This window comes from Larus michahellis, chromosome 19, assembly GCF_964199755.1.
Source record: "Larus michahellis chromosome 19, bLarMic1.1, whole genome shotgun sequence".
Classification (NCBI taxonomy): Eukaryota; Metazoa; Chordata; class Aves; order Charadriiformes; family Laridae; genus Larus; species Larus michahellis.
The window spans coordinates 8553342-8697520 of NC_133914.1; the positions used below are offsets into that span (position 1 = coordinate 8553342).

Consider the following 144179-nt stretch of genomic DNA (forward strand, 5'->3'; position numbering starts at 1 on the left):
TGCACAACAACAAACATGTTGTTTTCCTATAAAATCCATACACTGGAAGACAGTGATTTAAAAAATGGGAGCAACATGCCATGATTATTGAGAAGCTCAACATGAGCCAGCAATGACACAGAAATCCAACCATACCCTGGGCTGCATCCCCATCAGCGTGGGCAGCAGGGCGAGGGGGGGATTCTGCCCCTCTGCTCCGCTCTCTGAGACCCCACCTGGAGCGCTGTGTCCAGCTCTGGAGCCCTCAGCACAGGAAGGACATGTGGACAGGAGGAGGCCACAAAGATGATCCAGGGGCTGGAGCCCCTCTGCTGTGAGGACAGGCTGAGAGAGCTGGGGGGGTTCAGCCTGGAGAAGAGAAGGCTCTGGGGAGACCTTCCAGCCCCTTCCAGTCCCTAAAGGGGCTCCAGGAAAGCTGGGGAGGGACTCTGGATCAGGGAGGGGAGCCATGGGATGAGGGGGAAGCGGTTTAAACTGAAAGAGGGGAGATTTAGATTGGATATTAGGAAGAAATTCTTGGCTGTGAGGGTGGTGAGCCCCTGGCCCAGGTTGCCCAGAGAAGCTGTGGCTGCCCCATCCCTGGGGGGGTTCAAGGCCAGGTTGGACGGGGCTTGGAGCAACGTGGTCTGGTGGGAGGTGTCCCTGCCCAGGGCAGGGGGTGGCACTGGACGACCTTTAAGGTCCCTTCCAACCCAAACCATTCTGTGATTCAACGATTATGAACTCGCACCTACGTTTTCTCAGGTATCTTCAAGAATCCTTTTTTAGGAAGTCAACCTGATAGTGTTCCTTTACTGGAGAACAAAATGTTTCTTCCGTATGTGTGAAAGCAAGAAGCTGGAAATGTCACATCTTCACTGCAAGACAAGTCGCGGCAGCACTTGGAAGGAAAACTGAGCCTACTCAATGAGATGAAACAGACACAGACAGAAAAACTCGTAACTTCAGACCTTTGCCCTTTTGTGGCCTTCCTCCCCACTAGTGACAGGCCATTAGCAAGATAATATAAACAAAAGAAACCAGGATGTGGATCAAACTGTATGGTTTTGATGGTGTAACATCTATCACCTAGCAGAGATGGTGCTTCCTTTTTGTAGATGATAAAGAAGTGGAGTTCAAAAACTGAAACACACTGTCAGTATCTGAAATGGAGAAGACATTATTTCTAGAATTAGCTGATAGAACCATGCAACACTGGTATCGTTCACCAGAAATATGAATACAAGTTGAGAGCGCAGTATTAAAAACCCCAGTAGAGCTCAGGATGCCGCATCACCAGACGACAACGCCTGTAAGGCGCCTGTGTACAACCACCGAGGAAAAGCCACTCTCCACTTCCTAAGGCAGCTCTAGACTGAAGAACGTCACAGGACCCGTCTCCCTACCTGGCAGACAGAAATGACATCTGCCTCTTTATCTCGTCCGGCGTTACATTCAGCCTATGGAAAGGGCGGTAATTTAAGCAACAGCAGCAGCCGACTCAACAGGATCTACAGAACACTTAAGAGATGCATCTGTAAACGCCTGCCCTGCGCCTGGTGGCGGTAACTCACACACGGGCAGGAACTCTTCTTTGGGAAGAGCTGAATACCTTCAAGGAACTCAAAGCTTCACACGACTGTTCCATTGGATTACACAGTTACAACTGTCACAAAATTCAAGCTTAATATGCAAATTTGTTTATACGAGTGCTAGGATCAATTTTTTTAATAGGAAAGCTGAACACTGAAGAACTTTAAAACACAACTTAAACACAGCGGGATTGTATAATTTTGTATCACTTTATAGAGTTCTTTGGTGGCAAGTTTGCAGCAGAGCTTATATGAACAGTATACAAAAAATTACAAATATACAAACTCGTTCAGAGTTATAGTTTTAAAATTATCCACAATGTAGGAGCTTGGCAGAAGGAAGATGCTACGCTCCAAAGGGGGAGGCGCGGCTCTGCCACTGTAGGTTTTGTTTTGTTCGTCCATCACACTACAAGGACACACGGTACCTCCAAACAACCTGCACTTGGAACTGCTGCTCTAACGGCGAGTTAGAAGTGAACCCATTCCCCCGTTCATGCCAGACCCGGGAGAGACGTGCCGTGAGTTACATCAGAGAAGACGGACACTTGCAATAAGCCTTCGTTCACGCGACAATTTATCCAGCAGTCTTAGGCAAACTTTTGCCAAGTTTTAATCTTTTACACAGAAAAGCTTCACGCATGCCAGGCAGAAACTCTTTTTTTTCCTTATTTCTGGAAAACTTCTGTCGTCCCAGAGTCTTCTTCATTATAAAAAGAATTAATTCACAAACTCCGTGAGGTTGTTCACTGGGAATCTGTGACCATGGCTTCCTATTGAGCAGGAGTTACCAGCGTTGACCCCAAGAGGCAACAACAGAAAAGAAAGAAAACAACTTGAAGAAAGTTTCAAGTACAATCAAACTTGAGTATCGGTTAAGCGTAAAAAGAAAGAGAAAAATGTGACCGGGGAGTTAAAGTGAAATCTTATCCAGCTTCAGGTTACAATAGGTGCAAAACATGCAACGGGCAATGGGGGGAAGAAGCTCAGATCTGCAGTCGGAGCCGAACCATTTGCAGCATTTCTAAAAAGAGTAATGTCATTATTCTCCGAGAACCTCAGGTTTTCATGAGAGGAAGGTCTAGCGAATGATGTAAAAGAATAAACGCAAACTTCTCAGAGAAGTTTTTCCTGTGTACGTAGGTAAAAAGATCACACTGAACTGTTACCCCAGCTAAACAGATTTCCACCTGTCAACTAAACCACTGCAAGTGGAAAGCAAAAAGTCTGTGTTTAAACGCCTTCAGGTTTGCAAGGGCATTGCGACTATTCCAAAACTACTATTAAAAAAAAAATATCTGTAAGATTGCATTATTTGCCACATACTACCTTAAATACCATATTTATCAAGAGCTGCATCTACATCATAAAGCAGCGCCTTGGAAATAAATCCCATTTTTAATTTTAAAATTTTCTTCTGGTTTCTGTGAGCACGTAGGAGTATTACCTTTCAAACTTCTTACGAAAACCGAGTCGTCCCCTGAGGACGCAAGGCAACTTCAGGTCCTTGCACAGCGTAGACTTCCGTCCGCGTGTGCTCATGGATGGAAGTGGCTGTCAGGATCAGACATGATGCAACTGTCTCAGGAACATACAGATCTGTTACCTTCAAACGGGCCTCAGGTGGCCTAAGGAGTCACCACAAAATCCTCTCCTACCTTTTAAGCTTGCAGATTCTTGCTCTGGTGGAATCTATTTCTCTTTGCTGTTCCCCATGTAGAAAGTTCTTTACTTGTCTCATGACCCAGCTAATTTATCACCACATTAAGCATCAGTCTTGCCTTTTATCATCTCCATTTTCCCGACTGTACTCACAACATTTTAAGTTGTAGGAAGCAATCGATGACATCAGAACTACTTTTTAAAAGATCTGGTACATTTTTAGGACTACACAAAGCAAAAGCGTGCACACTGCCTTTGTGTCACCACCCCTCTGGCCTGTGGCGTATGTACACTTTCTCCATCTCATTTCATTCCTGCATTCTCATCTAATTTCTCTCAAAGTAAGTATTTTAAATGCTTAAATTCTTTAATTTTGTCATATTTGAAGTTCTGGTTATCTACTGGAAACACAGCTGCTTGACCCAAAACTGAAGACTCAAAACCTCAATGCATTTACTATTCTTGCTGACCTGTTTTCTTTCTCTAGCACTGAAGTGGACAGATTGCTTTGGGGGATGCTCAAAGAACCCAGTACCGTACTGGTACCTCTCTAGGCACATCACCTGCAACAGCCAGCGCATCTTTATTAAGTTTGCAGTTAATCTCTTTCCCTGTTTTGAGATCCTGAAGATTCAAGTACGTTCAAACATGACACAAGCTCGACATCAAAAGGTAGATTTTTTTTTTTTTTTTCTAAAGAGACAAGAAACACTCTGGAACACACTTCAGGTGTCTGACCCTGTTGCAGTATTTAACCTTTTGACCCTGTCTCACTTCCATTTTTAAAAGCTAGTGAGAAGAGATTCATGCACCACGTTCCCTTCATTACAAGAAGTTTATAGTTTAGAGAAAGGAAATTACAGGGAAAGATATGCAATAAACTACACTTCTCCTGCTTGGTGTATGACTTTTAATCTAACTTTTATTTTAAGGATGCCCAAGTAACAGTGTAGTATGAAGATGCCATTTTTGACTAGTTTTGGTCATAACAGTTCTCCAGATATTGTTTTAGATAGCGTTCTTCATTCCTGCACCCAGCCAACAGACACAGAAGAACAGGAAACAGACCTTGAAACATTAGATTGCTCCTCTGGTGAATCTTCCAGCTAGGTTTTATTAATTATCCAAAAAGCTAACTAGGGAACCCAAAATGTGCACTGATAATTTCATGTCACACAACTCTTGGCAGTCCGGCACCGCTCTTCAAACGCTTGCGTTGTACCATACATTCTCAGAAGCATCTTCTTCCTTTAAAGGGAAAAGTAACTAGGACTTTCTCATCTCTAAGTCGCAAGTGCTTTCTGCCTGTACTAATTATAATGCTTTCAAGTCTGAAAAAAGCACAGAGAATATTATAAAATAAAATGCAATACTTTACTTTTCTGTATCTATATTGTTTCCGTCTGATAAGTTATCTACAAATGCATAAAACTTAGGCAACATTGTCCAATGCAGTCAGAATGGTCCCAAATTCAATTACAAGTAAACCACGTTAAAGATTTACTGTAAAGTAAACAAATGGGTGAAAAAACTGTAATTTATTGAAACTCATAACTCAAAAAATATAAGATGCTGTAGTGTACAATATGTTACACAAAGCACCCTAGGGTGCACATTCAAGTCAAGTAATAACTCCATCGCCCCCCAAACCCTGGTACCCTAGTACTTCTTCCATATACAATCATGCACATTTACCCCTCGAGAGGAAGCCCCCAGCATTCTGATGTGTTAAATAGCACCAAAATCAGCATAGTCCATTGAAAAAAACTGGGGAGCTAAATTAACTTGGCCAATACTTTTGACAGCTATTATACATTCATGGAATTAAACAGTCTAACCTAACCTAAACAGTGTGTACTGTAACAATTATTGTTCTAATTTGAAGTTCTCCCCATGTAGCAGTAGTGGAGGCGATCTGCTCTAAGCAAAACTACTTACGTACTTCCTACACAAAGCTCATCTGCCTTTTTTGTGGGAAATAAGTCTATGAGGGGCGTGGAAAACTTGGATCTTTCAAGAACAACTACTGGTCTTAAGTAATGAAGCTGTTTTAAGGCAAGGTCTCCACAGTCTGTTAGTGCCTTGTCCAAGATCGCCCTCAAATTTTCTAAAGAAGGGGCGGATGACGATTCTGACAACAAGGGCTGGATTTCTGTTAGCTGCCTGTGATTATTCTGGGGTAAGATAACATTTTTATCATTTACAAAGTTTACTGGTATATCCCCTTGAGCATCTCCCTCTTTTTGCAAGGTCTTATCTACTGGCAACTGCTCAGGAGACTCCCATTCTACTACCTCATCAAAATCATCGTCGTCGTCGTCATCTTTTCCCTCACTTTCCTGAATAAATTTTAAAAATGAAGACTCAAATCCCATTGGTTTATATGTCTTTAGATCAAAAGGTTTGGACGCTGGAGGCTTCTGGATTTTGTCCTTTGTAGTACAAAGTACATTTCTTTTTGTGTTTTGATTAACTGCGCTATGTTGACATCCTTCTGGGTCTTTCTCTCTTGGCAACTCTAATTGTAAACTGGAGAAATAAGAGGTGTTCTCTCTTTCGCTATTTTCAGAAAAATCTTCAGTTTTACATGTAACTGTCTCCCTGATGTTATGCTCTTCAAAACAGGTGTTCTTTGAACTGTGGTTATATTTTAAAGTGCCTGAATACATAAAGGCACTCGCATCAAAACTCACACTACTTGATGGACATCTTTTTTGGTCTTCGTTGCTTACATCTTTAGGATCACAGTCAGTATTTGGAACAAGAGGTTTGTCACTTTCCTGCACGTTCTCAGGATTAGCTGATTTATCCTCTTTAGGTTTTACACCTTTTTTATCCAAGTCTGAAGCTGTGTCGGAGCAGGACTGTTTTTCGGTCATGATGCCACATTTAACACAAACAACAAGTTTCTGAATGCGTTGCTCTATGTACATATTGGTCATCTGATGCGTGCGTTTATAGTGCCTTACTATACTGCTTTCCAGTTTGACAACAGACAAACATCCCTGAACCATGCAAGGGTACTGGGTCTGGTTAGACTTCTCTTTGCACATTTGTAGGGCTTCCTCTTTTGTTTTGAAATTCATCAAATGCTTTTCTCTACTTCTGCTGATTCTTTTAGATTTTTCTTTTGACTGCTTCCCATTCTGCTTGCTTATGTCAAAACCGTCTTTCAAGTAACGTTGTTCGTTTTTATCTTTATCATCTTCCTCTTCTCTCTGATTTCCAAAGAGGCTATCATAATATTCGCTATGTCGGAAATACACATGTTGAGAGTAGTGACTGTAATTTGTGAAAATCCGATCACAGCCATTAAGGTCACAATGGATTTCAAAGTCTTTGTTTAATTTCTCTTCATTGGCATGTTCTTCTATTAGATGCTGTTTAAGCTTATTAAAGGTATAAAATACAGCAGGGCAATGGGGTTGGTTACAAGCAAATCTTGCCGATTCAGCTTCAGAAAGGAGTTTTTGATCCTCTATGTGTTCATTGTGGAAGTCACTACTATGCTTAGCAAGAGCTTTAGAACATAAAAAACGCTTACCACACTCTTTGTATTTGCATGCAAATATTTTTTTACATTTGACAAGTTCCCTTTTTGTTCTTGCTTTGTCTTTTTCTAAGCAGAGCTGTTCCTTGTTATACTGGTGAACAGTTCTATAATGGCGAATCAAACCTTTCTGGTTGGTAAATGCCGAGTTGCAACTTTTATGGATACAATGAAATGGTTTGTGGTACTTATGCAATATATAACACAGGTTTCCTTTAGCAACTGTTCTTTTGCTTCCTCTTCCCTGTCGTGCTTCCAGTTCTTCCCTATGGCTGTCCATGGAAGCTATGTTAGACGTTTTTCTTGTTACATTGTCTGCCTCTTCACTGGACTCCAAATCTGTCTCGGAGCTACAGTCTCCCTTTTTTGGATGACACAGCTGTTCAGAGTGGTCTGAACGTTCAACGAACTCAGCGTTGGTTGCACAGACAGACGTTGGAACAGTGCTATTTTTATGCACGTCGTCTGAACATAAACCTGCATGATCAAATTTTTCATTAGAACATACCTTGTGAGCTGCCCTCTCACAGCCAATTTGATGTTTGTTTCTATAGTGAATTCTCAGGTGTGTTTTTCTTGTAAACGATCTTTGGCAAATATGACACTTAAATGGCGAGTACCGATGCTGGAACATATTTAATTGAAGAACCATTTCCTTTGAATAGTTATGCTTTCTAACATAATGCATTAAGAGAGCTTCTCTGGTCACAAACTCACACGTACATCCTTGGCATTCACAGAAAAATGGTTTAGCTGCCAGTTGAGTAAGGTACTGGCTGGGTAAGTTGTCCTGTTGCTCTTGAAGCTGGAATTTTGAGGTAGTTTCATCTACTGACTGAGGGCACTTGGCATCCTTAGATGAATAGGGCTGTAAAGAGCCCAAAAAAGGCTTGTGTCTTGAGGAATTCTGAATGTTAGAATTTTTTAAGCTTAGGTGTTTCAAGCCTAACATTAGTTCCAACATGTTATCTTCAATATTTGATTCCTTAGTACTGTCATAAAAAGACGTTTCTGGGGAAGAAGGACAAGTTTCTTCCTTCAGGCCATTGCTTCCTTTAGCATCTATAGTACAATACAAGCTTTCGGGAGAGTCAGCATTTGTATCTGAATTATGACCCAGCTCTGCACTAATGTCTGTAGGGGATTTACTGTCCTGAGCATCACTGAAGAGATCGAGAAAGTCTTTAGTTTTCATCTCCGTATTTTTTTTACCTTTAAAGTTATACGGGTGGGCCCTGCGGAGGTGTTTTTGCATACTTCTGGAATTTTTGTGTATGGAACAGCAGCCTTCAAAACCACAGGAAAGTTTTTTTTCATCAAGGCAAACTGACACATTGGAACACTGTTGTTTCACATCTGCTGGGTGGAAGACTCCTTCCTGGGACACGAGAAAACCTGGAACTGACTGATTGTGAGCCATTGTTTCAATCAGCAGAGGAGACACCTGGCCTTGGTTTACGGCAGCATCTGCACTGTGGTCCCCACAATGAAGACTGCAATTACTTTCACTGTCTAGATCTTCACTGTCAGAGAGAGCTTCTTCCTTTATCTGTGGAATTTCCTGAGAGCCTGAGGGATCCAAGTTATCATTCAGACTGGAATTTTCAGATTGTTCGAGCAGCTGAGACTCTGGAAGATAACTGGATTTGTCCTTTGAAACCGACTGTTCAAGTTTTAGTGTTTGCTTCACTTCCCCATTTGACACTTCAATATTATGCACTGCAAGGTGATTCTGAAATTCAGTTTTCGAATAGTAAAACTTTTTGCAGCCAAAGAAGCTGCACGTGTACGATGCATCTCTGAAGTGCTGTGCCTCGTGATGGTAAAGTTGCCCTAAGTCACTGAAAACAATATTACAGCCATTTAGCTCACACTTATAACGAAGATCATCATGTGTTTGTTTGTGATTGAGAAGCTCATTAACTGACCCAAATCTAGCATAACAATCCATCGACACACACATGTACGGCTGAGGTCCACAGTGCACTCGTTCATGCTCCCGCAAATGGAAGGATGTCATGAAGTGTCGGCGACAGAAAGCACACTTCTCTCTCCTGTTTTTCATATCCAAGTAGTGTTTTGCATTCTCATCATTGTTTTGATGTTCAGCTTTCAGATGCACACTTAAGTATTTAAACTGTTTGAATACTCTAGAACAATCTGTTCCAGGACATGGATAGATGTCCCTGTCTTGTAGCTGGCAATTTTCCAGTTGGCTAAATGTGACATATTCTTGTGTGTCATCTTCAAAGTTTTCGGGCAGCTGTGGCTGATGTGACTTTTCCTGAAACGCTGGAGGTGGGCTGCTGGGTGCTGTTGTCTTTTGTGGTGATCTCTCTTTTTTCAGTATTATTTTCTTTTTAGGCCTGTGTGTTCTACTAGGTGGCATTTTAACATGTTCCATTACATGTGGTACAAAAAATTCCTTTCTCTTGAACTTTTTTGTACACACAGGACACGTATATACACCATCTTCCATATGCATCTTAGAATGATGCAGTATTCTAGCCTCTATACACTCCCTCTTGCAGAGTACACAAAAAAATTTGTATTGAAGCCATCTCTGATATCTTTCTGAAGAACCAATTGGCTTTTTCACTCTTGCTTTTTCCTTTGGGTGGTTTATTGTGTCTTTTCCATCATAGTATTTATGTTCTTTCGTCTCATCACAGTCACTAAAGAAAGTTTCTAACATGTCAGTTTCATTGACTGACATATTACAACTTGCATCATCCTCAGAATCAGAAGCTACTTTCCCTAACAGTTTAAGGCAATGTCGCTTTAAAGTCTTCCAGTCCCAAAATTCAGGATCAAATGGCCAATAGGCTTTTAAAGCTAACAGCAGCTCACAACGGAGTGAATTTGGAACCAGTGCATTTTCTTCATCAAATTTTTGATCTGGTTGCATATAGAGCTCTTCCAACACATTAAATCCACTCAAAGTTGGCTCAAGCAAAAATTCTGTGAGCTGACAAGCTCTTCTAACTTCAAGGTCTTCTGGTAAAAGGCATGCAATTGTTTTACATACTGATGTCTTCATTTCGTCGCTGCCGTTTGATCTGATCTGAAGGGCTCTCACACATAACAACACAGACACAGCAAGTCCTGCTTCTTCTGCCTATTTAAAAGAAGAACAAACAACAAACAGCCACAAACAAAAATTTTCTTTGATAAGTACATTCTCTCCAGAACTGTTCTATGAAAAAAAATGGTCAATGAGAGCATCCAATAGACTACAGCCCATTCAGAACGTATTCAGGCTAAGTGCTGAGTGCTAAGTGCCCGAGTCACTGAACATGTTCTAAAATGCTGTGGTTTCTGTTACGTGGGCGACCTCTTCTACTTTTCAAGTGGGGGGAGCCACTTCACATTTAGTGCACTCTGTGGTGGAGTTACATGAACTAGTACAGGCACTAGATGCTGCAAAACATCTTTGTAACTCCTCTCTCTCTTCATTGAGTGACTCTCATCATAACTAAGAAAGATGTCTTAAAAGAGAATGGTGTAAATCTTCCATGTACAATCCTCCCGCCGCAGTCACACAGGATATTAATTCAGGAAACGCAGTACTGTGTAATAAGGAAATTAATCTAAATTCACACACTGAAACAAAATAACCTTCAGCAGCATAAGCAGTACAGTAGCAGAAATGATTTTCGATGAAGATAACTGGCATTTCACCTCCAAATATTTTCTGAGAAGTCTATGCAACTTTGAGGTGCTGCTCCATAGCATCAACAGCACACCTACAAATATTATTCACATGCTCATTTTAAAAAATACCACGTTCTAAATTCTACATGGACAAAATTGAAAGTTACCTTCTTCTAAAAGCATACTTTTCAGTATAAAGAATCTGAATGCACGAAGTAACTATTTAGTCATTATTAGTAAAGGTAAGTAACAGTTAAGATGTTTATGAATAGTGTAGAGATGATGTTGCTAACACAACCACATCCACACCAGCTCAGATGGTAAAGATCCAAAAGCACTAAGACCAAGTTAAAAGCATTGCAAGCTCTTACGCTCACTGCGCACCGGCTACTGGAAGTCATGCATTACTTCTTTAATTCACAGTGTTAATTTGCTAAACAGCCACAAAAAAACCCAAACCTACTTCCCCAGGAGAAGAAGTTTTAATATGCTTTAGCAGGAAGCACAAAGGACTGGCATATAGTTAACAATGTATTATGCGTTTTATATATAAAGTGCACATTCATGCATGCTTTAAAAGCAGGAACAGGCCAATCTTAGAGAAACTGAGAGCAAACATTTCTCTGTGCAATCACTACTGGAATTCATCTTTGTCAAATTAGAGCTCTGGACTCTCTATGATCTGTCAAACAGACAATCGTGTTAAGTTTACAAAGAACATGCTGTATCTGCCTCCTGGGTACACGAATCAGTTTAAAGTCTTTCCATTGCTCCTCAAACAGAGATTATGACTTTATAAAAATTGCTGTTAAGCATCTCTGGAACCTTTCTGCAACTTTCTAAATACAGGCATCAGAACAGAAGGTAGAAGTCCAGATGCGACTGTATCCCACATTCTGAGGAAAAAGTATTTTCTCAGAATACAAGATTATGAGACATTTTAGCCAAGTCTCCATCTCTTAGAGATGCTGCAGAAGATTGTTGCTGTGCCTCACATCTAAGCAGGTACGAGATCAAAACACAGCTCTGCTTTGTTTGCCAAATACTGTCATACTGTATTTTCAGAGTAACAAATGAACCATTCCACACTGACTGAAGGTCACTTCAATGTGTCAAGCTGACACAAGACTACAATGGCAGGCATTTTTCAGGCATTTTTGTTAGTAAATTATTAGCACTTAATCAGACAGTATGAATAATGAAATAAGCTATATTTCACATCAGTTCAGTAGAATTATTAAGACAACATGTAAACAGTTCTGGCTATGTCCAAAGACTCCGGAATGCAGCTTACTTACTTCAGATTGTATGACTCTTATCAAGAAAAATAAATGCTGTAGTGTCTTGGCGATGATGCCAAACTGACGACATCTCTCCAAAAAGGAATCTAAAGAAGGATCTATTCTTCTCTGCAATTTGCTCCAGAAAAGTGTCAGTTCCCTGCAAAGGGTTGAAAGCAGAACGTAAGAACATTTCAGATACACAAAATTTGTCCAGAGTATACAGGCTTTAGTTCAGACTTGATGCGACGGCAATTTAAGTGTTATTAAAAAATAGCACACACTTCAGTCCGGTCTCCATCTCTGGGAGATGCTGAAGAGAACTGTTATCGTGCCTTACTCCTAAACAAGCACCAGATCAAAGCACAGTGTATGTCCCGTTATTTAATGTGGAAAGACGCTGGCAATGGGATTCATCTCGCTTAATGCGGGTATCTACAGCTGCACAGATTTCCTCTCCAGACAAGAAAAAAAAAACCCCAACACTAGCAGAAGCTTAACTTTTCACACAGAAATTTACAGTTGGTAAGAAGAATCATAATGTGAAGTAGCCGCTTCTCTCCCACTAGGGAAGCAGCTTAGATGTTGACACCTGCATTCAAATCATGCAACTGCCACTCAGTGCTTTAAAAGTTACCCCTAATAGAACACGCTTTGTAAAGTGTTACATATAGGATATGCAAGCCGAGGGTTTTGTCTACTGTATTTGAGCAGTTATGTGCTTTACTGCTCATAAATTTGAGCACAGAACTGTTCTGTTAAGCAGTTTATTATAACCAAGGTAACACAGCCACTGAATGATGCAAATCTGTCACTTTGTGTTGCTTCACTATCACAATGAGTGCCACAGAAATGGAAAAGCTGCGGAGCAATAGGAGCTGTATCTTTTACATCACTTCAAAAAAGTTTTTCTTCTGTTCCTGTAGCAGACCAAACTTCACCTTTACTAATTTAACCTGCCTGTGCATCAAATTATACACATACATTTCTAGAGGCAAGGCCAGTCGTAGCCACTAGAGCCAAAAATCAAGAAAACACACCTAGGCAAACTTTACAGTGAATATTGGCAAGGTTTTTCCTTTGAGTTATCGGTATCCTAGAATCATAGGATGGTTCGGGTTGGAAGGGACCTTAAAAGATCATCCAGTGCCACCCCCTACCCTGGGCAGGGACACCTCCCACCAGCCCAGGTTGCTCCAAGCCCTGTCCAGCCTGGCCTTGAACCCCTCCAGGGATGGGGCAGCCACAGCTTCTCTGGGCAACCTGGGCCAGGGGCTCACCACCCTCACAGCCAAGAATTTCTTCCTAATATCCAATCTAAATCTCCCCTCTTTCAGTTTGAAAATGTTACCCCTTGTCCTATCATTACACTCCCTGATCCAGAGTCCCTCCCCAGCTTTCCTGGAGCCCCTTTAGGGACTGGAAGGGGCTGGAAGGTCTCCCCGGAGCCTTCTCTTCTCCAGGCTGAACCCCCGCAGCTCTCCCAGCCTGTTCTCACAGCAGAGGGGCTCCAGCCCCCGGATCATCCTGCTCTTGAACCCTAAGGCAAGTGAAAGGGAACGAGGCCTTGTTATGGATATGACCTGGGACACATCTATTGCACAGAAATGGACAGTATTTACTGGTAACAGTTTTGGAGTTTTTTTTGTTTGTTTGCAGTTTTTTTTTTTGTTTAAAGGCCTAGAAATGCAATTAACCACCTTTCATAGTGAGGAAGAGACAGCTGAGAAGCTAAAGAAGCCTACAAGAAACTAATATACAAGCAGTATAATTCAAGGTGTTTTAATTTTAAATCCTAAAACAAAACTAGAGAGGAAAAAAGGCAGAAACCCACAATATCAGCAACTTATTCTACTGCCCTTTAGCCCCAGGAAGCTGACAAAATATAAAATTTAATTGAACATCAGGATGACCCCCATGAAGAACGGCACGAAGGGAAGCTTACATAAGGAAGGCACAGAACATATGTAAGTATTGCAAAAATATTTTAACTCAGCATCACCACAACAGAAACAAAACAAACCTGAAAAATAGTTTATCAGTCATTTCGTATATCTATTCAGTATATTTACATAGTTGGCAGTTGGAATAATAGTGAGAGAAGGGCTTCACTCTGGATAATCCCCTATTCCTAGGAGGTTTTGGCAGAGCAAAAAGTTTTCAGTGTTTGCCCTGTTCTCTTTCTCATCCCACCCCTTCTTTCTGCAAAGCTGAAATACGTTGTTGGAGGGGGTCCTCAAGGACGGTGATGTACAATTGTTCCTCAGATAATCTTCACACACATGGAAAGGCAAGTAAGGAAAACTCTCAGTATTTGGGCCATTTTCCATTTCAAAATCGATGCGAAGCAGTGCAGAGAACAGAAAAAACTCCAGACCGATAGCTGGTAATACTTAGAAATAGAAAAAAAGAAAATATCTTACTAGCACATCAAACCACAGAGAAGTTTTTAGAAGTTGTGCCTAGCATACTTAATGCCACTTGTGTTAATGCTAAGGATTACATTATTTTATGTAGCGATGAATTGCCTGACTCCATGGAGACTAAGGCAATCAGCTAGCTTAGAGCTACCGCCCAGGGCGGCACTGCTTCTTAGATAAAGTTCCAAACACAGCAGATGCCTCCAGTCTTAAATGTAGCATTACACATTATTCTATGATTATCAGCAACAATCACTGCAAAATATTCCAATTTTGGTGAGGAATAACATATAAAGACCTAAGTCTGCTTTCTTCTTCAGATGTGAAATGAAGCTTCACACCAACAGCACTAATTCACATTCCATATACATGGTTTACTAATCTTCTTTTGGAGGTACACACTTGAGGCTACAGGATGAGCTGAGCTAAGCTAATGAAATAGCTTAACATCTCCAAACATGCACAAATACTACGAGGAAGTTTGTGCCGGGTTGGAGAGTTAGCACTGTGCCATCAGGCAGATAGATACTAGAGAAGTGGAGATGGGAGGGAAGGGAGGCAGATTTCTCCCAAGACTGAGAGTGATGTTACAGCTGAACAGATTTAACGTCTTACAACTTCCTGAAGCACCAGTGTTGCACTTCTTCACTGGTACTTGTCTGACCATATGGTAAACTAATCAAGCATTAACCTGTAGAAAGCTGTAAACTGTTTTGGCCGGGTCAGATGGGCCCAGAGCCAGAACAACAGATGAGGCAGGCTTGTGCAGCTAGCACCACAATACGGCAAGAATTTACCTCCCGCTTTTTGGCAGCAGCAAATTGTTAGGACTGGTGCAAGTATGAGTATGGCACCAAAGCTCCATCTTCATCCACTATGGAAGACACTCATCCACACACAGTCTCAAAAGCATCCTCACTTTCACCTGCTACTCACAGCTGTCAATGGGTCTTTTCCCTTGACTAAACCAGAATACTTTCATCTGGATCACTTATGCTAGTTCAGTCTTACACTGCATCAAGCAAGATATGGAGCAGAATAAATGGAATGGTGGCTGGCAGCAAGCAGGACTGCGCCCAGCAACACTGCTTGCTTACAGCGTCTGTTAAAGGCCAGCCAGGGGCTAGCAGAAAACGTTTCAACGTACTGCTATGCTAAAAATCGAGGACATGACCCAGGAAACCATTTTATTTCAGGATCCTACAGACGAGTGAAACATTTCCAAGTACATATGCTAGGGCTTGTCTGTTGAAAGGGAAGCTGACCTGCAAGCGACACCGTACCAGAGCGTTTCTTCTCTTCTTACTCTCCTCTCAAAGATCCTTAGTCAATGTTTTCATCAACACTTAAGTTCTGGTCTATCAAATTACACAATGCGCCAGAAGTACACTATGAAAACTGATTAAAGCTTAAATCATTTATTGACTTGAAACACCATTATGCAGGCTTATGATTAAATACACACAACAAAAAGTTACATTATTAACAATCAAAATCAAAAAAGGTGTTAATGACATTGCTAGAAAAATTTTAAGTAGAGTCCAAACCATCAGTAGATCAAGCATCACAGAGTAAAGTAACCCTTCAAATACAATGCTGTCTTGTTGAACCAGGCAAGACTCTCTTTGAAGTGAATTAAGCAGTTGCTGCCCCTTAAAACCAGCAGCTGGTCACAGAAAGCAGTATGTCTCAGTTTATGTATTCAATTTAACTAAGTATTTTAGGTATATATTTATGCTGTACTCAAGCCTATACGTGGCTAGCAAGCAACCTCTAGCATGTGATTCCTCCACGTTAGTTTTAGCTGTAGGATTAGGCTAAAGATGCACATTGCAGTAAGTCCATCTTAACATTCCCTGTCCTTCCAGCTGGCTTTGACATTTATCACTCTTTTGACTGAGCTCAATTTACTAATGCAGAGAAATAAACATCACCGTGTGTCTTTTCCAGGGTACCGATTCAAACCATCTCTGCAATGATTTCATAGATCACCACAGTTCGTATGGAGCAGAGGCCTCCTCATTTTTGTGAGCCATAATATCCACTACATCTGTAATGTGTAATCTCACACCTTATCAGTAAAGTTGGCTGATCTGACAAAAGTAATCCTCTAAATTGTAAGTTTTATGTCACATCAGCCACTTAAATTCATCTACCCTGTAGCTAAATAATCACTGGATCTGCATCTGCCACTGGGAAAGTAGGTGGAGGTCAATGAAAAAGGCCACTCCATCAAACAGCAGTTCACCGTTGGACCAGCAAGGCATTCTTATTTTCAAGCAACAGTACTTTTTAAACAGACTTAGAGGCACAGCCTCAAAGTGAGCAATTAACCTGATGGTCAAGAATTATTACATCAGTTTCACAAGACAGGAGGTCATCAGATGATGAACTTCTTCAGTCTGTGCCCCAGCACCCTAGAAGCTTTGCTCTTCAGTGGGCACAGACCGCATCGGTTATGTGCGATTCTTTTGTACAAGGTGTACTATGCTATGTACAGTATAGAATTTGAATTTATACACCTATACAATTTCAGTGTTAGACAGAAGACTTCATTCTCCTGTCTCGTCCCTGGGAAAAGGCAGCTGGAACTTGAGGAGTTTGTCCAGACAGCAGCAGAGGGGGCAACTGTGGCATGCATGGACACAGGCAGCGCAGTCTGAACCAGCACCTTTCTTCTGAACAGCCACCGACAACAGCACAGACGTGACATGACCAGCACAAGTGACACAAACCTGCTAACACAAGTATGCAGGAACACACTAGACCGAGCTAACCGTTGTATCTTCAAGCCTTCACTGCTTGTCACCTAGGCTAGCCAATTCTAAAGCTTATGTGGAAGTACTTACTCAGGTTAGAGCTGCACCATGTTTTGTGTAGACTTAGGCAGACCCCATCATGGGCCAGACTGGCATGGAGAGGAGAAATCTGCAGCTCGAATTGATCTCTCCTGACTCATTAGTCAGGAGAAAATGAAGGTTAGACAGGGTTACAGGACCTGCAAGTTCCATTCAAATCCTAACTAGTTTCAGTTCAGACATGGTATGATTCTATGATTCTATGGTACTGCAAGCAAAAAAAACCCTACCTACAGTTGTCACTAAAAAGAGATGTTATTCTGTAACAATAAATGGTACCTCACTGAACCCTGTTCCCCAGTGCCAATAAAAGTCTCAGCTATACATGAAGTCCATCTCTCTTCATCTGCACCCTAGGGATCCAGCTTTTAGGTAGATCTGCTTAACAGTGAATCATTTAATTTGCCCTGAAAGAATGTCAGTTGTTGTTGGGGGTTTTGTTTTGTTTTTTTTTTCCTTTTTCCCTTTCCTTCAGGCTCACATCTCTTTGGACATGGCTCTAATCTCATCTCTAATAACACATTTCAGCAGCGAAAACCAGTCAGTCTCTAGAACTTCCAAGTGTGGTGGACTCTCCCCTCTTGAGTCTTCTACGAGTTCATTTCTCCCTACAAGGTATGCTTTTGCTCAAAAAGACATTTCTGGCCTGAAACAGAAGCAATATCTAAATACTTCTGGCCTTTTTGTACAGATGGTTGGACCAGGCTAAACTACCAGTCATTCTGCTGACACTTAAGTGCTATGAAAGTTTTTCTTAAGGGCATTAAAATGTGGAGTGAATAAATGAACAATGCCACAGTTAACCAAACCCAAATTCCCAAGATACACTCAGATGTCTGGTAATGTAAAGCTTTATCCAGATCAGTGTTTAAACAGGAGAAAACTACACATTTAGCCATGCCTCAAAAGCTAAAACTACAAACCCATTTTATAAAGGGCAGAAAACAGCTTCCCTGCTTTGCTACTACCAGTTTGCCACTGCTGAAACAGAGAGGCAAAAAGTTTTGTACCTCCAGCCAGTTAAGAGGGCAGAGAAGTTTTATAGTCACAATTTGTCCAAGATGTAGTACTACAATTCTCAGAGTTATAGAAATTACAAAAATATAAAAAGGCTATCTGGGGTTGGGGGTCAGTTAAAGCGTGCTGCCTCTGTACACTGCTGCTACTTACATCTCTGCGGAAGAAGTGACAAAAGGCATCAAAGTCTCATGGCTCTAAGTATTCAGGAGGGAAGAACTCAATTACAACATACTTTGTGGAATCACAAAGCTTTGGGCCTCAATATCAACCCAGACAGCGCTGATCAGCGCTACTTACAGAGCTACTACGTGGTTGAAGCACTACTGCTAATGATAACAACGAGTGCTGTTGTGTTTTTAAATGAATTTAAAAATGACTTTTGTCTAACTGCTTTATTACTGTAGCAAGATGAATCCTTATTTATTTTGTCACAAGTTATCTAGAAAGTACTTCAGCCTGATGTACTTCTCAAGTTAAAGATATATGCACTTTCTCTACACGCTTTTGTGCTACATTACCTCATTTCTCTTGCATTGAAGCCAGTAAGGAACAGTTAGGAGCAGCAGTCACCTCATTACTTACCAAGAGCAATAGACATTTGCTGTTTGAAGCTGATGAGTAAGGTACGTTGTACAAAGAATAAACGCAGTGTTTTCTTGTCCCTCAGATTCCAGATTACATATGATGTCCAGTACTTCTTTGCAATCCACCTTTGCAATCTTAAAGAAAATTAAAAGAAAAGGCACTTTATTCTCAGCATGTTTACAAAAGAAATGCACATTTGCTGCATCAAAGGACACGGCCACACAGACACATGAACAAAACCCCATGTCTCGTTTTAATACCCAGAGATCATACCACACCTTTCAGCTACAGAACAGCAGAAGTTGTTCACGGATGTTAGTTCTGGTCCCTTCTCAGTATTAGTTTTCTTTGGGATCATCTTCCATTTTGGGCAGTTTCGCAAAATACTTACATACAGGCAACAGTCTACCTAAAACTGCCCATTCCTTCTCTGCACTTGCAGGCATCCCCAGTCCCAGGCCCAAAAAGGTCAAGAGATGTGAAAGAGCCAGTCTCTTGTCCTCTTTGTCCATAAGTGCTGATCCTGAACAACACACTCCAAAGCATCATGTTAAAAATAGAAGTCTGTAGAGGAGAAATAAATCCCATGGAAGTTCTGGAAAGCCTACTTAAAGGTAGTACCTATCTGTGTATCAAAATAGAGCACTACCTTGGTTATAAGCCAAGTGTTTTAGACCACCAACAGTAATTATTTAGTGCTTTTACTATTAAGACAACACTATTTCTAACGCATTTTTTCCACCAGATCTATTCCTCTTCACAGAACAGGCTGTACTCAAGCAACATCTACTTTAATCAGGCATTGCTATTATAAACAATTCAAACCTCTTGCTAATCATGAAAAATAATGACATAGAAAGAACAAAGTGAAGATAAAATACATCAAAATAATTTTCACAGACATCTCATTCAGCAGGAAGAGCAGAAGCAGATCTATTAGCCCAGTTTTTTGTACAGGCTTGACGCTGGAGCTCATTGATTGAGCAATGCCAATGTTTTCTACGGTCCACTGAATTTGGGTGTTCAACTTGAGACCCATGACTGACCTTTTGCAGCAGACATTTCTACAGCAATTCACAAGCTGCAAATGCTTGCAGATGCGTCATGCTTGCATATGAGAAAGAGTAAAACGTAGCAAATTATTTTGGTCAGGCATTTTGTCACTGGTTCACCTCTGGCAAGAGAGAAATCTCTAAAACTGATTTAAATGACAATGCTTTGCTAACTAGGGACAGACATCATTGCTCCTTGCATGTCAGAGATAATAAGCACTTACAATATCTGTAAATCAAGTGCCGCTTCCATCAGGCTGGGGAAGACAGAAAAGCAAGCCCATACCAATGGCCGCGTGAAAGAATTCTGAAGGTGTTCATCACTGCACAGGAGAGAACGTGGCTGTTCCAGCTTACAGGTAACAAGGGATGCTGCTGCATACCATCTCCCTCCAACATCCTTTGCTAGCAGTACCTTGCTTACGTTCTCATCCACCTTTGGTATTTGCAGGCACACAGCCTTTCAGCTTGTGTGGGAAATCTGGCTGAATATGTGTTTGACAGCTGGGCAACTCCAGTCTTCTCACAATATTCTTCCACCTCTCTTCCACTCAGTTGTTCCTATTCTTTATAGGCTACAATTTCCATCAGCACATTTTCTAAAGCAAATTAGGAAAACATAGCTAAGTGACCCAAACGTGTCTGTGGCACTTGGAGCAGCCTGCAGCCACGCAGCACATTGGATTCGCTCTCCTCACAGAAATTTGATTCTTTTTGGCCAAATTCACTCATGCTCAGGACAATAAGTACTGAGTAAGCAACAAGGTGATTTGTTTTCAAGTCCTGTTTATTTCAAACTTTGGCAATAATCCATCCTATTTCAGACCTCGTTTTATTCTTTGTTTGGGTGGGTTTTTTTAAATAACATTTAAGACAAAAAGTCCAAATGCACAGCTTGAAATCATCCAGCAATATCCAGTCAGCCACCTAAGCGACAAACCAGACACGTACCAAATGTTAAGTGTCATTACTAAACCTGGAATACTGACCAGGGCTCCTGTCAGTCTGTTAGAAATCCAACAAGACCAATAGCTGAATGAAAGTTCAGGGACTACAGAATGAACAGTACTAAGATATTTTACATTAGAATTGTTGAAAAATGCTGACATGCTCCCCGTGTTCTGTCAGAAAGAAGGATGGCAGTTTACTCCTTAAAGTTACTCCATGGAACATACGATCATGTAAGATTTATTTTGTCTTTGTCTTCCATGCCATTTTAGTTCGAAGAAAACATCTTACATTACAAAGATACTTCATTTCTTATGTCATCATAAAAATCTCCTAGCGCTAACCTAACCCTTCTACTAGTTTTACTAAGACATCATGTTAATACTCCTTAAAAAAGGGGCAGCCAATCTGCTTATCTAGGGAGACTCACTCTCCTTTCAGGAGCTAGAGATGTACCATGAACGAGCCGAAAGCAGCTTAGTTTCAGCTCAGAGTGTAAACTCCCCCTAGCTGAGTTGGGACATCACACTCGAGTCCGTGAACACAGTCTACTCTTTTGCAGCATATTACTTTACTTACACTAAATACTGCTGCTGCATCCGCAAGAATTTGGGAGCTGCTGTCTCAAGATTTAATAAAAGAACATGTTTTATGCCAAAAGTATTTCATTAGGCATAGAATGGTTTGGGCTGGAAGGGACCTTAAAGCCCATCCAGTGCCACCCCCTGCCCTGGGCAGGGACACCTCCCACCAGCCCAGGTTGCTCCAAGCCCCGTCCAACCTGGCCTTGAACCCCTCCAGGGATGGGGCAGCCACAGCCTCTCTGGGCAACCTGGGCCAGGGGCTCACCCCCCTCACAGTAACAAATTTCTGCCTGTTATCTAATCTAAGTCTCCCCTCTTTCAGTTTGAAGCCATCACCCCTTGTAATATCACTACGTGGCCTTGTAAAAAGTCCCCTTCCAGCTTTCTTGTAGGTCCCCTTCAGATACTGGAAAGCTGCTATAAGATCTTCCTGTAGCCTTCTCTTCTCCAGACTGAACTCTTCGAGTGTGACCATCCAGCCAGTTCCTTATCCACCAAGTGGTCCATCCATCAAATCTGCGTCTCTCCAATCTACAGACCAGGATGTCGTGTGGGACAGTGTCAAACTATTTGCATAAGTCCACGCAGATGACATCTGTTGCTCTCCCCTTATCCACCCACACTGTAACCCTGTCACAGAAGGCCACCAAATTTGTCAGGCACCATTTCACATGGCCCTTAGTGAAGCCATGTTGGCTATCACCAACCACCTCCTTATTTACCGTGTGCCTTAGCAGAGTTTCCAGGAGGATCTGCTCCATGATTGTGCCAGACAGAAATGAGACTGACTGGCCTGTAGTTCCTCAGGTCTTTCTTTTTGAAAATGGGGGTTACATTTCTGCTTTTTAATCAGTGGGAACTTCACCAGACTGCCATGACTTTTCAAATATAAGGGAAAGTGGCTTAGCAACTTCATCCACCAGTTCCCTCAGGACCCATGGATGGATTTCATCAGGTCCCATGGACCTGTGCACCTTCAGGTTCCTTAGATGGTCTCGAACCTGATCTTTAGCTACACTGGGTGGTTCTTCATTCTTAGAGTCCTTGCCTTTGCCTTCTGCGACTCAGCCAGGGCGGTTAGAGCCCTTGTCTGTGAAGACGGAGACAAAAAAAGTCATTGAGTACCTCAGCCTTCTCCATATCCTGGGTGACCAGGTCTCCCATTTCCTTCCGGAGGGGGCCCACATCTTCCCTAGCCTTCCTTTTATCACTGACGTACCTATAGAAGCTAGCTCTTCTTGTTGCCCTTGATGTCCCTGGCCAGATTTAATTTTATCAGGGCTTTAGCTTGCCTAACCTGGTCCCTGGCTGGTTGGACAGTTTCTCTGTATTCCTCCCAGGCTTACTGTCCTTGCTTCCACCCTCTGTATATATATCCGTATGTACATACACACACACACATATATATATGTACATTATTGCCTATAGACAGAAGTAGTTTCCCAGCCTTAACTTTTAGGAGCTCGGCAATTTAACTTCCAAGCCTGACCTACCCATTCCAATCACCTCCCATTCCTGGAAAGGGATGGCTGTACATTGTCTAATCTTCCAAACCAAATTCTTTCTCTCCAAGCCTCCCCAAGCTATCTTCACTAATATCCACCCTTTTTGTAACACTTACTTTCTTAGCTAAGCCCTCTTTCTCCATCTACCCCAGCCTACTCTGAACTTCAAATTTCACTTAACCTTTGTTTCTTTTATTACAGTTAATTCCCTCTACCCCCTGCTGCATTTTTGGTCATTGCCACCTCTCATTCTCCAACAGCTGCCATTCTTTGAGCTCTTCATCTTTCATCTGTTATCCATCTCTTTTCCCCACTTATCATTAGACCTGGTAACTTTCTACCTAAAGACATGAACATATAATACAATTCTCTCCTTCTGGAAACAAATAAAAGGGTTTTAGAAGTCTCAGATTTTAGCAATTCTGGAAAGAGTGTCAACTACACAATACCTATGACCAAGCATGCAAAAGCATTACATGCAAATCCTCATTTTACCAGTTATTTATGTCAACTTTCTGGCACTGAACACCACAGACCTTACACTTTTCACGGTTTGGCGTCAGGTCCAGTTAAATCAATAAACCATACTGGTTTAAGATACTGCTTTGATGCTAAGTGGCTTCATTTTCCCATAAAAGGTTTAATTAGGTGATTATCATAATTTGATTCAATCCATCAGTCTGTGTTCTAGCTTTTACATTTGACAGGCAAGTAAAGATTTTCTGAGTATCTAGGTAAACCAGATACAGCTACACTTCACAACTCTTAAATGAAATGAAAAACTGAACACAATTCAATGTGATTTCTGTCATTCATCATTTGTAGCCAATCCAACAAGTGTCTGCAGTGAGCTGTTAAATGCTCCTACAGTACAACAAACCGAACGGAATCTGGCTTAAACTGCAGAGACTGTCTGAGGGTACACCTATCCAAATATTTATTTTTCAAAACAAGTATTTTTAAAGGAATGCTTTTTAAAGAGTTTACATATCTAACAACAACACTCCTAACAAGTCTGTGACTCACTCAGGAAGTGCAGACATCAGAGTTGCATTTTTTTTTGTTTAAATATGTGAAGCTTCCCTCAGTTTCACAGAAGCTTACTCAAAACGTTCAGGTCTTACATTTAAAACTACACCAAATCCATACAACTCTAACAACAACATTGAGATTGATAAAATAACAGATGTGTGAGATCAAGAGGCAACAGAGGCGAGAGCTGTATGACTGCTGCTACGACTGCAGTGTGTTAACACAAATCATTACTATGACTGTTATTGTAAGAGGAAGGCTAACTACTAAAAATAAGTTCAGGGTTCTGGAGCAACAACTCTAAAGGGGTTTCTTTGTTTTGTGTGGGTTTTTCTGTTTTTTTTGGTTTTTTTTTTTTTTTTTTTAAACACACTTCTCTTTCCTAGGTCAGAACAACTAGAAAAGAAGTAACTGCTGTAGCACTAGTATTTGAGTTCAGAGAGACAGCTTTCCAATTATATTTTGCTTTCAAGGGGAACTAAAGTTACAAGCTTTATTTTAACCTTCGAAACACATCCAACCTTGAATGCAAGCATATAATACAGACTTATTACACCAACAGTTAATACAAGTGTTCTTTCCTACTGCAGTCTGCAGGAGATCATTTCTCTTTTGGAACTCTGCAGCAACAGTTTCACTCTTCATCTTCAGTCCTTACTATCGCAGAAATAAATTCTAAAATGGACATAAATTCTAAAATATACATGAAAAAGGGACTATGGATTACTAACCTCCTTAATGGACTCTTCATTAGGCAGCATAGAACACACACATGTGATGTAGGCTTGGCGAAAAGATGAAACATTTGCAATTTCTGCAGAATCTGCACACAATTTTGACAAGGAAGTAGCTTGTGGGATGCAGTTTGACTTCATCAAATGTTTTATTCGCATCTGCAGAAAGGAAGGCCCTTCTCGTGTAATCAATTTATTAGCTAGGAAAAGAAAAAAGCCTTTGAGAATACACCAATTGACAGCTGACGCTTAACTGAAATTGTCTTATTGCATTTGCATTCACACTTTATTTTATTACAAACTTATGTAAGTATGGTCAGCTTTCCTAGGAAACTCTAGGTATGATAAAAAGTGACAGCAATAAATGCAGTATTTCCTCCCAAATTCAGATCAACTGTGTAGGGAAGAGAATGCCGGGCTATAGAAAACAGACACACAACGCCACCATCCCCCCCAGCCATAAGACAGCATCTACCAGGGCAGTAAGTACACCACAGCAGTGGCCAAGGGACACTTGTCAGACCATATAAAATTTTGAACAAGATACCAGTAGTTTAGAAAAGATTCAAAAATCTTCAACTTTTAATTGTAGCCTCCTATTCCAAAGAACCAAAAGTATTTCAAAGCATTACGTACTTTGCAACTACAGATTTTTCCACCCAAGTTATTAAAACCCCCACATAGTGCCAAAATACACAAAATGGAGAGTGAAAACCTTATCTTTATGGTACTTTAGAAGAATTGTGTTTAATTATGCTCTAGATCAACCTAGTACAACCGATCGTTATGAGATTTGATGAACTAATTCAATAGTAAAAATGTAACTTCAGTTACAGGCAGTTACAAAATACAGTATTTTGTAAATACTTACAAAAATTCATTTTTGTAAGTAGTTAGCAAAATTAACTTAATCTGATTAAAAACCTCACAGATTTAGTTTGATTTTCTTCCCAGGTACTTACAGAATCACAGACTACCTCAAATTGGAAGGGACCCATAAGAATCATCGACTCCAACTCCCTGTTCCTTACGCTAAACCATATTACTAAGAGCATCGTCCAGATGCTCCTTGAACTCTGACAGGCTTGGTGCCCTGACCACTTCCCTGGGGAGCCTGTTCCAGGGACTGACCACCCTTCCCAGTGAAGAACCTTTTCCTAATGTCCAATCTGACACAGCTTCATTCCATTTCCCTGTGGCCTGGCGCTGGTCACCAGAGAGAGGAGATCAGCACCTCCACCCCGCCTTGAGGAAGTTGTAGACTGCAGTGAGGGCACCCCTCAGCCTTCTCTTCTCCAAGCCGAACAAACCAAGCAACCTCAGACCCTCTTACTAAGTGTTGCCCTTGATGCCTTTCACCTTGGCCACCCTTCTCTGGAAACACTCTAATAGTTTGATGTTCTTCTTCTATTGAGGTGCCGAAAACTGCGCAGAGTACTCAAGGTGGGGCCTCCCAACCTCCTCCCTCAACCAGCTCATGATGCTGTGCTTGATGCACCCCAGGACACAGCTGGCCCTTTGGGCTGCCAGGGCTTACTGCTGACTCAGTAAGGTATTTGCCATCAGCCCAAACCCCCAAATCTCTTTCCACGAGGCTGCTCTCCAGCCTCTCGTCCCCCAATTTGTACATATAACCAGGATTACCCCATGCCAGGTGCAGAATTCAGCACTTGTTCTTGTTAAATTTCATACAGTTGGCGATTGCTCAGCTCTCTCGTTTATCCAGACCTCCGTAAGATCTCTGTACTCTTGAGGGAGTCGACAGCTCCTCCCAATGTAATATCATTGGCAAACTTACTTAATGTACTCTTGACTCTTGCACCCAGACCATTTATAAAAACATTAAAGAGCACTAAAACGGAGCCCTGGGGGACCCCACCAGTGACGGGCCGCCAGCCTGATGTAACCCCATTTACTATAATCGTTTGAGCCTGATGCACCAGCTAATTCCTTGCCCAATGTATTACGGACTTTTTGATCTGTATGCTGGACATTTTATCCAAACGGATAACATGAGAGACATCATCAAAAGCTTTGCTAAAGTACACGTACTTTGCCTTAGCTGACAAAACAGTAGGCTTCCAGACAGCTATGGTGCTATTTCCAGCTTAACATAAACATCTACAGAAAGGCTTGATACTAGTCTCCAGATTTGTACATACTTCAAAAGACCCTTGAGAATTACAAAAGAGGAGCCAATACATTCTTATACTGCATGCGATAATACGTATCAACCAAGGAACAAACTCTCTGATGATCTGTAGAAGAAATTATGGAAGCATCTGAGACGTTCTGATAAAACATATATTAGAACCAGTGTTCTGCAGCGGCTACCTGTAAAACCTGCAAGAGACTCTGTATTAGTCAAAAAAGAAAGTTTGCTTTAGAATAACAACTTATTGGAAGCGTTGTTGCATAAAAATATTTTCACTATTTTACAACTTTTTATACTATGTGAGATGGGTAGCTAAGAAACTAATAGTATAAATTTCTGAAAGGATCGTACATAATACAAGAAAATTATCATGCTTTGTGCACTTAAGTTATAGTCCAAACAGGAAAAAAGTCATGTTCTAACAGACAATACACTAGTTGGCAGAAGGCTTACCTAAACAGAAAACTCCAAGTACATACTACAGGCTTGTAGGGGTCTTATTAGTACTCTGCAGAAGTTTGCTTAGTGGCCCATTACAGACCATTTTAAGATCCAAGTCTATGGTACTGGTTTCCATCTTTCACAGGAAAAACCTCTGAGTGGAAAACTCTTGACGCGGCTGACATTGACACTTCACATTACAGTAACTTCAACAGAGAAGGTAAAAAAAGCTGTCTGACCAAGAGAGAGTCTGCAGGAAGATCTCCAGTTGCTAGGAAACAAGCCTCCTCTCTTTCTTAAAAATTACATCTGTGTATGCTTCTGTGCTTGAAAATTTACCAAGGAAAACTAACAATGCCGCGATATCCATCCTACGTGATGTAAGAGACTACTACCACAGCAAGGTGGCCAGGAGACCACTGGTAAGGAAGAGCTCTAAGAAGGCTTGCTTACTCAACATCAGAACAAAGTAATCTCTCCAGGTGAAGCATGCTGAATAGCATGCTATTCATGGACACGTCAATAATGGATTTTAGCGCCCACAAGCATTCAAAGCAGTTCTGTAGTCCCTGTTTCTACAGCTCTCGGCTCACAGAATAATTAAAAATATTTTTCAGCTCCATGAGAAAACTAAAAGAAATAATAGAAAAATAAGATATTCTATTTACCTGCTCTAAAAATGATTTAGATTCTTCTTGTTTCTTATTAGACAGCAAGACACGCGTTTGGCAATTGCTCAAATGAAGTTTTTACTGACATATCAGAGCCAGCTAGTCACGACATGGGAAGTGTTTTTTAAGAGTACCTGCAGTCAGCCAGACAAATTAAATATTTTCAGGTTAACAGTCACATTTTTAATCTTTAAGTTTAGATGAGAAACTTGCTAATGAAATACAGGAGGTGGACTCACTGCTGGTATGGACAAGAGGGTCTCAACTTGCTGCGATCTTTGGGAACGGCCGGTAAGCCTGTGCACCTGCTCCCCGCCAAGGGTGGGAGGTCTGTGCCCCAGGCCCAGCCCTCCCCACCTGGGTGAGGGTGTACTGCACTCTGCCAGGGATGCAAGCGACAGACTGAGCTCCTCCAGTCATGCAGATGTAAATGATGAAGGGAGAAGCAAAAATCAGATACCTGACTAGTGATTTATTTCTATTTTAGCACTTAGTTTTACTCTGACGTGTCTATTCTTTTCCGTCCACCTGCCAACAACCACCTCACTTTCCCTGAAAAGGCAACAAACCTCATTTTGCTGCCTATTCCTCAGAACAGTTGTTTTCCCCTCAGAGAACCTAATCTTGTACTCAATCCTACACCTGTTATGTTTCCAAACATGTCCATGAGCGTATTTTCTCGTTCCTTCTCTTCCTAGACCTCCTGCTGTTTGTTCCGTCCCAATCTTCCACCAAGCATCTCAAGACTAAGACAGCCTTGCTATGAAAATCAATGCAAAGACACCTTAAATGCCTTCCCTCCTCCAAACCCTTTAGACCAGTAAAGGGTCAGTGCAGTTTCAAACTCTACACATATCTAAAGGGCTCTCTTCTCCCAGGATCAGAAAGGAAGGATAAAAGACTCCCCTCTCACTCAAACCACTTGGTAATATAAGATGAACTTAAGTTATACCACAATATTGTGAATACGGCCTTTATAAACCATGAATAGCACTAAGGCATGAAAAGACTCTGCAGTCACTGTGAGAAATCCTCAAGCGAAACAGCATCTTGCTGAGCATTTCCACCGAAATACCTCTGGAACAGGACAACAATGTGCTAAAGTGCAGTAAAGTACGTTAAGCACGCCCGAACGACATCGAGGTCTGTATATATTACAACAGCAGTGTGAGGGAGAGATACCTCAGCTTTCCTACAAACCATCTCATGTCAATGAAGACACACGAAGATGCTGGTATTCATATGCTGCACACAGCAACAAGCTCACCCTAACCCTTTTGGTCTTCCTCAATGATACTATTTGTTAAGCCAAAAAAATTATCTTGAAATAAGAGTATTAAAGCTAGCTTTCTCAGGCATAGAACAACGTTGGAGGTCAAGATTGCTGAACAGCATCTATTATGTTCACTTTGGGATGCTCATATCATTTAGTCATCTAACAGGCATAAGCAGCAATGATGTTTTTGCAGCCCTTTCCTCAAGCAAATATTCACACCCAAACCAACCATGTTGAGTCAGCTGAGAGCACAAAACAGCAACAACCACCCCAGACACAGGGCAGTTTAATTTATTAACAGCCATAGAAGCAGCAGACAGAACCTAAGCTGCTATGAAACTCCTGGCTTACTAAATCTGTTCCAGCAAATTTACAGTTGATATCAGTTTATTTTCAGGGCCAGTGCATTAAAAAAATTAAAAAAAGTATTAAGAACTAATCAAGAGAGACAAGAACATGTCACATTTTCACTATCTTCAATTCAAGCAATGATCTGACGATCGTTAATGTGCACTACCATTTCACAAAACAAGCTCCAACCGAGCACATTGATCTCCTCTCGCCTCTCGCTTACCAGTGGCCCACAACAGCAAAAACTACGAATGCTTTTCAGACACACACCACAAAAAGCATGAAATACAAGCTATTCAAAGAAACTAAGTTTTACGTGACTGAAATCACATTCATTTACAACAACTCTTCAGAAGACACTCTGTGAAACTGTTGTTGTGCAGAAGAAGAAAATGGCAGTTTGAGTAAAACAACTGAAAAACCACTGTGCTAGAGCTATTTCTGCAACCCTTACTCAACATGCCTAACAGCAGAACTGTCATCCCTGCTCTGACCCGTAGAAAGTGGATTTTGATTCCTGCTATTTCTGTCAAATTGAGCCCGGCAGTCAGAAGAGAAGTCCACACAGATCAAAGAGGTGACACAAATAAAAGCAGGAAGACAAACCTAGTAACTAATCACTGACTTACGATCTCCTATTACGGCTACAAGCATTTACTTGATATGATTCTGAAGGTAAAAAATTAACTCAGCAATTGAAGGTAACAAAGGTAAAAAGTTAACTCAGTAGGCATCTAGAGATAGTTGCTTAATCCCAGCTCCAACCATGTCCTACACAAGGCAAAAAGAGTAATTCCAGCTGCCCAGACAGACTTTTTGCAAGCCAAACAATATTACAGCAGCATCTGACTCCCTGAACAAGGGATTCTGAACAAAGAAATGGAAGTGAAACACAGCCAGTAAGATTTTACTGATCATAACACATGGTATGATACAGCTTCATGGATCATTTGTTGTTTCAGAAATAACTTCTGTAGTCACTGAATTACACTTGTCTGATGATGTCAAGAAGATAAACTAGTTACATTAGCAGCACAATTCAGTAGTCAGAAGATTTTCCATGCCATAATTTGCTGGGATAGAGAGCAGGATTTCTTTAAGTTTTCATTTCGCCTTACACCACTGTAGGGTATACAAATCTGGCACGTTCATCTTGCCTTCTGAGAAAAAAGTAAACTTTATGTATACCCCCAATCTACTTCTTTCTCTAACATTTCAGAGTTGTATGACTCACAGTGACTCATGATATGCATTACTGAATGTGTTGAATAATACTGAAATGTTATTGAACAGCTGGCAACAATTACAGGAGACCGAATCCTCTATGCCCTACGTTGTCTCTCCCAGCCTTACGTTCTCTCCTACAATCCCCTGCAAATCTTCAATACCCGTTCAACATGTTCTTAGTCTCCCAAGAAGCTAACAAGAACAAAACCAACGAAATAAAAAAACCTCCATCCTCTGTAATGTAAGGGCACAGAATTATTTAACTATTGAAGCATTACTTCATAGCATTTCTAGCTATTAACCTAATTATTTACGGGTTCAAGTTACGTCAGGGGAGGTTTAGATTGGATATTAGGAAACATTTTTTCACTGAAAGCGTTATTAAACATTGGAATAGGCTGCCCAGGGAGGTGGTGGATTCACCATCCCTGGAGGTGTTTAAAAAAAGGGTAGATGGGGCACTTAGGGACATGGTTTAGAAGTGGCTTTTGTCAGGGCAGGTTAAAGGTTGGACTCGATGATCTTAAAGGTCCCTTCCAACCTCAGCAATTCTATGATTCTATGATTAAATATCCCTATTTCCCCTCTCGCTGTTTTCCCATTTCCATTATTAATAACACTACTGCTTTGATCCACCGCTTTCACAGTATTTACTGCAAACCAGAACAGCAGGAGGAGCAAAGCACTCTCCTGTGGTGCTCTTGCTGTCTTTCTGCATCAACACATACTGCACGAGCTCTACTACTACTTACCACTCCCTGCATTGTCAGTTGAAAGCACTCAACCAATATCTAAAACATCTTGCTTGGGTGCTAAGTTGACACATTTGGATAGCTTGGAAAGCTTGTAGAAAGATCTTTTAGATATGTCTAAGCAGCTATGCTGCATGTCAACAGGCTACAAGGATGACACTTTTCTCAAGTTTATCTGCTCTTTGATACCCTGAAAGCAAGCAAGAAACCAAACCAAGGCTTCCATGATTGCCACAAAGGCAAGACTTCGGAAGCAACATTTTAGGCAGGTACTTGGCTTCTTAGAACTGCCCTTTATTTAAAATGTCTAACTCATTACCTTATGATTTATTTGAGAAACGTTCCTTTGAGAGACTGGTCTAACAAGAGATTCCAAAGTCACATTCAGACTGTTTACGCATGCCTGTGGACTACTACAGACTGTATGAGAAAGCACTTGTGCAGTTACAAAATTTCTAGAAGAGCTCCAATGATCGTCCTGTTGCCTCTGCTTGCATCACATGAAAGACCGACCAGTGAGGACGACTCTCTGTGGATGTATTCAGATTTACCTAAACAGACAATTATGTACATGAAGAATCGTTTCAAGGATGCCAAGTGATCTCAGAAATGGGAACCTACACTCAGTCCAATTCAACATGGTCAAAGATGTGTCAGTCAATCTGCATCAGCAGAAACTTCAACTCAAAAGCCAAAGGACTGAACAAACTAGTTCTATTACTGCTGAAGTCAAGAGGTAGTCTGAACCATGTCAAGGTCCTCCTGCACAGGAACAAAGAAGTGTAGCAGCATTTAGTAATATAGCCACTGAAAAAACCAGTCCCGTGTGTAAGAAGCAAATTCATCTATAATGGAGTCCACACAGGATATGAGGAAATAGCTGCTACTGGAATTCACATCAGTCCTCCAGAAGAACTCTTGGCTTGCCACAGGTAAAGGGAGTTTGCAAAGCTAGCTAAACATTAGCCCTCGCTGGAATACCACTCTCCAAGTACGGGATTCTTCAATAGCTGAAGGTTTTCAGTAATATGGACCCATTATGAAATGCAAGTCGTTTTGCGTAGAAATACATTAAGAGCAGCAACCGGGCAACTGGATGGCCTAACAATACGATAAATGAAAGACTCCAAGACAGGACATTAGTACGGAATGCAATTATTTTCAAGATGTGTTGGACAGGGGATTAAGTGCTGTTTGGAGTTCAAATGTTTCTGCCATACTATTGAATACCTGAAGTGAAGACTAGCAAAGACTGCAGCCCACACTTGGCTGCCTTTTTTTTTTTTTTAATGCTTTCTAGCACAAGGAAGCAACATATCTTCTCAAATAACCTTAACGTGTTTCTCATTTATTAAAAAGTACTAACTTAACAGAACTCAAACAGAGGCTACCCAAAGCCAGAAAGAAGGATTCTGCAATGGAAGAAAGCTTGCCTTAAAACCCCTTTAATTTTTAAGACATTATTTTAAGCTCTTCTTCCCCTCTGTATTATTTTTAACTTTAGATTGCCACTGAGGTAACTGCGGTCTGATGTACTGTTAATGGAACAGTTAAAAGAAATACCTGCAAGTACTTAATGGTACCACTAATAGATATGAAAAAATTTCAGTGAGTAAAAGAAGAGAATCTAAGAGAAGACATTCAAAAATTATAATGCTAAAATCTCCTTTTCCACACCTCCGAACATTTTCTGATTCAAGATCTTATTTCCACAGTCTAAACACAATAAGCTTCCCAGTCCAGAGCTTAATAAAGGAAAAATGCACACTCAGGTTGCTCCTCCACATGCCTCTGAAATGCGTGGACACATACAATTCCTCCTTGGGAAGCATTCAGGAAAACATTTAAAATCATGAACAAACCACCTCAGGGAGGAAAATTTCCGTATTTTTATGATGGAAAAAAGAAATAATTTTGTTGAAAAATGGAGTTTCAAAATACTCAAACTAATGGATAGTATAGCCCAAGCAGAGATGCACTAGCAAGGACACAGTATTCAGAGTACCAGTGAGAGAGTTCCATCACAAATATCGTTTAGGAACACATGAGTACTATTGCACAATGCAATTTAAAATACAAGTCTGTCCTGACCTCGAATCACTGGTTCCCCACCAAAACTACACCAGATAATTTCTTAATAGTCACATATCATCTCTAAAAATCACATTCTTACCTTCCTCAGTTTCTACTGGTTGCTGGGATAGAATTTTAAGAAGAACTGGATTTTTCCATACTCCTTCCCTTGTGATATCCACCAATATTTGGAGATTGTTATTCCCAAATTCCAGTAAAGCATCATGTGAATCCTACAAAATGTGAAAAAAAAAGAGTCATTTAAAGTCTTTGCTAAACAGTAAACCAATACAATTTTACATTATCTGTCCTAATATTTGACTGTATTCTAATAATTTCACACCATTCTTCTAAGTCATTACTGTTTTGACATGTTTGTACTGGGATTTTAACAGTATGTCCTTTCACTTCTCTAATCCTATAGCAAAACTTCCCAATTTCAAAGTACTGAAAGTTAACTGAAATGGCTTAACTCAAAAAGCATATTCTGCAGTTGTAACTCTTCTGGAATTTTTATGTTTTGTCATGTACACATATACATATAAATAAAATTACAAAAACTATTGTATAAGAGACAAAGGATGATTTTGTATCAAAGCATTTAGTGCCATTTAAGAAATGTGAATGAGGTTTAAAATGAGTAACAAAATGCTGAGTGTAAAGTTTTACATTTAGTGTCAACACTACTGAGATAAGCCAGCCAATTCACTTCTCAGAATTATTAAAGCCGTCACTCACTAGTCCGAGGAATGTGAGAGCAGTGGTGCAAAATATCCTTAAGCTACATAAGAAGTAGTGCAGTGGGGGATGTTCAGAAAAGACTCTCATCTACCAAAAGAGGCAGGGGTCACATGAAGTTGGAGGTCTCCTGGTGGTTAGACATGCAAGAAGTTTTGGGGAACTTAAGAAAGAGAAAGCAGTGCACAATATCCACAACAGTCTGCTGGACAACACTCACAGTCCAGACACAAAACTGGAAATGAATAATTTATTGAGATGAAAACATCATTCTACTGGATACAGATACAACATTTCCTTAGAAACTACTCCGTGCCCAGCGCCTGTAGTCTAAGAACCATGGATTTCTGATCCTGACAGTTTTGACGCTCTGAAGGCTGACTCTGCGCAGCACCCAGGTCTACAGCAGAAGTTCACCCACCAAACCCGTATACGTAGCACAACACTCATGAGTGATCTAGGCCCTACCACTTTCAATTTTGGAAATCCAAGGAGTGAAGGAAGAAGAAAAAAAAAAAAAAAAAAGAGATGTTACGCACAGACAGAAGTTGGAGTCTAACACAGAAGAAAAAAAGAAAGATTCTAGCACTTACTGTCCCTAGCAGGAAATCTATCTAGGGTGACTTGCACTGAAAAAATTAAAATATCACCACACAGAATTTCCTAACACTGACAAACTGAAGCCAACTTACTGTAGGCAATTTGCGGCTACATGTTCAGTAAAAATGCTTCTCACATAAGTCACAACACATCTTAAGAATTAGTTTGATATGTGACAATGTCCCCTAGTTCTAATGAGCTGTGCTTTAAGTTAGCAGTACTTTAAACACTATTATTAGCCACAGCTTTCCATAGCCTCTATTGTATCCTCTCTAAATACCGGAATCAATTCCATGTTCTGAATTATCATTGCTATGACCACTGGGATACCAGAGTAACCAAAGAGCCTTGTATCAGGGGCTGTCAAAAGACAGCAATGAACTGCATTCCACACTGCAGCACACAAGATGTGTTTTTCAAGTTCCTGAGTTACCTTCTACAACCAAGTGAATCTGCCATGAAAATACCCAAGACTTTCCCACTAACAGTAAAAGGCATCTTGGCATTTAATCGTTAGACAGATTCCCTTTAATAAAGTAGATACTGATGTTTAACCCCAGCCATCAGTTAGGACCACGCAGCTGCTCGCTCACTCCCCCAGTTGGGATGGGGAAGAGAATCAGAAGAATAACAGTGAGAAAACTCACGGGTTGAGAAAAAGAGAGTTTAATAAAACAAGGAATTCATTCACGGCTTCCCTGCAGGGAGGTGTTCAGCCATCTCTGGGAAAGCAGGGCTCCATTACATGCAACGGTGACTTGGGAAGACAAACACCATCGCTCCAGCCATCCCCCCTTCCTTCTTCCCCCAGCTTTAGGTACTGAGCATGATGTCATATGGCACAGAATAGTCCCGTAGAGGACACTCTGCCTAGCATCATCTTGAACTACTTGTAAAAGTCTTCTGGTGGAAAGTTACCAGACGTGAAGAGGTCATACGGTCCCTAGGGCTGAGGGACACTAAGGAGTAGCCTGATGCAGCAGCCCCAAAATGAATGTCACAGGGTAGGATGCGAAACCAGGTATTTTCAGGAGGAACAGAGAAATAATAAGAATATAACGGTGTTTCGCTGAGCAAGACAGTTTGGCTTGGCAACAAATGACTGACAGTCAATCACTTTATACTATAAAAGCTTAGTCCCGTCTTTGATCAGGAGGGATTCTAGTACGCTCCCACCCACAGGTATGTCTGGGATTCCTCCCTTGTGCGGGGACACCCCTCAGGGCTGAGCGAAAGAGAGCTACCCACAGGTGCTCATCACTTGTGTGAGTAACACCAGTCTCTATAAAAGAGTTACTTATCAACCTAGCTTTGAACTATTGATTTAGTAAATGATAATTGTAATGAGTAGTAGCTATAGTTTTTATACTGTGTAGCAGATGTTCTGATTAATGTCCTTGAGCCTGAACACGCCATTATTGATCAAGATCAAGTTTTATTTTGTATCCTTTAGCCTGATCACACCATTATAAATTAAAATAAAATTTTATTTTGTTTGTGTATATATATCTCAGTTTGCCATCTTTAACCATGCAGTACAGTTCCTTTGGTCAGTTGGGGCCAGCTGTCTCGCTTGTCGCCTCCCAACCTTTTGTGCACTCCCTGGCAGTGTGGTATGAGGAGCGTAAGAGGATCTGACTGCTTAACAACAATGAAAAACATCAGTGTGCTATCAACACTGCTTTCATCCCAAATCCAAGGCACAGCACTATAGCAGCTGCTAGTAAGAAAGTTAACTCTATCCCAACTGAAACCAGGACAACATTCAATACGAGAAGACCAATTTCAGAGCAACTTTAATGTTTTGACATAAATATCAATTTCCTTTCTAATACTGCAGCAAACTGTACTCCATAAACCTCTGCACAGGAGAACCTGGATTTAACTCTTGGGCAAAGCATCTACCCACTAAGGAGTGAAGCTTTATTCCCAGCAGGAGAGACATGAGGGGAAAATTACATCCTTGCAGTGAAAGTTTCAACTACATTGATCCATAGCTGTCGTACACAATAGTCTCAGAAGTTTCTTAAAGGACTCCTCTCAAATAATTCCAAAACCACACTATCAGACATGCTGTTTTGTAAATCCTAAGTTAAAGTGAAGCACAGCTAACACAGGGCTGTTCCCTCCTCGCTCCCCAATTATATCTATCCACAGCATACTTGTGTACTATATGGAATAAACTCGAGTATAACTTCACCACTGAAGCCTGTGTCCAGTGGCAAGTTTATACCAATGCGTTCATCCCCTGGACAGTCGGTCAGTCTCCAGAATATGAAACTAAGCATATGGGGCTCTTCAAGGAGTCTATGTATATGGATGACTTCAGGGCATTCTTTCACTAAACTGAGAACACAGGCAAGTTTAGAAGAAAGTCATTCCCAGCAAGTACTGAGTGAAGAATCCAACGATCAAAAGGGGACCACAGAAAGATAATATACTCCTACAAAGCTCATTATAGAAGTCACCTTCCTGCTTGCTCATCTAGCACACAATGAACTGTGAAATTCTAGAGGATGAGCAAGAATACGGGGTGGCTTTCTGCAATGCAGGTGTTAAATATCTGTAGGAGATCTTGTTGTCACAAGACATAGGGAAATCAAGGATAAGTAAAGCATATTTTCTAAGTTTCAATGTAAGCTGATAACATAGCACAAAACATATTCCTGATTCCAGAAACTGGAACTGTACTCCACAGCTAAGCTAATCTTCTTCCTATGCTAGTCATGCCATTAAAGAAACACGATGCCCAGACTAACCTCTAAAACAAACAGGATTTCCTGCAATAACCAGTCTTTACTGTAATAGGTAAGATGGGAAAGGAAGAAGGAAGTAAAGCAAGCTATCCGTTTTCATGGCTAAAATCCTACCTAACTATTCACCACCTCCAGCTGCTAATCAGACTTCATGTCTCACAAGGTCTGGTGCTTCACAGCGACTTGGATCTGGGCTGCTGCAGAGAAGCTGCCAAGGCTTGACCTCAGGCTACCACCACTTGCTGCTCACACACCTGGACACCAACCACACTGCACATCCAGAGTAAATACGAGGCTCTGGGGGCCAAGCTGAAGGACACGAGCATCCATCTAGTTTCCTTCATTTTGCTGAGGAAAATATAAGAAAGAAAGCAAAATGAAGGACAACAAAAGTGTGAGACCAGCTCAACAGGACAGGGCATCGAGTAACAGAGAAGAGGCTGCGGTACTCAATAACTTTGCCTCAAGTTTTGCTTTCAAGGTCTGCACTCTGACCTTCCCGGTCCCTATGACTAGTGGCAGAGTTGGGGGCGGGGAAGGGCCATGAAGCAGCACAACAGATGAGATGTTAAGACAATCACGTTAGCATCCTCAGTACCAAATAGAAGCCAAGGGTCTTGACGGATGTCACCAGCAAGACCAATGCCAGCTCTGAAAAGTCACAGCCACTGGGGGAAGGTTCCTAGTGACTGGAAGAAACCACCATGCCCATTTTCAAGACCAAGGGGTGAAGACACTAGGGAACTACAGTCCAGTCAGCACAACCCATCCCCAGAAAGACTACAGGGCAAATTCTCCTGGAAACCACATGTGAAGAACAAAAATGTGACACGGAACAGCCAGGACTTGCCAAGTACAAGTCACTTTATCAACATGACTACCCTCTGTGATAACACACTGCAGATGACATTAGAGCAGTCAGACTTAGCAAGGCTTCTGACAGTCTCCCATACTATCTTTAAAATGAGATTTTTAAAATATGGAAAAGTGGAACAATAATACAGGTAGAAAAATCAGCTCAACTGCCAGGCCTGGAAGGTTTGTGACCAATTGTTCAAAAACCAACTGGCAGCTGTCTCCTAGCAGCATTTCTCAGGGGTCAACACTGAGCTGATACTTTTAACATCTTTATTAGTTGTCTGAATAACCGGACGAAGCATGTTCTCTGCCAGCCCACGGCTCATACAGAACTTGGAGGGCAGGGCTGCCATTCAGAAAGACGTTCAACAGGCCACAGAACATCACTGACAGGAACTCACTAAAGTTCAACACAGGCAAATGCAAAGTGCTGCACCTGTGTGAGGGACGGACTGTAAATTCCCTGCCGAGGGGCAGGAGCCCCTCCAAGCCTTCAGTGGAATGCCTCAAACACTCGCAAGGAAATAAATAATGCAGGCCTGGCCTTCAAAGAACTGATAAGGCTCACACTTCTGGCACCTGAAAGTGTGGGAGAACTATCTTGTGAAGACAGGGTAGTTCTGCCACTCGTGTGGTGAGCTCGCTAGTTCCCAGTTCTCGAGGCCATTGTGTTCAATGAGTGACCTTTGCTTCATTATCCACGAAATGCATATGAAAGCGCACACCCTGCATATGCTAATGAAGATTATAGAGACCATGCTAAACATGGATGACCATGGCATTCCTCTCTCCACCCAAATCATGCCACACGTCACCTGGGAGAAGGGAGAAACCTGAGACAAGGCTGTCCCTGGCAAGGGGGGCGGACCGTGCTAATTCAGCAAACGTAAAAGGGGAAAATAAGTGCCCCTAGGGGGGAACAAAGAAGAAACAATAGAAGAAGCTAGTGCCTGGGAAGATTTTTCCCAAGAAAGATGATTATGCCTGGGAAGACTCCCTGAAAAAGACGCTGGAACCAGGACAGGTGATCTCTTTATCTCTGTGTTTTCCTTTCTCTATCCCTCACTTTCTCTTTTCTCTTAGAATTGTTAAGTAACAGTTAGAGTTGTGAAGTAACAACCTTAAGTACAACCTTAAGTACCGCTTGCCATAAGTTGTCCTGTCCCTGTTGTTCAGTAACATGATGCACACCCCCCCATTTGCCATCATTTGTTATATACCTAACCAATTATCGTGGACTTGTTAAGACCTATACTAACCATTTTGGGAAGCTAATAAATGTTTCAATATGGACCTTGAGATTTATCTCACCTTAGTCCGCACTGTTGAGAATTTACAAATCTGAAGTCACTTACCCCCCCTCTTTACTGAGAGTGGGACGTGACAACCTGGCACAACCCCAGGTATCAGTTGACCAGCTGGCTAGGTTCCAGTTTGACAAAACAGGCCTCTAGGGTCTGTAATTTAAGTCAGTAGTGAGCCCTCACTGCAAACAAGGCAAACTACTCTGAACAGTTTCAAACGGAGCATAACCAGGAGATTGGTGTGATGCAATCCGACTGCTCTCACCACCGGATGACTGGCTGACCAGCCACTCCCAAGCAGGGAATGGTCTATGGTGTGGACTATTCCTTTGACCAGCTCGTCCTGTTTATGGTCCCTCTGAGCTTCTATGGGAAGCTGAAAAGGTCCTTGACTTAATACAAACATTACTTAGTGACAACTAAAACAATATGTGCTATCAACATTATTCTCATACTAAGTCTGAAACACAGCAGCTACTAGGAAGAAAATTAACTCTATCCCAGCTGAAATCAGGACAAAACACTACCCAAAGTTTGTGCAATCTCCATTCTTAGAGACACTGAAAACTTGGTGGGGTAGGACCCAAAGCAACCTGATTCAAGATAGCCCATACTCTGAGCGAAGAGGTGGATTAGATAACTTGAGCTACCTTACGACTCTTCCATAACAGACACCTTCAGAGGGCTGCACATTCAACACGTTTACCAGACATACTGAAAGCACACTTAACGGCATCAGTAGTTCTTTCTGCCTGTTCTTCTCTGCCTGAAAGAACAAAACCAAACTAACATCAGAAGTGAGTGAAAAAGGACACATTAGGAGTTCTTTCCAAATGCAGAACTATAGTGCAGACTCCCACCTCCTAAGAAGTGCCAAAATTAAAAGCCTCATAGCTGAATGCAACAATCTAGCAGTTTTGATAACTTTAACCATCCCATCTTCCTTAGGGTTACCCAAGATTTTCTACAAATATTGCCCCAGTAGTGATTTTATTTTTAGGTAACTGCTGTAACTGTGTTGCAACTCTTAGCTCCTAGCATGCTTGCTAACTAAAAATCCAGTATTAAAGAGCAAGCTACTTCTAAAAATGATTATAAAGAAAGTAAAACTAGCAAGTGAGCTACTGGTGACATGGCCTCAAAATCAGTTGCTGATATCAGTAGAAGAGTTAGTGCTAATTTGCAGGTGCAAAGATAGCCAAGTATGACGCTTACAATGACTGATTTCCACGCTTGAGCCTGAAACATTACTCACAAGGTCAACGGAAAAAAATAAAATAATAAATTTTGGAGTGTCACAGCTGCACCCTGAAGATGCAAGTAGCTTCATCTGTTCTTAACCAGAGCTCAAACTGCTCTTAACTAAAGCATTGAGACACTAATACATGAGCTACAACACACAAAGGCTTTTTTCAGTCTGTATTTAAGCATTTGAAAACATCACTTAAGCAATCCTTATGCTCACACAGCTGTTCCTTCTATCAAGTCTTTCTTTCCTGTGCAAGCTGGGTCAGGAAACCAAATTCAGCAGAAAGAGCCTGTCCTGGTTTCGGTGGGGATAGGGTTAATTCTTCCTGGTATTCCATGCCATGTGAGCCACGCCCACCCTGAGCTGCCGGGGGAGGGGGCAGGAAGTTGGGCTGGGGCATCCGGGTCTGACCGGCGAGCAGCGGTTTCGTAATCGTGTTTGTATATTCCCCTATCCGTGTTGTTGTTGTTTGCCTGTTCCCTTTGCTGTCCTGTTAAACTGCCTTTGTCTCAACCCAAGAGTCTTGCCTTTTCTTACGATTCTTCCTGTATTAGGAAGGCGCGAGCGAGCGGCACGTGGTTCTTTGTTGCCGTCTGAGGCTAAACCACGACAGTCCTTTTTGGCGCCCAACGTGGGGCTCGAAGGGTTGAGATAACGACAGAATCCAACTAGAACGTGGAAAAAACGGTTTTGTTTTTTTTTTTTGTATGCATTTATTTTATTAGGTAAATAGTCACTGGTCATCATGTTGCTTGGTTTGTTCTCATGGCTGTGTTACATAAATTCCTATATGGCTTATGTATTCCCTGCGATGCCGTTTACCATGTCTGGAAGAGGGATGAGGATTATCATTCTGCTGTCCTGTGCGATATCTGTTTATGATATGATAACATCACTGTTCAGACGGCTATTTTGGGGTGTTTACGTGGTTTTGCTGTCCTGTCCGTACATTGGACACCGTCTCTCAGAATTTGTTAATAATTTCCCCAGCCCTTTTGCCTCCCTTTTCTCCTTCGGGTCAGGTATGACAGCTTTTGAGAATTTTGAATATCCTTGGGATACTCAAACCAGCGTGTTCCTAGTGCTATGTCTCCTGAATACGTTCCAGGTCTTGTTTAGGGTTAAGCGACTATTTAAGACTACCACCCGGAGATCTGCTCTGAGGCTGGATAGTCAGGGGTGGCATGGCATGTGGGAGAGCATGGGCAGGTACCTAGAGAACTACTCACCTCCAATGGTCTGGGACTTCACCCCTGAACAATTACAGGACCCTGATAAAGTGGTAGAATATTTGAAGGGAAAATGCTGTGGCTATTCTAGAGAGGCACAACTCACCGCATTGTGCTGGGCCCTGGCCAGTATCTACCAGGCACTGCTCAGAATTATGCAGCACCCTCAAGGGGAAGAGATGGAAACCAGACCAGCGGCCGCTGCAGCCCCTGCGGCGGACACTGCGGCCGCTGCAGCCCCTGCGGCGGACACTGCGGCCGCTGCAGCCCCTGCGGCGGACACTGCGGCCGCTGCAGCCCCTGCGGCGGACACTGCGGCCGCTGCAGCCCCTGCGGCGGACACTGCGGCCGCTGCAGCCCCTGCGGCGGACACTGCGGCCGCTGCAGCCCCTGCGGCGGACACTGCGGCCGCTGCAGCCCCTGCGGCGGACACTGCGGCCGCTGCAGCCCCTGCGGCGGACACTGCGGCCGCTGCAGCCCCTGCGGCGGACACTGCGGCCGCTGCAGCCCCTGCGGCGGACACTGCGGCCGCTGCAGCCCCTGCGGCGGACACTGCGGCCGCTGCAGCCCCTGCGGCGGACACTGCGGCCGCTGCAGCCCCTGCGGCGGACACTGCGGCCGCTGCAGCCCCTGCGGCGGACACTGCCACTGAACCAGGGAACCAACCCGTGCCGGTATCAGTTGCCCCCATACAGAAGAAGAAGCACACAAAGAAATCAGTTCGCTTAGTAAGAGATGATGATGAACCAGGGTCATCACGAGAGCAGGAGGAAGAGGCAGAACCAGAGGTAATTACTCGATCCCTATCCTTGAGTGAGCTGCGGGATATGCGAAAAGATTTCAGCCGACTTTCAGGCAAGCACATTGTCACCTGGCTGCTCCGGTGCTGGGATAATGGGGCCAGTAGCCTGGAATTAGAGGGTAGGGAGGCCAGGCAGCTGGGATCCCTGTCTAGGGAAGGCGGCATTGACAAGGCAATTGGGAAAAAGACCCAAGCCCTCAGCCTCTGGAAACGACTCCTGTTAGGCGTGAGGGAGAGGTACCCCTTCAGTGAGGATGTTGTATGTCAGCCAAGAAAGTGGACTACCATGGAAAGAGGTATCCAGTACCTGAGAGAATTAGCCGTGCGGGAGATGATTTATTATGACTTGGACAATGCAGACTTACCCACAGACCCTGATGAGGTGCGATGCACAAGGCCCATGTGGCGGAAGTTTGTACGGAGCGCACCATCGTCATATGCCAACTCCCTGGCAGTAATGGAATGGAAAGGTGAAGAGGGACCAACAGTGGATGAGGTAGCTGGCCGGCTCCGGCGATATGAAGAAAGTCTCTCTTCCCCCCTTGTCTCAGCTGTGGAGAAACTGTCGCGGAAGGTCCAGCAACTTGAAGAGAATATGTCCTACTCCCCACCTGCACGGGCCAGCATCTCAGCTATTAGAAGCAGGCATTTCCCCACTCAAGAGAGAGAGTATAGAGGGTACACACCACGAGGCACCCTGTGGTTCTACCTGCAGGACCACGGAGACGACATGAGGAAGTGGGATGGACAACCTACTTCGATCCTGCGGACACAGGTACAGGAGTTGCAAGGAAGGACAACCATAAAAGGGGATCCCTCCAGGAAAAGTGCCGCCCCAGTTTCCAGTGGGCTGTTCCCCAGACAAAGCAGAAGGCCTGATCTTGCTTCTGATCCTCTTGAAGGAACTTCCAAGTCATTTCTGCAAGAAGTGAGTAATGGATACTACGACCAGTATTAGGGGGGCCCTGCCTCCGGCCAGGTGGAGGAAAGGGACAACCGGGTTTATTGGACGGTGTGGATTCGATGGCCTGGCACATCAGACCCACAGGAGTATAAGGCTCTAGTGGACACGGGTGCACAGTGTACTTTAATACCATCAAGCTATAGAGGGGCAGAACCCATTTGTATTTCTGGGGTCACAGGGGGATCCCAAGAGTTGACTGTACTGGAGGCAGAAGTGAGCCTAACTGGGAATGAGTGGCAAAAGCATCCCATTGTGACTGACCCAGAGGCTCCATGCATCCTTGGTATAGATTACCTCAGGAGAGGGTATTTTAAGGACCCAAAAGGATACCGCTGGGCTTTTGGCATAGCTGCCTTGGAGACAGAGGAAGTTAAACAGTTGTCTGCCTTGCCTGGTCTCTCGGAGGATTCTTCTGTTGTGGGGTTGTTGAGGGTCGAAGAACAACAGGTGCCAATTGCTACCACAACGGTGCATCGGCGGCAGTACTGCACTAACCGAGACTCTCTGATTCCCATCCATGAGCTGATTCGTCAACTAGAGGTTCAAGGAGTGATCAGCAAGACTCGCTCACCCTTTAACAGTCCCATATGGCCGGTGCGAAAATCTAATGGAGAATGGAGGCTAACTGTAGACTATCGTGGCCTGAATGAAGTCACGCCACCGCTGAGTGCTGCCGTGCCGGACATGCTAGAACTCCAATACGAACTGGAGTCCAAGGCAGCCAAGTGGTACGCCACGATTGATATAGCGAATGCATTCTTCTCAATCCCTTTGGCAGCAGAGTGCAGGCCACAGTTTGCTTTCACTTGGAGGGGCGTCCAATACACCTGGAATCGACTGCCCCAGGGGTGGAAACACAGCCCCACCATTTGCCATGAACTGATCCAGACTGCACTGGAACAGGGTGAAGCTCCAGAACATCTGCAGTACATTGATGACATCATTGTATGGGGAAACACAGCAGAAGAAGTTTTTGAGAAAGGGAGTAAAATAGTCCAAATCCTTCTGAACGCTGGTTTTGCTATAAAGCGAAGTAAGGTCAAGGGACCTGCGCAGGAGATCCAGTTTTTAGGAATAAAATGGCAAGATGGACGCCGTCAGATTCCAATGGATGTGATCAACAAAATAGCAGCTATGTCTCCACCAACTAGTAAAAAGGAAACACAGGCTTTCTTAGGCATTGTGGGTTTTTGGAGAATGCATATCCCAGATTACAGTCAAATTGCAAGCCCTCTGTATCAAGTAACCCGGAAGAAGAATGATTTTAAATGGGGTCCTGAGCAACGACAAGCTTTTGAACAAATCAAACAGGAAATAGTCCATGTAGTGGCCCTGGGGCCAGTCCGGGCAGGACAAGATGTTAAAAATGTGCTCTACACCGCAGCCGGGGAGAACGGCCCTAGCTGGAGCCTCTGGCAGAAAGCACCAGGGGAGACTCGAGGTCGACCCCTAGGTTTTTGGAGTCGTGGATACAGAGGATCCGAAGCCCGCTACACTCCAACAGAAAAAGAGATATTGGCAGCATATGAAGGGGTTCGAGCTGCTTCGGAAGTAGTTGGCACAGAAGCACATTTGAGCACAAGAAGCACTTGCTGGTGACATCACATATTTTGGGCGAGAATAGCCAATGAATCAGATTGGGTGCTGTTAAGCGCTAAGTAACACTGTCACTGTATGTCCTCATTGCTATAATTGCTATCAGTTGTACTACGAGTAAGGCACAGGGATGATGGGATAAGAACTGATCTCAGCAGCTGGCGCCCAGCAACTTCCTCAAGATCTACATCTTCAGCCCACGGACTGCGTGCATGAGCCACACCAGGTGCACCAGTCACAAGCTCCGAAAAATACAGCATGCAACAGACCAGCACCACCCAGCATCTCACCTGCCCTGAGAGACTGTTCTAACAGATGGAGCCCAAAGCCATGGATTAAAAGAACTCAACGGACACTTTGGAGGGATGGCCCATAAACTAAGGGCATTATATGTGTGTGTATATATATATATAACAGGGGAAAGTGGTGGCAATTCATTGGAACCTGCTGGGCATGGCATAGATGGTATGGAATAAGGGGTGGATAATGTCCTGGTTCCAGTGGGGATAGGGTTAATTTTTCCTGGTATTCCATGCCATGTGAGCCATGCCCACCCTGAGCTGCCGGGGGAGGGGGCAAGAAGTTGCTGCTTAAAAGCGGGCTGGGGCGTCCCGGGTCCGGCCGGCGAGCGGCGGGGAGTGGCGGTTCCGTAATCGTGTTTGTATATTCCCCTATCCGTGTTGTTGTTGTTTGCCTGTTCCCTTTGCTGTCCTGTTAAACTGCCTTTGTCTCAACCCAAGAGTCTTGCCTTTTCTTACGATTCTTCCTGTATTAGGAAGGCGCGAGCGAGCGGCACGTGGTTCTTTGTTGCTGTCTGAGGCTAAACCACAACAGAGCCTCAGGGGAGGAGTGGTTTGGGTTTTTTGTGTGGTTTGTTTTTTGTTTTAAATTAAAGCATGATCAGTTCCCCACTTTATAGCCAGTAGTAGAATCAAGCAGGTGAACGACAGACTTAAGTCAGTGCTGCTGCCAAAAGATGCTCAAGTTATAGCCTCAGGACAGGTTTAAAAATGTCAGTGGATATCAACAACCTGATCTAAATTTATACCTATGAAGTATGGAATCACAGTCCAGAGTTTCCTTAAGCGGCAGTTTTGATCATATAGAAGTCTATGTATATCTTTTTATCCTCAGACGTGGGTTATTAAGAAAACAATTATGAGTGTGCAGGTAGAAGGGATACTGTATCTTACCCACAAAATAAATACAAGTCCATTTTGGCAGCCTCTACTTTTGACCTTTCTCAACCGTACAGCACCATACGTTGCCTTTTCAATCGAATAGGTTGCCAGAGCATCCATTGTGCATTCCCCTCCACATACTAACATTACAGCTTTAACCTGTATCAGTGTCAAGTGTAAATCAGGTCAAACACTAAGTTAAAAAAAAAAAATCATAATTAACAGCCTATGACTTCAAATTTCACCTGGAAGACTGACCTCAGTGAGCACTACTGAGCTACAGCACTCCGCTAAGGCATTCAGCACATGTTATGCTTTGGAAAGAGGTGGAACGGATCAGCAAAGCTCTTCCAATTGGTTTGTGTTAAATAATGGCAAAAAGTTCCAGGTTCCTCATAGTTATGACTTGTAAGAGGAGAAAGGACACCATATCTTTTAAACAGCATGTTTTCTTGAAGAAAAATAACAGACAAATCAGAAGAGTTCTCATTATCAGAAGACCTTTGGTAATCAGTCTGCACTTCTTTTGAGGGTGCTGTTTATATGTTCAGATTCTTCACAAAGAGCTTCAACAAAGTGTTAATAATCAATAAAAATTTAACAATTTTACTGCAAGTCTTGAGAATTTATACCATTTCCTGAGCACATAATTCAGAGATTCCTGGCCCTTGCTGTCGAGAAATAGTTTAACAAACATGAGAAAGAATCACCTCAAACTGCCAGTGCTATACTGTACTTAAATGTACTGCAGCACTGCAAGAGACACTGCTTTAGGAAGCCACAGAGAGCTCTCAGCACACATTACACAGAGTAGTGTCACCCAAAAATCTGTTCCAGCAACTCCAAGATATTTGATCGGTGAAGAAGACTGAAGTACGAACAAACAGGATTTTCAGCTCTGCACAGTTCTGAAAGGCAAAGAAAGGGAAACACCAACTCCTGGTTGCATGAACTCACTGTCTCTACTGACGGGACAGGACTATACCCATCCTGGCCCCGGCAAACACTTGCCAACCAACAAGTGCCAAAAGACCATACAAGCAGATTTTGTAATGGCACACTACAGTAGCTGAGATTCGTTGCCTTGTACTGATACTTATCCCAAGTCCATCTGCTACTGAGCTGCACGTTCAAGAGGAGATAGAAGCCACTGCCTCAGAGAAAGGCAAAACAGACCACTTATCTGCTGCCACCACTGAAACTGACAAAAACAAACCCAAACAACTATCATACAATTTGGACAAGGGTGAGGTACTACTACTGAAAAGACTGCTATCCCTCAGATTATGACATTCTGCAATCCAGACAGACAATGCAAACGTTTTCCCAACAGTAACTCTTCCCTAATCCGAGTGCTTTAGGATGCAGTACAGAGCTAGCAGAGCCCAGTTCAGTTATGAGCATCATTCACATTTCAGCACCTTTGTATTAAAAGCTGAAAGAAAACCCTCAGAAGGTGAGAAAGAATGGGCCTATTACACAAGTCACCTGACCTGCTGAGTCAGTACTGCATTTGAGATTCATACAGTCATAGGATGGTTTGGGTTGGAAGGGACCTTAAGATCATCTAGTGCCATCCCCTGCCCTGGGCAGGGACACCCCCCACCAGGCCAGGTTGCTCCAAGCCCCGTCCAACCTGGCCTTGAACCCCCCCAGGGATGGGGCAGCCACAGCTTCTCTGGGCAACCTGGGCCAGGGGCTCACCACCCTCACAGCCAAGAATTTCTTCCTAATATCCAATCTAAATCTCCCCTCTTCCAGTATAAAACCGTTCCCCCTCGTCCCATGGCTCCCCTCCCTGATCCAGAGTCCCTCCCCAGCTTTCCTGGAGCCCCTTTAGGGACTGGAAGGTCTCCCCGGAGCCTTCTCCAGGGTGAACCCCCCCCAGCTCTCTCAGCCTGTCCTCACAGCAGAGGGGTTCCTGCCCTCTGATCATCTTTGTGGCCTCCTGTGGACTCCCTCCAACAGGGCCATGTCCTTCTCATGTTGGGGGCTCCAGAGGATCAATACTGAAATACTGAATATGAAATTCACCAACGTATGTAGCATAAGTAACTAACTACCAACAATACTCTCTGCTTCTCTTCTACCTGCTTAGCTGAACATTTCATTATTGGACCTACTGAAGAATATAAGTCTAATACTAATGGAAATATTTATGAAAATCTACTAAGAATACTTCAAAAGTCTTTGAAGAAACCTAACACGAAATTTAAGTATATATATCTCACTAAGTTGGGACATCATCATAAACAGATCCCAAAGAGAGGGACAACACATTTTGTTCTAGAGGAAGTCTGGAAAACATAATATAGTAAGAGCCTATGGACAAAGTTAAAGAGAAAATACAATCCTTGGAAGTTTATTGAAGATACCTGGACTTTTCAGTCCTTGGCAATTTAAAGCAAACAGCATCTACTACAGTGTCACAAGTTTTAGTTTTATGCTCACCGTCAATATACAGCTTTTCTAAAGAAAGCATTCAGGCTTGTTGTAAGGCTTGAAGGGAACCCTGTTCCGCAATCCTTATTCAATTCCCATGACAATACATGGACATGACACTCCCCTAAATGCACTGTTTGATCTTCCTCAACTGGCCAGATTACATCCATTCCCACAGTGCCTCTCCGTTGGGTTCCTCCCCCACATTAATTGAGTTTACCTTTACGAAGGGCCTTGTAATTCTGCCCCAACCCTTTCACTCATACTTTACAGCATTTCACCACCCGTGTCCACTTCCTTTTGCCTGCTGCCACTGTATAAAATCTGTGCTAAGACTCCTGACACACAATGTCAAATCTTGTTTCCATTTCACACAGGCTGCCTCTGCTCTTGCTTAGACATAAGGAAAACTGCCAGGCGTAACTACTGTTATTTACAATGAAAGAACAAACAGGTTCAGACACCAGTGTTTTGTATATAAGTTTGAGAGCAGTAACACTCCATTTTTAGCTTTAGAACAGTCCCTACAGCTTGCTGCTTTGAAATGCAAGCCCTTACCAGCACTTGAAGTTTCATTGACTCTCACTACCTGTGCAGATTGTTACAGAGCAACAATTACTGCAGGCAGATCTGAAAGAAATACCTGTCCCATATTTGCTGCAACTACCAGTTACATTTGAAGTGATATTCCTCATCAGCCACACTCGCCCCTTTTGTTAGGAAAGGATAAGCACAATCACATCTGTCAATCTGGGGCATGTGCTAATATATAATTTTGCAGTGCTTTGCTACTGGATCTGCCCGGAGATGGGCACATTAACGTGGTCACAGGCTTTAAATCTGCAAGTCCTCATATGAGACCCTATGAGCGACTCCTGTCTAAAGGCCTGTACTGCCCTCTGTATGACTGCATACTTCTCTGTTACTCTCCTCTTCTCTGATGAGGAGTGAGTTCCTACTATATTCCAGGGCAGGGTACAAACATTCTCATATTTCTGTGAAAGTGCCACTTCAAAATCTCATTAGAAGCCCCTGTTTGTAAAAGTCCACGAACTTCTTCAGCGAGGTTTCAGAGTACTACTGTGTTTAAGAAGCTTTGCCCAAATCTTTTACTATTGGAACTATGGGGACCGTTAGATGAATGCTAAATTTGTAAGCCACAGTTTCAGAAAGTCAGTATGAAAGCCAAATGCAGCAGCAGCACATCCTGAATTTTCCCTTCGTTTTGAAAGTTGACTTGAGAGATCTGTGCTTGCATCACCCTTCTACCCCTGGAATTTAATAGTTTCCTTCCAACATATTCAGTCTGAATAAAGTCATCTCATCTGGCTAAAAAACTTGCTCTCTATAAACACAAGTATCAAAGCTCAATCACTGGCTTCCGAAACCTAGAAACACAAATGCTTGTTACATTACAAAAATTATTCTCCTTGGTAACAAGAATCCTCCTTGCAGATCCCTCCAGTTAAAAGTTAGTAATTCTCAGAGCTGCTTTATACCTCTGCTATAATGGGAAAAAGCCCGTATATGCCCTCCCATGTTCTGAATGAGAGAACATCTTGTTTCACGCCTAGGCCATCTCAGTTACAAACTTATTATATGCCTTTTAGTGTTTGATAAGCTCATAAGGCTTAGGGGAGACCTTATTACCCTGTTCCAGTATTTAAAGAGTGTCTACAAAGATGATGGAGACTCCCTTTCTACAAGGAGTCACATGGAGAAGATGAGAAGTAATTGGTACAAGTTACTCCTGGGGAGATTTCAACTGGACTCAAGAGGAAAATTTTTCAGAATGAGAACAATCAGCCACTGGAACACTCTCCCCAGGGAAGCGGTGGATTCCCCAACATTGGACACTTTTATGATTTGGCTGGACAACATTGGGAGCTTTTGCCAAGAAAGGTTGGACCAGATGATCCTTGAGGTTCCTTTCAACCTGGCATTCTATGATTCTAGATTCACTTGTCTTTATCCAATGACAACCGGATCACTGAATTTAAGCGCTACCTTGGAAACAGTAAGTTCCAACTTCTTCCATCAGCCCTAACACAAAAGACGAACCTGTGGCTCATCAACCTTATTTGTGGCATCCCCACGTGATGAGGGGATTAGGAGCACAGACCTAGCCTCTGCAACACCATGGCTAATAGCTACAGGCTATGTGTACTAGCATGGTGTAGCTGGGTATTGTCAAAATAAACTGCTATACCTTCAAATTTGGTTCTGGAGTACTGCAATGTCCACTACCATCTGCTGCAGTCACTAAGGGAGTTACAGGACTTACGGATCAGCACTCAAAACAAAGGAAAAATCTTTGACACCACTAAGACCATAGGATTTAAACTGTATGCAATTCTTTCTACTACAAAGTACATGCCACACCCAACTGTTTTTAGGGTTGCCATTACAGTAAGTATTCCATGGTATTTCAGGAAAAGGACCACATCTGAAAACACCAGTCACAGACCACCTTGCTCCCTTCCGCTACTAGCAGGACTACAAAGCTCTACAAGACTGTTTCTCTCAGTTTAAAGTGCCAGGTTTATTCATCTTCAGTCTACTGAAGAGTTTCCACATGTGCAATTTCCCTGATTGCAGGTGAAACAAAAGCAGCAGCTCCTTCAGAACCTTTATACCTGCATCTTCAGAGCTACAGCAGCAGCAGCCACCGAGCCTCAGGGACTGACGAAATCCCCAGTCATAGGGGTATAAGATCTTGTGATAAGGTCTGCACAAGGACAGCTGCAAGGTGCAAGTTCACTTCCTTCCAACTACTTACTGCCAAAGCCTTCACTTCAGAAAGTTTTAACTGATATTAGCTTCCAACTTCATTAGCCACAGTTGATTGCCAGAACCGGCAATAGCAGCAACAGATCAGTCCCTGGTCCTGGAAGGGTCTATTAGTATGAACACAGCAAGACTACCACTCCTGTCTTTCAGCCCCACAAGGAACACAAGTCCTTGCAGGCAGCTAGGTACTACCTTCAGATTAAACCCTGGAAAACATCACTTCCTCCTACACAGTCTACAGTAGCCATCTTCATTTGAGTCTAGGAATAGTAGTATTACGAGCTTGATCCAGCATCACCTCAGAAGAAACACTTCTAGGAACCGGCTGGACTAAAAATCTGTCCCACTATTTTCATCTCTCTGAAATCAGGTATAGACACTAACTTTCCACTCAGATCTCCCCAACACCTTTTTTCAGTCATCTTCAAAGTAATACTTTAGAGCAGCTGTTATGTCACTTCATCTAACTCAGTCTTTCTCTGACACAAACCATTAGACAGATCAAGATCCGCTACAGCTGCCATTGATTCTGTAGTTATAAATCTGCCATTGGGCCTAAGGCTGCCAATACTGTTTTGGATAGTCTTTTGCCGCTCAGAAATTCTCGTTGCCTAGATAACAGCAACACAGGACAGGTGGAATTCAGGGTAAGGGTAGAAAAAAAAAAAAAAACAAAAACCAAGAAGCACAACAGCAGCCTTATTTTTTAAAAAAAAATACTTAAATTGGAAAAAAGGAATTCAGAACACTTACCTGTATGGACTGATGGAATTCTAACCACACCTCATGCGGCAATTCACTTTCAGGAATTGAAAGCAGTAGCTCAAAACAACTCCTGGAAAAGTAAGAGGCAAGTAAGCAAGCTACCTGAACACATTCTGCTATTACGTTAAATAACATCTGTGGCATATATTACTTAGCATTCAGATAAGAAATGACAGTAACACTGAAACATGTTTGACTGCACAAATCAGTTAAAGGCCAGAAACAGCCCCAGAATCAGGCATCAGTCATCACATGGAAAGAGTGCTCCTTTTTACTATGCACAGCCTTGCTAGGGTAAGACTCCAGCTACTCTTGTAATCCAAGGTAGCTATTCAGTGTGGCTCAGGAACACTGCATTACAGAATTTCTGCTCCTTCCTCTCACAAAGGAATCCTAATATCCACTCTGAATAGAACTGTTTTGACCCCAGGATGGTCTCTTTGCCAAGAGGAAGAATGAAAGCCAGCTTTACCTAACTTAAAGTTTCAGTGCTGACATATATAAGAAAATAAAACTAAAGAACAGCAGCTTGACAGAACAAGACACGAGCATCAGCACAGAAACAGACCTAGAGAACAGATCCCTAATGGTATCCTAAAAGCAACTGTCTGACAAACTACGTCACGAAGTGCATCAGCACAGAAATGGACCCACAGAACAGATTCCTAAAAACATCCTGCGAGTCTCTGACAGCATGAGGAGGGGGAAACATTCAAATACCTCTGGTGCGAACTGCAACAAGCTCAAGAGCTTACCCAATCAAAAAAACCCCACCACATTGATATGCCTATCAAAGATGTTCAGATCATGACAATATAGGGAAAGAAAAATGGTCTAAGACTCCACAAACAATAACTGCACTAAATAATTGCTATAAGCTACACCTACATTGTTACATAGTTGCAACTCATGCTATTTTTAATTCAAAACCTCCACTCCCACACAGTAAATAGAATGACAAGACAACACATTCAGTCTTACAATAGATAGAAGAGTTGAGCTTGGGGAAGGGAAAAAGGAAAAGATGACCATAAAGGAAATAAGAGTTCCAAAATTCTTAGTACCCAACAGCTTAGAGCACAACTGCAAAAGTAATATCCAGGCTATGCCAATTACAGTTTCCTTGGCAGAAAAATAATTAGAATTCTAAGTCAATTGCCTAAGTTTTTGTTACAACAATTGACTCAAACATACACCTGCACAAAGACTAGGCAGCCTTTCATATCAGCAAGGAGGAGGAACAGCCATTTAGCGGAATTCTTCATTTTGGTCCTTACGCAATACTTCAAAACGCACCTCTATCCCTAAAAGCCCATTTCCTTCTTTATTGTAATGCGATCAAACAGAATTTAGGTATCATGCTAAGATCACAACTGAAAATACCAGGATCACTTCATGAAGTCAAGCCTTTCTACCCCACTTTACCACTGCCACCACAATACCTTCCTACACAAAACTCAAACTTTAATCACAATTTTTGCAAATAAACTGTAACGGGTGCTTGAATGCTTCCATTATTAAAAAGAATAAAACGTTAATCTCAAACACTCAATTCAAAATATATTTTAGGGGAAGGTCTCCTAGATTTGAGTTTGTTTATTTTGGAAGGAATAACTAGGGAAAAATCAACATATTATTTGCATACAATTATTCTGTAATCACTTTATACATAGTTCACTATTATTTTAAGTCAGAAATTTTAAAAAGTAAATTCTAAAAGCTTTCAGAGTTGTGTTCATATTTAGATTGTATTAGAAAACTTTTATCCTAAGCTTTTTGGAGTTAAAAAGATGACTAATTATATATCAGATAACCAGCAGGAATAGTTCACCTGTTGCCAGGAATTATCCTGCATTTGTTAAGGGTTGAGTTAGCTCTTAATGACAGACAGCGGAGTGGTAAATGCAAGTTAGTGAATCAAACTGCAACAGTTTATTAGGTTGAGAAATGCTTTGTTAGATAGACAAAGCAGCGAACCATCACACGTGCCTCCTCACAGGGTGTTACGGAAAGCAAGCACACTCTTCCTGGAAGCAACGTGTGTTAGACCCAGTAGGTGAGATACAGCTACAGAAGTCTGAGGTAGACCGGCCCTATGAGTTGAATCCAGTTTTGCTACTCAGACCAAATGACATTTAGTTCTCCGTTCTCTTTTTACGGTTGAAAAGCATATAAACATCTTCTCAAAGGTGTAGAAAAAAGATGGTAAACTCCATTTCAGGCTATCACAGCAAACAGGAAAAAGTAGAAAGCTGTCAAATATTAGCTACTGGCAAACACAACATGAACTACGAACATTCTTTCTACTCCGTTAACTTAGTCTATTAATCTTAGGACCACATAAACCATTTTCAGATGGAAGCAAAATTTTCATACTGATGGTAACCAGCATCCCCAGAAAAAAAAAGCACTTACAGAAGCTTGAGTGAACAATCAGCTTCAAGGGCTTCCTAAGATTCATGAGGATAACCAGCTAACCAGATCTCCGTGAAAGACACCTTTGATAAAGCTAATTCTTTATTCATTCTTCTATAGAGTCAATACCTTTGATATAGTAGTACTGGGGGCTATGGGGAATGTGCTGTGCTTTATGGCTGCAGACACGAGCAGTCCAAGTTCTACTTGACCAAAGCAGGTACGTCCCTTCACAACCATGGCCAATAACATTCCTGTTCCCCCACAATCGTTTGCCAAATCTGCGAACTACAAGAGCAACAACTCAGAGCTTTTAAGGTTACACTGTGGACCAACAACGTCTCACGCTGCATCAGCATCGTGTTTCTTATGGGGGGCACAGTCTCTATCTCATGTCAGATTTACTGTGACCACACAATTGACCTGGTCAGGTGTCAGGGGAAGCCACAGAATACTGCATTTTCCGGCTACTGGCTCACCCACCTCACTGAGAAGGATGTCAGGAGGAGGAAGGTCCCTCCCCCTTCTCCTTGAGGGATGTTGGAAGGAAAGGAGGATTTCAATAGTAAGTAGAGCACTTGTGCTTTAAAACAGGAAGCTTGCTCATTTCATTTCTCATCAGGGTTCAAGTCTGAAAATACACAGTGTGTATGACAGCTGTAGGTAACCCAGCTGTCTCCCCAAAAATCAGTTATATGGGAGCAGCACACTTTCATGTCCCTAACCAGGTAAGAGTCTTCCTCCCTCACAGAACTGAGTTTTTATCTTTAATTCCCTGCTCTAACTTCTTTCCCCCTCCCTTGGAAACTCTTATGTAAAAGAAAAATGTGGGCGAGTTCAGCTAGGTATGCAATTTACCTCACCCTATCTGTGACCTCACTCCTTGTCTTTTCATTCTTTAGATTCCTCTCAAATGTAATCAAAACAAGAACAGCGGAGATTCCTGTAAGTCAGCCTCTCTGCTGTCCTCCACCACAAAATTTTCTGAATACAAAAGCCACAGCAAACTCACTCCTCACACTGAAAGATGGAAGAAACCCCATTAGCAGAAGCAGTATATTCTGGTTTTTCTCAACAGGAGAAAAGCAATTTTGATAAGCATATCTAACACAGAATTGGGATTCCTGCCCCAAAGTATGTAACACTGGCAAAATATATAGAAAGTACTCCAGATATGGATGACCTGCACACGAAGACAGTGAAAGACAAACTCTTTAAGTGACATGAGTAGGAAACAGTAGAACACACAAGCTAGTTGATGATAATATGACAAAGATGAGAATAATGTACCCATAAAGGGACAGTCTGCAAAAGCAATTAGGGTATTTTGCCAAAAATATATGTATTGTGTACCAGGTAAGTGCTTTGGCAGTTTAAGCCTTCTGTTTCCAAGTTAAGACGACAGACTTTTCCTGATTTCACACTTTTTCCCTTCTTGCAAAAGGTTTTAAAAAAAGAAAAAAAATCAATCACTCCACATTTTTCTCGTAACTCCAAAAATAAACCCCCAAACCCTCAATGCATCATATGGAAATACCTGTTTCTGAGCTGTTGATTTATATTGCAAGTCAGTACACTGCAAAACAAGTATTTGACCAAGGAGTTCATGGCAAAATCCTTCTCACAAAGAACAATTGACTTCAGACTACAAAGCAAATAAACTACTGATAACAGAGAAAAAATAGCCAGCTGAAGAAGTGTCACAGAATTATCTTCATTCTATGATAGTATTTATATTCAAGGTTCTAGATCTTCATCCTCCCCCCTCAAATGAAGCCTTACCAGCAAGGAAGGACCAGCAAGACAAAGTTATCCTTCTCAGGCTAACTGGTAGTAACTGATTATATGCCAATGTTCGGGAAAGCCCTCAGGCTATACTCTTCAATTACAAATAGCTGCTTTGCACTTAAAACAGACTTTGAGAAACTACAAGTTATTCCAACTTAGCTGATGGACTGCAAAACAGTTCTGCGTTTTGTTTGAAGAGCCGCTATGCTTTAAGTTATGTCTACAGATACTTGCAAAAGAGCTCCGGTTGAATTACTCTCTGTTTTGCTATCCTACAGCACCAGCCCACACGTGCAGCTTAGACTGCCATAAATACAAAACAGCTTCTCCTTTTTAAACAGGGGCATGTTCAGAACTACCTTGCATTACAGGTGAGACGACACACGAAAGCAGCACCTGCAGAGCAAGTGATATGGGTTTATCAATCCATGCATGAACGTCTAATATTAAGGCTTCTGTTTAATATGGACCACACAAAGTTTTTTCTACAGGAAATAATAATAATTTTCAGAATGTTTAAGAAAGAACAGAACCTTCCTAATACCTGCACATTTATCCAAATAAAGAACAAAGCCTTACCACTTGTTCACATTAGTTAACAAAATGCTCAAGTACATTTTTGTGGTATGATTAAAAAAGTACTAAAGACATATACTAGATAATAAATCACAAATACAGCTGTCAAATTAAGTATTACAGTATTTCAACAACTTGCCCTTTCATTTATAAAGCACAGGTTTTTGTGGGTTTTTTGTTTGTTTTTTTAAATATTAATGTACCAACTTAAAACTTACAGCACTAGCCTGCCAAGTACCAAAAGAACATCTTCACATTCTGTAGTCAAGTAAGGTCGTGCATTAGCAAAGCATTGGATGGAGATTCGATATACTTCCAAAAAAGGTAAAATATGTTCCGATGCACCCCGACTGCCAGCATACTGAAGTAGCGTCTGAAAGAAAATGAGTTATCATTAGAAGTTCTCATAACACACTTTTGTCTAGAAAATAAACATCAATATGCAATATCAAGCGTATATAGTGGAAGAATTCTGGAAGAGAAGCTTTTACTCCAAAGGAGATTTAAAAATGGTAGCTTTTCTCCTCCATAGAAGTTCTCCCTTGTATCCAAAAATATTTTTGTTACTTTTACTATTTCAATAAAGTTATCAGAATTTCTACCGACGAGTAAGCTAGATGCAATCAACAGAAATGTGAACTGTTAAGTTAAAAATTAAGGGAAAATTTCTGCCATGGAGACAGAACCGCATATGTAACACTGGAATCTTTATTACTTGTGAGAATGCAGAATAATAGGCAAGAAGTTAAAGATTAAGAACATTATTCCAGCTGTAGTATTTTAAAGATACATGCATTACCCATAGAACAAACATGAAGCCATTAGAAGGGGATACAAAACCCAGATCTGACGGTTATGTAGTCAATTTTCAAATGCAAAATAACCTTAGATTTTACTACTTGACCATAGCAATCCCACATTATCCAAGCACAGTACAGAAGAAGCAATGTAAAGTCTACCCAGTTTTAAGAGAAATCAAAATAAGTTTCAAAAATCAGCACAGGGATGATGGTAGTATCTCACAACCTTTTTAAAGCTCCAGTACACTACCATGTTATTTTCTGACAGGTTATAAAGTAATATTGAGAGCAAGCAGGGTGCTGAGCTAAGGACACCTTAGCTCTACTAACAGCTTGCTTCACAAATAACATCCCTTCTCTGTAGGCACGCCCTCCTACAACTCCAGACCTGTTATGCTTGCGATCTCACCAGTTATAATCCCTCTCCCATGTTGCACCCTCCCTAGACCAAACAAGGTACCACTGTTGATTAAGGCCAGCTGCAAAGAAAACAAAAAACAGTGATAAAAACTGTGCTTTCTGGAGCTGTTAAGGCCAAGACGGGGTTGGGGGGGAAGTTCAGAGTGCCCCACCCTATAATTCAATACAAGCCAAATTGTTCTAAAATGATGATCAGCTCATATCAGCCTTCAGATCACTTCAGGTTGGGACTCTGACACAAGAAATTTATTTTAACACCTTAAACAGACACATGATCATATCAGGTTATGACAGGAAGGAAGACGCTACTGAACAGACCCTATAATGAGCTTACTAAAACAGCCAGAAACTTCCAAGACAAAGCCTAACTTCCAACACAGCAAGAAGTAAGTGGCCAGCTACACACTATTTTGTGGACTACCCAGTGTTATGTCAGTGATCTAACTATAAAATACTAGTCCTAAGGTTAATAAAAAAAAAAAAAAGAAAAGAGAAGCAAACATCCACTAGACTGGCACAACCATTTGTGAAATTTAAGAAACAAGCAAAAGAAAATTTATAAAAAGATACCATCTAAGAATCAGTAAAAATCAAGACTGCTTTGTAGATTATTCTCCTAGAACTGAGTACTTGTTATATAACTCCTAGATGGTAGTTATAAACTCTCAAAAACCCCACACAATATTAATAGTTACAGAGATTTAAGGAGGATGGCAGAAGGGAAGATCAGATGTTTACAGAAATCATCCTTAAACACAGCAGAAGGACCATTAGCAGAAGCAGTGAATGACTAGCAACCAACCAGTCTAAGTGCTTCTCTAACAGATTAATGAAGGATTTGATAATATAACTCAAATTATATGTGGCATTAGAAGCACTAAATTACATTCAAAGGCTGTCAAGCTACAATCCCTAGAGATACTCTATTGATGACTATCATAAAGTCATCTGTTTAGTAAACCCAGCAGTAACACCACCATTATACTGACTACAGAAATAGAAAATCAAACACACAAATCTTTGCACTTTTCTGAAAATGCATCCATTAAAACAGCCAAATTTATTACTCAATTATTTTAACAGACACTTAGACATAAACTCCCTGGTCTGTGTAAACCATAAAACATGACAGAATATTTCCTAAGATTAAATAAACTTACTAGAAAACACTGCACCCTTGCTGGAGCGCAATCCTAGCATTGAGATCCAAGTCTTACAGCTAATATTAGCAACTCATTGAGTGGCCATTTATCAGAAACTTCTCCCCAAATAGATGAGCAATGACAGTTTCAGTGTATAAGACAGATTCAAGGCAAGAGACTTATTAATAGCTTGAACTTCAAAGATGTAGTTTTGAATATTATTATGCTATTAGTATCAGCATACTGACAAATAAGTAAATGCAATAACTGTAATTGGCGAGTGGGGTGAGAAGAGCAGAAGCCAAACACAGCCACCTACCGTGTAATCTACAGACCAGCCCAGGTCCTCAACTTTGCAGAGATTCTCATGTCCTGCACTGCTGCAATACCTGCTTAACTACATTTCTTCAGAATCATCAATTTTTTTGCTCAGAACCAACTTAAACATGTCTAAGTTGCCTGACCTGTTATTACAGCTTTAAACTCTGTTTAACAAAAAAACCTTACACCTCTTCTAAAACGTACCTGATTGCAATTGACAGTCCTCAACTGCGTCACCTTGAATAACTTCAAAAAGCCTTCAGAAAGGCAGATGGGATGCTCTGATGTCCTAAAACCTCTGCTTCACTGCTAACTGTCCCTCATATTTAGGACAGCGCAACCTGAAACACGCACACTGTTCATTCTACTTGGCTCTTTGGGTACATATTGAGCTCCCCAACAGACATGTTTTTCTTAAGGTGAACATGCAAAGCATTCACGCTTGTACAATATAAAGTTGCAGAGTCAACCCACTATTTAGGCCTCATGAGTTTCTTTGTTGTGCTACCCTGGACACCAATCTTACTCCCCTGCTCAAAAACAGGAATCTTCAAGGAAACTGTGCCATCCGACATCACTCCCAGGAAGAGCTACTGGAAAGCTGCATATGGCAGCACAAGTTTCCATGTTGAAAAATACAGCATCCAGACAGCTCAAAGCACAAGAAAGCTACTGACTCGATTCAGTTTGTTGTGTGCCATCAGCCTCAGTAACTTCCACAGCAAAACAGAGCACCTTTCAGGACCATGCCACAGATGTACACACAGGATGGCAAATTCATCGCTGCCCTAAAACATTTCAGCTACCCCGACATGACGCAGCTACTTCCCAAGATCATATTTAAGCCCAGTTCAATTCAGCTTCTCTCAAGGCATGTTCTGCTGTAGCTTAATAAGCTCATAACTAGATACCCGTGGTACCCTCCAAGTTGTTCATACAAAATTGAGTTCCTTAAATTTCACTTGGAGGCAGACCTTAAGTTATTTTGAAGTTTTATCACTCAAACTGTGCAACATTCACAAACATCCCCAGGCAGGAGGAGAAATCACGATATAAAATTACATCCTAACCACAGAAGTTTGACTGCGCAATGACATCACAAATTTATACTCCATTGAAGCTGCTGCATGACAGACCAGCAATCTCATGTTTTCCACCATATCTCTCGGTGTACAGTCATGACCATCAGAAATGTCCCAAACTGATAGCAACTCAAGACAGATATTTTTCATTTTTATCTGTACTATCTATCACAGTGTTCTAAAACAAGACTACTGTTCAATAACAGCACAAAGACCTAAAGAGGTCCACATTTTTTGTGGGACAGGGTTTGAGGGGTTTTTTTTGTTGTTGTTTGTAGGTAACAGAACTGATTCCATCAAGCCCCACTGATCAAGTACCTCTAAAACTTTGTCTGTACCAAACTAATCTGGGTGACTTGACCACTACATGTATTGACCATTCTTGACAACCTCTACATTAACTGTTAGCTGAGTATTTGTTTCAATGTTCTCATGCAATGAATGCCACTGGAAACAATTTTAGCAAAACCTGAAATATGGAGAAAGTCACATGCGTTATACTGGGCTCCGTATAAATGCAAGGCCACAGCTCTTAACAGTATGCTTGAGACAGACGTAGCAGCATGCAGCAGCCTCCCGCAGTTTGAGAAGCAACAGCTTTGAAACCTAACAAACAAACTCCCTTTGTTCTTTCGGTAAGCAATGAGTTAAACATCCTCCCAGAATGGTATGGTAACACTTAACCTGTGGATGTGAACTGAAGAATAATATAATCTGTAACACACCAGTAGGACTTTTTCCTCTAATTTTGCATCAGATTTTGCCATTCACCATTCAAACAGAGTGGCTGTATCAGCTGAGATGTGGTTAAATTAGCTTGTAAAACAGATTTTTTAATTTTTATTTCGAAAACCACAAACCCTTCAGATTCAACAGGGATGGCTCTTCAACCCAGCAACCTAACAACAATTATTCAGCCTTAGCGCTCACAACAAGTTATGCTGCGGGGGAAACAAAAACAATTTAACCATTTGAAGAGCTTACTTAAGAATAAGTTGCCTCCATCACTACAACTTTAATCAAGTTCAGCTCCTCCTCTGGAAGTTTGTGGCTTGATTCTCAGACTGATCCTTAGCCTGAATTGCATTAAGCAAGCATTCAGACAGGATCACCAAACCACCACAGCTCGTTCAGTGACTTCAGTGAACTGCAGGCCTTCACAAAGCATCAAGCATTGCTTATTCCACGGCAGATCTCAATCAAGGTGGAACACATAGTTTTGATCCCGAGACAGGTAAAGGACACACAAATGGAGCTCTAGGAACAGAGCCAAGACCGCACCGAGGGAGCACAGTGTGGCCCGCCTGACCCAGAGAATCTCCCAACGGCTACCAGCCGTCCGGGTCCTGACAGAGCCCGAGGGCGGGCAGCTCCCCCGCTGCCACGGGCGCGGCCCCAGGATGGCAGCGCAGCGCATACAGGGCAGCCCCGGGGTAGGACGCCCACCACCCCGCTGCGCAGCGGCGCACGCCGCCGCGAGCCCCAGGCCACGCCAACGGCAGCTCCAGAGGAGCAGGCGGAGCCCCCGGAAGGGGACCCCTTTGCCGCCGGCAGCGCCGGGCACGCACCGCGGCGCGGGAGGCCCGCTGGGCCCGCCCCGGGCCCGTCGCCCGGCCTGCATCCCGCGCCGCGGCCCGGCCCAGCCCCTACCTGGCAGAAGCCCCGGCAGTAGGCCCGGGACGAAGCCTCCGACACCTCCTGCTCCCGCAGCTCCGTCTGCAGCTGCGAGAGGCGGGCTCGGAGCGCCGCCACCAGCCGCTGCATCTCAGGCCGCGGAGCCGTCTCAGCCTCAGCGTCCGCCATCTGCACCCGGCCCCACTGCGCGTAGGCAAGGATCACGTGACCCACAGCTAGTGACCTCATCGCCCCGGGACGGCGTCACGTGACGCGCACATGACACGGCTCGCTCGTCGCTGGCCGCGCGACCCGCCATCCGGGGCAGCGAGCGGACACACCCGTGTCGAGCGGCATCACATGACGCGACGGCAGCCCGCCGCGAGCGCGCGTGCGCGCGGGGCTCCGGCCGGAGGAGGGGGCGGGGCGGGGCGGGGAGCAGGGCCGGGGCCGGGAGCGGGGGCGGGGCCGGAGGGGTCCGGCGCGGCGCGGCGGGGCCGGGGCGCTTCTTCGCCCATCGCTACGAGGCGGGGAGGCAGCGGCAGGACGGCGGGCCCTCGCCCTCCTCCGGGCCTTTGGGAGACGGTCACCCAGAGGGGTGGAAGTCTTCAGCCTGCTGCCAGCCCCAGAACTTGCACCCCTAGGTGCCCGTGTGTTATAAAGGTACTTGTGGAGCAAGATAACCTGAGATACAATAATGGATTCAGGGGAGCGTCAACGCTTTGACTTAGATTGCATTTATCTTAATCTCTTGTTTAAAAGCACGTCGTTCAAAGCAGAACATTCATGAATTGAGGAAAGCCCTGGAGGGTCCAATGCCTAGCCGAAGGTGGGAACTGGGAGACCAGTAACAAGATCTTGCAACTTGCAGCACGCCCTGTGGAAGAAGCTGGTAGGCCCGTGGGTCAGGAAGCTCTGCAGTCCATTGCCCGCAAGCCTTCTGCTCGACCAATTGACCTGCCAGGGTGAAAAACCAGGAAGGCAAGTCCAGCAGTCGAGACTGAAATGCCGCAGGAAGCAATCAAGTGCCAGTACGGCCTGCTTTTACCACAGCTGACTACAAAGGGATGCCCTGAAGTCCACCCAGGAGTAGAGGCTGAAATGGCATGCGGTTGCCTGGAGCTGCCAGGCCAGAAATCTGCTGACTGGCATTTTGGTGTCCCTCGCTTGTCTTGCTTAGGAAGGAGGGGAAGTGAAGTCACAGCTCTTTCTGCAGAAACACCCCCTCCCCCTCAACCCAAAGCCAACAAACAAAACATTTTTTGTTGGTTTTAGTCTTGGTAGCTCAAAGGTGTGCTATTTCCTTTTTTGATTTGAGAATTTAGGTCAGGGAGGCCCCTGGCTTGTTTATGAGCATATGGTTGGGGTTTCTACCCTCCAGCAAGATGGGAATCTCTCTTTTCCCTTTTGATCCTCTGCCTAATTGGGCACGCACAGTGCGAGGGAAACGTGTCCGTGTCCACCTGGTAACAATGACCTGCTTTTTCCTGCCTCAGTCTCTGCAAGGCCAATGAGAAAGGGAGAGGAGTGGAGAAGTCAGGAAGGCTTGGGGTGAATTGTAATGGAACTATTTGGGAAGCTTTCCTTAGTTGCAAGCAAGTTGTATGATTTCAGCTCATAGCTTTGTGGTACAAAGCAAGTGGAGTGTTTGGAGAGGTGGATGAAAACTAAGAGATGGGTTAGGAATAGCAAAACTATCTTCCTGCATGTTTAAAGCCAAAGGGGGCCTTAGAAGGCGTTTTGGGAAGGAGCGAAGAGATGTAAAACAAGAGCCTGGAACTCCTGGGCCACAGATCTGCCCATGGGCTTTTGCACATCCTCATTACTCTCCTACAAGTTAAATGGTTCTGTAGTTTTCCTGTTGGGAGGTGTCTTGTAGATACCAGTCTTCTTTGCATGGTCAGGTGAACAACAATCTTTAAGTATGAGAAATCCTCCCCTCTGAGCTTGCTTATGTCCTGCTGTCCTTCCTCTCAGGCTGGAAGGAGCCAAATACATCTACTTGGCCAGCACTGTCAATGCTAACATCTCTTCTGGCAGCGGGGAGAGAGGCCAGAATGAACTCCATGGCAGGTCCACAAAGTTGACTAAGAGCAACGGGTTATCAAATCAGTTGGTAGAGCTGGTTGGCTTGTGATGGCCCCTAGGGCCCCTGGGGAATGTTAGTCCTTGGTTTCTCTCTCAACATGGTCAGGAGAGAGCAACAGGAGCCTGCCAGGCACACTTGACCTAGCACATGTGACTCTCTCTCTTAACTGTAGACCACCATATGCTGCTGCCAGGCCCTCCACATGCCAGCAGCTCCCCTGCCTGTCACCCGTGGGCACTGGGGGAAAGTGGCCAACTGCGTGATGCTGCAGGACATCCATTACATGGAGCAGCTGCAGCAAAGAGCCAACCTGAAAGCCAGTGTATATGATTTTGAGCGTTATCTGTCTCCTGGCAGCTATTAGGAAAGGAGGGAGGAGGATAAATTCTTGTAGAAAGACCTCCCTCCTCTCTGGTGTTTTTAACCTTCTCCACTCTTCCGGATCTTGATTCTGCTCTCTGTTGAAGTGAGGCTGGGGCAGAGGGAAGCCTCTGCATTTCATTCTCCAGCTGCAGGACTGAGCATTGAGGACACGCAGAGGGAAAAAGTGGGGATCTGAGTACACCTGGAGGCGAATAGCAGACATTGCATGGGGGGTGGTGGAGATAGTGGAATAATTTATGTATATCCACACATGTAACGATGATAAATGCATTTTGTATGTGTTTGTATACCTTCATATATATGTATTAGTTACACATGTTTAAATGCATACATATATATCAGTAGATAAAATATATCTTTATACTTACATATGTGTATGAGAGTCATGTAAGTACTTGGAAGATAAACCTTTCTCTTGAGAAACACTGAAGGCCCATAAGGCCAGCATATTGTCCTCAGCCCATGTTCTGTCCCAAAAGGAAAACCTGCGATTTAACAAATCCTGGCCGCTAGTTGCGACCTGAAGTCAAATCTGTTTGTTTACATGAATTTTTTATAATGTATCTATGTAAATATATCTATATATCGAGGTATAAAAGCTTTCATTAGTTCTTGTTTTTTAATGAGAGATAATGGAATTATTATGCATTAATTTTAAACAGAATTGATTCCATGGAGCGATTGCTGGCACACAAAAGGTGCCAGGAGGTAAAAATGTTGCTTGTACTCACTGTCGCTGAGAACCACTTTCATGGCCCCACCAACCCTGAGGCTCTACCCTTTCTTGGAGGCTTCATCCTCAAAAACAGCTCTCTTCACTCTCCCCACGGCCAGGATCAAAATCTGCAACCATCTGCAGATTGTTCCCGCTCCTAAGGTACCAGGAGGTAAAAGTGTTGTTTGTTCTCACTGTCTCTGGAGGCGCTTTCATCGCCACACAAACCTTGGGTCACTATGCTTTCCTGGTGACCTCATCCTCAAAACAACCTTTTTTTCCTTCTCCCCAGGGCCTGGCTCACAAATATCATAAGTTTGGATATTGCTGAAACACTGAAGGGGCCAGGAGGGAAAACTTGCTTGTTCTCACTCTCTCTGGACAGGAGCGAGGGAGTGGCTGTGTGGTGCTGAGGATTTTGAGGAAACCGTAAGTACATATAAAAATGAAATATAATTAAAGGATCAGGTGGAAAGATGCCCTCTTGATTACTGGCTGAATCGAGCTGACGAAATTGATTTCCCAATAGAATTCAGCCTCCAACATTCTTCTTTTAACAACTTAGTTGATACCGATTGAGCAAATTATTGGAAAAGTCAACGCTCTTATATGATGACAATTTTGAATTCCTTCCATTTAGTCATCTCAAAAAGCCAAGCTGCTTTCTCTCAGTTGGAGAGAGAGGAGTCTGTTTGATCTATTACTGCAGCGTCAAGTTAGTCCTTCCTTTTGGTATATATTTGTTCTAGACAGATTGTAAGGGTGCATTGTGTTTATAGAATCTTGAAGAAAAATGAAAACAAAACCCAGGATCCATCCCACAGATTATCTAAAAATCTCAAATTCAGTAAGCAAGAAAATAACAATTCAGGGGTGAGAACAGGCCAAATACATCATCATGAGCCCACAACATAGGAAGCATATGTGAAAGAAGTCCAAAGAAGTTTGAGAGAAGATTAGTTATTATTTGTGCAGTACTTTGAAGGTGAGAAGTGTGAAGTATTAAGCGTATCAAGGATTGGTAGAGGAGCGGTGGGCACTTGGCACGTGGGAGTCTCTCCTAAGCACGGGCAGCCTCCATCCACAGTCGCAAAGCTGCGTATATTTGGGTTTCTTTAGAAGTTCCAATCGAGGATGCCTGTGTGGTGAACGTACCCAGAGGACTCAAGCCCCAACACTACCAGCATCAACAGCAGTCTTTGTGCTGGTGCCTCCGCCTTCCTTGTACCCTCCACCACCCCAAACACTTCCTCTCCTACCGGGGGCGCTACGACCATAATTTCCTCCTTAGTTTCCACCTGGTCAGCCTCCATCTGCCAGCTACACTGACTCCCCTCCAGGATATCCCCCAGCTCCGGCAAACACGTCGTCAGCCTGGGTATGGACAGCAGTACCAACGGCTCATTCCGATCCCATCCCAATGACACAAGCTCCTCCTTTATCTGGGGAGGAGTTTTACAGAGAACACCAGCGACTGAAAGAGGAGTAAGTACTTGGCTCAATGAAGTTGTGTTTGTTGTTTTTCATTTTTGTATTTTGATAGCATATTGGACTGCAGTTACACTGAAGTGCATCTGACATAAGCAAAAATGACATAGTATTTTTTTCAACATGCTTCTTTGTTGCAGATGGCAAACATGCAAAACTGAAAGAAGACAAATGTAATTCTAAAACTTTCCCTTCGACTTACAGGAATTCTAAACTGGTTTTGCTTAAATAGGATATTCACCTTTTGCACTTGCATGCAGTATACATTTTCTCACATTGGGCATGGTTTGTTTCTTGGTGTCGTTTTGTAGTAAAGGTCAAACTCTAATTGTAATAAAGGTCAAACTTATTTTAACAGGGAAAAGAAAAACTCCTTTTGCTAAGGAGTTGACGGAATACAAAAAAATGCAAAAGGAGTGTGGGCGTTCATTTTCCAGGTGAGTGCTTTACGTGTCCGTAATGGAGAAGCAGATTGTCTAGAAGAATCAGGAGGAGTTCCGCTCCACCCCTCTATCATTCGATGGACTGGATGGTTCAAGGGATTAGCAGTGATAGGAGTTTCATATGTAGCTTACTAGCTCAAATATATGGCAGAGCTTGCGGTTGACCGATAGTTATAATGTGGCAGTTGTTGTAAAGGAACAAGGGTCTCTTTTAGTACAGTTTTGCTGCAATGACATCCCTCACCTCCTGACAACCTGAGAGGGCTGGAGACGGAATAGGAGCAGTTGCTGGAGTTTCCGCGTCTCCCTGTTCTGATTGCAACCATTACCTCAAAGCACTTTGGGGGAGATATGTGAGGGAAATTGTCTTCATTTCCTCTTTTGTCTATCTCATGTGGATACACGGAGAGTTTTTAACCTGGATTGCAAACTGGTGGTTTTTGCTAGTATTTTGTTGACACTGTTAAATTTTTCTTAGGAATTAAAAGATCAGGCTTGTTTGTAAGGAAATCTAAAACTTGTGAGGGACTTTGAGAGCAGGAATGATGCTGATGAACATATGCAGTATAATGTGAAATGGTTCTTTATAAAAAATAAGAAAAGAAAAGCTTGCGAAGAAAAACCTCAGGGTAGCTGATGTTTTCTGTCCTGAAAGATGACTTGGGCAGGTGTCTGAATAGCTCTTTAGTAGCAATGCTGTCAGTCTCTTTCCTAGAGGAATGGCATTGAGTCATACTACTAGAGGCTGAGTTTAGACGCTTTGAGGTATGATTTTTCTTGAAATGTGGTCACTACCCTTGGTTAGAGCTAGATGTGTGTGCAAAATTTTGCTAGGAGATCCGTCTCGAGGTGTTGATTGAATAGTCCTGTATGTAAGACTGCAGTACAAGTATTTTGCATCCTTGCCAAATAAGCAGTGAGGTTAAATCGACTAAGCTGGCATTTTAAAATTAAGCTTTCCTGTCTTCAGGCTAAATCGTGTTTTCTTGATGTTTGATGCTGCACTGTAGCCATAAAGACTTGCTCTTTTTGCACCTTGCTGCAACAAAAGTGATTTGCGCTGCATGTGGTTGCTGAGTAGTGAAAAATGTGCGTGCTCACCTACCAGTATAGGCCAGTATACATCACCTTACGTCAATCAATAGCTACGGTAGATCATGTGATAGAAGTGAGCGGAAATAGACTTACCCTTCTGTATGTTTTTACACTAACACAGCAGCAGGTGTTCTGTCTTGTAAGCAGAAGCTTCTACATGTTATCAAGTTCTTCAAGTCACAGTAGCGTTATGTCAGCAGCTGAAAAAAGCTTTGCCATAAGCATATGGAGAGGGGGGAAAAAAATACATAAATCAAATTTGGGAGGAAAAAAACTGGGGAGAGTGACTGTTTTGAATTAACTACTTTTTTTTTTTTTTTTTTGGTGTTATGTTTTAAGGTCCAAGTCTCCCTGTGGTGATTCATTACTCTAGAAGTTCATATATCTACTCCAAGTCAAGATCGGGTTTTTCCCACTCTTGCTCCTACTCTCGATCATTTAGTCGCTCCCATTCTCGTTCCTACTCGCGATCACCACCCTGCCCAAGAAGAGGCAAAGGGAAGAGTCGTAACTGTCGTTCTAGATCAAGGCCCCATAGTTATCACTGTTCAAAGTCAAGGTCACCCCCATACCGAAGATACTATTCTGATGCAAAACGTGAAAAAAGGAAAAGAAAAGTAGATGAAAAGGTTGATAAAGATCATTAAGCCACCTACATAAAGGCCTCTAAACCAGAAACTGCTGAATGGAAAACATCGCCGAAGGGGAAGACTGAGCCTGATGGTGAAAAAGGAGAGCGACCTACAGAAGGGGATAAATCTGCTTTTCTTAACAACCCCGCAGAAAAGATCGAACTTAACCAAGCAACTGGCAAAACGATTGTGAGTGGAGAAAATGTGAAAATGTGCCACCTGCAAAAGAACCTGTTGAGAAACCTAAGCCGAGCAGCAGCAAAGTTAAACAAGAAAAAGCAAAGGGAAAAGTGAGAAGAAAAGTAACAGCAGCTGATGGATCTGGTTCAACTCTTGTAAATTACACCAGGTACATCATCATTAGTTACTGAATGCCTTCTTTGCTTTGGTCTTTACTGCTCGGCCCAGCCCTCAGGAGTCCCAGGGGGAAGTAACGGGGAAAGAAGACGATTTCCCTTGGGTTGAGGAGGATCGAGTCAGGGATCAATTAGATCAATTAGATATTCACAAGTCCATGGGCCCCGATGGGATGCACCCGAGAGTGCTGAGGGAGCTGGCGGAAGTCATTGCTGGGCTGCTCTCCATCATCTTTGAAAGGTCCTGGAGAACAGGCGAGGTGCCTGAGGACTGGAGGAAAGCCAACGTCACTCCAGTCTTCAAAAAAGGCAAGAAGGAGGAGCCGGGGAACTACAGGCCGGTCAGCCTCACCTCCATCCCTGGAAAGATGATGGACCAGCTTGTTCTGGGCGTCATCTCAAGGCATGTGGAGGAAAAGAAAGCTATCGGAAGTACTCAACGTGGATTCACCAAGGGGAAATCATGTCTGACTAATCTGATAGCCTTCTATGATGGCATGACTGGACAGATAGAAGAGGGGAGGGCAGTGGATGTGGTCTACCTTGACTTCAGCAAGGCTTTCGACACGGTCCCCCACAGCATCCTCATAGGGAAGCTTGTGAAGAGTGGGCTCGATGAATGGACAGTGAGGTGGATAGATAACTGGTTGAAAGAGCGAGCTCAGAGGGTCGTGATTAGGGGCACAGAGTCTAGTTGGAGGTCAGTGACGAGTGGTGTTCCGCGGGCGTCAGTACTGGGTCCAGTCCTGTTCAATATATTCATCAACGACCTGCATGAGGGGACAGAGTGCACCCTCAGCAAGTTCGCCAATGACACAAAGCTGGGGGGGTGGCTGACACACCGGAAGGCTGTGCCGCCATCCAGCGAGCCCTGGACAGGCTGGAGATCTGGGCAGAGAGGAACCTTATGAAATTCAAGAAGGGCAAGTGTAGGGTGCTGCACCTGGGGAGGAATAACCCCATGCACCAGGACAGGTTGGGGGCTGACCTGCTGGAGAGCAGCTCAGCTGAAAGAGACCTGGGAGTCCTGGTGGACAACAGGATGACCATGAGCCAGCAATGTGGCCTTGTGGCCAAGAAGGCCAATGGCATCCTGGGGTGCATCAAGAAGAGTGTGGCCAGCAGGTGGAGGGAGGTCATCCTCCCCCTCTACACTGCCCTGGTGAGGCTGCGCCTGGAGTGCTGCATCCCGTTCTGGGCTCCCCGGTTCAAGAAGGACAGGGAACTGCTGGAGAGGGTGCAACAGAGAGCTACCAAGATGCTGAGGGGACTGGAACAGCTCTCTTATGAAGAAAGGCTGAGGGATTTGGGTCTCTTCGGCCTGGAAAAAAGACGTATGAGGGGGAACCTTATCAACACTTATGAATACTGAAAGGGTGGGGGTCCGGAGGATGGGGCCAGGCTCTTTTCAGTGGTGTCCAGTGACAGGACAAGAGGTAATGGGCACAAACCTGAGCACAGGAAGTTCCCCCTAACCATGAGGAGGAGCTACCTTCCTTTGAGGGTGTCAGAGCACTGGAACAGGCTTCCCAGAGAGGTGGTGGAGTCTGCGTCTCTGGAGACATTCCAAAGCCGCCTGGACCGGCACCTGTGCCACCTGCTCTGGGTGACCCTGCTCTGGCAGGGGGGTTGGACTAGATGATCTCTAGAGTTCCCTTCCAACCCTATGATTCTTTGATTCTATCATTTCTTTCCCTATTCTTTCTTTCCTCCTCCCCACAGCCGCAAAAATGTGAAATTATTTATGGTGACTAATGAAAGGAACGGCTAAATCCGTGCTACATGAGGGAATAACCGTGACTTTTCCTGTTAAATTCTACTTGTTTCAGAGTCAAATTTGGTTAAAGAAAACAAACAGTCTGTACTGCACAGAAAGCTCAGAAGGTTAATTCATTGCTGACGTGTTTGACCCTTCCTCTGGGACTTTTTCCCCCTCTTCTTATTCATTACATGATGACTCTGAGGAGTCCTCCCCATGTCTTCCTTCCCATCCAGCTTACTGCTAAAGGCAAGGATAACAGACAGGTCTATACCGCGCAATACTTTGAAAGTAAAAATTGCAAGCTACTGTAATGATCTACCTTTGTCAGTATGACGTGGAATCATACCTTGCAGAAACAGCAGCTTGGTTGCCAATATACTGTAGTGATTTTAGCTTTGCGCACAGTGGTGACACAGCTACACGGCTTCCAGCTCAGTGCCAGCTCTTTTGGCCCTTACCTTGGAGATGTGTCTTCTGTATTCCATGGTGCAACATGTGAAAAAAAGGAAAGTGATCTCATGTGGAGCTGCTATTCCTTACATTTCAGCCTCTAAAGAAGCACAAAGCAAACTCAAAACATTGAAGACATCGCTGTAGACTTAAGACAGTGTCTTGATATTCTAAAAAGTTTCTAAAACGTACATTTTTCTAAAGAAGACCATGGGACATGAGGATAAAATTTGTGTTGTGTATACCTCTCTGTAATTGCTTGCTTCTATGTTGAAACGGGAACGTGTATCTAATTCATCTACCATTGGTAGAAGTAGGACGTGAAGGAAATAGCAGATCAGAGGGACCCCAATCTGATAATCTTGTGTCTTGTTAATTAAATGTAGAGTAGGAAGATACTAAATTAATTGATTGCTCCTAATATTAGCTAGTGGACTCATTCTTTCTCTTGCCTGTTCCCCTAATTGAACATCATTTGAAAAAATACTGAAGATACGGAATTGAAAGAAAAGCTGTTTTATAAAATCTTACAAAAGATCATGTATCCCAGCCATTATTAATGTATGCTTTTTTCCTCTTAGCGGTAGTTCTACTGGAGGAAGTGCCGCTAGAAAGACTGAAGAAGAGCCAGATGCAAAACAAAGTGTCATTGAGACAATGGAGGAGCACAGTAATGATATCCCAGCCCCAGCTGAAGATGTCATGAAGCTGAAGTCTGAAGCAAGGGGAAGTCAAAAGTCTAAGCAGTCCCAGCATTAGCCGCAGCTGAGGTCAAAGCCCTTCTGAGAGTCAGACTTGAAGCCACAGCAGCAGTGACAGCTCAGCAGAGAAGCAAGGCAGCAAGAAAAAGAAAAAGAAAAAAGAGAAGCAGCAGCACAAGAAGCGTAAGAAATACCTTGGAAACAACACGGAATTGGGAAAGAGCCACAAACACTAGCACAAGAAGAAAAAATTGAAGAAGAGCAAAGAGAAAGAGGACCAAAACGTGAAATCTATCACTACACAGAACGACAGATAATTAAAAAAAGACTGAATTCCGAAGTGATTGGTACTATTTTTTCTTAAAATGTAAACAAATTTGGGCATTGCAAATAATGACACGAAAGAGCCTGTGCCACGCTTCAAATTTTGCTGCTTGATTATTATCAATGCATAATACATTACAGCCCTGTTATGCCAATTTTTGATGACCATAAAACGTTTTCAGTAAACTGTCCAATGTGATGAGATTTCCAGTGATAGCTGAACATTAGCAAAGATTAGTGTCAGAAAAAAGCTACCAGTAAAAGCTTGCTGGTAGCTAACGTGTATGAAAAATAACATATCAACGGGTTTAGTTTTGAAAAGACTGGTAGGGCGTTAAATCTTTGGAACTGATGCAATGTGGGGAGGTATTGGCACCTTATCAACACTTATAAATAATTAAAGGATGGGTGTCAGGAGGATGGGGCCAGGCTCTTTTCAGTGGTGCCCAGCGACAGGAGAACGGGCAATGGGAACAAACTGAAACATGGGAAGTTCCATCTGAACATAAGGAAAAACGTCTTTACCTTGATGGTGACAGCATTGGAACAGGCTGCCCAGAGAGGTTGTGGAGCCTCCTTCTCTGGAGATCTTCCAAACCCTCCTGGACACGATCCTGTGCAACCTCCCGTAGGTGAACCTACTTTGGCAGGGAGGTTGGACTATAGATGATCTCTAGCGGCCCCTTCCAACCCCTACCATTCTTTGATACTGTGATTCAGCTTCAGCAAAACTCTTTGCACAATCTCCCTCAATATTCTTTTACCCAAGTTGGGATATTACCGCCTGGATGGGTAGAGAAAGAGATGGGTAAAACACCAGTTGCGTGATCAGGCTGAGAGAGCAATGGCGAAGGGCTCGCACCCTACCTTGAGGCCACTGGGACATACTGGGGCGTTGTGGGGCTGCAGAGGGGTCTCTGCTGGGCTCTGTGCAGTTAAACACCTGCATCCATGACCTGGAGAAGGCAACTCTCACCGTGTTTGTCGATGGCACTAAATTGGGAGGACCATTCCTATGTCTTAGGGATGCCATTGAGGGGAAACCTGCCAGGTGGGGTGACTGTCCTGTCAGGAACTTCATGAGGTACAAGAAGGACAAAGGCCAGATGCTGCACCTGGCCTAGCCTGGCAGCCTGCAGTTGCAGGGCCTGTGGACTTCCTGGCTGGGGAGTAGCTCTGCAGAAAAGGCCCTGGTAGTGCTGGGGGACAGAAGGCAAACCATGGTCCCACCATGCAAAGTGGTAGCAAAGTCGGCCAGCAGTGTCCTGGAGCACAGAAAGAGGAGCCTTGCCAAGAGTGAGGTACACAACTGTCTCCCCCTGCTCACCACTTGTTAGAGCACCTGTACACTACGGTGTTAATTGTTGGGCCTCCACTGGGGATGGGAAGGAGGGAGGGAGCAGCTGGGTGGCTGCTGGGCTACTGGTCAGAGAGAAGTCACCAGAGCAAGGAAGATGTGTATTAACTGGGAGCGAGTTCAGTGGAGGGTCATTTGGATGCTCAGGGGCTGGGGCACTTGCCTGGGAGGAGAAATTCGGTGAAAGGGCTTTGTTCAACCTGCAGAAGAGGCAGCCTTGGGAACCTCATAGTGACCTGCTCGTCCCTATGGGGAGGTTTTCAGGAAGATGAAGCCAGTCTTCTAACGGTGGTGCTGGGCAGGAGAATAACAGAAAATAGTCAGATGTTGAAATAAGGACCTTCTTGGCCAGAGGGTACCCTCTGCCTTGGGTACCCTCAACTTAATTGCTAAAAGAGAGGGAGGTGGGGCGATGTCAGGGCCTTCAGCTTCCTGTGGAAGACTTAAAGCCTGCGAGAAAGGAGCTGAAGATAACAGTTTTGCTCCCTGCGTTTAATCATTGGCACCCACAAACCTCACCTGCTTTTCCTGTTCTCCTCCCAAAACCTAAGCAAGTGATTGGAAGAAAGGAAGCTGAAAGGCCTAGGACTTGGAGGGCCATGGTGTAATTGCATTGTACAACCCATAAAGAATTAAGCTGGGAAGTGAGTTTGCAAGTCTGGATCAACAAGGTCCATAGGCGGGCAAGGCTGCGTCTATGGTTGTGTCTGGAGACTCGTACACCTCCAGTACAGACCAAGCTGGGGCTGAAACTCATGCCTGGCTTAAATGGTCTCCTGGGCCCATGGAGAGACGTGTGGGTGGAGGCTGGTGAGGGCCATGAAAGCCTATGGATGCTCTCAAGGCCCTGCCCCCATGGGATCCCACCTGCCAGTGCCCTCAACTGGCCAGGTTCTCATTCCCTGATGCCCAGGCTCTGCTACTCTCCTTCCCCACATCCCTGGGGATCAGAAAGACCACAATTTCATAGTCACTACAACCAAGGCTGGCACTGGTCTTCACCTCCCTGACCCGCTCTTCCTTTTTTCCGAGCACCATGTCCAGGTGAGCATCAGGCTGGGTGGCATGTTTGGCATCGAGAACTTATCCACAAGCCCCGGGACTGTTTGCATCCTGGCTTCCCTGTCCAGTTGTCATGATTTCCGTTGGCATGGAGTTAACTTTTTTATCAGCACCTGGTGTAGTGCTATGTTTTGGATTTGGGATGAGAAATACTTTTGATAATGCACTGACCTGGGTGCGAGCCCGGCCCAGAAGCCAAGCTAAAGGCTTCGTCTCATGTTATTAAACATCCCAAGACTTGAGCTCCTGAAATGATTTCTCAGCCTTTGGCGCTCAATTAATTAGTTAATGGTTTTCAGAGCAGTCTGGACGTGAGCGTTTTTGAAGTGCTGTTATTGGTGAATCTAGAGCTGTCGACGCTAATAAAAAGCACGCACTGAATTCCTCGCATTACTCTACATTTCTCACTTTAGTATTAATAAAAATACCTTTTTTTATAACGCTTCTCTTGGAGGGCTCTGGCCCTCAAACGACTAAATATCCGCACAAAAATGAGCACAAAACTCCTTGTCAGCTTTTCTGCACTGGCAGCAAATTTGCCTTTTCTGCAGCTTTGACGGTGAGGATCTGTAGCATCCCTGAACTCGCAAAGGTGTCTCGCCCCAGGTGTGCAACTACCTAAGCAGTGAGCGGAATCAGCCGCGCAGGATTTTCTTGCTGTGCTGCAGAAGGTGACCCTGGGAAAAGAAGAGCAGAGAAATGAGCCTGGTTGTCACACCCAGCCAAGAAGGACGAGCTGGGGGACCCCCACCCCACCTCTGCCCTCAAGAGCGGGGCCGGGACGGACCCATCGCGCAGAAAGAAGGGGCCTGGCACGCATTTCACCTCGAGCCCTCTTCCTGAGCCCAAAGCCACACAACTCCCTCTCTTTCTCAGCCCCAAAACCAGCCACACCAGCCCCTTTGCCAGCCCCGGCAGCAGGAGTCCCGCTCTCCATATCGGGCCCCAAACCGGCTCCACCTCTCTGCTACCTCCCCGCCTCTGCAGCCCCACTGGGCGACGCTGAGGGACCGCAGCCACCCCACAGCCTGCCACCCCCAGGGCCCCATGGCCAGTTTGGGGGGAGCGCTGGGGAACTGCAGAGGGCCCGGCCCCGCGTCCCTCTGGGGCGGCACCAGCACGGCCCGGGCACCGCTTTCTTACCGCCCTGATGGGCTTCATTTCTCCGCCATCGCCAGCACCGCACCCCAAACCCCCCAGGACCAAGGGACCCCGCGGGGAGCCAGGCCCAGCCACCCCCCTCCCACCCGACAATCCCCCCCTCAAGACTCCCAGCCCCACTCAGGGACCTCCTGCCCCCCATCACCCCTCGGGGACGCCCACTCACCTTGATGCGCTCCAGTGGCCTCATGACGTGCTCATGGCGGCCCCGGCCCGAACCACCACCCACCCGCCGGGCCCCGCTTTCCGCCCAGACCACCCTGCTGCCATTTCCAGCTGGCTGCCATTTTCCCCCAGGCCGGCCCGCCCATGGTGGGCGCCCATTGGCTGCCGCCGCCTCACTGCCCACCCCCTCTTCCTTGGGCAGCGCCGCTCCATTGGCCCGTTGCTGCCGTCAATCCCTACCACACCCGAACCCCGGCCAGGTGATCCAACCAATGGGAGGGCATGCGGTGATCCGACCAATGGGAGTGTAGCTGCGCATGCACAGTGCAGCTGCGCGCCAGGCGAGTGCCCTCCACCAGATCTCTCTAGACGTGGATTTTGACGCTTGAACATCTCTGTGTAAAGAAATCTTTTGAAAATCTTTTCGTAGTCTAAACTCCTTTACATAATAAAAAAAGATAGAATCCTTAGTGATAGAAACAGGCTTTCTTTGCCTTTTTGGAACCTCCTAGGCACAGACATTGCCACTTCTGTATCTATTTACACACAAATCCTGAGAGAATACAAACTGGCTATTTAAACTTCTACAGAAGAGCTGCTAGACAGAGGCAGATCTCTTTAGACTTAGGTGTTGACACTTACTATACACAACAACTAATTAGACTGGCTCTCTGTTTAGACATAAGGTTCCTCTCTGCCCAGATCTCCAGCCTGTCCAGGGCTCGCTGGATGGCGGCACAGCCTTCCGGTGTGTCAGCCACCCCCCCAGCTTTGTGTCATTGGCGAACTTGCTGAGGGTGCACTCTGTCCCCTCATGCAGGTCGTTGATGAATATATTGAACAGGACTGGACCCAGTACTGACGCCCGCGGAACACCACTCATCACTGACCTCCAACTAGACTCTGTGCCCCTAATCACGACCCTCTGAGCTCGCTCTTTCAACCAGTTATCTATCCACCTCACTGTCCATTCATCGAGCCCACTCTTCACAAGCTTCCCTATGAGGATGCTGTGGGGGACCGTGTCGAAAGCCTTGCTGAAGTCAAGGTAGACCACATCCACTGCCCTCCCCTCATCTATCTGTCCAGTCATGCCATCATAGAAGGCTATCAGATTAGTCAGACATGATTTTCCCTTGGTGAATCCACGTTGAGTACTTCCGATAGCTTTCTTTTCCTCCACATGCCTTGAGATGACGCCCAGAACAAGCTGGTCCATCATCTTTCCAGGGATGGAGGTGAGGCTGACCGGCCTGTAGTTCCCCGGCTCCTCCTTCTTGCCTTTTTTGAAGACTGGAGTGACGTTGGCTTTCCTCCAGTCCTCAGGCACCTCGCCTGTTCTCCAGGACCTTTCAAAGATGATGGAGAGCGGCCCAGCAATGACTTCCGCCAGCTCCCTCAGCACTCTCGGGTGCATCCCAACAAGGGCACGGAGTGTGTTTCCTGGCCTCCAAGGCCTTCACGTCCCAAGTCCCTTAGACTGGCTCTCTGTTTAGACATATATTCTGACGCTGGAATAGCTCTTTATAAGTACAGCTTCTCCAGCTCTTTTCCTAGTCTAAGCTCCTTGACAGCGTAGAGAATCAGAGCACCCTTAGAGAGAGCGCTTTTTATTTTGATCTCCTTCTAGATACAGGAATGAATATTATTTTTCAATAGCTATAAAAAGAAGAGCTTGTTCACTATTTCAGTGCCTCACACCCAGAGTCACAGGGATCTTTAACGTTTTTTAACCACCACAGCCCCCGCCCAACTTCCAGAGATTTTGGGGCCGTGACCCGCCTCTTTTGGGGGGGAACTCCGTGTAACCCCCCATGCCCCCCTCGCCTGCTCCTCCGACGTGTGGGCCAGGGGATGGAGAGAAGAGGTGGGCGGAGGGGGAACGGCGGGGGCGGCTGAGCTGGCAGTACCTGCCCATCCCGGCCACCGCCGTCTCGCCCGAGCAGGCCTTTGCCACCGGCCAGAGCGTCCTGGAGCATCGTCGAGCCATCCTGGCGCCGGAGAACCTGGGCCAGATTCTCATCTTGCACCAAAACTTTGATTTTTTAGAATCAATCAGGAACAGCAACGAGGCGCGGAGCAGGAATCCCCACACTCGTACACGTCTGTGACAGCAGCCCTATTTTCAACCCCAGAAAGTATTACTGCTTGACACCTTTCAGCAAGGCACTACGGAGTTGTACACGACACGGGGCAAATATGATTCTTTCACATCACTGATCAATGTTTCAAACGGAGACGGCAAGAAATCCAAAGACTGGAAATGATGAGGGGACTGGAACAGCTCTCTTATGCAGAAAGGCTGAGGGATTTGGGTCTTTTCAGTCTGGAAAAAAGACGACTGAGGGGGGACCTTATCAACGCTTCTAAATACTGAAAGGGGGGGTGTCAGGAGGATGGGGCCAGGCTCTTTTCAGTGGTGCCCAGCGATGGGACAAGGGGTAACGGGCACAAACTGGAGCACAGGCACTTCCACCTAAACATGAGGAGGAACTTCTTTGCTGTGAGGGCGGCAGAGCCCTGGCACAGGCTGCCCAGAGAGGTGGTGGAGGCTGCGTCTCTGGAGACATTCCAAAGCCGCCTGGACGCGTTCCTGTGCCACCTGCTCTGGGTGACCCTGCTCTGGCTGGGGGTTGGATGTTGGATGAGATGATCTCCAGAGGGCCCTTCCAACCCCCACCGTTGTGTGATTCTGTGGTGAGCGTTTGGGCCTGTGGGTCACGTCTGCCTTGAAAGGGAGCTCACCCAGAGGTGGTGCCAGCGGAGGACGGGGCTGGGCAGAGCCAGGCCATGTGCCGAGGGAGCCGGGCTCTCTGTTAGCGCTCAGGGGTGCGTCCGGGTGGTAAAGGGGAGGGACTGTCCTGCCGCAAGCCATGTTGGCTGCCCTAGGCCTTGGCTGTCTGGGAGAAGGTGCCGGTAGTGGAGGCTGTTGTTGGTGGCAGTTCTGGAGCAGCTCTGCTGCTGGTTCCATGGCTGCCAAAGCCCGAGCCGGCGGAGCTGTCTGTGCGCACCGACCGGGGCAAACCTTGCTGGGGAAAGCGCTCCTGGGAGGGCTCCAGAGAAGCCCTGTAGGCTGCTGCTTTCTGTGGCTTGCTTTCTTTTTCTCCGTTTCTCTCATTCCGACCACGTCTTTCAACCAGAGAGGAGGGAAGGGGAGTCTGGCCTGGTGTTCAGGCCCCAGTGGAGCCTTGAGCAAAGGGCGGGCTGAGGCCCAAGACCAATCTTGGGCGCTGCTCGGCTGCCCCTTAATGAACCCTACAGCCGCATACTCGGGTGTGGGTATTGCCCACAGCATTGCTGTTAGGGGGGAATGTACCTTGATGAGGGCAAAACCGACAAGGGGCAAAATACTCATGAAAACCATTTTATACTTTATTGAGAGGTTAAACCGTAAATGGTCTCTGGATCTTCCACTCTCCACCGGTGCCAAGACTTCCCAGGTTTTTGTGTCGGGAGATTCTGTACCCGCTTCTTTTGACAGATGACAAAGCTGCAGCCTCCCCAGAGTCCAAAGAAAAGGGCTGTTTGGGGACCTTCTCCTCCTCCAGTGCCACAGAGAGGGAACGTCCCAGGCCTGCACGGCAAACTCATTACCGAGAGAACCTGGTTTTGAAATCTTTGATAGCCTTGGCCATCGTGGGTGCTATTTCTGCAACAGAGGAAGAAAAAAACCCACCAATGGACGAAACCCCCCTCCCATTAAAGCAACAGGCACAGACTGGGGGAGCAGAGAGCAATTCCAAGCTGCAACTTTGCAGAGCCTTTAGCCTCTCCTTAGGGAGAGGGGAGGAGAGGAGAGGAGAGGAGAGAGGCCGCCAACACGACCCCTCCTGCAGAGCCGGGATTTCCCTTGCGGCAGAAACAGCAGATTTGTGCCTTTGTAAAGGAGGAGCTCTGGGAGACGAAGGGATGTTCCGCGGTTTGTACTTACTCTTGGCTGGTGGTTTTCTGGGGTCACAGGAGTCCTGCAGTGGCCGGGGCAATCATGGTAGGTCTGGTGGGGTGGGGGCAGGGGCAGAACGAGATCCCTTGAGCAGGCCAGGGAGAAAACTCAGTGCCCAAGTGGGGCAGGAGCAAAGCGAGCCACCCCGATTTTGGTAGAGCCACGGAGCCACCTCTAGCAGGGCAAGAGTAAATCTCCCTAAATTTCCTAAATTTCTCTGGTATAGGGAAAGGGCAAAATGGGCCTCCCCAGGCAAGAGAGGGGAAACACCAGCTGTCCTGAGAGGGACATGACGAAAAGAAGCCACCCAAGCAACGCTGAGGCCAAAGTGGATTCCCCAAGTGAAGGGTGTAAAGAAGACAGCCTCCCTGAGTGGCGCAGGAGGAAAAGTAACTGCCCCGAGCTGAGCAGGAGGAACTCAGTGCCCTGAGCAAGAGTAGGGAAAACTAGAGGACCCAGGCGGTGCAGGGGCCCAACTGGCGAGCTCAAGGCGGGCAGGAATAGCAACCAGCTGCCTCGTTGGGGCAGAAGCACTACTCGCTGCCCTCCTGGGGGGTCGAGGGGTTAAACCAGATGCTAAAAAGCCAGCCAGAAACGGGTTTTGGAGGTGCAGGGTGGGAGAGCAGCTGGGTGGGCGCCTGGCAGCCACCCAAGGGGCACCCAGCGCAGTTGCTCAAGGTGTTTTTTTGGTCGCGCTAGTTGAGAGTCAGCCTGTGGCTGTGTCTTGGGGGGTAGATAAAATTCATTGGAAAGGAACCTGTAAGACAGCAGGTGCTTTGCTGCACGAGTCTCACAGACGCAGTCCTGTGTCTGTCAAGAGTGGAAAAGAAGCCCTCAGCCCCCCGAATGTGCCAGCCAAAGCTGTGAAGGGGCTCGCTGGCAGCCCTGGGTACGTTTTTATTGCTGGGGCCGGTGCGGCTCCAGGCAGAGGCGGGAGCTCCGCGGGCAGACGAGCAGCCCTTGGCCAGCAGTGCCTGGGGCAGCCCAACAGCTGCCGGCTGGTGGCTGCAGGAGGTGCCGGGGCTGTGGTGGCTGCGGGGCCGCAGTGCGTCCCTGTGCGTCCGGGTGTGGCCCCTGTCACAAAGGGGCAGTGATGCGGCACCCGCCCGCTGCTTGTGAGCTCACCTGGCCAGGGCTTGGCATCCTGAAGAGCGTGCCAGGGAAAGCTAGTTGGGCTGAGCTGGCCTTCGGGATAACTCGGCTCCTTCCTTTGCCACTTGCTTGGCTACTTTTTTTCCAACCATTGATCGTTTACTGCCCACTTCTCCTCACCTGCCATCCTCTTGCAAAGGTAATTATGCTTTGAGCTTTAGGACAGATCATGTGGTAGTTAGACACGGGATCAAAGTATAGGCTGGTCTCTCCCTTGGGAGCGGTAGGATGAGCTATTACACCTTGATAGGCTGTCCAGATATGCCCTATGGGTAGAGTTCCTATTTGCTAGTTGTTGTTTCTTTAGCACGTGCTGGGATGGGTAAGCAGGGGGTGGCAGTGCAGTCTGAGGCTTCCCCCAATGTTTCTGTGTTGGAGGTTAGAGCTGGTTGTCCTGGGTGCTCCTGTACAGAACTCAACTTTTAAAATCGGCTTTTGTGCACCACTATGGTCTCATCACTTCTCAAATGTCATTGCCCTGCAGTCACTGCCGAGGGAATGGCCCTGCCACAAAGGATCCTCTTTCCCACGGCGAAGATTTGCATGGACTGGCAGCAAAGACAGAGAGCTGGAGCGGGACTTGACAACCTGGGCAATACGTGCTTCCTCAACTCCGTGCTGCAGTGCCTGACGTACACCCCCCCTCTGGCCAACTACCTGCTCTCTCGTGAGCACAGTCAGTCGTGTGAGTACTTTTGGGACCATGTCCTTGCAAATCTCTTGGGCACTTCCCAAGGATTCCCAGACTCTGGGATTTGATTTGGGAGAAAAGCAGCCCTTCTGTGTAAATCCCCTGAGTGGGTGTTCTTTGAACACTCAAGCCTAGAAACCGCTTCTCACATCTGGGTGGTTTCATCTTCAGAAGGGCGCCTCTTTCTCGCCACGGGTCTCGTTCCCTATTTCTGCAAGTTAAAAACTCCCTTTGCGTGTTGCACAGAAAACTTCTGTCAGTTGGGCATCCCTCTGAAGAAGGTTTTCTGTGCGTTAAGGCATCCCGGGCTTGTTGGGACGTCGACAGCTTGCGAGAAGAGCAGTGGAGACTGTTCTTCGAACTTCAAGATCTTTGTTAGGTTTCCTGTTGCTATGGATACCTTGCACACCTGAGAAGCTTGTTTCCCCCCTACCCTCCCTCCGTCCCTCCCTCTTCAGGTCGTCAGCAAGGTTTCTGCATGATGTGCATAATGGAGGCACACGTGAAGCGGGTCCTGCGTTCCTCAGCCAGTGCCATCCAGCCCTGGGCTGTGGTCAATGTCCTCAGACGTAAGTCATTGCAGGTGCTTTTATGTGTGTTTGTCCCTTCTGGTAGGAGAGAACTACTAACTTCTTCTCTCTTAGGCATAGGAGAACATTTTGAGCATGGCATGCAGGAAGACGCCCACGACTTCTTACGTTGTACTGTCGATGCCATGCAGAGAGCTTGTCTGCACGGCAGCAGCGAGTAAGCACAAGCAAATGACCTTTGCAATGTTCCCGAGCCCTGTGGACTCCCCGACGGAGTCCCACCAAGGAAAGCCCACGGCCAGGGTTTTCAGACAAAGACAAACGTCTTGGAGGGCGTAACTCTCTGCCTTACCATTTCTCTCCAGCCTGGACATCTCTTCCGAAGCAACTACCGTCATCCATCAAATATTTGGGGGCTTCCTGAGATCCAGAGGTACTTTTCCACAACTCTTGCTCTCCTTGGGATTGTCTGTGCCCTTCTGTCTGCCTGTCATAAACAGCTGTTGGTGTGCGTGGCGGAGCAGCTGTGACGAGCGTAAAGCGGCACAGTCCCCTTCCCCTGTCGCTGAGCGTTTCCATTTGCGTTCCAGTCACCTGCTTGAGCTGCAGAGCGATTTCCGATTCCTACGAGGCCTTCCTGGATGTTCCTTTGGATATAAAAGTAAGAGGGTTTGTAACTGTGCTTCAGGACGCCCCAAGGTCCCTGTAGCTTTCCAGACAAACACAGTTGGCTTAAAAGCCAACACAAGAGACCTTGGTGGTGGGTTGCAGGGGAATGGGCGGTCTCCTGCTGGGGAGGCCATGGCAGCGGTCTCCCTGCAGGTGCTGCCTTGAAGCTGCACAAGTGCAAATTATCCTCTCTGCACCCTTGACGTACTCTCCTCCTTCTTCCCTTTGCCCTCCCTCAACCCCAGTCTGGCTCCTCGGCTGACGGGTTGTATTGTTTTCACTCTTGATGACCCTGCTCCCCATGGGTAGCTGGACTGAGTGGTGCCACAGGGAGGTAGCTCTGGATGGCCCCGGGAATCCCTGGGAATGGAGGGAAGTGCTCGGCATAGTACTGCCCTCTTTCTGCCTCCCTCTGGACGCTGCTTGCGGGTTCATGGTGGGTCTCCTCAGCGTCAGCTACCGGAGATTTTGCGTAAGTGTTTGGGCAAGGGCGTTTCCCGCAGCTCAGTGCTCTCCTCTCTCCCTCCTCCAGGCAGCCGCATCTGTCACCGCAGCTCTGGAGGACTTTGTGAAACCTGAGCAGCTGGATGGCAACAACTGCTTTAAATGCAGACAGTAAGACGATTACTAAGGACATGTTAACAGTAGATCCTGCCTTGAGGTTTTGCATGTGGTGGAGCATAAGCTAGCTTTTCCCGTAGGTTGCATACACAATAATAAGACAGCCCTTTTTTAAAATATGGTATTATGGCACTGAATAGTCTTCAAATAGCGTAAGGATGCGTGAGACGTGAAAGGCTGTCTGGCTTTCGGGGGGGGGGGAAAAAAGGGTGCCTTTCAAGGGTGCCTTCCAGCATGTGTCTCTGTGCTTGGTTTCAAGGTGTGACAAGATGGTTGCCGCCTCCAAGAGGTTTACGTTCCATCGTGTGCCCAAGGTTCTCACACTGTGTCTGAAAAGGTTTGGAGACTTCACTGGCAGGAAGATCAGAAAGGTGTGTACGCGATTGGAGTGCAACTTTCTCTTCCTGGAAAGCAGTGCGCTCTTTCACAAGTGTTCCCTGTTGAGTTTTGTGTGTTCCCTTCTGGAGAGAGGAGAGTTCCTGTGGGAAGACAAGCATGTACTCTGCTGCGATGGAGCTGCTTTGGCCGAGAACAGTTTCCTGCCGCCCAAGCCATACATGTTGCTTTAGAGAAAATCCGGGGATCATTTCTTACTCCTCTTGGTGTCTCTGTAGGTTGTGAAGTATCCCGAGTGCTTGGATCTTCGCCCGTACGTGTCTCAGACGGCTGGAGAACCGCTCCTCTACTCCTTATATGCTGTGCTGGTGCACAGCGGTGGCAGCTGTCATGTGGGGCACTATTTCTGCTACACAAAGGTAAAGAGCAACTTCCTTCCTAACAAGGGAAAACTGTAGCCTGGGGACGACAAACTTCCATGTCAGTGTTACTGGCAGGCAAGGTTTTGGGGGAGAAGGTCTCCTGAGGGGCTGGGCTGGATTTGGTTCTGCATACCCTTGGTTCGGTAGTTTTCTGCCTGTGCTTGTGTGGAGAAACCACGCAGTTCATCTCCAGATATCGACGCCTTTCTTGACAGGCCAGCGATGGACGGTGGTACCAGATGGATGATTCCTCTGTGGTTCTTGATGACACCGACACAGTTCTCAGGCAGCAAGCCTATTTACTGTTCTATGTCAGGTAATAACAAGTGCTAGCCTGTGTTTAGAATACGTTTCCCTTTCATGCTTTTGCTCTTTTTCTTCTCATCCTCCTCAGAGTTTCTCTTTCTGTCACAGGAGACAATTACTACCTGCATCCTTTGGTGCTGTCAAATCTGAACTACCCCACGTCAGTCCTTACCTTTTCTTGCTGGCCTTTAGGCTGCTGGCCTGGTGTAAAGTGCTACTTGTCTGCTCTCTGAAGCTGGCTAATGTCGAGAAGAGGACTTAAAGGGGGCCTACAGGAACGATGGGGAGGGACTCTATCGTGGAGTGTAGTGATAGGGCGAGGGGTAATGGTTTTAACCTGAAAGAGGGAAGATTTAGGTTAGATACGAGGAAGAAATTCTTTACCGTGGGGGTGGTGAGACGCTGGAAGAGGATGCCCTGTCCCTGGGGGTGTTCAAGGCCAGGTTGGATGGGGCTTTGAGCAACCTGATCTAGTGGCAGGTGTCCCTGCCCATGGCAGGGGAGATAGAACGAGATGGAATTGAAGATGCCTTCTAACCCAAACCATGTGATGATTCTCTAATGCTATGCAACGGAGACTGTAGGGGCTACAAAGACGAGGTCTTGCTCCCACGGGGGCTGACCTGGTGGGAAGACCCCAATCAAATTTCCCATTTTTAGTCTTGGTTATGTCTTCTGTCTGTCATAGAAACAGCTCCATGAAAACAACTGACCTCCACAGAAGGCAGCAAGAACAGCCCTAAGCGAACATCCCTTTTTTTTTTTTTTTTCCTCCAGGAGCTCCTCTTTGAAAACTGAAGAAAGGGCTGCTTCTTTGAAAACTGAAGAAAGTGCTCCTTCCTCACCAGCACCATACCATGCCCATTCCTTCATCAGTCAGGGGGCAGCCGGCAGCAAGCAGGTGGGTTCCGTGGGACCACAAGGTCTGCATTGCAGGACTAAGGTAGCTCTGGGGAGGTGGGTCAGGGAAGCAGACGGGCAGTGGATTTCTTTCCAGGATCTCGGCATTGCTCTGTTTTCCCTCCCACATTGCAGCTTCCCTCACAGCCACGACGCTGTGCTCTCCCCAAGCAGCCCACCTAGGTCCATCCCATTTGTCCGCCTTTGGCCCTTCTGCCCTTGCAGCTCTCTAGGAGAACCTTTGGGACGTCCTTAGCTGTCCCCTCACAGAGCTTCTGGGGTTTCCTCACTGTTCTGCTCCTTTCAGAGCAGGAGGAAAGGGCAGGACCTTTTCACAGCTCTCTTTGCAGGACATGGCGCTGGGCACGGAGGGCTCTCCAGAGGACAGCAGCTGCTCCACAAAAGCCAGCACCAGCCAGCGAAGGTGGGCCGGTGCACAGGTGGCATCTGCAGGCTGGCCAGGCAGAAGGCAACGTGACTGCCAGGTGCCCTGTCAGCCACGTGACCCTGTGCCGCAGAAGGTGCAGGAAGAGAAGAAAGAGAAGCAGAGATTCATCCCCTCTTCCCGCTGCCAGAGGAGCGGTGGCAGGGAGAGGGCCCGGAGCAGATCTCCACAGGGGGGCACTGATGTGTGCAGGTGGTGCGTGGTCACCACGGACTACGACCCCTCAAGAGGGAGGAGGAGGAGAAGTAGTCTTCCAAGTTGTGACCGCCCTCCCAGGGATGCTGCAGCTGCGGGGCCCTCCAACACCCGCTCCCAGATGCCTCCCGCATCCAGGGCTGCTCGGGAGAAAACCCTGCCGAGGCCAAGAGAGCAAAGCAGGTCCCTGCGGCAGGGCCACGATCTCCGCAGACGGCTGGTGGAGAACACGGATTGCCAGCCCTCAGCGAAGAGGAAGAAGATAAGTCCTCCAGGTGGTGACCGATGATGCAGCTCCAGGGCCCTCCACCGCCAGCTCCAAGCGGGCTCCCACAGCCGCTGCTGCTTGGGAGCCAACCCTGCTGAGGAAGAGAGCGCAAAGCTGATCCCTGCAGCGGGGCTGTGCTCTCCGCAGCCAGTTCGTGGAATAAATTTGTTGTATTTCATAAGATACTGGTTTCGTCTTACCGGTTTAGCTCCGGGCTTCAATTGTATTTTTACCAGCTCGGCCGCTTTAGCCCTTACAGGCTTCTTGGTGTCCCATCCAAAAGGGGTTACAGCATCCTCTATCTCAGAAAGAGAGTTGATTGGTACTTCTTTTCCTCCGTTTCCCGTTGTCTTCAGTAATACCTGCAATACATGTATTTGCGCTTCCCAGACGTTCCTTTGTGGAATATGAACTCTAATTTTGTTTTTAGCAAAGGTTATTTGTGCCACTAGTTTGCTTAACCTCAACCAGGGGTTCGGACGGGGATTCCGCTCTCTCAAGCCCCTGTCCCCGCCAATCCGAGTCCCCGTTGACAGCCCCGCTTAGTTCTTCTGGTATCGGGGCCGTGGCTGGGCCGGGAGTCCGATTAGATTTTCCCTTTGGACACTCATTTTTCCAGTGCCCTTTCTCTTTACAAAGGGCACGCTGATCCCTCCCTAGTGGGATTCTAGTTCCCAAGTCCCCTCCTGTTCCTCGGCCTCTCCCTCGTTCTCTTGGAAAACCTCAACCTGGGGAGGAGGCTTGAGCCTGTGCAAAAGCAGCTGCCAATATTACCGCCTTCTGCTTCCTTTCCCTCCATTTCTCCTTTTCATTCTCCTCCTTTTCTACCTCTTCCCTATTATTCTGGCCCAGCTGGAGTGCTTCTACACTAATGCACGCAGCATGGGCAACAGAGAGGAGAAGCTGGAAGCCATTGTGCAGCAGGAAAACTGTGACGTAGTCGCCATGGCGGAAACGTGGTGGGATGACTTGCACGACTGGAGTGCTGCGTTAGGTGGCTACGAACTCTTCAGAAGGGAGAGGCAAGGAAGGAGAGGAGGTGGGGTGGCTCTGTATGTTAGGGAGTGTTAGGAGTGTCAAGAGCTTCATGATGGTGCCATAGGGTTGAGGGTGTATGGGTAAGAATCAGGGGGAGGGCCAACAAGGCTGATACCATGGTGGGAGTCTGTTACTGCGCACACTCCACCGCCTGCAGGTACAGGCAGCCAGCCGCCCTGGTTCCTGAGCGTTCCGCAGGAGCGGCACCAGCAGGCAGCTCAAAAAACCTTACTGCCGGCAAACACTTGAGCATAGCTGAAACGTGGGCAATTTTTCCTCTTTTTAGGCCTGCTGGTTAAAGACTGGTCTGCTGAGACACGGCTCAGGACCACACCAGGGCCAGCAGCGCTGCTTTCTGCATCCCGTGGTGGCGCTGGGCAGAGGGACGGGTTGCCAGATCCCGGCTTGAGGTACGCGTGTGGCATGTCAGGGTCACTCTCGCCTGGCTTTTCCCAGCAAAGCCCCAGCTGGTGCCAGCCCCGAGCTCTCCGCACCCAGTTCATGGAATAAATTTGTTGTGTTTCATAAGATACTGGTTTTGTCCGCTGACGGAGAGGGAGGGGAGGCCGAGCTGGGGCCACGGGGCCCGCTGCCCCTCGCCCACCCACCGCCCGGGCTGCCAGGAGGAGCCGGGCTGGCGCCACCGCCACGGCCCAGCTCCGTCACTGACAGCTGCAGGCTGGAGACCTTGTGGGGCTGGGAGCCGGGGCATTCCTGAGGCCTCCGCCAGCCGAGCCTGCCTGAGGTAGAGAGCCAGAGCCTCTGAGCACTGCCGGCCCGCTCGCCCTCAGCCTGCGCTGCTGTCCCCGGCCCCTCAGTGGGCCCTTCCCCACGCCGCCGTGGGCCCTGATGCGGTGTGGAGGCCGTGACGCCATCTACTGTGCTAGACGCCATTGCGTAGCAGGCACCGCCTGGCCCCGACCGTGTCTTGTGTCCATTTCAAGTTCTTCTCCAAGCTGAACTACGATACAGTCACCTTCGACGGCCTCCACATCACCCTCTGTGACCTCTGCGAAGTGGGATTTTTGGAATTCCTATATGTGGACATACAGTATTGCATTTTATACCTTTGTCTGTGCAGCAGTCCTGACAAAATGTTGAAACGATCTTGGAAAGAGCAAAGTGAAGCTTGAGTGAAGACGGCCTACTTGTTCAGATTTTTCCGAGTACTCCAAGCTTTTACAGTTCAGTAACTGTTACTTTTCATAATGGAAGTCTAGTAATAGAAGCAAAGCTGATATGAGGTCAAAGTAAACAGGATTTTAAAGATCAGTGGAAAAATATGCGATGATGCTTTTAAAGATGCCGGGAAGGCAAAAGGGGTGGTTGGGACCTATTTTACAAAGGGGGTGGAGGGATGTTCTCTTCCACGCTTACTCTAGAGGCGTGTTCTGTGGGGGCAGAATTCCCTTCAAAAAGCCCGTACTCAAGAACAGTGCATTTAAACTTGCCTCCTTGTAATTTGATCTGAATTTCTTATCATAGATGTTCTCACAATATCCTGGTAGAACGGTAAACTCCAGAGCACAGGTTTCTTGAGTACTCCTTCCTGCCCTGTAATATTCTGTCTCAAAAACCCTTGGAGAATGTGCTATTCTGCTTATCAGGCAAAAGGCAAACAAGTACAAAACCAAAAATGGGACTCTGAACTGTTCTTAGGTGAATAGTTTTAAGGAAGAAGAGTGCTCTTCTAAGACTGTCTCTAGAGCTCAGAACTTGCTTGAGTTCAGTGTTACAGCATGCACTTGACAGTTTTAGTAATGCCACGATGCGATGTCTTCAAAACAAACTCATGCTAACTCCAAAGGAAGTCATTTGGCCTCACAGCCGACGTCTGTCCATCTGTCGACTGGAATGCCTTCCACACTGTGCAAACGTAGCGTTTTAGAGAAAACGTTTGAGCGCCTTTTAAACCTTGCCCTTCACTGTGCCACTTGTTCCGTGACCTTTTTGGCCTACTGAACCAGCTCAATCAAGAAATGGTGATACACCCGTTGGAGATGAGATCATTGATACTTATCTTGGTGGAGACTGAAAATCCAGAAATCGTAGTCCAGTCTGTCAGTCAGGATGTTTCGAGGCGCTGCTTTCAGTGCCAGCCACAGGGATGATTTCTTTGTTGCAAAGCGTACAAGTGGTGTTGATCAGAACAGTTAAAAAATCACATACTGAGAAAGCATGTTTTTAAGCACTAGGGAGAAGAGGTGCTCTTGAGAGTTACGTTGCTTGCTGGTAGAGACAGTCTGGCATGTTACTAGCCGTTTTTATCTCTTACCCTGCAAGTCCTTCCCCCAGTAGCATGCTAGCTGTTTAGCAAGGCCTGTAAGCCTAATGAAGATTTTTCTTTGTCGTTGCGCGTGTAGGCTTGCCTTCTGATGACTTCTGTTCTGAGGAGCGTCTGTGCTTTATCTGGGTGAAGATACTTCTCTCGCTACTGCTCAGAGAGATGCTTTTGCAATGCTGTCAGACCCAAAAGGGTGGATTAAAGCAGGCCATAAATAAAAGGAGGACCTTTTTTCAGTGACTTGTTTGTAGCGTGCATATGACACAAGGTATTAAAACTAGCAGATTTTCAGAATTGTAGGTGAATTTAAAAATGGGATTTTCAAATTGCGTGTTAAATGTGAAGCAGTATAAACCTCAGAGCCTGACCTCAGCTGCTTGTAGTTTTTTGCAGGCAGAAGGTTGTGGACACTAGTGCGATAATTGATTTAAGATCTCTAAGTCAGTGTGAGGCAGCAGTCAAAGTAGCCATTGTTTGACTCGTCTGCCTCCATTCATGCCTTGAGATACTTCTTGCCCTTGACTCTTTCAAGGATACTTTTTTCTTGTAGAATAGATAGCAAGTTTTAGACTGTTAGGTCTCTTCTGCCCTTGATTTTTATATACCATAGAATCATAGAATCATAGGGTTGGAAGGGACCTCTGGAGATCATCTAGTCCGACCCCCCTGCCAGAGCAGGGTCACCCAGAGCAGGTTACACAGGAGCCTGTCCAGGCGGCTTTGGAATGTCTCCAGAGACGCAGCCTCCACCACCTCTCTGGGCAGCCTGTTCCAGTGCTCTGCCACCCTGGAAGGAAAGTAGTTCCTCCTCATGGTTAGGGGGAACTTCCTAAGCTCCAGTTTGTGCCCATTACCTCTTGTCCTGTCACTGGACACCACTGAAAAGAGCCTGGCCCCATCCTCCTGACACCCCCCCTTTCAGTATTTAGAAGCGTTGATAAGGTTGCCCCTCAGCCGTCTTTTTTCCAGACTGAAGAGACCCAAATCCCTCAGCCTTTCTTCATAAGAGAGCTGTTCCAGTCCCATCGGCATCTTGGTAGCTCTCTGCTGCACCCTCTCCAGCAGTTCCCTGTCCCTCTTGAACGGGGGAGCCCAGAACTGGACACAGCACTCCAGGTGCGGCCTCACCCAGGGCAGAGTATAGGGGGAGGATGACTTCCCTCCACCTGCTGGCCACACTCTTCTTGATGCACCCCAGGATGCCATTGGCCTGCTTGGCCACAAGGGCACATTGCTGGCTCATGGTCATCCTGTTGTCCACCAGGACTCCCAGGTCTCTTTCAGCTGAGCTGCTCTCCAGCAGGTCAGCCCCCAACCTGTCCTGGTGCATGGGGTTATTCCTCCCCAGGTGCAGCACCCTACACTTGCCCTTCTTGAATTTCATAAGGTTCCTCTCTGCCCAGATCTCCAGCCTGTCCAGGGCTCGCTGGATGGCGGCACAGCCTTCCGGTGTGTCAGCCACCCCCCCAGCTTTGTGTCATTGGCGAACTTGCTGAGGGTGCACTCTGTCCCCTCATGCAGGTCGTTGATGAATATATTGAACAGGACTGGACCCAGTACTGACGCCCGCGGAACACCACTCATCACTGACCTCCAACTAGACTCTGTGCCCCTAATCACGACCCTCTGAGCTCGCTCTTTCAACCAGTTATCTATCCACCTCACTGTCCATTCATCGAGCCCACTCTACCTAGGCTTCCCTATGAGGATGCTGTCGGGGACCGTGTCGAAAGCCTTGCTGAAGTCAAGGTAGACCACATCCACTGCCCTCCCCTCATCTATCCGTCCAGTCATGCCATCATAGAAGGCTATCAGATTAGTCAGACATGATTTCCCCTTGGTGAATCCACGTTGAGTACTTCCGATAGCTTTCTTTTCCTCCACATGCCTTGAGATGACGCCCAGAACAAGCTGGTCCATCATCTTTCCAGGGATGGAGGTGAGGCTGACCGGCCTGTAGTTCCCCGGCTCCTCCTTCTTGCCTTTTTTGAAGACTGGAGTGACGTTGGCTTTCCTCCAGTCCTCAGGCACCTCGCCTGTTCTCCAGGACCTTTCAAAGATGATGGAGAGCGGCCCAGCAATGACTTCTGCCAGCTCCCTCAGCACTCTCGGGTGCATCCCAACAAGGGCACGGAGTGTGTTTCCTGGCCTCCAAGGCCTTCACGTCCCAAGTCCCTTAGACTGGCTCTCTGTTTAGACATATATTCTGACGCTGGAATAGCTCTTTATAAGTACAGCTTCTCCAGCTCTTTTCCTAGTCTAAGCTCCTTGACAGCGTAGAGAATCAGAGCACCCTTAGAGAGAGCGCTTTTTATTTTGATCTCCTTCTAGATACAGGAATGAATATTATTTTTCAATAGCTATAAAAAGAAGAGCTTGTTCACTATTTCAGTGCCTCACACCCAGAGTCACAGGGATCTTTAATGTTTTTTAACCACCACAGCCCCCGCCCAACTTCCAGAGATTTTGGGGCCGTGACCCGCCTCTTTTGGGGGGGAACTCCGTGTAACCCCCCATGCCCCCCTCGCCTGCTCCTCCGACGTGTGGGCCAGGGGATGGAGAGAAGAGGTGGGCGGAGGGGGAACGGCGGGGGCGGCTGAGCTGGCAGTACCTGCCCATCCCGGCCACCGCCGTCTCGCCCGAGCAGGCCTTTGCCACCGGCCAGAGCGTCCTGGAGCATCGTCGAGCCATCCTGGCGCCGGAGAACCTGGGCCAGATTCTCATCTTGCACCAAAACTTTGATTTTTTAGAATCAATCAGGAACAGCAACGAGGCGCGGAGCAGGAATCCCCACACTCGTACACGTCTGTGACAGCAGCCCTATTTTCAACCCCAGAAAGTATTACTGCTTGACACCTTTCAGCAAGGCACTACGGAGTTGTACACGACACGGGGCAAATATGATTCTTTCACATCACTGATCAATGTTTCAAACGGAGACGGCAAGAAATCCAAAGACTGGAAATGATGAGGGGACTGGAACAGCTCTCTTATGCAGAAAGGCTGAGGGATTTGGGTCTTTTCAGTCTGGAAAAAAGACGACTGAGGGGGGACCTTATCAACGCTTCTAAATACTGAAAGGGGGGGTGTCAGGAGGATGGGGCCAGGCTCTTTTCAGTGGTGCCCAGCGATGGGACAAGGGGTAACGGGCACAAACTGGAGCACAGGCACTTCCACCTAAACATGAGGAGGAACTTCTTTGCTGTGAGGGCGGCAGAGCCCTGGCACAGGCTGCCCAGAGAGGTGGTGGAGGCTGCGTCTCTGGAGACATTCCAAAGCCGCCTGGACGCGTTCCTGTGCCACCTGCTCTGGGTGACCCTGCTCTGGCAGGGGGTTGGATGAGGTGATCTCCAGAGGGCCCTTCCAACCCCCACCGTTGTGTGATTCTGTGGTGAGCGTTTGGGCCTGTGGGTCACGTCTGCCTTGAAAGGGAGCTCAGCTCCAGTCCTCAGGCACCTCGCCTGTTCTCCAGGACCTTTCAAATATGATGGAAAGCGGCCCAGTAATGACTTTCGCCAGCTCCCTCAGCACTCTCGGGTGCATCCCATCGGGTACCATGGACTTGTGAATATCTAATTGATCTAATCGATCCCTCACTCGATCCTCCTCAACCCAAGGGAAGTCTTCTTCTTCCCCTATTACTTTTCCCAAAGCCTGGTACTCCTGAGTGCTGGGCTGAGTAGTAAAGTCTGAAGCATAGAAGGCATTCAGTAACTCTGTCTTCTCCGCATCCTCCGTCACCATGGCTCCTGTCTTGTTCAAGAGTGGGCCCACAACATCTCTGGTCTTCCTTTTGCTTCCAATATACTTGTAGAAGTCCTTCCTGTTTAGCTTGACATCCCTAGCCAGGTTTAATTCCAAGGTGGCCTTGGCTTTCCTTGTTTCATCCCTGCACGCACTGGTGGCATTCTTATAATCCTCCCAAGGGGTCAGTCCCTTCTTCCATTTACTGTAAACTTCCTTCTTCCACTTGAGCTTTTTCAGAAGCTCCCTGCTTAACCATGCAGGTCTCCTGCGTCCCTTGGCCGATTTCTTTTTCTTAGGATTGCACCGATCCTGAGCTTGGAGGAAGTGGTCTTTGAATACCAACCAGCTTTCTTGAGCCCCTTTGCCTTCCAGAGCCCTAGCCCACGGGATCTCTCCAAGCAGCTTCTTGAAGAGATCAAAGTTAGCCCTCCTTAAGTCCAAGGTTTTAATTTTACTTCTTGTCTTGTGCATAGTCCCCATGACTGAACTCTATCATTTCATGATCACTACAACCTAGGGTGCCCCCAACCTTAATGTCCTCCACCAGTCCCTCTGTGTTTGTCAGTACCAGGTCCAGGAGTGCTCCTCTCCTTGTTGGCTCCTGTACCACCTGTGTCAAAAAGTCATCATCAACGCACTCGAGGAGCCTCCTGGACTGTGCATGCCTGGCTGTGTGGTCTTCCCAGCAGATACCAGGGTGATTGAAGTCCCCCCTGAGAATCCAGGCCTGTGATTGCCAGGCTACCTTCAGCTGTCTGTAGAAAGCCTCATCAGCTTCCCCTTCCTGATCACGTGGCCTGTAATAAACACCCACAACAGTGTCCCTCATATTTGCCTGCCCCTTAATCCTTACCCATAAGGTCTCCACCCTCTCTTCATCCGCCCCTAGTGAGACCTCGATGCATTCCAAATGCTCTCTCACATAGAGTGCAATTCCACCACCACGCCTTGCTGGTCTGTCTTTCCTGAAAAGGACATAGCCATCCATGACAGCATTCCAGTCATGTGAGCTGTCCCACCATGTCTCAGTAATTGCAATGAAATCGTGGCCCTGCCACCACACACAGATCTCCAGCTCTTCCTGCTTATTCCCCATGCTGCATGCATTGGTGTATAAGCATTTTGTTTTCCAGGTGAGTGCTTTACATGTCTGTAATGGAGAAGCAGGTTGTCTAGAAGAATCAGGAGGAGTTCCGCTCCACCCCTCTATCATTCGATGGACTGGATGGTTCAAGGGATTAGCAGTGATAGGAGTTTCATATGTAGCTTACTAGCTCAAAATAGGTTTGATGGGGGATGGGGACGAAACCAGGACCACAAAAGTGGTGCCTGGGAGCAACATAGCAGTGCTCATGGGTATAAGTGATAGCAAGGTCTTGCAGCCTGCCTCAGCGATGGTGGGGGATAGTGAATTGTGTGGCAGCATAGACACAAGGAGTAGTGATAATTTGGTAACTACAGTAGTGTCCGAGAATGACCAGGTGCAAATCAGGGCCTGTCCCCCCAAGAAAGTGGTAGGACAATTAACCCAACTGAAGTGCATCTACACTAATGCACGCAGCATGGGGAATAAGCAGGACGAGCTGGAGGCCATCGTGCAGCAGGGAAACTATGATGTAGTCGCCATCACAGAAACGTGGTGGGATGACTCACATAGCTATAGTGCTGCCATGGATGCCTATAGGCTCTTCAGGAAGGACAGGCAAGCAAGGAGAGGCGGGGGTGTGGCCCTGTATGTTAAGGAGTGTTATGAATGCTTTGAACTTAATGATGGTGATAATGGGGTTGAGTGTTTATGGGTAAGAATCAGGGGCAGGGCTAACAAGGCGGATATCGTAGTAGGAGTCTGTTATAGACCGCCCAATCAGGATGAGGAGGCAGATGAAATATTCTATAAACGGCTGGGAGAAGTCTCAAGATCGCGAGCTCTTGTCCTCGTGGGGGACTTCAATTTGCCGGACATCTGCTGGGAATACAATACAGCAGGGAGGGAACAGTCTAGAAGGTTCCTGGAATGTGCTGGGGATAACTTCCTGACACAGCTAGTGAGAGAGCCAATAGGGAAGGTGCCCTGCTGGATCTGTTGTTTGTAAATAGGGAAGGTCTTGTGGGGGATGTGAAGGTTGGAGGCTGTCTTGGGAACAGTGACCATGAAATGATAGAGTTTTCAATTCTGCGAGAAGCAAGGAGAGGGGTCAGCAGAACTGCTACCTTGGACTTCCGGAGGGCGGACTTTGGGCTTTTCAGGAGCCTGGTTGACAAAGTCCCCTGGGAGGCAGTCCTCCAGGGCAAAGGAGCCCAGGAAGCCTGGATGATTTTCAAGAAGGAAGTCTTAAAGGCGCAGGAGCAGGCTGTCCCCATGTGCCAGAAGACAAGCCATCGGGGAAAAAGGCCGGCCTGGCTAAACAGGGAGCTAGTGTTGCAACTTCGGGAAAAAAAGAGGATCTATGGCCTCTGGAAGGAAGGGCAGGCCACTCAAGACGACTACAAAGAGGTAGTTAAGCTATGTAGGGAAAAAATCAGGAGGGCCAAAGCCCAGCTGGAGCTAAACCTGGCTTCTGTTGTCAAGGACAACAAAAAAAGCTTCTATAAATATATTAGCAATAGGAAGAGGACTAAGGATTATCTCTGTCCTCTAGTAGATGGGGCCGGCAACATAGTGACCAAGAATGAGGAAAAGGCTGAGGTACTTAATGAAGTCTTTGCCTCAGTCTTCAGCAGTAGGACCAGTTGTTCCCTGAGCACCCAGACCCCTGAACTAGAAGACAGGGATGGGGAGCAGAATGAAGCCCCTCTAATCCAAAGGGAAATGGTGAGGGACCTGCTTCAGCACCTGGAGGTGCACAAATCTATGGGGCCGGATGGGATCCACCCAAGGGTATTGAAAGAGCTGGCGGAGGTGCTCGCCAGGCCACTTGGTATCATTTATGAGCAGTCCTGGACAACCGGGGAGGTCCCAGCTGACTGGAGGTTAGCAAATGTGACACCCATCCGCAAGAAGGGCCGGAAGGAGGATCCGGGGAACTACAGGCCAGTCAGTCTGACCTCGGTGCCTGGGAAGGTCATGGAACAGATCCTCCTCAGTGCCATTACACGGCACATGCAGGAGAACAGGGTGATCAGGCCCAGTCAGCATGGGTTTGTGAAGGACAGGTCATGCCTATCAAACCTAATATCCTTCTATGATAAGGTGACCCACTTAGTGGATGAGGGAAAAGCTGTGGATGTTATCTACTTGGATTTTTGCAAAGTTTTTGACACTGTTTCCCACAGCATTCTCCTGGAGAAACTGGCTGCTCATGGCCTGGACAGGTGTACTCTTCGCTGGGTAAAAAACTGGCTGGATGGCCGTGCCCAGAGAGTGGTGGTAAATGGAGTTAAATCCAGTTGGTGTCCAGTCACAAGTGGTGTCCCCCAGGGTTCGGTGCTGGGGCCGGTTCTCTTTAATATCTTTATCAATGATCTGGATGAAGGGATTGAATGCACCCTCAGTAAGTTCGCAGATGACACTAAACTGGGCGGGCGTGTTGATCTGCTTGAGGGTAGGTTGGCTCTGCAGAGGGATCTGGACAGGCTGGACCAATGGGCTGAGACCAATGGTATGAGGTTCAACAAGGCCAAGTGCCGGGTCCTGCACTTGGGTCACAACAACCCCATGCAGCGCTACAGGATTGGGGCAGAATGGCTTGAAAGCAGCTCGACAGAAAAGGACTTGGGAGTGTTGGTTGACAGCCGGCTGAATATGAGCCAGCAGTGTGCCCAGGTGGCCAAGAAGGCCAACAGCATCCTAGCCTGTATCAGGAATAGTGTGGTGAGCCGGACTAGGGAAGTGATCATCCCCCTGTACTCGGCACTGGTGAGGCCCCACCTGGAGTACTGCGTTCAGTTTTGGGCCCCTCGCTACAAGAGGGACATTGAGGTGTTGGAGCGTGTCCAGAGAAGGGCTACAAAGCTGGTGAGGGGCCTGGAGGACAAACCTTATGAAGAACGACTGAGGGAGCTGGGGTTGTTTAGCCTGGAAAAGAGGAGGCTGAGGGGAGACCTTATCACCCTCTACAACTACCTGAAAGGAGGTTGTAGAGAGATGGGGGCTGACCTCTTCTCCCTGGTGACAAGTGATAGGACGAGGGGAAACGGGTTCAAGTTACGTCAGGGGAGGTTTAGATTAGATATTAGGAGACATTTTTTCACTGAAAGGGTTATTAAACATTGGAATAGGCTGCCCAGGGAGGTGGTGGATTCACCATCTCTGGAGGTGTTTAAAAAAAGGGTAGATGGGGCACTGAGGGACACGGTTTAGAAGTGGCTCTTGTCAGGGTAGGCTAAAGGTTGGACTCGATGATCTTAAAGGTCCCTTCCAACCTCAACAATTCTATGATTCTATGATTCTATTCTAAATATATGGCAGAGCTTGCAGTTGACCGATAGTTATAATGTGGCAGTTGTTGTAAAGGAACAAGGGTCTCTTTTAGTACAGTTTTGCTGCAATGACATCCCTTACCTCCTGACAACCTGAGAGGGCTGGAGACGGAATAGGAGCAGTTGCTGGAGTTTCCGCGTCTCCCTGTTCTGATTGCAACCATTACCTCAAAGCACTTTGGGGGAGATATGTGAGGGAAATTGTCTTCATTTCCTCTTTTGTCTATCTCATGTGAATACACGGAGAGTTTTTAACCTGGATTGCAAACTGGTGGTTTTTGCTAGTATTTTGTTGACACTGTTAAATTTTTCTTAGGAATTAAAAGATCAGGCTTGTTTGTAAGGAAATCTAAAATTTGTGACGGACTTTGAGAGCAGGAATGATGCTGATGAACATATGCAGTATAATGTGAAATGGTTCTTTATAAAAAATAAGAAAAGAAAAGCTTGCGAAGAAAAACCTCAGGGTAGCTGATGTTTTCTGTCCTGAAAGATGACTTGGGCAGGTGTCTGAATAGCTCTTTAGTAGCAATGCTGTCAGTCTCTTTCCTAGAGGAATGGCATTGAGTCGTACTACTAGAGGCTGAGTTTAGAAGCTTTTAGGTGTGATTTTTTTTTTTCCTGCAATTATTTCCTGAAAGCCCAAAAAGGTGGAATTTTCAACCCATCATATCCCTTGGTGGGGTGAAAGTGGAAGAAAAGCATTAGAAAAACCTTTCTCCTGCGTCTACGGGTTGGTTTTGATGTCGCCCCAGGGTTTCCAGACCAGCGAGGCTCCCTCTTCCTCCTCTTCCAAACGGGCTGGGTCCTGGAGGTCAGGAAGCTCCGCTTGGAATTGGCTGCGGACATTGACGTGCCTGAAAGCGTGAGAAAGAAGAGGTGAGGAAGGCGAGCGGGCAACATCTCCAGCAGGATAAACGTGCGCATACGTGAGGAGCTGTAATAAATACGGCTCATATTTCCCAGGAAAGCACTAATTGCTCTCCTCTAACAACTTCTCCAGCAACACCACATTACCGTTCTGCCTTCTGAGTCTGCTTGGGCCCCATCTGGCAAGAAAATTGGGGTTTTTTACCTCCTCAAAACCTGTCCCAGATGGTGAGGTGCACTCTGAGAAGAGCAGTGAGCTGCAAGAGCCACCACCGCTGAGCACCAAGTGCTTCGGAATGTTGTGTAGAACGCGGGAGGCCAGCAACGCTCCAAGACAGCGCTTTGCCAGGCATTTTGGCACATTTCTGGCCAACTTTGGCTCAAAAAACCCGCCGTTGAGGACTGGCCAAGTGACTGGGAGAAGGTCAATGTTAACTGTGAGGGCCTGCGCAGCCCGGGCCTTGCACCAACAACACACCGACTCCTCAACGGCGCTTCCCTCATCCCCCATTTTCCCAGAGTTTGCTCTTCTTCCGATGGCTGGGCGCGCATTTTAGTGTTCCATCAGCCAGAACCCCGAAAATAAACACCCGGGAGAAAAATCATTCTGCCAAGACCATCCTTTAGCCTTCCTTGCCATCCTCAAGTATTTTGAATTGCATGTTTTTAATGCTTAGATTAAGTTTTTACCCCAAACAATGTTGCACAATCCAATCAAGTCGTGGGTTTAGGAGGAACTTAAATCACAACTCAAAAGTGATTAACAGGTTACGTATTTCCCATAAATTCCACCAACAGGCCCCTGGAACCTTTACCAAGTCCGTTACCAATAGCGTTAATTACCAACAAGCCCATTACTGCCGTGTTATTTGAATAGAATTGGGGGGATTTAAGGGAGCCGTGACGCTGAGCTGCTAAACTGGTGACTAGTGGCTCACAGAAGCCATTCCAGCACGGGATTTTTGCTAAATACTCTCAAAAATCACTAAAATTGCCCCACACCTCCTTCCCTGCTGGCAAATTGGTTGTCGTGGCCGGTACCGAGACAGGAATCAGCCAGCAGAGCCACCGCGACATCCCCCTGAAGGCGTCTCTGGTTTGGAGGGACGGTTTCCATCTCCTGCGTCCTCCGGTGATGGTTTCTGGGCACCAACAAGGGCACGGGGTGTATTTTCTGGCCTCCAAGTCCTTCACATCCCAAGTCCCTTCTGAATCATTTCTCCCTTAAGAAAATAACGATAATTCCTGTTAAATAACAAGCGCTCAAGGATTCCGGTTCCCTTGACCTGCTGCTCCCTCCTCGCTTTGCGCCATCGTTCCCCGCAAAAACACCCGATGGTGACCTTTTTTGGTATAAAACCACACGACCGCAGTTCTTGGGGTGGGGGGAAGCCGAAAAGTGGAGGAAAAAAACCAACGGAGATAAAGGGGTGGAAAATTAATGGGAGGAAGGTGAACTGCTTTCTTTAAGAATATAATTTCGTCACCCTCAGTTTTCGATCCGGCATATCATGCCTAGTTGGAAAATCTCTGCAGTTCGTTTAGCAATAAAAGGTGGTAAATAGGGAAAAAAAACCCCAAGATATCCAACTAATAACCAAAAAGCACTTAATAAACCCCAAACTTTGGAGATAATTAGTCTCCAAACAAGCCACAGCATGTTGCTCGGTAAGACAAGCTTCCCTGAAACATAATTTTGGCAGTGACCTCCCAGACAACAATCTCTTAATGGCGCGAGGTTCGTTTGGGCGGACTCTTGATCTCCTTTTTCTGTCCCACAGTCAACGAGACACTAATTATTTCCACTCACGCCAATTATTTCCACTGGAGTGAGCGGTTCCCCTTCTGATTATCGCCAATCTGGGCACGAGCCCGGCCCAGAAGCCACCTTAGGCATGGGAGCAATCTCCAGACATATGGAAATTTTTGAGTCCGGCCATGGGGTGAGTGAGAAAGGGTGGTTTTGAGGCTGAAGGCAGCAGGAAAGTCTGCAGCCCCAAGCTCTGTGGGGCCATGCAAGCAGTTCCCAGAGAGCTTTAGAACAAGCCACAGTTTTCCCTCCTGGCTCTTTGGGTGTGGGAGCAATCTCCAGACATATGGAAATTTTTGAGGCCGGCCCTGGGATGAATGAGGAAGTGTGGTTTTGAGGCAGAAGGTGCCAGGAAAGCCTGGAGCCCCAAGGAATATGGGGCCATGCAAGTGGTTCCCAGGGAGCTTTAGAAAGAGCCAGTTTTTCCTCCTGTCTCCTTGGGTATGGGAGCAATCTCCAGATGTTTGCTATTTTTGGTGCGGAGACGAGCTTCAGGGCAGGTAAATCTGCTCTGGGGAAGCGATCTGAAGCAATATGAAGTCAAAAGGGCTGGGAAAAAGCTCTGTTTGGGTCTTCTTAGAAGCTGGGAGAAGCAGTGTGCCTGTGCTGGGGGCCGACAGCTTGTTGTGAGAGCCTGCTGAGCTAGAGTGGGCGGACCCAGCACCACCCACCATTTATCAGACTATAAGAAGCCCACAGGGCAAGCCAACCTATTGTGGGTGCCCCAGGTGGGGTGCTGCAGCTGTTTGCAGCTCGTTGGGCTGTTTCAGCTGCTATTTGCAGCTCGTTGGGCAGGACACGAGGTGCTGCACTTCACTCAAGGAGTGATTGTTGCCACTCGGAGTGGCTGAATTCCGGAACTAGAGTCAGGAATGCTCGGATCGGGAACAAAGGCAGACGGACAGACAGGGTCCTCCTCAGACGTCGGCCATTGAAGAAAAAACGAGACAGAGCCCCCTTGCTTCTTTGATCCCTCAGCTTTTACACTGAGCATGATGCAGATGGGATGGAACACCCTGTTGGTCAGTTTGGGGTCCCCTGTCCCATCTGCTCCTCCCTGCAGGTGGGACCCCTCTGCGCTTCTCCACTTCTGACCCTCCAACGGGGCAAACAGTGAAGTTAGCTGACCTTGATTGTTATGGCAATAAGTATAAGCAAGAGCCTCTCTGCGCACTGTTCCTTGGTATAATCAGGTTTTATCACTCTGAGAGTGAACAGTTTCTGAACAATATGCTGTTAATTTCAGGCTTTAAACAGTTAGAAGAGGCCCAGCTAAAAAGTAAAATTACAAATCAGAAAATTGGTTCTGTTTTACCTCCAACCAGGACAGGAAGCAAGAACAAAACAGTAGTAAAGAAGGAAGTGGGACCACTGATCTTCCTATAGTGGAAAAATGTAAACCACAAAATGACCCAAAGGCAGTAACAATTAAGTAAATTGAAGATTTGAAGCAAACTTTTGAAATAGAAACAGGATACGGAGACACGTATGCTTGGGTAGAATAGGTAAAATATACTGCTAATAGCGGGTCTTGCAAGAATGGGTGTCCCAGCAAGCAGGCACACCTGAGTTCCTGAAATAACTTCTTTTTATTCCCTATTCCCGGCCGAAGTTTCCCTCCCCTGTTTCCCCACTGGCTAGGTACTCCAGGGTTTACAGCCTGTCCGACTCGCCTCAAACTACTTCTGTTCGCTCCACCTCTGTTTACTTCTCCCCATCACCCCTCCTAAACCCCTTACTTCACCTTTATTTCTTTATTTCTTCCCTTTTTTGGTATTATTGCCCACCATAGCTGGTCTCAGTTAAACACTCATCCTCCTTTTAAGCTGCCGATCTGGCATAGACTGGTTTCTCCTTTGTCTAAGGGATGAGTATTCTTCCACGTCTCTTGATCAGCTTTTGTGTTGTTAATCATTCTCTAGCTACGTTATTGCAGACTGGCCAAGCTGTTTCTCTGCAAAAACAATACTTAGATTTTTATTACATCACTTTTCCCTCATGACTCCTTCACTGTGGGAGGAATTTTGAGATTTTTGCTGGTTTTGAGTCCAGCTCTGGGGAGAGCGTCTGCACAGAGGTTACTGGGGCAGTTAAACGAGTTCCCAGAGACAATAAGAAGAAGCACCTCTGTTCCCTCCTGCCACTATCGATGTGGGAGAAATCTTCAGAGGTATGCTGGTTTTGAACCCAGCCCTGGGGAGAGTGTTAGCACACAGGTTACTGCCACAGAGAAAGCAGCTCCCAAAGGGAGTGGAAACAAGCACCACAATTCCCTCTTGGCTCCTTGGGCATGGTAGCAATCTCCAGACATTTGCTATTTTTAGGGCCCTCCCTGGGGCGAGTGAGAAATAGTGATTTTGAGGCTGAAAGTGCCAGGAAAGCCCAGAGCCCTGAGGTTTGTGGGGCCATGAAAGTGGTTCCAAGAGAGCTTTAGAACAAGCCACAGTATTCCCTCCTGGCACCTTGAGTGTGGGAGCAATCCCCGGATATATGGAAATTTCTGAGACCGGCCCTGGGGTGAATGAGAAAGTGTGGTTTATGAGGCTGAAGGAACCAAGAAAGCCTGGAGGCCCAAGGTTTTTGGGGGATCCTAACAGTTCCCAGAGAGCGTGAGAACAAGCTACAGTTTTCACTCCTGTCACCTGGTGTGTGAAAGCAATCCCACTCTCAGCACCGCCTCGGCCTCGGTGAGAGCCTCCCTGTGCAGCAGAGAGCGGCGGGCGTCAGCAGCAGCAGTTGGCCTGGCCCATCCCGCCCGGGACAGGAGGACCCTGGCTCTGCTCCGCCAACCCCTGCCTCCTCCCAGCGCTGCTGCATGCCAGCACAGCTCCGTCCTGCTGGCGCTGGTGGCTGCTGGCTCCAACGGACCAACGGTCCCAGCCCAACGGAAAGTGGGAGGGGCCCTGGGGGGGCCTGGCCTGGGGGTTCTCTCCACTCTGCCCATCTCTGCCTTGCACTGGGAAGCCCCGAGCAGGACACAGCGGCGGGCAAGGAACACCTCCCTCCACCTGCTGCCAATGCCCCTCGCCTTGGCCTTCAGCGCTGCTTCCTGGCCTCCAAGCAGACTTGGTGCCGCGGCTCATCACCCTCTGGGCCAGGCCAAGCAGACGCTTTTCCAGCCATGGCACAGCCCCTCCGCTGCTGTCATGCTCTGGCTGCATGGGCTTAGTCCTCCCCATGTGCAGGACCCTGCACTCGCCCTTCTTCAACTCCCTTTGGTTCCTCTGCCACCAGCTCTCTACGAATGGGAACCTTCATTCAAAAGCCTTTAGTCTACCTTCATTCAGAACCCTCATCCTACTGGAGCTTCATTCAGGAACCCAGGGATCAGGATCAACAGCAGAGAAAGTGGCAGGCTCCTCCTCAGCCACGGGCCATTGCCGCAGCCCCAAGCCATTGATGCCTCCGCTTTTCCCCTGAGCGTGGGAGCTGGGAGGGAACACCCCATTGGTCAGTTTGGGTCACCTGACCTGCCCAGGCCTTCCCACGGTCTGTGGGAATGACCACAGTCTGTTCTCTTCTTATCTGCTCTGCCCGTTGCAACACTCGCACCAGGGACAGTAAACCCTTCTCAAGGTCTGAATATCTGCTCTCAGTATCATTGAAGGAGTGGGAGCTAAATTCTAATGGTCTCTCCGGTCCTGCTGGTCCCTTTTGCCATAAGTTACAATGAGAACCATGTTCGCTGAACCCCCCATTCTACATAGACAGGGTCAGTTGGATGTATGGGGCCAAGTTGTTGGAATAACCTTAGCTCTTTTATTAGCAATTCTAGTGCATTAGTATGTTGTTCAGTCCACTCCCAGGATTTACCTTTTTTGAGCAAACAATAAAGGGGGCGAGCAATGATGGAAAAGCCAGGGATGTGTTTACGCCAATAACTTAAAGTTCCTAGGACTTGCTGTAACTCCTTCACGCTGGAAGGATTCTGTCCATGTTCTATTTTTTCAGGGTATCCTGAGGGACAGAAGCAGCTCCCTTAATCCACCAGACCCCCAGGAATTTAACTTCCTGTGCGGGTCCCTGACACTTTGAGTCTGGAATTTCCAATCCCAAATCTGACAATGTTTTTCGGATGTTTTGCATCATGTCTTGTACACTTTCTTGGCTCTCTCCCCCTATTAAAATGTCATCAATATATTGGTATACTGTACATCCCTGTGAAACAGGAATCTCTGATAGCACTTTAGCTAAAGCATTATGAGCAATGGTGGGGGAATGTTTGTATCCTTGTGGAAGTCGGTTAAAGGTATATTGGACTCCTTTCCACGTGAATGCAAACTGCGCTTTGTCCTGCTCAAGGAGGGGAATCATAAAAAACATGTCTTTAACATCTAAGGCAGCCATCCAAGGATGGGCAGCTCCTTTTATCATAGTCACAATTTCCGCGATATTCGGAACCGCAGCGGTCAGGGGTGCAGTGTTGGCGTTTAATTTTCGGTAATCTACTGTGAAACGCCATTGCCCTTTTGGTTTCTTTACTGGCCACACCGGTGAATTATAAGGCGAGTGAGTCTTCTTAATGGTGTTTCTTTTTTCTAAATCTGATACCACCCATCTGCTCCTGCAAGTGCAGCTGCAGGCAGTGGGTACTGTCGGACTTTGGTAATTTTAGAGGGAGGCAAAGGTATAGATGTTTCTAATAGGCCCAATTTAACTGTGTCTAATCCTTTTTTGCGTCCTGCAAAACTCCACACAGTTCCATCTGGGAGTTTCCACATTCGCCCACGCAGCACGTCAAATCCTAGGAGATTAGTACGTGAGGCACCTAGTCATTCGCTGCTCTCCCGGCGACCAGAGGTTAATTTTTGCAGTGGGGCATGTTTTTACCACACCATCAATTCCTGTGAAGTTGACTCTGCGTCGGGTGGGATTTATACCTAGAAGTTGTGCTGTTTCATTAGTGATTGCAGACATTTGGGCTCCGGTATCAATAATAAAATTTACCAATATCTTCCGGGGTCCAACAGGAATGACAATAACGGGTTCGGAGTCTTTATGAGAGAGCCATTGGATTGCTAGTACCTGCCTGACAGGGTGGCTCACTGCCCTCCCCGGGGATAGGAGTTTTTTGGCTGGGACTCTGTCAAATCAATCAAGTTACGTTCCGGTGCAGAAGGCACAATTTTCTCATGGCTTGGGGATTCTCTGGTTAGACTTTTCTCCCCAGCCGCATTATTCTTTCTAGTTAGAGATTGGACTAGCGTACGGAGATCTCCCGTAGGGACACCGTGCAAGAATTGTCGGGGCACCCCTAATTGTAGGGCTTTACGCCACAACTCATTTCGGTCCTTATCAGGCTTAAACCTTCCCTCCAATTTAGGGTTTTGAGTGTGAGTTCGGACTTGGCGAAACTTTCGGGGGTGTTCGGAGGATTTCTCACTAGTTAGGCTGGCCCAGCCCATTCGGCGCCCATATTGATCTATTTCCTGTACATATTCATTCCAGGTGGGCAAGTAGTGACCACGGCCCCGCCCATAAGCACCCCGAGAATCCCGTATATGATCTTGAGTGCGAACAAGGAATGGTTTCAGGCAATCGGGAAGACCACGGATGAGAGGGGCGAATCGATATGAGTCGATAGGGGCTGACATTGGGGATTTCCGAAATTCCTCTCTGTCATACATGGCTTGCAGACAAGCTGCTTTCCGTACAGCCGCAAACAGATCAGAGTAGCCTGTAGCTCTAATCTCTAACGGCTCCCCCCTCTCTCGCGGATCCATACCCCCTGCCCAATAGGCTGCTTGAGCGCTTAGGGAATAGTTATGATCCCCAGGCATAGTGGTTAAAAACACTCCTGGTCCCCAAGAGTCTCCTTCTTCTTGCTTACTCAGCATAATTCTGTCTCTCCCTTCAGAAGAAACTCGCCACACGTACTCAACAGCTGACTCTTCTGGTCGCCTCGAATATTTCTCCCTTATTTTTGTTAACTCGGTTGGTGTCCATGGAACAGTACGCACAGTGGTGTGAATTTCATCATCGTCATCAACAGCAGTTTCAGTTTTAACCAGAGGACGTAAAGGAAAAACTTGGGATTTCAAAGTAAAAGTCCTTTCCTCCTCATCTTCTTCGTCATCCTCACTATTAGACAAAAAATCTCCGGTCTGGGTTCCGGAATTTGGGTAACACATTAACTTACGAATCTGTTGGACCTGGGTCGAGGGCTGCATTTTATCTAAGAGCCCAGTCACCCTTTCCAATGACATTTTAAGTTGGCGATATTCACTCCCAAGTTGAGCATTCCGATTTCCTAAACATTCATTCTCACTCACAAGCTTATCGACTTGAGTTCTTAATTTTTCTCCTGTCTCCTTTTGCAAGGCTAATGATGACTTCAGCACCTCATTCTCCGATTTCAGGGTTGCATATTCTACAGCTGAAATCAGATTAGGAGCAGGGGTTTCTCTAGCTTCTTGTTGTGCACAAGATAAACAGGCGCCTAACACAGCACAAATCACACCCTTGCCTTTCCCCGCTCTGAGCTTCTGTGAAGCCCGACACTCTTCAATACGTTCCACCACTTTCTCTTCATCCTTCCAAAATTTTTGGGCCCACTCCTTCCCAGCCTGGGAAGGGGCACAATCCTATTTTTGCAGCAGTTTATCCATGGCAATCCTGCCGACTACGCCAAATTCTGTTGCGTGAAACGGGGCCAAGCGGTTTTGGCAGAAGATAAACCCCCTTGCGTTCTAACACTCCTCACCGAGGTGGGAGGCTAGGTGCGGCTGGGTTTAAATTCTGAGTGATGCCCAATTCAGCACTATCAGTCCAATCGCGTTTAATATGTGTTAAACTATTACGATTTGGAGACACTAGTAGTGGGCTGCACCTTCAGTCTAGTCGTGCTCATGAACTAGCACGGCCACTCTCAAGTTTTGGTCGCGTTCAGTGAGAAACCAAAACGACTAGCTACTTAAAAAAGTGCAGTTTATTTAAACAACAGATATACAGGTTCTTTAGGATTGCCGGTGATAAATACACTGTCTGCAAAGCACGTGCAAATAAAGCTATTGTTAAGTATACAAACGCGCAACAAAATTATAAACGATACAGCCTGGCTATAAATGTAGGGTAGAGATTCTCTAGAGAAATTTCTAAGTCCCCGAGAAAGCGCTCGGTGTAATCGAAGTCTTACCCAAAGGCGTCCCTGTGCAGGGGAAGAAAGGCTCAGCCCGTTGACTGATCCCAGAAAACAGCGGTGGAATTCTTCGCGATGGTGTCTTCCCTGACATCCCCTCTTTCTTGGGCTATTTTTATATTATTTTTTTATCTTCAAAGTGGAGTTTGAGTGACTTTAGTCATATGTACTTTTATTATGATTACTGTACTCAAGGAGGAGTGTTCACACCTCGGGGGCGGATAGCCTCTGGGATGGAGGTGTGTTTTGGTACATTGTGGTGAGCAAAGTTCGCACAAAAGGACAGCATTTCATCAACATTTGACGAAATGTTGGCTCGGGTAGCGTGTAGGCCGCTTATCAGTTCCGTAGTACCATCTCGTCCCCATATCTGCTATTCGTCACAAGGGAAGACCATGGAACAAGCGCGTTCCGTTCCATCCCTCGTGTAGTTTCGCAAACAACCTTGTACAGGGAATCACAGCTGTTGCATTCTTCGTGTGCTAGCTGCGGCTGTATTCTACCTCAGAAGCCTCTTGATTTTATGACTTTCCTTAATGTGTGAACAATGCTGTATTTTTGTATTCTTGGCCAATTTAGTAATTATTCCACAAGAATACCCATTGGTTGCTGATTTATCAACGGGTCTACTCACCACAGGCCAACTGTAATTAAAACCATCTATGTAGACTCTACCAAACCGGACAAATACAACACTGATTGTTACAAAATTATGGAGCCAAATTCAGATTGCTGGCACAATTTCACTTTCATCAAAACTACAGTAGTGTACTGTATTTGGGTCTACAAGGGCACAAAATTGTTATTTGAATTTATGATTGACTCAAATACACCTGAACTTGCTGAAATAAATCCAGAACCTACACCCCCACAAACTCTCAAAGGCTCTCTCTTCCAAGAGAAAAAAAACACCTCTCTCTCTTCTAAGCCCTCCATTAGACTAACTCCTTACATTTTCAACATTGGCCCTTACGTTATTAAACACACAGGTCAACAACAGATACTGTTTAATCCCACGTATTCCCTCAAACGAGCAGAATTGTCAATGCAGATTAAAATCTCTGCGATCAAACCCACCTGCTTACCATTCCTGAGTACATCTTATGCAGAATGGTCAGCATGGTTACGCAAACGAACTCTGGCCACTTCACACGGACGGAAGAGGGATGCGACTGGTCTCTTAGGAACAGGCCTGGGAGTCTTGAATAGTATAGATGCTGAGATACTTGCCAATAAACTAGTCACAACCACTACTGATCTGGACAAATTAAGACGTCCCCTACAGTCCTCTCTATTAGCACTGGGAAACCACCAATGGCTTTTATCGAATATATTGCCTCAGTGGGAAGAAACGGGTGAAAAAGACCATCAGCTGATCACAGATGCACTTGGTACAACCCAAACCAATGTTTCCTTGGCTCTTAGTTGTATCCGAGCCCAACTGTGGATGCAATCTATGACAGCCGCAATCATAAGGGAAGGTGAAGAAGGCACCTTGCCCACCGAAATTCGAAAAGTAATATGGGATAACGCAATTGAATTTGAGAAAAAATTTCAGTCCAGGTGGTATCTGGTTAATTTCACCTATGATCCCATTGAGAGCAAGGCCACAGCTTTTGTCTTAACGACACGCAATGCTTTGGTATACACCATATACCGAATCATCGCACTGGGGTTGAATCACCAAGGAGCTGTACTCTATCCAACACAGCACAGACGTTGGGCACGACAAAATGAGACTAAATGGCAAACTGTTGATGTTGATGCATGCGTTTCACGAGACCAACAAGGATTCATTTGTGAGAGTAATACTCTCAAAGCACAAGACCTTTGTCTTGACACCAACCAGAATGTTTGTCACTTTGAGAAACATCCCGATGAAACCCCAGAGACTGTGCTTGTATATATTGGGAAAGGGTGCGTTAGCATGAGGTCTCCCTGTAGTCTTGTATTCAGAGATGACATAGTAATCACTCAAATCGTTGTTTTTGAACTTTACTAACACAAAGTTATGGGATGTGACTTCAATTATTAACCTCTTGTTACGTCTTTTCAATTGCTACAATCTAATTATACATTGATTCGAGATTTGTTGCCTACCCCTATCGGAATGAATCTCTCCCTGGTGAAGAAGCTGCTAAAACACAATGAATTGAAGCGACTCTTGAAAGAGGCCCAAGAAAATAGACAGACAACTTTGATTACCGTCCATCATCAGGTTGAAGAAATACACCAAGCGTTGGAAAGAGTCAAGAGAGGCGGAGGACATGGATGGGAGATACTCTTTTTGGATGGTCACCGACAGTTACAGGACTTTATAACAAGATGCTTCACTCTGTTGTTGTTTTACTAATACTCACTGTATTGTCCTTCGCTTAGACAATTGTTTTGCATGTTAGACTTTGGATTATGATGAAAATTTTAACTCACTTGATCACTCCGCGAGAAGGATTTCCACCTGATATCCCTCACCACAAGAACGCATGTGATCTTTCTTATCAGTGTTGAGTACGTCGACATTGAGTGACTGTAGACAAAGGGAGGACAATGTGGACTAAATGCTAAACTGGCGAAAAATACAAACCCTAGCCACACCTAGGCACCCACATCGGTGAGGAGTGTAATAACGAAAGGGGCGGCTTATTTTCTGCCAAAACCGCTTGGCTCCTTTTCACGAAACACGCACAGACAGTGGGGCTGCGGGCTTTCCCTTCCTTTTCCCTTCCCTTCCCTTTGGGAACTGCTTGCGTAGCCCCACAGACCTGGGGGCTGCAGGCTTTCCTGGCGCCTTCAGCCTCAAAACCACCCTTTCCCACTTGGCGCTGGGCTAGACTCCAAAATTCCCATATGTCTGGAGATTGCTCCCACGCCCAAACAGCCAGCAGGGAAAATTTTGGCTTGTTCTAAAGCTCTTTGGGAACTGCTTGCATGACCCCAGAGAACCTGGGCCTACAGGCTTTCCTGGCGCCTTCAGCCTCAAAAGCACCATTTCCCACTTGCGCCGCGCCAGGCTCCAAAATGTCCATATGTCTAGAGTCCCACACCCAAAGAGGCAGGAGGAAAAACTGTGGCTTATTCTAAAGGTCTTAGGGAACCGCTTGCGTAGCCCCACAGACCTGGGGGCTGCGGGCTTTCCTGCTGCCTTACCTCAAAACCAACCTTTCCCACTTGGCACCAGCCTCTGTGGACGTTGGACCAATATCTAGGCATATGGTCATTTTGGAGGCTGGCATGGCGCCAAGAGGGAAATGGTTTTTTTTGAGGCTGAAGGCGCCAGGAAAGCCTGCAGCCCCAAGGTCTGTGGGGCTACGCAAGCAATTCCCAAAGACCTTTAAAACAAGCCACAGTTTTCCGTCCTGGCTCTTTGGGCGTGGGACCAGTCTCCAGAAATAGGCGATTTGGGAGGCTGGCGAGGCGCCAAATGGGAAAGGGTGGTTTTGAGCCTGAAGGTAGCAGGAAAGCCTGCAGCCCCCAGGTCTGTGGAGCTACGCAAGCGGTTCCCAAAGAGCTTTAGAAGAAGGCATGGTTTTCCCTGCTGGCTCTTTGGGTGTGGGACCCATCTCCAGACATATGGCCATTTTTGTGCCTGGCGCGGCGCCAAGTGGGAAAGAGTGGTTTTGAGAATGAAGGCAGCAGGAAAGCCTGCAGCTCCAGGTCTGTGGGGCTACGCAAGCGGTTCCCAAAGAGCTTTAGAACAAGGCATAGTTTTCCCTGCTGGCTCCTTGGGCGTGGGACCCATCTCCAGCCATATGGCCATTTTTGTGCCTTCCCACGGCTGCCGGCTTTGCCCAGGGGAAACACGCCGGTCACCGCCCCGGCTGGCCACAGCAGGCAGCGTGGGCAAGAGGCTCTCCCTGAGCCGAGAGCTGGCTCTGCTGCGCCCCAGCCCAGGGCCGGTGGTTGCTTGCGTGCAGTCCTGAGGCACAGCTCCCTGTTGCAGTGGCCTCCCCAGCCCATCTGCCAGCTCCCCGGGCACTTGAGGGTGCAGCCCAGCAGGGCCCGGCAGGGACTTGGGCATCTGCCGTTTGCTGAAGTTTTGCCTGAGCTCCTCCTCTGCCAGCTGAGGCCAGCAGATCCTCTCGCCCCAAGGGAAGCTCTGCTCTGCTGGGGCCTTTTGTCCAGGTCTGCGGGGCCTGGCATGTCTGGAGGCTGGTCTGGCTGGGACCCTCATGCCCCAGGGGGACTGGCAGAACCGAGAGCAGCCTCAAGCGCTGCCATAGGCGAGTGAAGGCCGGGAGGGTTCTAAAAGGGTGCCAAACAAGTCCTGAACCTTGAGCGTCTCTCGAGCTTAATGATGAGAATTCTTCCCAGCAGCTCGTGCGGGGCTCTGTTTTGCAGCTGTGCTGAAAAGAGCCCGGAGAGCCCCGGGGGGCGCTAGTTCTTGCAGTGCTTGCGCGGCACCGAGGGCTTTTCTGCTTCTCAGACTGCAAGCCAGCGAGCGTGCTGGGGGTGCCCAAGAGGCTGGGAGGGGACAGAGCGGGGACATCTGAGGCCAACGGCCCAAAGGGATATCCCACAGCCTACCAGAGCGTGCTCAGCAAGGAAAGTGTGTGTGGGGGGCGAAGGTTGGCGGGGGCTGCCCTTGCTCGGGACCTGGCTGGGCATCGCTGGCTTGATGGTCAGCAAGTGCTTTCTTTTGCATCCCTTGTTTTCCTTGGGCTCTCTTTTCCACTCTCCTTGTTTCTAACCCACCAGTTTTCTCCCTTTCCCCCTTCCGACGCTCCCCCTGCACCCCACTGCGCAGGAGCGAGGGAGCGGCTGTGTGGCGCTGAGCTGCCGGCCAGGCTTCAGCCACACCAGCCTGTGAGCAAAATTTTTCCTAGCGAGGGGGAGAGGGCTCCCCCTTCCTCCTCCATCACGCTGCGGGCATCCCCTCTATCCCACTGGCATGCACGAGAGCCTCAGCACTCCGGCTGCTCTTGGAGCCGCGTCCAAAGCTTTTTGGGTGAGCTGAGGCATTTACGGTGCCCAGCGTGGAAGGGAATGCCTGGCATTGCCATGAGTTGGGGGGGGCTGAGGAAACTGCCCCACAAGCAGTGTGCCAGGAGGACGGCTGGCCGCAGGGGACAGCAAGCTGCAGGGGAGGGTGGCTGCGTAAGGACCTTAGGCCCTTGCTGGCCACCGAGCCCTGCCTACGTCTTGCCCTGGCTCTGAGCGCATGGCGCGGCTCCGAGGAGAGAGCCGAGCCTCAGCAGGACATGGTCCTGGGCAACCTGCTCTAGGCGAGCCTGCCGGAGCAGATGTTGGAGCAGGTCAGCTCTGCACATCCCCCAGTTTCTTGTCGTTTAGACAAGGAGTCCATCACCCGATGTCCCCACCCCAGCTGGGAAAGGGAATGGGGAAAAAAACACGGAAACACGAGGGCTGAAAGAGAAACAGATTTAATAGAAAAAGTATTTCACACGAATAACACTAAAGATCCAGTCCTGATCCTGATCCCAACAGCAAGTCGACAAGGATTCCACTCAGCCCCTTCTCTCCGCAGGAAGCTGAGCGCTGCCAGCGGGGGACAGCAAGTGTCGCACACCACATGGAAACAAGAGAGCTGAAAGAGAAACAGGTTTAATAGAAAAAGTAGTTCAGACAGGCTGAGAGAGTTGGCGTTGTTCACCCTGGAGAAGAGAATCACGGAGGAGACCTTATAGCAGTCTTCCAATCCATAAAGGGGGCCTACAGGAAGGATGGGGAGGCTCTCTTCATCGGGGAGTGTAATGATAGGACAAGGGAAACGGATTGCCTGGGGTAACCTGTGAAAATGGGGTAGTGTGTAGTAGGAGGTGTCCCTGCCTATGGCAGGGGGTTTTAACTAGATGATCTTCACGGTTGCTTCCAACCTGAACCTTTCTATAAATTCTATAGGTGGGATTCTATAAATCCCACCCACAGGACCCAAAATCCCCTCAATATCCCTTATAGGGAACCCCAAAGGACCCATGGGAACCCCCCCAAGTTGTTTTGAGCTCTACATGTCTTCCTATGCGGTCCTATCTTCTAGAATTGTGTCTTTTATGGAGACTGCCAGTGGCGTTGCATTTTTTCTTATTGTATGGGATTGAAAATGCAAATGCTAAATGGGAAGACGATTAGGATTTTGTTGCAGTTCCTGCGTTTCCAACAAAACTTCCAGTCCTGCTGTATTCGTGGCATTTTTACTGGCATTGGTGGAAAGAGGCGGTTTGCACTTTTAGGTTCCATTCAGCTTTCTGTCTGGCTTTGCAAAACTGACTTGTGCTCTGAGGAGATGTGGGCCTTGAACCTGGTAGCGTTGCTGCTTCAAACCGCTAGCTCTTGAGAGAGCTTCCGTTAAACACAAGTGTTTTTCATGTACCAAGCTTCCAACCCGAGGCTGGCAGGAATTTTTCTTTTCTAGCTGTGGTAGATGTTCTCTCCTGTGTGGAAGTCCACAGAGCCCAGGGACCCCATGGCTCCACCCCACAGCAACATGGACCACGGGGACCCAGACCTCGGCCCCACAGAGGAGCTGTGGAGGGGCTCACGGCCAGTCCTGGCCCCCCCCACATCTCTGATGTCATTATGGGGCACGTTACAGAGCCACCGGACAGGCATGGGTTCCACTGTGACGTTGGAGGGAGGGCAAGGACAAAGTGTTGTAAGCACCCCAGAGAGGAGCATCTCCCAGTGCCTCAGGCATCGAGGTGGGTGACAGCTTGGCTCGCACCGCATACTCCTCCTCACCCAGGGAGAGGGAGATGAGCGCTGTGGCTTGCACCGCCTTCCATGGGCTTTGCCCAGAAGGGAAGCTGGGCGATGGGCTCATCAGCGTGGACGGCACTGCATTCATTGCTCACAAGATGATCCTCTCTAGCTGCAGTCCGTACTTCAGGTGAGTGCTTGAAGGAGGAGGGGATGGGGCCAAACAGTATTTCCTGCTCTGTGCCACACTGTGCCTTTGTGTATCTCCAGCACTTCCCTCGGCACTCCAACTCTCCTCCAGCAGTTCCTCCTAGTCCTGGTACCTCCCCAGACACCAAAATTCATCCACAAGCTCAGATCGAACAGCAGAGCTGGAAGTGGTGTCTGGCGAAGCCCCAGATACGGTGCAGGGCTGGGAGCGTGGCCAGCCTGGCTGGTCTGCTGCCAGGCGGGAGGTATTCCCTCCCCACACACCGTTCTCCCCACACACTGCTCTTCTCGTTGAAGCAAGGTGCCCGCTCGCCCTGTGGCTCCTTATTAAAACAACTGGCTAGTAAAACATTCCTTCATAAAACTCCACAGCCTCCCAGCATGGCTACTGCTAGTGCCCAAATTGGTGCCCGGGGAAGGAGGCACAGGGGATAATGGGGTCAGGGTTTCACACAGCAAGGCCGCTTTCTTCCCCAGCACTGCTTTGTTTTTTTCAGGGCTTTGTTTCCAGCAACTGGAGCAATGCTGAGAGGAAGGTCTATCAAATCCCTGGCACTTCCCCTGAAATGATGAGGCTCCTTATGGAATACGCCTACACCGGGACAGTGCCGGTCACGGATGACAACGTTGAAAGTTTGCTAATCGCGGCAGACCAGTTCAACATCCTGGACATCGTCAGACTGTGCTGCGAGTACTTAAAATCCCAGCTTTGCTTGGAAAATTGCATTGGCATCTGGAGATTCACAGGCTACTACTACTGTCCTGACCTGCGAGAAGCAGCCCATGAGTTCATCCTGCATCACTTCGAGGAGGTGACCAGGGTGTCCACAGAGTTTCTGGCGCTCTCCTTCAATGAGCTGGAACGCCTGCTGGAGAAGGATGAGCTCCCTGTGAAAGAAGAGGCTGTGTTCGAGGCCGTTCTGAAATGGGTTGCCCATGACCTGCAGAGCAGGAGGCAGCACGTTGTAGTGTTGCTGGGCAAGGAAGGGTGGAAGTGTGGACAGAAGGGATTTGTTTTCTCTAAATAAACTCAGCGTTACTGACAGTTAAGACTTTGCTTAAAACTTTTGAACTCATACGTGCGCAACGGTATGAATTTGTAGTCCATGTTCCCTGTACTTACACGTCCCTCATGCAAATCTGCAAGTGCCATTTCTATCAGTTTCATAGGAACTAGATTTTCATCAGTGTCCCGGAAGGTCCTATTGACCAGCCCTTTGAAGAGCGGAAGTTTGCTTTCCTAAAATTCAGGGTCCTGACTTTACTCTCCCCCCTGACGCCCAGACCCCTCAGGACTGTGAACTCCATCAGCGCCTGACCACCGCAGCCCAGGCTGCCTCCAATCTTGATGTCACCCATTAGCAGTTCATTTGCGTTGGTGCCCTTCAGGTCCAGTATGGCCGCTCTTCTGGTGGGGCTGTCTATTACCTGGCTTAAGAAGTTATCTTCAAGGCACTCGGCTCTGGGAGTCTCCTGGATTGCCTACAGCTCGCTGTGATACTTTTTCCAGCAGCTGTCGGGGCGGCGGAAGTCCCCCAGCAGGACGAGAACTTGCGAGCGTGGTGCCTGCTGCTGTAGCTGGAGCAAGAAGGCTTTGTCAATCGGCTCTCCTTGATCGAGTGGCCTGGAGTAGACAACCCCAAGGCTCCCTTTTTTGCCTGGCTCTCTAATTCTTACCCATAAGCTTTCAACCTGCTCTTGGCTATTCTTCAGAGACAGCTCTTCACGGTCCCCCCGTTTCTGGAGGGCAGCCCCTCTGCCCCCCTTCCTCCCCTGTTGCTGGCCATGGGTAGTCACACTCCAGTCATGGGATTTGTCCCACCAGGTTTCAGGAATGGCAACTAGGTGTCAGCTTTCTAGCAGCACGGCAGCTTCCAGCTCCTCCTGTTTGTTGCCCGTGCTGGGCTGGGGGGTTGTTGGGGGACTGGCTGGGGTGGGTTGACAGGGGAGTGTGCTGGGTAGATTTTGTTGGTAGATTTCCTGGGAGGTTTGCTGTGTAGGTTTCCTGGGTACGTGAACTGGGCGGGTTTTCTGGGTAGGTTGGCTCAGTAGTTGGCTCAGTAGTTGGCTGGGTACTTTTCTTGGGTAGGGTGGCCGGGTGGGCAAGTGGGTATGTTGTCTGGGTGGTTGGCTGGGCAGATGTGGTGGGTAGTTTTCTTGGCTGGGTGCTTTTCTTTGGTAGGTTGGCTGGGTGGTTGGCTAGGAAGTTGGCTAGGTAGTTTTCTTGGTCAGGCTGGTTGGGTGGGTGCTTGGCTGGGTATGTTGGCTAGGTAGTTTTCTTAGGGAGGTTGTCTGGGTGGTTGTCTGGTAGTTTTCGTGGGTAGGTTGGCTGGCTCATCACATGGAAGAGCAGTAATGGGTAATAGTCTGTGGGCCGTACCAGGCTGGGAAGTTTCCGAGTGATGTCCTTTTCCCAGGCCCTAGGGAGACAGCAGACTTCCCTAAGAGGAAGGTCTGTCTGGCATAGTGGACTCTTCATTCCCCTCAGAAGGGAGTCGCCTACAACTATAACACATTTTTTCTTCCTTGTCAAGGTGGTTGTGATATGGGGGGTAGGGCTTTCTGACCTCGGGAACACCTCTGGTGAAGACGGACTGTCATCCCCATCATCACCCACTGACTGGCCTTGCACATCCAGAGCCTCCTACCTGTTGTACAGAGGCACCTGGGAAGGTAGGCTGGGCAAGGAGGGCGTTCTCCTGCCACCCTGGCTGTGGACTTGCCTCCACTGACTCCTTTCCTTGAAGCTACTCTCTTCAGCCCGGCAGGGGGACGTTGCAGGATCCCCTTGATCTTGTTTGTTATTTTTTTTCTGGTGCCTGTTTCTGTTTCAGGGAGGGCAGAGCATAATTCCACCAGTCTATCACTTTTGTGAACTCCCTGATGCTCCTTAACCTTTCTACTACCTCTCGTAGCTCACACTCCACACTCCAGTCATGGGATTCGTCCCACCAGGTTTCAGGAATGGCAACTAGGTGTCAGCTTTCCAGCAGCACGGTGGCTTCCAGCTCCTCCCGTTTGTTGCCCATGCTGCAGGCATTAGTGTCGAGGCACTTTAGCTGGTCTGTCAGCCATGTCACCTTCTTAGAGGAACACACCTTAATTCCTTTGAGCTATTCACTGGTGTTCCCCTCTTTTCTCCTCCCCTCTTGACTCCTTCCCTTTTGGCTCTCCCCCATTGCCTCAGGAGCCATTCCCTCATCTCTGGAAGACTTCAAGTGTCCTCCAGTGTTCCCAGCACGTGTCAGAGCAACAGGCTGAGGGCCCGCACTAGCACCCCAACCCTCTACCTTGGTGTGTTGTCCCACCGCTTGTCACGGACATGCCTGATATTGTCCCCCTCCCCTTTCAAGCCTAGTTTAAGGCTCTGTCAATGAGCTCTGCTCACTCGTGAGCAAAGACCCTCTTCCCCCTTTCAGAAAGGTGAATCCCATCTGACGCCAGCAAGCGTCGTGCCGTGTAGGCCGCCCCATTCTTGAAAACCCCAAAATTGTGTGGGTGACATCAGCCACGGAGCCATGCTTTAATAGACTGTGTCCGTCTATTTCTTCCCATGTTGCTGCCCACAATGAGAAGTAGAGAGGAGAAAATACCCTGTGGTTCAGATTTCCTTACCAACTGTCCCGAGGTCCTGAAGTCTCGTTTGGTGGCCCTTGGACTATGCATTGCAGCACCTAGGAAGGTGGGCTGGGCAAGGAGGGGGTTCTCCATCCACCCTGGGCATGGACTTGCCTCCATTCACTCCTTTCCTTGAAGCTACTCTCATAGCCTGGCAGGGGGAGGTTGCAGGATCCCCTTGATCTTGTTGGTTTTTTTCTGGTGGCTGTTCCTGTTTCTGTCTCAGGGAGGGCAGAGCATGATTCCATCAGTCTGTCTCTTTGTTGGACTCCCTGATGCTCCTTAACCTTTCTACTACCTCCCGTAGCCCTGTCACCGAGCTGAGCAGATCATCCACCTGGTCACACCTCACGCTGCTGTTCTCACTGCTGCCCTCCGTTACAAGGGAAATTCTCTGGCAAGTCCTGCAGCCCAAGACCCGCATGATTTCACTGGAGCTCTGTCTGGGTTGCGACATCCATTCCGGTGAGTGCAGACGACATGGCTTTCTGCCAGGTGGATATGGTAGCTCTGCTCCTTCTGAGGCTGTGATGACCACCAATGGAGCTCACCTTTTGAGCTGGTAGAGTGATGATGCCCTGCCACGCAGACTGTGCCACACTCTGTTTGCAGCGCTCCTGGTCACTTCTAGTCCCCACGCTGTTTTTTATCGGTGTGGGGTAGCTGCTGTGGCTCTGTCAATGCCCACACCTTGTCAGCATCTTCCACCAGAGCTGCTGCCTCCTGGTGGGTCTCTCCACTGCCCTGGCTTTTCCCTGCCTCGGGAGACCCTCTGTGCATCAAGCTCTGCCGCTCCACTGCGCATGGGGCCAGTGCACCTCGGCGACTGACTCCAGTCATTTAGCATTTTAGATTAGAGGAATATAATTTATCACAAGCAGATATGACGCTTCCCCATGTGAACTGCATTCAGGACCTTCAGTGAAAACCTGTTTCTGTGTTGATGATACAGGTGCCCCCAAACCAGCATGGACAAGACAAATGTTTATTATTTGGAAGCATCATCCTCTATTCACAGAAACCATTTTGCCCTATGCACTTTTATACACTTTGCGCTTTTTATGGCTGAGTCATTTTAGTTAATAAAAAATGAACAGTTTTTAAAAAGTGACAAGTCTTTTTCAAGTTCTGTCTATTTTCTGGTAAAGTGTGATTCTCAAGTACTGTGTTAATTAAAAAGTAAGCCAAAAGGTTGCAGTTCAGAAAAATCACACAAAGTTTACTGTATAAAATTTCTATACTCATTGTATTGAAAATATTAGAATATGCAGTTATGTGAAATAGCTTACAACCAAGACTTACCAGAATCTCTTGTGACACAAATGTAGAATTTAAAAAATCTGGGGGGCTATTTTATCATATTTTTTCCTCTGTTTCTTAGGTATAAGCTTTATGACTGCTTTCAGGGTAAGTTGTTCCTATTGTAATACTGCTTGTAGTGCACGTTGCGTAGACAGACTTTCTTTTCCCAAACCTATATCCATGCTTTATGGTTTTATGTGTCGATCAGCAATGGAATGTTTTATTCTTTGGAAGGACTTTACACACCGCAAGGAAGCGAATCATTACTATTCAGGCTGAGGTGGGCTGCTGACATGAGGGCATGTGAAGTATTCGCTGGTTCAGCGCAAAGTCCTCCCCCAGGCACACTGTCTCTGCCTTCAGCTTTATCCTGAACCTCACACCTTCGCTCAGAAAAGGAAGCTCGATTATTTCTACATGCTGCTGTAATTTGGGCAGGAATCTACGCAACTAAAACCAGACGCAGACAGAGCTGTGCCAGTCCTTTAAGATAGAAATGCAATTAGTATTCTCATTTCCAGTCAGCGTATGGTGTATTGCTCAACCTGAAGAGCTTGTGCTTTAAATGAAGTACTGTCTTCAGCGTCTTCAGCTATAACATCAATGAAATGCGTATGAAATTTTCAATTTAACCATTCTCAGTTGATTAATACCAGTTAGTACTCTATGTTTTTCTCACCCAGACTGGAATTTCAGGAATGACTAACTGGACTCTAAAGAATATGTCCATTTCAATTAGTCTGAATGAACAGGGTGTTTTAAAATAGTGCCTCAAAACTGTGTTGTAAATTGGTTATTTTGTTAGAGAATTAATAAAATACCAAGCCTAAGCTCTTTGTATCTCACACCAACAGCACCTGACCTGCTCTGAATTTAGCTTAAACCAAATTAAACAAGATCTCAATTGCTGTTATTGCAAATGGACATCTGATGCCAAACCTCAAGGCAACATCTCTTCTCTGTAAGCTTGTCTTTTTTGTGGATACTGCTGTAACTATACCGGCACAGTTTATCAAGAGTTGTGATAGAATGTCCATCTCAGGAATTTTAAGCTTGGGAGTGTGTGTTTGTCTCACCCTACATGTATAACAGTCCAGGGAAACAGTCCAGAGCCTCATAGGGAAGACAAAATTGGTGGGTGTGGCGGTTTCTTCTTATTTTATTATACTGGTATTTTAAAATAGAAATCCCAACTTTATAATACTGGAAAAAGCATACAAATGATAAACAAAGGCAATAGTTTACCGTTTTTCCTGACGCTTGGCTTCGTCGGCAATGCTGAACCAAGAGCATCATGGAAGTACCAGCCTGAGATTCATTCTTGAGCGTGTCTTGAACCACTGACTGTAGACTGCAGACGGAAACTTGCTGTGAATACAGGATCCTATTTAATTCTTATTTGGTTAATGGTTAATAGCTATCTGGTGGCTCCAGAACTCACAACCTTTAACAGGCATCTAGGAAAAAAAAACTGTGCTGGCATTTACCTTGACTTGCTTACCAAGAAGCAGGCTGACCAGGGCCCGGATGAGGACCAGCGTGGCGGTAGGAGGAGAAGCCTTGCAGGGAAGGCTGGAATCTGAAGGAGGCAGAGGGTTTCTGTTTAACACCTGCTTTGTGTAAAAGGAAGCCAGTTTGGGTTAATCGGTTCCCTTCTTCACCAAGGAGCCATGCAGGCGGAGCTTACTGGAAGAAAGGTCCTTGTTCCTGCCGTGCTTCTTCCACTGCTCGTGGAAGAAACAGATGAATCCTCGTTGTTTTCCCTCTGTAAGATGGATGACATTTTAACTGTAAAAAGGTTTCCAGCGCTCTTTGGTGTGCCAAGTGCTGTTTGTGTTTCAGCTCTGCCAAAAAAGGTAAAGAGGCACAAAAGCAGGTAAAATGGACCAAAAATGTCGACAGGAGAAGGAGGGTTGAGATATGACTGGCAACTGTGTGTGTTTGTACTGCACATACAGCAGACCTGAGGACTCGTGGCACGTGCTTGCCCAGTGAGGCTGGTCTTGCTGGCGGACGCCGAGCAGCATTGCTCTGCCTGCGGGCAGAGTCGGAGCTGGGCTGGGTGCTCTCCCTCCTGCCCGTGGGACCCTCCTGCTCCTCCTGGGCTGTACCCAAAGAGGACACTGGTGCTGGGGTTTGCAGGAGAGCTTCTTAGAGCAGAGGCGAATCCTTACGGAACCTTACCCAGAAAAGGTTAGCGGGCATTTTAGATGAAATTCTACGTGCTAACCGGAGGGAGCCAACTTAAAGACAAATAAAAATCTATTTTTCTTGAGGAGGTATTTGCGTGAAGAAAGGTTCCAAGCTCTTTTTGCCCACCACAAGGCACGAAGCAGCGTGTTTCCCACGAGATGGCACTATTGCCTTATGCACAGAAAAAGCAGGTTTTAGCCTCAACTGCAGTTTTAAAAGCAGCTTGCTAAAGTGAGGGTTGCAAACAAATGCATCAATTTTACAGATCCGAGCAGTTATCAAGAGATCTCAAATGGAGAACTAGCTTGCCGATTCATCTGTTAAAGGTCGCTGCCTGATCAGGATGTGAAAAATCCTGACATATGGATGATGAGATGAACATCACCATCAATCCATTATTGGAGAAACTGTTTTGGATTTGTGGTCTTTTTGGGTCGATTTTTTGATATCAATGTGGCTCTCTAAAGTAAGTGGTATTTACCTGGTCATATTCTGACTGGCCTTCTCAACGTGCTTTTACTTTAAAAAAACCTACCAACAAACGCCAAACTAAAAATCAAGTTGAAAATTAACTACTTTTAACATTTGTCCATGATTTCTACTTCTTATCTAGTTAAAAAAAAAGTAATCTTGCAAAATTGTTGTATTTTGAGTAATTGTTCAGTTGCGATGGCCGGCTGGCCAGTTGCTCCACTATTCCCTTTCTCTATGACTGAAAGAGGTGTTTTCCTAATAAATTCTACAAAGTCTCTCAATCAAAAACATACTCCCTGCCTTTAGCTGCACCTTCTGTTGATTTTCTAATCAAAGACAGGGTCAATCGCATCGAACCACCAGGGTAGAGCTGGAAGGAGCCCTGCTGTCACAGCAAGTGCTTTGGATAATCACGTTCTTAATCTTACTAATTGCTGTTTTAAAAACCAGTTTCTTTTGTACCACGCTCTGTCTCTTATTGCAGTGTTGTCCCAGAATTTCACTCCTCTAATGCTTGGAAATTTCCTTCTGATTCCCGGCCCAAATTTATTCACTTCCAGGCTATATCACTTTGTTCTTTTGCCAGTAGCATTCTTTACCTTCACAAGTCCTTGTTCCCTCCTTTGTTCCTCGTAGTGTTGAATAAAATTGTGAAGAGCTTTTGAAAAAGGTTTAATTTGCTTTAAGGGCTTTGCTGCAGAAGGGTCTCTGAATTTGTCTTCAGTTGCTAATGAACTTCCATCCTGACAAATGCCAGCAGGCTGAATGACTGCCTGGCTGATGTCCCTTCTGTAGCGGCTGGGTCTGTGTAAAGCAGAGCCTTAAAACCAGAACGTTCGATGGCAATAAACTGTGATGGGCCCAGTTATTATCACTGGGAGAAAAAATGTTTTGAAATGGGCCAAACACGGAGATTCTGTTATGGCAGTTGAGAAACCGAAAGCAAAGTTTTAGGTGAAAAATTGATGCTCATAAATATATTACCCCCCCAAAGTATTACTGTAATATACGTAATACCATTTTTACAAAGTGTGGTTCTTTGTTTCCATATGTAATCACAACTCAATGAAGAAGTATCTGCTTCTTGAAAAGTCCTGTTAGCGTGTTGAGACGATAACAGTGCGCTGTTACGTATAGAATTTTGCATTTATATCTGTAAAAGGATCCTCTGGAGTGCTATGTAATTACAAATTAATATGCATTCTTACAAATTGGCTGATTTTTTGTCTGTGTTTATGTTGTACAGAATACACAGATGACAATGCCCTGATTGCTAAGAACTCATAGGTAATTGTTAGAAGAATGCCTGTTGGAGGAGTTAAAGCTGCCGGCAAAACATCTGCCGTGTGAGTGTCCATAAAGCATTGAATTCTCTGTTAGGGGTTTCAACATGTGAGCTTTTTTAATGGATATTAGTTTATGGAGGCATTCCGATTGTATCTCTCTCGTTAAAGCTGCAGTAAATATTTGTCGTCGTGGGGCAGATGTTACTGTACCTGTCCCGAAGTAGGCTGACGTTTTTAGGCCTGCTGGGAGATGGGGTTCCAACTCCACCAGCAGTAACTTTTAAGAGGATCCTACTGGGTTTGTCCTTGGGGTTGGCTGTTCTGAGACCCAAGTTGTCGATCCTGTTTCCTCTCCATGGAGAGATCCCGTATTATATGCGTTTGCTTTTATTGTTTTATAGGAACAACGGATAGCCATTGTAGTGTAAACCTATAATTTGTTTCTATCTCAGAGGAGATGCCTTCAGGCACTCCCTAGTAATTCTGGACACCGCAGCCTTGTGCTTATAAACATGGCCTTGCTTTGGGGGTGAATTTATATATTGAAATATGTGTGCTTAGTGCTGCCTTGTCAATGCATCCTCCGTTTCTGGCTGGATGGCACCCTCCCCGGGTATTGTCATGCTGCCCCAAAATGAGAGGACAGATGATGCTGGCATCAAAGATCAAATAAACACCCGTACGTGGGGATAAGGACAGACAAGCACTGCTGTGCTAATTGGTTGAAAATTAACCAGGCAGGTGAGCTTTCTGTTCCTTCAGCTGGAAACATGGCAGAAACCGCTCGTGGAGGGGCTGATGTTTGGAATGATGAAAGTGTGCTGTAACGGTGGAGAGGCCTTCAAACATGCGTTACGTGCCTTGTAGTATGCTCTTCAAGGTAAATGGATGAAGAAACCATTGTATGACCAAATAAATTGTGACCAAGTAGAAACGTGACTTTGGAGGGTTTTATGAGTTGCACGGAGCGTACCAAGAGGGAACAGTTTATGTATGCAAATAAATTCCCCTATTCACTAGATTATTTAGAACATAGTGTCTTGATGTTTTTGTCATTTTTTTGCCGAGGAGATCAGCTCCAGTGCAGGTAAGTCTGTGCTGGGGAAGGAAATCGCGGCAAAGAAACGGCCAGGGGCTCGTTTTTGAGGCTTTTAAAGCCAGGAAAAGGGGCCAGCCCGAGCCGGTACCCGGCCCTTCTGGGGGGCAGGGACAGCTGAGGAGCCGAGGGCGGAGCCACCACCCCCGGCGGCAGGTGTTAACGAGCAGAGGGTGGGACCACTCTCCCCCCTCATAAAAGAAACCCTTTGGGAGCACAGCAACCAGGTTGCTGCGCACTGAGCAAACACTGAGCAAGCGAGCTGCAAGTGGGCATTCCCTGGGTGTGACCCGAGGTATCACCCAGGTGCACCACAACGAGAGTGTACTTCCTGGGCTGGAGAAGGGGGCGGCCAAGCAGGGTGTGACACACCAGTCCAATCACAGGGGTCTGCACAGCAGTTCGTGCAGGATAGAGCTGAAAGACTGCTAACCCGGCTAGGTAGTGATGGTAACTACTCGCAAGATGACTGTGGCGTCCATGAGCTCCACAACCACCAGGTCTGATGCCGCCTCTCAGACGGAGCGCTTGTGGGAACATGCTACCACACAGACATCGGGCTGTAGGGTATGCCCTGCTCTTACGCCAGTGTCGGATGGCAACGATGGGCATACCTGTAGGAGATGTGCTCAGGTAGAGGATCTTCTCCAATTAGTCATGGAGCTCAGGGAGGAGGTAAGTAGGTTGAGGAGCATCAGGGAATGCGAGAGGGAGATAGATTCCTGGAGCAGAATCCTGCATCCCATGACAGAAACCCAGCAGGCAGATAAAACCCCTGCAACAGAGAGCTCCATATCCTCTCTCACCTCAACTGAAGGCGGTAACCTGGAGGACAGGGGGCAATGGCAGGAAGTTCCTGCGCGGCGCAACAGATGCTGCACTCGAGACTGCCCGATGACTACCCCATCTTCCCAGGTGCCATTACTTAACAGGTACAGTGCTCTACAGAGGAACCTGGATGATGATGAGCACAATATTTCTCCTACCCTGGAGCCGTCAGCAAGGTCTAGTCAGACCTCCCCCTGCATCAAAACCTCTGCGGTAAAGAAGAAAAGACGGGTCCTTGTCATAGGTGACTCATTACTGAAGGGAACAGAAGGCCCAATATGCAGGCCGGTCCTGGTACATAGGGAGGTCTGCTGCCTCCCTGGGGCCCGGGTCAAGGACGTGAAGAGGATGCTTCCTTCCCTGGTACGGCCCTCAGACTACTATCCACTTTTGCTCTTTCAGGTAGGCAGCGACGAGGTAACAAGAAGAAGTCCAAGGGCAATGAAGAAAGATTTCAAGACCCTGGGACGCCTGGTCAAGGGATCAGGAGCACAAGTTGTGTTCTCGTCTATTCCCCCAGTTGCGGGGAATGATGAAGGGCTAAATAGAAGGAGCCAACAGATCAATGCCTGGCTTCAAGCTTGGTGCTGCCGGCAGGACTTTGGGTTCTTTGATCATGGCCTGATCTACAAAACGCCTGGCCTGCTGGTAACAGGCAGGAATACCTTGACCTCTAGGGGAAAAAGGGTTCTAGGACAAGAGTTATCGGGGCTCATTGAGAGGGCTTTAAACTAGATTTGAAGGGGGGTGGGGATGGTACTGGGCTTGCTGGTGAGGTGCCAGGGTGTAGTTGCTCAGCGCTCGTGGGCCAGTGTGCTAGTATTTCTGAAAGCCAGAAGGCACACCACATCTCAAGGGTCAAAACTACACACACAACTCCCTCTCTGAAATGCTTATACACCAATGCACGCAGCATGGGGAATAAGCAGGAAGAGCTGGAGGTCTGCGTGCGGTTGCGGGGCCATGATCTCATTGCAATTACTGAGACGTGGTGGGACAACTCGCATGACTGGAATGCTGTCATGGATGGCTATGTCCTTTTCAGGAAAGACAGACCAGCAAGGCGTGGTGGTGGAATTGCACTCTATGTGAGAGAGCATTTGGAATGCATTGAGCTCTCACTAGGGGCGGATGAAGAGAGGGTCGAGAGCTTATGGGTGAGGATTAAGGGGCAGGCAAATATGAGGGACACTGTTGTGGGTGTTTATTACAGGCCACCTGATCAGGATGGGGAGACTGATGAGGCTTTCTACAGACAACTGAAGGTAGCCTCGCAAGCGCAGGCCCTGGTTCTCATGGGGGACTTCAATCACCCCGATATCTGCTGGGAAGACCACACAGCCAGGCATGCACAGTCCAGGAGGCTCCTCCAGTGCATTGATGACAACTTTTTGACACAGGTGGTACAGGAGCCAACAAGGAGAGGAGCACTTCTAGACCTGGTACTGACAAACACAGAGGGATTGGTGGAGGACATTAATGTTGGGGGCACCCTAGGTTGTAGTGATCATGAAATGATTGAGTTCAGGATCATGGGTACTATCCACAAAACAACAACAAGAAGTAAAATTACAACCTTGGATTTCAGGAGGGCTAACTTTGACCTCTTCAAGAAACTGCTTGGAGAGATCCCGTGGGCTAGGGCTCTGGAAGGCAAAGGGGCTCAAGAAAGCTGGTTGGTATTCAAAGACCACTTCCTCCAAGCGCAGGATCGGTGCATCCCTAAGAGAAAGAAATCGGCCAAGGGACGCAGGAGACCTGCATGGTTGAGCAGGGAGCTTCAGAAAAAGCTCAAGTGGAAGAAGGACGTTTATAAAAAGTGGAAGAAGGGACTGTCCCCTTGGGAGGATTACAAGAATGCCACCAGTGCGTGCAGGGATGAAACAAGGAAAGCCAAGGCCACCTTGGAATTAGACCTGGCTAGGGACATCAAGCACAACAAAAAGAGCTTCTACAAGTATATTGGAAGCAAAAGGAAGACCAGAGAAGTTGTAGGCCCACTGCTGAATGAGGCAGGAGTCATGGTGACGGAGGATGTGGAGAAGGCAGAGTTACTGAATGCCTTCTTTGCTTCGGTCTTTTCTGCTCGGCCCAGCCCTCAGGAGTCCCAGGCATTGAATAAAGTAACAGGGAAAGAAGACGACTTCCCTTGGGTTGAGGAGGATCGAGTGAGGGACCAATTAGATCATCTAGATATTCACAAGTCCATGGGCCCTGATGGGATGCACCCGAGAGTGCTGAGGGAGCTGGCAGAAGTCATTGCTGGGCCGCTCTCCATCATCTTTGAAAAGTCCTGGAGAACAGGCGAGGTGCCTGGGGACTGGAGGAAAGCCAATGTCACTCCAGTCTTCAAGAAAGGCAAGAAGGAGGAGCCGGGGAACTACAGGCCGGTCAGCCTCACCTCCATCCCTGGAAAGATGATGGAACAGCTCGTTCTGGGTGTCATCTCAAGGCACGTGGAGGAAAGGAAAGCTATCAGAAGTACTCAGCATGGATTCACCAAGGGGAAATCATGTCTGACTAATCTGATAGCCTTCTACGATGGCATGACTAGATGGATAGATGAGGGGAGGGCGGTAGATGTGGTCTACCTTGACTTAAGCAAGGCGTTTGACACGGTCTCCCACAGCATCCTCATAGGGAAGCTTAGGAAGTGTGGGTTAGCTGAATGGACAGTGGGGTGGATAGAAAACTGGTTGAAAGATAGAGCTCAGAGGGTTGTGATTAGGGGCACAGAGTCTAGTTGGAGACCAGTGACGAGTGGTGTTCCCCAGGGGTCAGTACTGGGTCCAGTCCTGTTCAATATATTCATCAATGACCTGGATGAGGGGATAGAGTGCACCCTCAGCAAGTTTGCTGATGACACCAAGCTGGGTGGCGTGGCTGACACACCGGAAGGCTGTGCCGCCATACAGAGAGACCTGGACAGGTTGGAGATCTGGGCAGAGAGAAACCTTATGAAGTTCAACAAGGGCAAGTGTAGGGTGCTGCACCTGGGGAGGAACAACCCCATGCACCAGGACAGGTTGGGTGCTGACCTGCTGGAGAGCAGCTCAGCTGAAAGAGACCTGGGAGTCCTGGTGGACAACAGGATGACCATGAGTCAGCAATGTGCCCTTGTGGCCAAGAAGGCCAATGGCATCCTGGGGTGCATCAAGAAGAGTGTGGCCAGCAGTTCAAGGGAGGTCATCCTCCCCCTCTACTCTGCCTTGGTGAGGCTGCGCCTGGAGTGCTGTGTCCAGTTCTGGGCTCCCCTGTTCAAGAGGGACAGGGAACTGCTGGAAAGGGTGCAGCAGAGGGCTACAAAGATGATTAGGGGACTGGAACACCTCTCTTATGAAGAAAGGCTGAGGGATTTGGGTCTCTTCAGTCTGGAAAAAAGACGTCTGAGGGGTGACCTTATCAACACTTATAAATACTTAAAGGGTGGGTGTCAGGAGGATGGGGCCAGGCTCTTCTCAGTGGTGCCCGGGGACAGGACAAGAGGCAATGGGCACAAACTTGAGCATAGGAAGTTCCACCTAAACATGAGGAGGAACTTCTTTACTCTGAGGGTGTCAGAGCACTGGAACAGGCTGCCCAGAGAGGTGGTGGAGTCTCCGTCTCTGGAGACATTCAAAACCCACCTGGATGTGTTCCTGTGTAACCTGCTCTAGGTGACCCTGCTCTGGCAGGGGGGTTGGACTAGATGATCTCCAGAGGTCCCTTCCAACCCTATGATTCTATGATTCTATGTTCAGGTTTTGTGATCTGTTTTCACTGCTTTATGTTTGGTACGAGTGCTTTATTTTAAGTTCTGATCACCTTTATTTCTTCTTCTAGAAGCGGAACTGAGCCAGTGAGTGGAACATCAAAAGCAGTAAACAAGAAATTCTAAGGAAATTCTAAACAAATAGCCTTGTGTTAATTTTGCAAACATTAACTTCATATATTTTCCAGGAAAACACTGTATATATTGCAAATACAGTGTATTTAATTCAGCATAGTAAAGACTGAGTAATGCCATCGCTTGCGCAGTTCGAATGTGAATGTTGATATTTGTGCCTTGTAATGCATTGTATTTCATATTGAACACGCTGGGCTATTTCCTGTATGACTTTGTGTTGAACAGGTAATATATGATGGTTTTTAGATCATGCCGGTTCAAGGTTTGCACACTGATGTACTACATCTGTCTGTCTATAGCTAGCAAATGTGTATGCTTGTATGGGTTGGTGTGGGGTTTTGTTTCTTGCAACAAAAATTGTTTAGAGCGCATTTTTTTTCCATTTTCACATTAGCTTTCACTTAGCTTTTTTTTAAGTACTTTTTTGCCTAATGCTTTTTGAAAATGTTTTCAAAAACGACTGAGAAACCATTATTGCTAAACTTGGTACTGTTTCTTGCTTTTGACTCGGGGGCTCAAACAAATACTGAACCCAACATATCCCATACGTTTCGAGGACAGTTCCGATTCCTTTTCATGTCCTTAAATACTTGGGCATTTGTTCCTAAAAACTGTACAATTAAGTGATACTGTTTGAGCCAACGCAGTGGGTATCACCTGTCCCAGCAGGGCTGGGTGCTCTGTAGGAGCTGCCTTGGATCAAATGCCACCAGAAGTACAAGTTCCAGCCCTGCCCGTAGACTGCAGCGACCCTCTTGGTGTCACTGGGACCTGTTGATTGCTTTTCAGAATTGTAGCTGCGTTTCCTCTGGGGTTTTGCCTTTGGGCTTCTGTTCTGGCTCCTCATCTACTAACCTGTAAGAGCTGTTGTGTGGTGAGACGGTAAGGAATGGAGGATGGTGAGGGGTCGGTGGCTCAAAGGCCCAGAAGGTGCTGCCTGGAGCCTGGGCTAGCACTTGTACATGAGGACGGGCTGGGTTTTTCCTTGGCATGTCAGTACATCCAGACTTCTTCGGAAGGACATGCTGCGCTTGCCCCAGCGTCCCAAAGACACTCTGCAGTGCTCTGGGCAAACCCACTTGTTAAACGACGGCATGGTTAGGAAGAACCGCTTAAGACAGGAAGGAAGTCTAATGTGTTGGGATTATTGACTTTGGGGGGTATGTATGTATTGAGCTGCCCCCGCTTTAAGGGGGCTTGTCCCTGTCCCCACCGTGCTCCCGTTGCCATGGCCCGTGTTCCAGCTGCAACTGCCGGTGCCTGGTGACGGGCACAACACAGCACTACTGCCCTGCTCCCCATGCAGCCCTTTTCCCCTGCTCCTGACGCCTCAAACAACAAACCCAGCCCTTCCCTTCTCCTGACACCTCCCTGCATGTGCTGACGTTTAGGAGTTATCATGAACGCCCTGACAGAGAGGACACTTGTGCAGCCAGAGGTAGGGCCCCACTCCAGGGAGGGGGGCACCCCCACTGTCCGGGCAGGCTGGAGCAGGCACCGCGGGGATGGAGTGGGGTGGGCACCCTGCTTTGGGGAGCTCGGGGGCCCGAGAGCTCGGCTCGCCCTCTCCCCCCACCCCTGCAAGGCCAGGGGCTGGGAGAAGCCTTTCTGGGCTGCTCATGCCCTGCTGGGATCGGGCCTCCCTGCACCGGGGGACACATCCCCCGGGGAGCCCAGGGTCCCTGGGCTGGTGCCGGAGGGATGCTCGCCAGGAGCAGCCAGGTGCTGCCTGCAGCCTGAGCTGGTGCCTCCGCTGCCCCTTTCCAGGCTGGAGCCCTGGGAGATGATCCCTGCCTGCGGAGCAGCACTGAGTCCAAAGGCTGCCTGCAAAGAGGAAGGAGCTTCTGGGTGCCTAGGCGGGTGCGGGGCCGGGGTCTGCGCGTGGGGGCTGGGGTCTGTGCCCGGGGTCCCCCTGCAGGGCAGGGAGCAGGGCCGCTCACCCCTGCCCACTCTGGTGCATTTGTGGGTAAAATCCCTGTCGCTTTTCTTAACTTCTGCCTGCAGTACATTTTTGGATCTGGGTGTTCTCAGGGTTGGCTGCTGCTTTCATTTCCCAAAGGTTAAGCCTTTCTTTAGTATACCACCACTTTGAATTTACATTGGGAAAAGGGGCAGCATTTTTCTTCAGGTTTGAAAATGCTGTCATTCTGCTGCTAAAATCTAAATGAGTGATCCAGGGAAATACTTGACTGGTAGTGGTCTAGGTCTGGATTTGGCACTTCGCTTGAATACTGTGTGAAACTCTGTGTTTCAAAATAGTCCTTGTAGTACAAAGCTTACTGTGTGGAGCGTTTAATTTTTCATCTTTATTTGAAGTAGAACTGCTTTTTCTTCACTAGAGTGGTGTGAGGCATTACACTAACCCTGGATCACTGCATCTGATCACTGGGGTTGGAGACAGTTTAACTGACCAAGTGACCCTAGCAGTTAATGTACTGCATTTATGTAAGCCACATTTATAGCATTTGATCTAATTCAGATGGGTTTTTATTTCTTTAAAAGCACGGTTTTTCTCGTTGTTCGCTAGCATGTGTATAAACACAAATCACATGTTCATAAATAAAGTTCCCATTCTTTTAGCCTTGTGTGTTCCCTGCCATGTCTGCATTTTATTTCTAAGTAGCATCTTACCACCAGCTAACAGAGGTGTCTCGAAAAAGCCGCCAAAAAACAAAAGGAGGGAGGGCAGAAGCCTTGCATCGCTCTTTACGTGTCCTCTCTCTCAGTGTAAATCAGCGCAGCCTCAGGTGCTTCTAGTGTTGGAGAGACAATTAGCTTTAGTCTTAAATCTGCCTCAGGTCTTGGTCAAAAGTGTGGTGATTTTGTTTTGTTTTGTTTGAAATACACGTGTTTCTGGATGTATTTCAAAGCAGAACCTGGATCTTAGTGTGGTAGGAATAAATCACTGGAAAGCTTGCCAATTATTGTACAGTAGAGCGGCAAACGTAAAATTAGTTAAGACTTTTTGAAAAAGGATGCACAAAAGCTTATTCTTTGGCTATTTCTTCATTGTCTTGCTCTTAGGTTAGCTGTCATTGCCCGCTTGCAAATGTGTGCTGCCTCCTGCTGTTACTACAGCCAAAGCGAGGAAGGGGATCCTTTTAGTGTGGCTGTGCCACTGACTGCAAGGATCTCTGTCGTGGTGAACACCTTCATTTCAGTAATTTGAGCAGCTTATTCTTTTTCTAGACAAAGTGGTGGGTTATTTTTATTGGCTGATGGTTTGGATTGCTGTTTTTATTTGGGCTTTGTGGGGTATGGCGAGCGTGGCATTTTTAACCTTCTTGAGCGGAGGGGCAGAGTTCCTGTTCAAGGGCCGATGTGCCGGTGCTTTATTCTGACAGGCAGCTGTACTCTGTTCCTAGAAGCGTAACCATGTGCTTTTATCAATGATGTGAAATTAACCATTAGTTTACAAACTACACTGAAGATAAGTTTCCCGCAGTGATGGGTCCTTCTCAAATAAATATTTTTTTAAAAACCTTTTCAGCTGAAAATTGACAGCCGCCTTAAACCATTCGACTTTTAAGCAGTTGTGAGCATTTGACAAGGGTCCCTCTCTGAGATATTCGGGAGCAAGCAGCAGATCTCAAGTGGGTTTGATTCATTTAGTTTCTTCTCATTAACCACATGGGCACTCCTAAGCCCTCATAGTTTTGGACCTTGTTTCGGACAAAGACAAATTACACTGGGTTTGAAACGCCTCTTTCAGTGATGCCCAGAGGATATAGTGCTGCTCTCAGACTAGAGTAGAGGTTGACTATCGCTGTGTTTTGATTGTGGAACTTGAATGTGTGTTTCATTTTTCTTGAACAGATTGATGACTCTCCTGCACCTCTTTCTCTGGCCCAGCTTGTGAAGGTAAATATATATATATATAATCTTGTCAAATACTTACCCCCCCTCCAAAAAAGAAAAAAAGTGTTTGCTTTGTATTTTTAAATCATGCTGTGGTCTATAGCTGGATAGCTGTTGTAATGCGAACAAAACCTTAATTTAATTTTTAATGATTTAAAGTATTTAATTAACTTTAAAATGCGTGTGTGTTTCGATACTATCCTGTAAAGGGTAGTTCCCAGTTTGGGCAGAGAGAAGGGGAGTACCTTATCAGCCTGAACGTAACATTGCAGGATTACTCATCTTCAAGACACAAAAAAGAAGCCCTACAGACGCTGTTTACCATTTTTCACACGTCTCTTTAATTTTGCGTTGGAAACTAAAACATTTTTTACAGAAGAATGGAACTGGCTGCAAGTTATGGACATTTTGGGGGACTTTGCCATAGCCAAAATAGAAGCATTTCTGTAACACGGACACTTGCACGGCTATTTCTGAATTGCCGGTCATTACAGTTACAGATCCATTCTTTGAGTGCTGCACAACTTCATCAATTCTAGTATATCTACAGTGAACAACACAAACTAATTTGTTTGCACGCAGACTGTGTAAATTCTGAAAACGTACCTCATCGTTCATCGGAATATACCAATGTGTCTGTGTGGTGTATTAGCAGACGTGACCTCCTGAAACTGTTGTAATACTGTGTTTTGCTATGGAACTGCTTGCATTTTTTGCTCAACAATGTGTAACTTTGTCTGGGAAAGCACTAGTGATTGCACCTTGTGAAAAGGCGTAGTGCTAGCCAGCGAAAACACTAGTCTTTAAACTTACAAAGATTAGAGAAGGCAGGGCCTAATGCAGCGGAGTTAGTTCTTTCTTCTGAAAATAAAGGCGGGAGTTCATTTCCAAGAAAGAGAAATCTTTTCCTGCCGATAACTTCTTCCCCCTCTCACTGGAGTGTGAGACGCATTTCCTAATGTGTACATTTAGGGGGTGGAATAAAGAAAAAAAGAAAGAGTTTGGAAGGCTCTTGTTACCCCATGGAAAGTTCACCCAAAAGTGACAAAAGATCACCCAGAAACCAGTCCAGCCAAGGAGGAAAAGGCCAAGAAAGACCATCCAAAAGAAACCAAGTCGAACAAGCCCTCCAGCAAAGAGCATAAGTCAAAAAACCTGCTGAAAAAAGCAAACCTTCTGATGCAAAACCCGAAAAAAGGAAAAGAAAAGTAGATAAATTTTTTTATAAGGAAGATTACTGTGTTTTGTCATTAAGACCATGGAGCTGTATAATAATGACATAACAGCCCCTGCTGAAGACATCTGTTGACATAATGTGTCTGCAAAAGATGAGGACGCTGCAGAAAAAAATCATAAAGAACCAAAAGACAAGGCTGTTACTAAGGCAAAAGAGGATACAGCAGCACCTCCTGCAGTTGACCAGCCTGATGCAAGCCAAAGTCAAAGCGGTCCTAGCGTTATTCGCAGCCACAGTCAAAGCCCTTCTGAGAGTCGGACTCGAAGCCGCAGCGGCAGTGCCAGCTCAGGAGAGAGTCAAGACAGCAAGAAAAAGAAAAGGAAAAAAGAGAAGAAAAAGCACAAGAAGCATAAGAAACACAAGCAGCGCAAGAAACACATTAGAAACGAAACAGAAATCGCAGAGAGCCAAAAACACAAACACAAGAAGAAAAAAATCGAAGAAGAGCAAAGAGAAGTGTCGTGGTTTAGCCTCAGATGGCAACAAAGAACCACGTGCCGCTCGCTCGGGCCTTCCCGATACAGGAAGAATCAGAAGAAAAAAAAAAAGCAAGACTCTTGGGTTGAGACAAAGGCAGTTTAACAGAACAGCAAAGGGAACAGGCAAACAACAACAGTAACACGGATAGAGGAATATACGAACACGATTACGGAACCGCTGCTCCCCGCCGCTCACCGACCGGACCCGGGACGCCCCAGCCCGCTCCAAGTGGCGACTTCCTGCCCCCTCCCCCAGCAGCTCAAGGTGGGCATGGCTCACATGGCATGGAATACCAGGAAAAATTAACCCTATCCCTGCCGGAACCAGGACATTATCCACCCCTTATTCCATACCATCTATGCCATGCCCAGCAGGTTCCAATGAATTGCCACCACTTTCCCCTGTTATATATATATATATATATATATATACACACACATATAATGCCCTTAGTTTATGGGCCATCCCTCCAAAGTGTCCGTTGAGTTCTTTTAATCCATGGCTTTGGGCTCCATCTGTTAGAACAGTCTCTCAGGGCAGGTGAGATGCTGGGTGGTGCTGGTCTGTTGCATGCTGTATTTTTCGGAGCTTGTGACTGGTGCACCCGGTGTGGCTCATGCTCACAGTCCGTGGGCTGAAGATGTAGATCTTGAGGAAGTTGCTGGGCGCCAGCTGCTGAGGTTAGTTCTTATCCCATCATCCCTGTGCCCTACTCGTAGTACAACTGATAGCAATTATAGCAATGAGGACATACAGTGACAGTGTTACTTAGCGCTTAACAGCACCCAATCTGATTCATTGGCTATTCTCGCCCAAAATCAGATCCCCATGAGGTACACATCGGACTTCCCCATCCTTCCGCATCACCCACCAAGTGCACCCAGGTCCTTGGGCAAAAGAAATCCCACGGATGGGTTTGCCTTTGCCTGAGGCAGGACTAACCCAGACTGTCTTCCCTAGCATGTTCTTCATGTGCACTACGGGGACTTTATCCCCTTCTACAGTACGTGGAAGTTTGGATTGGGCAGGGCCAGCCCGATTGTTAGATCCCCTGGTGTTAACTAGCCAGGTAGCTTTTGCTAAATGTGTATCCCAGTGTTTTAAAGTCCCACCACCCATTGCTCTCAGTGTAGTTTTTAACAGTCCATTGTATCGTTCTATGTTCCCAGAGGCTGGTGCGTGATAGGGGATGTGATATACCCACTTGATACCATGCTCTTTGGCCCAGGTGTCTATGAGGCTGTTTCGGAAATGAGTCCCGTTGTCTGACTCAATTCTCTCTGGGGTACCATGTCGCCACAGGACTTGCTTTTCAAGGCCCAGGATAGTGTTCCGGGCAGTGGCATGGTGCACAGGGTATGTTTCCAGCCACCCGGTGGTTGCTTCCACCATTGTGAGCACATAGCGCTTGCCTTGACGGGTTTGTGGCAGTGTGATATAATCAATCTGCCAGGCCTCCCCACATCTGTATTTCAGCCATCGCCCTCCATACCAAAGAGGCTTCAAATGCTCGGCTTGTTTGATCGCAGCGCATGTCTCACATTCATGGATGACCTGTGCAATAGTGTCCATGGTCAAGTCCACCCCTCGGTCACGAGCCCATCTATACGTCACATCTCTCCCTTGATGGCCTGAGGAGTCATGGGCCCACAGAGCTATGAGTAGTTCACCCTTATGTTGCCAGTCCAGATCCACCTGAGCCACTTCAATCCTAGCGGCCCGATCCACCTGCTGGTTGTTCTGATGTTCCTCCGTGGCCCGATTCTTCGGTACGTGGGCATCTACATGGTGTACTTTCACAACCAGATTCTCTATCCGGGCAGCAATATCTTGCCATAGGTCAGCAGCCCAAATGGGTTTGCCTCTGCGCTGCCAGTTGCCCTGCTTCCACTGCTGTAACCACCCCCACAGAGCATTTGCCACACTATCCATGATAAAGTACTGGCCATTTTTCTTGCTCAGCAATGTCCAAAGCCAGCTGAATGGCTTTCACCTCTGCAAACTGGCTCGATTCACCCTGTCCCTCACTGGCTTCTGCAACTTGTCGTGTAGGACTCCACATAGCAGCCTTCCATTTTCCATGCTTTCCCACAATACGGCAGGACCCATCAGTGAACAGGGCATATTTCTTCTCATTTTCTGGTAGTTTACTATATGGTGGGGCCTCTTCTGCACGCGTCACCTCCTCCTCTGGTGACATTCCGAAATCCTTGCCTTCTGGCCAGTCCATGATCACTTCCAGAATTCCTCGGCGACTGGGGTTTCCCATTCGAGTTCGCTGCGTGATCAGTGCAATCCACTTACTCCATGTAGCATCGGTTGCATGATGTGTGGTGGGGACCCTTTCTTTGAACATCCAGCCCAGCACCGGCAGTTGAGGTGCTAAGAGGAGCTGTGCTTCTGTGCCAACTACTTCCGAAGCAGCTCGAACCCCTTCATAAGCTGCCAATATCTCTTTTTCTGTTGGAGTGTAGTGGGCTTCGGATCCTCTGTATCCCCGACTCCAAAACCCTAGGGGTCGGCCTCGAGTCTCCCCTGGTGCTTTCTGCCAGAGGCTCCAGCTAGGGCCGTTCTCCCCGGCTGCGGTGTAGAGCACATTTTTAACATCTTGTCCTGCCCGGACTGGCCCCAGGGCCACTGCACGGACTATTTCCTGTTTGATTTGTTCAAAAGCTTGTTGTTGCTCAGGACCCCATTTAAAATCATTCTTCTTCCGGGTTACTTGATACAGAGGGCTTACAATTTGACTGTAATCTGGGATATGCATTCTCCAAAAACCCACAATGCCTAAGAAAGCTTGTGTTTCCTTTTTACTAGTTGGTGGAGACATAGCTGCTATTTTGTTGATCACATCCATTGGAATCTGACGGCGTCCATCTTGCCATTTTATTCCTAAAAACTGGATCTCCTGCACAGGTCCCTTGACCTTACTTCGTTTTATGGCAAAACCAGCTTTCAGAAGGATTTGGACTATTTTACTCCCTTTCTCAAAAACTTCTTCTGCTGTGTTTCCCCATACAATGATGTCATCAATGTACTGCAGATGTTCTGGAGCTTCACCCTGTTCCAGTGCAGTCTGGATCAGTCCATGGCAAATGGTGGGGCTGTGTTTCCACCCCTGGGGCAGTCGATTCCAGGTGTATTGGACGCCCCTCCAAGTGAAAGCAAACTGTGGCCTGCACTCTGCTGCCAAAGGGATTGAGAAGAATGCATTCACTATATTAATCGTGGCATACCACTTGGCTGCCTTGGACTCCAGTTCGTATTGGAGTTCTAGCATGTCCGGCACGGCAGCACTCAGCGGTGGCGTGACTTCATTCAGGCCACGATAGTCTACAGTTAGCCTCCATTCTCCATTAGATTTTCGCACCGGCCATATGGGACTGTTAAAGGGTGAGCGAGTCTTGCTGATCACTCCTTGAACCTCTAGTTGACGAATCAGCTCATGGATGGGAATCAGAGAGTCTCGGTTAGTGCGATATTGCCGCCGATGCACCGTTGTGGTAGCAATTGGCACCTGTTGTTCTTCGACCCTCAACAACCCCACAACAGAAGAATCCTCCGAGAGACCAGGCAAGGTACACAACTGTTTAACTTCCTCTGTCTCCAAGGCAGCTATGCCAAAAGCCCAGCAGTACCCTTTGGGTCCTTAAAATACCCTCTCCTGAGGTAATCTATACCAAGGATGCATGGAGCCTCTGGGTCAGTCAGAATGGGATGCTTTTGCCACTCATTCCCAGTTAGGCTCACTTCTGCCTCCAGTACAGTCAACTCTTGGGATCCCCCTGTGACCTCAGAAATACAAATGGGTTCTGCCCCTCTATAGCTTGATGGTATTAAAGTACACTGTGCACCCGTGTCCACTAGAGCCTTATACTCCTGTGGGTCTGATGTGCCAGGCCATCGAATCCACACCGTCCAATAAACCCGGTTGTCCCTTTCCTCCACCTGGCCGGAGGCAGGGCCCCCCTAATACTGGTCGTAGTATCCATTACTCACTTCTTGCAGAAATGACTTGGAAGTTCCTTCAAGAGGATCAGAAGCAAGATCAGGCCTTCTGCTTTGTCTGGGGAACAGCCCACTGGAAACTGGGGCGGCACTTTTCCTGGAGGGATCCCCTTTTATGGTTGTCCTTCCTTGCAACTCCTGTACCCGTGTCCGCAGGATCGAAGTAGGTTGTCCATCCCACTTCCTCATGTCGTCTCCGTGGTCCCGCAGGTAGAACCACAGGGTGCCTCGTGGTGTGTACCCTCTGTACTCTCTCTCTTGAGTGGGGAAATGCCTGCTTCTAATAGCTGAGATGCTGGCCCGTGCAGGTGGGGAGTAGGAGATATTCTCTTCAAGTTGCTGGACCTTCCACGACAGTTTCTCCACAGCTGAGACAAGGGGGGAAGAGAGACTTTCTTCATATCGCCGGAGCCGGCCAGCTACCTCATCCACTGTTGGTCCCTCTTCACCTTTCCATTCCATTACTGCCAGGGAGTTGGCATATGACGATGGTGCGCTCCGCACAAACTTCCGCCACATGGGCCTTGTGCATTGCACCTCATCAGGGTCTGTGGGTAAGTCTGCATTGTCCAAGTCATAATAAATCATCTCCCGCACGGCTAATTCTCTCAGGTGCTGGATACCTCTTTCCATGGTAGTCCACTTTCTTGGCTGACATACAACATCCTCACTGAAGGGGTACCTCTCCCTCACGCCTAACAGGAGTCGTTTCCAGAGGCTGAGGGCTTGGGTCTTTTTCCCAATTGCCTTGTCAATGCCGCCTTCCCTAGACAGGGATCCCAGCTGCCTGGCCTCCCTACCCTCTAATTCCAGGCTACTGGCCCCATTATCCCAGCACCGGAGCAGCCAGGTGACAATGTGCTCGCCTGAAAGTCGGCTGAAATCTTTTCGCATATCCCACAACTCACTCAGGGATAAGGATCGAGTAATTACCTCTGGTTCTGCCTCTTCCTCCTGCTCTCGTGATGACCCTGGTTCATCATCATCTCTTACTAAGCGAACTGATTTCTTTGTGTACTTCTTCTTCTGTATGGGGGCAACTGATACCGGCACGGGTTAGTTCCCTGGTTCAGTGGCAGTGGCTGCTATGGGTGTTGGAGTAACTGCAGTGGCTGCCACAGGGGTTGCAGTAGCCGCAGTGTCTGTTGCAGGGGTTGCAGTAGCCGCAGTGTCCGTCGCAGGGGTTGCAGTAGCCGCAGTGGCTGCTGGTCTGGTTTCCATCTCTTCCCCCTGAGGGTGCTGCATAATTCTCAGCAGTGCCTGGTAGATACTGGCCAGGGCCCAGCACAATGCGGTGAGTTGTGCCTCTCTAGAATAGCCACAGCATTTTCCCTTCAAATATTCTACCACTTTATCAGGGTCCTGTAATTGTTCAGGGGTGAAGTCCCAGACCATTGGAGGTGAGTAGTTCTCTAGGTACCTGCCCATGCTCTCCCACATGCCATGCCACCCCTGACTATCCAGCCTCAGAGCAGATCTCCGGGTGGTAGTCTTAAATAGTCGCTTAACCCTAAACAAGACCTGGAACGTATTCAGGAGACATAGCACTAGGAACACGCTGGTTTGAGTATCCCAAGGATATTCAAAATTCTCAAAAGCTGTCATACCTGACCCGAAGGAGAAAAGGGAGGCAAAAGAGCTGGGGAAAGTGCCCCCCCATTTCCCCTACAGACTGGGTGTAATTATTAATAAATTCTGAGAGACGGTGTCCAATGTACGGACAGGACAGCAAAACCACATAAACACCCCAAAATAGCTGTCTGAACAGTGATGTTATCATATCATAAACAGATATCACACAGGACAGCAGAATGATAATCCTCATCCCTCTTCCAGACACGGTAAACAGCATCGCAGGGAGTACATAAGCCATATAGGAATTTATATAACACAGCCATGAGAACAAACCAAGCAACATGATGACCAGTGACTATTTACCTAATAGAATAAATGCATACAAAAAAAAAATAAATCCATTTTTCCACGTTCTAGTTGGATTCTGTCGTTATCTCAACCCTTCGAGCCCCACGTTGGGTGCCAAAAAGGACTGTCGTGGTTTAGCCTCAGACGGCAACAAAGAACCACGTGCCGCTCGCTCGGGCCTTCCCGATACAGGAAGAATCAGAAGAAAAAAAAAAAGCAAGACTCTTGGGTTGAGACAAAGGCAGTTTAACAGAACAGCAAAGGGAACAGGCAAACAACAACAGTAACACGGACAGAGGCATATACAAACACGATTACGGGACCGCTGCTCCCCGCCGCTCACCGACCGGACCCGGGACGCCCCAGCCCGCTCCAAGTGGCGACTTCCTGCCCCCTCCCCCAGCAGCTCAAGGTGGGCATGGCTCACATGGCATGGAATACCAGGAAAAATTAACCCTATCCCCGCCGGAACCAGGACAAGAAGGATGACCAAAAAGTGAAATCTGTCACTACATGGAATGACAGCTAATGAAAAAATGACTGAATTCTTAAGTCTGTATCAAATTTTGTTAAAATGTAAACAAATTCAGACGTTGCAAATAATGGCATGGAGGAGACTGTGCTGCCCTTAAAATATTGCAGCTGGATTTTTACTTCAGAGCTTTATAGAAGTGAACATTTTGTACAGAATTGTGAGTTGTGACATGCAATGTGAAAGGTTTTGCTGGGGCATCTTAGTTTTAACAACCGTTCATTAGTTTGGCTGAAGTTTCAGTTACTGTGAACATTTTCATGGTTGAGTATGTTTTTTAATTGCCTGTCAGAAGCAGCTGTTATAACATTATAAAATATCAGCAGAATGAATTATAGAATACACAGAACCCTGTTACATCACTTTTTGATTACAATAAAATGTTTTCAGTAAACTGTCCAACGTGATGAGATTTCCAGTGACAGCGGGATATTAGCAGAGAAAAGACTAGTGACAGAAAAACGCCAGCAGTAAAAGCTTGCTGGTAGCTAACATGTGTGAAAAATAACATAGCAACGTGTTTAGTTTTGAAAAGACTGGTAGGACTTTAAATTTTTTCCACTGATACGTGGGGAGGTATTGCCAAGAGGTGCACGTTGTTCACGTGCCAAGTGGACTTGATTTTATATTGTAAAAGGTAGCATATGGCCCCAAACATGCAGCCAGTATTAACAGCTGGGACTATTTTAAAATAATGTTATGTATGAAGCTGTCACATTTCAACATTGTTCCAGTTTGTTTAGAAAGCTGCTGTCATTTGCCAGCAAACATTTACACACATGCTTTAAGATGTCCTGTAATCTGTATTTCCTCTCATAACTCTGCTGATCCCCAAGATGCTTGTGCTTTTTAAACAGAACCTTTAGTAGTAGTATTTTCACATGGTGGTGCCACGACACAGAACTAACCCATTAATAGTGGGGTTCAGCAGATGAGTTTGGCATAAGAAGAAAGCCCACTGGAAAGTCAGACTTCTGCTTTAAACTGCTTTGACCAGTGACAATCTAGAAGGCGTAAATTTAATTAAATGTAATTGCATGGAAGTAAAATTTTGGATGTTTCTTTATGGCATAGCTCCATAAAACCAGGCAGAATCCCATATTTTTATATGACCTTGTGCCGAAAAAGCTGCAGTCAAAGCCTGCCAAGCTCAGGTAAACTCTCCTCTCTTTTCAGAGCGCTATAACAGCGTTACTGTGATTTTTCAGTCTCCTGCAAATTTACTTTACTCTGCATAAGGAGTTTCTATGATTACTTTTTTCCAGGTTTTTTGAGCTGAAGAACACCTGGCATGCAGTTATGCTCAGACCTGAGTAGGTAATTTCTACTACATGCATGTTTAGAAGTCTCCTGACCGAATTTCTGAAGATTTTAGGCAGTGCCAACAGTAGTGTGAAGGGAGGTATCCAAACAGGGCGCTCTGGGTGAGGGTAAATGCTGGAACACATGCGGTGAAATACAGTTCAGGTGGTGAAACCGCAGTGAAGGAAAGCATGCTTACAGAGCAAAATCAGTTTGGCTGTTGTTCAGACATAAGAAACAGATGTTGACTCAGTGACTAAATTTAGTATGTTCCTTCTGGAACAATACTGCTTGGTCATCTTCTAGAGGTTAAGTGTGGTCCGTTCCATGGAAATGATCACAGATCCCACGGTCTGTCTTCAGAGAACCCTTGGACCAAGATACCTCATCTCCCCTCTTCAGGTGGTGCGGAATGGGTCTGAACGGTTTGAACACACTGACACTTGGCAACTCTTAAGTTGGAAAAGCTCAGGCAGGGACGTAGGTGGTTT

At 46.5% G+C, this 144179-nt stretch overlaps 2 protein-coding genes and 1 pseudogene across 18 annotated transcripts; 2 read left to right on the forward strand and 1 right to left on the reverse strand.

The window, feature by feature from the left end:
• Positions 1 to 4756: 4756 nt before the first annotated feature.
• On the reverse strand, positions 4757 to 63222 carry RLF (RLF zinc finger). 17 transcript variants are annotated; one of them, XM_074562608.1, is made up of 10 exons: positions 62870 to 63045; positions 57673 to 57827; positions 52664 to 52745; positions 43303 to 45048; positions 37610 to 37843; positions 33502 to 33634; positions 24453 to 24655; positions 18598 to 18734; positions 11736 to 11877; positions 4757 to 9901 (listed from the first exon to the last, which is right to left on the reverse strand). In XM_074562608.1, the coding sequence occupies exons 7-10, from the start codon at positions 24612 to 24614 to the stop codon at positions 5168 to 5170; spliced, it is 5175 nt and encodes a 1724-aa protein (XP_074418709.1). In that variant the 5' UTR covers positions 24615 to 24655; positions 33502 to 33634; positions 37610 to 37843; positions 43303 to 45048; positions 52664 to 52745; positions 57673 to 57827; positions 62870 to 63045; the 3' UTR covers positions 4757 to 5167. The 17 variants fall into 17 exon arrangements, with proteins under 17 accessions (XP_074418709.1, XP_074418714.1, XP_074418707.1 ...); XM_074562613.1 differs by lacking the exons at positions 43303 to 45048; positions 62870 to 63045 and adding exons at positions 26618 to 26798; positions 57238 to 57274 and having other exon boundaries at positions 57673 to 57790; XM_074562606.1 differs by lacking the exon at positions 37610 to 37843.
• A 17976-nt stretch (positions 63223 to 81198) lies between these two features.
• Positions 81199 to 85949, forward strand: LOC141733024 (ubiquitin carboxyl-terminal hydrolase 42-like). Its single transcript, XM_074562755.1, has 11 exons — positions 81199 to 81349; positions 82597 to 82797; positions 83262 to 83372; positions 83454 to 83550; positions 83699 to 83766; positions 83924 to 83994; positions 84535 to 84617; positions 84883 to 84994; positions 85238 to 85378; positions 85597 to 85697; positions 85796 to 85949. Exons 1-11 carry the CDS (start codon positions 81199 to 81201, stop codon positions 85947 to 85949), a joined length of 1290 nt encoding a protein of 429 aa, XP_074418856.1.
• Positions 85950 to 93332: 7383 nt separating this feature from the next.
• Positions 93333 to 116983, forward strand: LOC141733025 (kelch-like protein 10; annotated as a pseudogene).
• The last annotated feature ends 27196 nt before the right edge of the window (positions 116984 to 144179 follow it).

Bases quoted from the DNA above. Each gene is read 5' to 3' on its own strand.
- RLF (XM_074562603.1), bottom strand. From the start codon at position 63,082: ATGAGGTCACTAGCTGTGGGTCACGTGATCCTTGCCTACGCGCAGTGG. The intron at 52,746-57,672 runs GTAAGTTTTAAG...TTACTTTTCCAG, and splicing joins GTACTTGGCAGGCTAGTGCT to GAGTTGTTTTGAGCTACTGC. The intron at 33,635-52,663 runs GTAAGTGTTCTG...CACATTTTGTAG, and splicing joins AATTCCATCAGTCCATACAG to GATTCACATGATGCTTTACT.
- LOC141733024 (XM_074562755.1), top strand. From the start codon at position 81,199: ATGGGCCTCCCCAGGCAAGAGAGGGGAAACACCAGCTGTCCTGAGAGG. The intron at 81,350-82,596 runs GTAACTGCCCCG...ATTGCCCTGCAG, and splicing joins TGAGTGGCGCAGGAGGAAAA to TCACTGCCGAGGGAATGGCC. The intron at 84,618-84,882 runs GTAAGACGATTA...CTTGGTTTCAAG, and splicing joins AACTGCTTTAAATGCAGACA to GTGTGACAAGATGGTTGCCG.